At 45.5% G+C, this 143,887-nt stretch overlaps 4 protein-coding genes and 4 long non-coding RNA genes across 14 annotated transcripts; 4 read left to right on the top strand and 4 right to left on the bottom strand.

Annotated features, from left to right (window-relative positions):
- Window positions 1-32,067: 32,067 nt before the first annotated feature.
- Window positions 32,068-33,919, bottom strand: LOC129604642 (uncharacterized). Its single transcript, XR_008695697.1, has 2 exons — window positions 33,464-33,919; window positions 32,068-33,302 (listed from the first exon to the last, which is right to left on the bottom strand). It is a non-coding gene; the product is annotated as an uncharacterized LOC129604642 (long non-coding RNA).
- LOC114863138 (cytochrome c oxidase subunit 7C, mitochondrial) lies at window positions 32,986-34,544 on the top strand. The gene is made up of 3 exons (XM_029163986.3): window positions 32,986-33,147; window positions 33,918-34,065; window positions 34,448-34,544. The coding sequence occupies exons 1-2, from the start codon at window positions 33,073-33,075 to the stop codon at window positions 34,032-34,034; spliced, it is 192 nt and encodes a 63-aa protein (XP_029019819.1). The 5' UTR covers window positions 32,986-33,072; the 3' UTR covers window positions 34,035-34,065; window positions 34,448-34,544.
- A 17,397-nt stretch (window positions 34,545-51,941) lies between these two features.
- Window positions 51,942-71,647, top strand: rasa1a (RAS p21 protein activator (GTPase activating protein) 1a). Of its 2 annotated transcripts, none has more exons than XM_029161960.3 (26): window positions 51,942-53,210; window positions 61,981-62,133; window positions 63,027-63,162; window positions 63,364-63,434; window positions 63,974-64,091; window positions 64,184-64,215; window positions 64,349-64,401; window positions 64,535-64,685; window positions 64,779-64,857; window positions 65,103-65,223; window positions 65,316-65,472; window positions 65,607-65,694; window positions 65,883-65,963; window positions 66,121-66,278; window positions 66,389-66,465; window positions 66,575-66,747; window positions 66,843-67,002; window positions 67,098-67,240; window positions 67,370-67,485; window positions 67,569-67,652; window positions 67,741-67,808; window positions 67,901-67,989; window positions 68,073-68,150; window positions 68,233-68,367; window positions 68,448-68,527; window positions 70,185-71,647. In XM_029161960.3, exons 1-26 carry the CDS (start codon window positions 52,666-52,668, stop codon window positions 70,231-70,233), a joined length of 3,195 nt encoding a protein of 1,064 aa, XP_029017793.1. In that variant the 5' UTR covers window positions 51,942-52,665; the 3' UTR covers window positions 70,234-71,647. The 2 variants fall into 2 exon arrangements, with proteins under 2 accessions (XP_029017793.1, XP_029017792.1); XM_029161959.3 differs by having other exon boundaries at window positions 65,100-65,223.
- Window positions 69,451-73,991, bottom strand: ccnh (cyclin H). Of its 2 annotated transcripts, none has more exons than XR_005898018.2 (10): window positions 73,787-73,991; window positions 73,550-73,708; window positions 73,347-73,469; window positions 73,182-73,255; window positions 72,822-73,035; window positions 72,538-72,701; window positions 72,079-72,149; window positions 71,834-71,952; window positions 69,753-69,839; window positions 69,451-69,675 (listed from the first exon to the last, which is right to left on the bottom strand). XR_005898018.2 is itself a non-coding variant. In XM_029161963.3 (10 exons), the coding sequence occupies exons 2-10, from the start codon at window positions 73,664-73,666 to the stop codon at window positions 69,649-69,651; spliced, it is 960 nt and encodes a 319-aa protein (XP_029017796.1). In that variant the 5' UTR covers window positions 73,667-73,708; window positions 73,787-73,984; the 3' UTR covers window positions 69,451-69,648. The 2 variants fall into 2 exon arrangements, 1 of the variants encoding a protein (XP_029017796.1); XM_029161963.3 differs by having other exon boundaries at window positions 69,753-69,816; window positions 71,847-71,952; window positions 73,787-73,984.
- A 322-nt stretch (window positions 73,992-74,313) lies between these two features.
- On the top strand, window positions 74,314-104,063 carry LOC121202432 (uncharacterized). The gene is made up of 2 exons (XR_005898019.2): window positions 74,314-74,712; window positions 100,847-104,063. It is a non-coding gene; the product is annotated as an uncharacterized LOC121202432 (long non-coding RNA).
- Window positions 104,064-106,128: 2,065 nt separating this feature from the next.
- On the bottom strand, window positions 106,129-119,133 carry tmem161b (transmembrane protein 161B). 5 transcript variants are annotated; one of them, XM_029163044.3, is made up of 12 exons: window positions 118,894-119,133; window positions 115,068-115,171; window positions 114,144-114,224; window positions 112,832-112,929; window positions 112,587-112,743; window positions 111,100-111,251; window positions 110,944-111,004; window positions 110,681-110,821; window positions 109,944-110,057; window positions 109,161-109,335; window positions 108,906-109,002; window positions 106,129-108,820 (listed from the first exon to the last, which is right to left on the bottom strand). In XM_029163044.3, the coding sequence occupies exons 1-12, from the start codon at window positions 118,894-118,896 to the stop codon at window positions 108,531-108,533; spliced, it is 1,473 nt and encodes a 490-aa protein (XP_029018877.1). In that variant the 5' UTR covers window positions 118,897-119,133; the 3' UTR covers window positions 106,129-108,530. The 5 variants fall into 5 exon arrangements, with proteins under 5 accessions (XP_029018877.1, XP_055367286.1, XP_040927999.1 ...); XM_055511311.1 differs by having other exon boundaries at window positions 119,020-119,116; XM_041072065.1 differs by lacking the exons at window positions 115,068-115,171; window positions 118,894-119,133 and adding exons at window positions 113,041-113,108; window positions 113,212-113,376.
- A 136-nt stretch (window positions 119,134-119,269) lies between these two features.
- Window positions 119,270-123,952, top strand: LOC121202506 (uncharacterized). The gene is made up of 2 exons (XR_005898175.2): window positions 119,270-123,375; window positions 123,462-123,952. It is a non-coding gene; the product is annotated as an uncharacterized LOC121202506 (long non-coding RNA).
- LOC129604548 (uncharacterized) lies at window positions 123,658-128,958 on the bottom strand. Its single transcript, XR_008695546.1, has 2 exons — window positions 125,173-128,958; window positions 123,658-124,272 (listed from the first exon to the last, which is right to left on the bottom strand). It is a non-coding gene; the product is annotated as an uncharacterized LOC129604548 (long non-coding RNA).
- Window positions 128,959-143,887: the final 14,929 nt, after the last annotated feature.

Here is a 143,887-nt window from a genome sequence, read left to right as displayed (position 1 = left end):
CGGGTTCTGTTTCTGTTGTGTTTTTTAGCGTCAGCAAATTTCAACCTTATTGATTAGGATTAAACACGTCTTCATTCACACTTTACATTTTAAAATTTCAAGTAAGTGATTGATGGGGCAGCTCAGCTGATAAGAGACACGTGTGGTGCAGATGACCTCTTTTTGAAGGGAGAATAAAATATTGAATCCCCCTTTATTTTAACTTAGTGTCAGCACAATGTCATATTAAAATAATTAATAAATAAGCACATTTTAAAGTAGGGTTAAATATTATATAAGCACAGATCTTCTAGACACCTTACTCTCTTCTTTGAGTGCATAATTTATTTTCTGGACTATCAATGCTGCAGACTGACCCAGTACGTACTGTAGCAGGAAAGCTACAGCATTTTGATACACGTCCCAAAAAAAATAACCTGCAGTCAGACATTCTTTAAATGAATGCGAAGAATCAGCCACATCTGGGTATTATCCGTCTCAACAACTATATCTTCATCCTTTTCATTTCGGGGAGGATCTGACTGGTGGGATAATCACACATCACTTTCTGAGACGAGCAGCTTTCACAGAAGCTGGGAGATTTAAATGTGGTAATGAAGCTTAAAGGGGGTGGGAGTGTCATTAAAGGCAGCGTGATTTGAAAGGAGATAATTTGACACAGTACGTAATGATAAAGGCTCAGAATGTACCGTCAGCAATACGGAGCGGCTCTAATCGCAGATCCAACGTCAAGACAGAATCAACAGGGCTTCTTCAGACTGGAAGTATCATCATAGCAAGAAATAGTTTAAAAATAATATTTAGGAAAAGTCAAGCTTTTATTTGTTTATTCTTTCCTGATGAATGGAACGTTCACTGTGAGGCAGATCCAGGGGCTCGGCGCTAATGCGGAGCTGAAGTCATTTCTTACTTCAGGATTAAAGGTAGTTGAATAAATATGTCATCTGATCCCTTTTAAATGAAATCCTCATGGAAACACTGGAGGCTAAACCTGCTGCTTAACACATCTCCGTCATGTTTCAAAGTCTCTCCACGCTCACGGTTTTTGTATGTTTGCAAGTGGCATCACGTCCCCTCGAAGCCATTGCCTTCATTAAACAAAATTAGATGAAGTTTGTTTTCCATAGCGGGGAATCCCGTGGATTAATTGCCTTTTTGCTTTAGATTAAAGACCGAGCTGCGCGGAGCAGCTTAGGTGTGCGTCGCATAGCGGCAGATAAGGCTGTTTAATTGAATAATAGCGCAGCGGAGAGGGCGTCGGGTGATGGATAAGAAAACAGAACTGGCATTTGAAATGAGGCCTATATGTGTCTGCTTTATTTATCTCTGCCCGGAGTGGGTGTGTTATGAATGACAGCGTGCTTACTCAGGTGTAGGGATATTCATGCATGGGCAGCGAGGACCCGGACAGAGACAGACAGCAGGAGACAGATAGACGGAGAGTGAGGGGATAAATAATTGATGATACAAACTTCTCTAACAGACTAATCAACATTCAGGGAATCCAACCCGCATCCACGCCAGGGAAAAAGACATTTCAGACATTATAATATAAATTTTGATCAATATTTCAATATAGCTGATGTGAACTGTGACATCTTTTTTAAACACAACAAAATCAATGAATAATTAAATAATTTAGTAAAAGAAACCCAAAATAAAACAATACTTACAATATGTTTCATGGGGCAGGTCCATAATCTTCATTTTAAGGTTTGTTTGCCACAGACTTAAACAAGTTATTGTATTTTAAATGACATGCATCGCACTTCAAATATTCATAATCTAAAGTGGTGCGCTGAAACTTTGAAATTGCCGACGCAGCGCCATTTATGACCGTGAGAGAGTGCCAGGAATTAAACCCAGAAAGGCTGACGCAGCTAGAGGTCACCGGTTCACGGCCTGTACATCAGTGGAGCAAAAGCGGCTGCGGTGCTGATGTCTGCTGCCTTGAGATCAATGAGCCCCGAGCAGTTTGTATATTTCACCACGGCCCGACTGTAAATCCGTAACCCACCGCACTCGGCTGCACACGCGCCAGCAGGTCCACCGAGTCCACCTACATTAAAAAGTATCAATTCAATTACTCCATCGTCCCCTCTCCCGCTTTAAACACATCTAAGCGGGCATTTCTCGTAAACGTATACCTTTAACACTTCACAGCCACGGGGGCTGCATCGCCAAGGTTACCGCGGACACCGAGAAGCAATTAAGATAAAGTTAATAGAATGCAGTTATAGTTCAATAAGCCAGAGTTTAATTGAAATGACAAGAGTCTGACTTTGGCCTCTGATGTTTGAAAATAAGACATGAAAATAGTAATTGAATTTCATTCCACCTCTTGAAAAGGATGAAGTGGTCAGTAGGTCCCAGCTTCAGGGGACGTGTCCACCCCAGCTGGCAGAGCTTAGTCTCACTGGACGAAGCAGTGGCAACGGGAAGTGGGTCGACCGCTTCAGCACAGACGTGATGCAGGCTGAACTTCGTCTCCGCAGCCTGGACTCTGGCCGTTTCCTCAACTCTCCACAGATGTGACCTGAGATTCTGCAGACAAGCTGTACGTAAAGCGTTGAGCTCAAAACAGGTCACGTCGGACCCACGTGCTGAGGTTTCGTCTGCTGCTTAACGCGCTCTAACCTGGTATCAGGGCCGCGCTTGAGCGATGAGCGGAGCTGACGCCAATGGAATTTCAGGCTCAGTAAAGCTCACTGACCTTTGAGCAAATGGGCACAGACTTCAACCAAGTAAACAAGTCAATAAAATGAATGCGGAGCGAGACCAGAAGGGACAGAGTGAAACTTTTTAGCATTTACAGAACCTATACAGATGTATGTACACTCAGACACAGATATATTGTACATAAAGTATTAATAGGTGTGTAAATATAGATATGTGCTTAAGGAGTCATGTGTTTTTTTTGTCTGCTGCTCAAACAGCATGAATCCATTTGGTTTGCGATAGAATCCCGAGGGATTAATAATGAGCTTCAGCCTGAGTCTCCACTGCTCAATGTAAGACAGAGCTGTCACAAAAGCAGGAATCACGACAAAAAATTAATTACACCTTAGTCCTGACACCGTATTCCCTCCAAGGCATCAAATGAACTCCAGAAGAACATTTGTAATAGTCTGTTTATTACTGATTCAGGGAGGACGGGACGTGGAGACGGGGACGGACGCATCTGATGCGCTTCGTTAACCGCAGGACGACCTGTGGCCCCGCGGTCCCGGCTGCGGGTGTGAAAACGTACAGTAGAGCAGCTGTAATGAAGACAGACAGTGATTTAAAGTGGGGTGGTTTCAAATATATATGTTATAGGAACCAAATCAAATCGGACCCTAATAGAACATTACCATTAGCTGTATATTGTACAAAGCAACTATGCAACTCATTGCAGGACTCTCTGCTGCAGGATTTGGACCCTGAGCTGAGGTAAAAGTCCAGCTGCTCACAGCTGCGGTTCAGAAGGCCCAGCGGGTTCACGCTCGGGGGTCCCCACACAACACAAACGATGGGTGAAGCACTTATTAAGAGAGCGCCTCTCTGCTCTCCGTTTGCTCGTGCATCCGGCCCAAAACGCAGCCGGCTGCGGAGGGGGTTCCTCCAATTCCCCGTCTGCTGCTCAGAGTGACGGGAGCTCCTCTCCTCGTGCAGCTCCTCTTCTTCGAAGGTGCCGAGACAACTCATTCCGTCTCATCTCACCGTAACTCGCCGTAGCTGCACGAGGCCACGGGCTCCAGGCACGAGCACGAGCCATCTTCATCCCCGTCCTTCTTTTCCTTGACAGACGCTTGTTTCTTCGGCTTAGGCCGTGAATCGGGGGTTAATGCTGTGTGTTTTGGAGCCATACGTGCACGTGCGCGAGCTCACGAGCGTGCGCCGTGAGGAATGGCCGCCCCGGGGCCCGGTGTGAGGCCGGCGGGCGTCCTGGACAACACCGGCCGGGTCTGACTACAGGAGTTCTGCTCCAGTGATCCATCTCTATAAAATACACACTTATTCTGACCTTGGTGGGGATATATAGATAAGGGCTGTGTGTGTGTGTGTGTGTGTGTGTGTGTGTGTGTGTGTGTGTGTGTGTGTGTGTGTGTGTGTGTGTGTGTGTGTGTGTGTGTGTGCTCCTTCTATTCATAAATATCTCACAATGCAAGAAGGGGGCATCAATTATTTACCCCTGCAGACAAGGCCGGTGATAGAGGGAGAGAGCGAGAGAGAGAGAGAGAGAGAGAGAGAGAGAGAGAGCGGAGGAATGTGTGACTGTGGGCGTCCACGGAGCAGCGCGAAGAGTCAATTAGCGTCACAGAGTGGCGACGTTTAGTCACGGGAACGAGCGGCTCAGGGTGAGTTATCCTCCCTCCCGTGCGCCTCGTGCGCTCAGATAAAACCAAGAGACGTCTTAACAGCACAGCCATTAGTATTAGAGATTTTGTAAAAGCCTGTTGGTCGCACGTTAAGACCTCCAACACTTCACCTGCAGGAGTGAATTACACGGCAGCGTCCGCTTCCAGTCGCTTCATCCTGAAAAATAAACGTCTCTCCTGCTGTAAATATAAAGGAGGTTAATTGGATTGTATTCATGAGCATCAAATTATCGTTTTTTTAATACTCCACTTCACCCAACTTATCGCATTCCGCGCAACTATTTATCAAGTGTGAAAGTCATTAGCTTTATTGGCAATTAAGTGTTTACAATCCTTAATTGGCTCCGTGATTGAATTTGAAGCAATTTGTTGCCGGTGGAAGGGCGGCGCGCGGCGTCCCGCCCGCACGGCGAACACCTGCGCTTCTCCACCGCCCGCCGTCCGGCGCGCTCGTCCCCGTTCCCGCCGTCCGGCGCGCTCGTCCCCGTTCCCGCCGTCCGGCCCCGCTCGTTCCCGTTCCCGCCGTCCGGCTCGAGGGCGCGCGCACCTGTTGGCTCCGCCTGCAGGCGCGCTGCGCCTCATTGCTTTTGATTAAGGTCCTCGGGTTAAGAAAATGTCATTTGCGCCCCACAAGGTGGCTCGTGGGGCAACAATTAATTCCGGCCGCGCCCGCGACAGTGACAGAACGCCCACCGACAAGACTAATAACTTCAGGAGCATTTGTAATGGAAATATGCTCCCTCCTCATCCGTTAGGGAGACAAATGACTCGGCGCCGGGGGTGTGGGCAGCCTTTCTTTCTCCCCTCTCGTTCCCTCCCCGTGGAGCAAGGTGTGCGACCAAAAAAAAAACTGGGTTATGTGACAGAATCGATAATTCTCTGGGAAAGCGCGGCGTCGCAGATGGCTGGAGCAGAGCAAAGCGCTGGCACGACTCGACATCACCTGCAGTAACAGGTAAGTCACCCGCGCGCCCGCCGCTGATTGACGCCCTCATCCCCGTCAGACGTCGTCGGTCCGTCATCGCCCGCAGAAAGCAGCGATCTATATCTCAGTGTATATCAAGCTCCGTGAAAATGGGCTGAAATAATGTGGCTGCTTTGAATAGTTATGAGAGATGTTATCCGGCGTCTCCCAGCGTCTGGATATCGCTTCAATTTCCCCCCGTCCGTCCGCGTTTCTGTATAAATCACCCGCCGCATCCCCGCAGCGCACGCACTCCACTGTGCAGCGCCCCGCGCCGTCCGGCCGCGGAACCTCGAGGACGTCCATCATTTTGACAGACGGGCGCCGCCGAGGTCAGTCCGCCGTGGCCGCGTGTGATTCACAGCCCTGTCTAATTAATGGCGGCAGAGCAGATCAATTATCTCAGTCTAGTCTCGTCTCCCGTCTTATTGTTGGCGCCTTCCAGCTGCTGCTTGGCTTCAGGGTCCGAGGCAGCAGGTCCGGGTCGGGCGGAAGTCTGCCTAGACCGGTGTCAGGCTTCAGGCGGACTCCCTGAGCCCCGACTGTTAGACTGTTAGAACCTCATCCGTTCAACGCCGTGATTCATGGGACTTCCCCTTCAAACGCCCCTGTTTGCGATTCGCCCCGCGCCCTCGCGCTCACTCCTCGTCCAGACGCAAAATCAACCCTGTCACCGTGTTCAGATGCCTCCTCATCCGGCCTCGGCGGGAGCCAGACGCCAGTACATATCCTGCTCCAATCTATTCTCCCCTGTCCTCGTCTGTTAACCCTCTCACCGCCGCCCGCTCAGCTGTTTGTGGACCGTCGCCCCCCCCCCCTCCCCCTCCGTGCAGCAGCCTCGCTAACTGATTGCCAATAACCTCGGCGGCAGCCTCACCAGAGCGCCTCCCCCCTCCATCCTCCCCCCTAATGGCCTCCTCTGGGGAGGGAGCCCCTGCCTGTCGCTGATCTGACCGCTCCCATAACCACCACCCCCCCCACCCCACCCGCCCGCCTCTACGTTGCTCCATCGACGCCCGGTGCACACGTTTGCACACATGTCGCGCGACACATGAACACGCGGCACTAGACACTGAACCAACACACCCGCTTGACTCACAGTAAATACAAGTGACATTTAGATTTCACTTTAGTTTTTCAGATTTCTGAAGTAATGAAGGAAGTAATTACGAAAAGCCTCTTATCACATCGTGTGTTTGGTTAATGTTTTGGGTTTATTTTTTAAATGACTAAAATTGACTAATCCAGTGGCCACTGCCACTAAATGCCTAATGCCAGGTAACTGACTAGAATGCGCCGGTTCTGTTCTCTCCTGGTTCTGTCTGTCTGTCACTGTCTCTGGGCCCAAACAACCTTCCATCCAACCGTTTAACATTTAACACTCATCTGTCTCCATCATCTGAGCTTGAGGTTCGCTTTAGCGTCGCCATGGCGGTCGGCACCACCACTAGGATCCACTAGCTCCTGGACCAATATAAGTCACATGGTTACATTTTTAATGAAGGAAAGCGAGGACATTTAGCAGCAGTGCAACCTAAACAAAAACTTTACTGAGCAAAAAGCCTGTGTGATAAAATCACTTCCTGCAGCTGCTCTCGCCTGTGGTCATAAATCCAGGTATCGATGGCACAAGTGGTGTCACATGGCTACGCCTCCCTCCGTGTCCTCCTCTGCCTCCCACCCGCCGAGGCAGCGATGGTTTAATGGTTCCGACGACCCGAGGCTCAGGAACAGGCCCGTTACGCTGTAGTGGGGATGTGTGAGAGGGTGCCGGTACCGGACCCCAGCGGATGGGTTCTGTTCTGGCCACAAGTGTTTCTGAGGTCCTGCCCACAGGGATGAACAGCTGTGCGTTGGGTCGGACCCGCTCTGAGACGGAACCAATTAATTCCTTTGGCGTGCGCTGCCAACCAGTCCTCAACAAACAGGCATCAGGCTGCTGGGATTTCTCTCTGTTGCGTTAATGATGCCGCCGAGCGTCTGACAGCTACAGCGCTATCAAAGGGCAATCCTTTATTTATGCTTCGCCGGCGAATCCATCATCTCCTCAGCGCACGAGCGGCCGTAAGGCGAACGCGCCGCACGTCGTGACGCGTCGCGTTTGGACCGGACCCGGACAGGTGCGCTGCGGGTTCTGGCCCACTTCTGAGGCACGCAGCTCATTTATTGTTCATTCCGCAATAGAAGAGAGAAGAAATAAAACAGGGGCGTCTATTTTATCACTTATTCTCTGTTTTCTTGCTTGTGCCTGTACTCGTTGTATTTAACTGTAATTAGTGTCACTTGTTACCTGTGAACTGCATGTGATCGCCAGACTCGCTCCCTGTCGCACAAAATGAAATAGATCCGTGTTTTCCCATACTCTACATGCCCCTAAAGGCATCACAACCAAATACCTGAACAGACAGTAGCAGACATATGGTTCCCACAAGCCGCTTGCTGTAAATTGGAAGATTTCATTTATGGCATCACTTAAAAATCAGATGATATGACTGCTTAATCTTAGTTCTAAAAAAGGGTCTGACTTTCACTGATGACATTGTCATCAGTGTCTTTTGCCTGAAGGTCTGCATGAACCTAATAATCATAATTTAGATAGACAAATTATATATTATCAAAAAATAATTTCTCCCCACTTTTCAGCTCAGAGCTGGGAGAAATCCCACTATAGCTTTCTATTGTCTGCATGATAGAAAGCCACCAATGTAATGGTTATTACCGAGTGCAGATCGTGTCTGAAGCTAAAATGATTTGGGGTTTAGAGTCAGAATTAGTTCTTTAACACAAACCGTGATGAGATGATTCTCTGGAAATGGGCAATGTTACAATAGTAAATCTAAAAAAAGACCCCTTGGTTTTAGACCACGACTGTTCAACTCAGCTCTTCCCGGCTCTCTTCAGATCCCAAAATAGTACAAATAGGCACAAAAAAGGCAAAGTCTGATCTCGCCGACGTTTCAGTGACATTCTAACACCAATTTTAGCATAGCTTAAGAAAACAGGCCTCCGTCCAGCGGAACTTCCCTTCCCACATAACCCCTTCGGCCCCCGAGGCGCCTAAATCGCTTCTATCTCCCTTCATTCCAAATTAAAGCTTCACCGCCAAGGTCTTCACGACCTCCAGAGAGCCAGCGGGATCAAATGGCTCCTGCTTCGCTTGCATTTTCGCCGTAGTGGCTCGGGAGCCTTATCTGTTTCGCTTTCATTGAATGGATTCAGATGTCTTCGTTCCCTCGGGCGCCGGAGAGCAACGCCCACTTGCCTGCTTCACGCCGACAGAGCGAACGCGTGCAACTCCACGCGATGACACGCACGAGCATGGCGGGGGGGGGGGGGGCTGCCACGGACCCCCCAGTCCTCTCTGACAGGAGAGGGCGATGAGAAGGGGGGGGCGGGGGGGTTGTAGCGGTGCGATATAGAAATGCTGCGGGCGATAGTTTGGATCACAGCAATCCAGCACCTCCACAGATCCCAGGGCAGACTCCCCGAGGCCCCACGCAATCCTCCTGGTGCAATTGCCCTCCATTTGCAAGGATACAGCATGCAAATGCTCCGAAAAGCTCTATTTTAGTGCACCTTACCCAGATCTGAGCCCCGCACGGGGAAAACACGCAGCACTGAAGGGCATGTGTGCAGCAGGCTGTCGTACATAGGCTGCAGTCATTGCATTTAGAAACAGTTACATCTCTTAGGTGGTTTTAAGTTTCTTCTTCTACACTTCCTCAACCACCTTTTTTAACTAAATCATCCCATAATGAAGCAGAATGGGATACAGTGCACAAGGTGAGGTAGTTTCCTCCATAGCTATTTGCTCCTGACAGTTATTGATGTAGACGCTTTGCTTCCAATTAGCCTCAACCTTCATCCTTACATTACAATGTTAATGGCGGACTGACGAAAAGGCACAAATGAGCTGTAATATCCCTCAAGCAGGGGGCTTCTTTTGCAAGAAACGCCTTTGTTTTCGTTTGTGTTGGAGCACACGTCCTTGTTGCATGCGTGGAGGAGCCACAGCAGCGGCGTGACCTTTCCAAAGGTGCGCGGCTCGACGCGCGCCGGCATCATTACACCCTCACTATCTCTAATGGTGTAACTAACACGGTTAAAGCGGCCTCCTAGTGATTAAGCTGTGCAGGAGAATGTTTGCTGACCCTCGTGGAACTGCACTTAAATTAATCACCGGCGACACGGCTAAATGGACCGTGGTGCTGTTCCCCCGGAACTCGGTTACAAACGCATCCACGGGGCCAACGCTGGTCTGATCCGACGGATCCAGCAGAGGCGTAATGGGAATCATCAGATCCCTCGTTTCAGCATGAGACCCGGTGGGATCACACACACCGCTATTGACCCCAAATCAAGTTACAAAAAAGATCCACTCCGTAGAAAGACAAAGCCCCAGTTTACCGGTGGATTTAGCTGGAACAGCTCTATCTCGCTGCCGCCTCGGCTAATGATGCGCCGCTTAATGTTTGGGCGTCTGATGCGCTGCATAAATGCCCGGTTGCCTGCCTCTTAACCATCGCTAATTATCCCAAAGGAAGCCGTTCAGCCAGGACCCACACTGGCACACGGGTCTATCTCAACTAGAGAGGGCAATTACCAAACTTAATAATATTTCCCCCATTATCAGATCCACTTGGCAGAACCGCCCCAAAGCCGAAGTGGAGCCTCGCGCCGACAATAAAACATCAGAATGTGGAGCCTCTTTGCTGTGTGCTGAGCTTTTCATTTCCTGGAACGAGCTCGGGCCAGATGCACTGACGGCTGAAAGAGAAACGAGCAGGTCGTTCCTCCGCTGCTTCCATTAGGAACCTGTACATCGTGTCTTATTCTCGTAATCCGTTTCAGCCTTGCCCAATTAGAGTGCTGGCAACTATGGGGAGAGCTTTGATGAGCTCGGAGGAACTCCCCCGGGACTCCTCTCTCCACACCTTTGAATCTCAGACAATAGCTTCTTCTCATTTTGCGCTTCCCGAATTAAAGCTGTGTTCTTCCTCATTTGGCCTGTTAAGAGATTTTAAGAGATTCCAGGCTGGTTAGACACATTAAAGGAGGCGGGTGCTTGTCACTCAAACTGTCGCCCTTGGCAGCGTTCAAAGCAAATGTTAGCTACGGAGTGGAGCCCATGCGGAGAAATGGAACTGAAGTCAAGTTGAAAATGTTTGATATCTACAAAAAAAGGGGGGGGGGGGGGGGTTCTGCTACGTGAGGCTGTGTTGTTTTTGCTGAAACCTTGAAAACAGCGCTCTCTCCTCCGTGTAGACATGATGAAACCGTGGCGCTGCACCTGACGAATCAAGACGAGAAGGAGGAGCTCATAGCTTCTGGGTGTCACATATGGGAGAGCTGATTCCTCCAATCCAGACCTTCTTGTTTTTGCCACTTTTTGCGTGTGGATGACGGACAGTCGTCACTCAACGGCCCTCATTACGCAGTTGCTTCATCCTCAGGGGGTTTTCCTGCTTTTCCCCTCAGGTCCCTCCATGAGGAAACACATGCTGGACAGTGGCTATTCTCCTAATTTACTTGTTCTTCACCTCTAGAATAGTTAATTATTGCATTTAATCAAGAGATACTTTGCTAATAATTGGAAACTGTAAAACCTTAATTAAAGTAATTTGTCAAGATAACACAGTATTAGTTACTGTAGTAACAGAGCAGCAGTAACAGTAGTGCCATGTTTCACATTTCAGGCAGGGCTTTGCACAGTTTGTAGTGGCGCAACCACACACTGACATACTGTACATGTAGACTGTATTAGTGGAACCAGTACTAAATGTTTGGTGGCTCTTCATAGTAGCTCAGTATTAATGATAAATGAGGTTGTAACCTTTCACGCCACGCAGCCATTAATCTCCTGGGACCTGTGGCACGAAGCACAGATCTCTAGCCTGACTATGAACCTGACAGACCTAGAAGCTGCTTCAGTTCCTTCACAGACCCAAGAAACGAGCCGCACGTCTTCTCTGTATTTGATTTCACTGCTTTGGTGTCGAAATGCTCTGTCAATATGTGGCTGTACTGTAGCTGTTGTCTCCATTACCACACACACACACACACACACACACACACACACACACACACACACACACACACACACACACACACACACACGTGTGGCTGGTCTGACTCACTGGGAGCAACCTAAGGTTAAGTGCCTTGCCCAAGGGCACATATAAATGCAGACAGGAGGAGCGGGGGAAGAACGCTCCTTTAGGATTAGCTGCAGCAGTTATAGCTGAAAATTACCACTTTGTGTTGAATGTGTTTGTGAATGGTGTCTCACCCAAGCAAAGAGCAAATATGACCCCAGCGTCTGTGTTATTTTCTCCCGTTAGGCTTCTTTGAAGTGTGGACAAAAGGGGCCGGTGATCAGAACCGGTCGATGTGCAGTAAGTGGACGACCTGCTCAGCCTCTCTGTCAGACATAACAAACTTCACATGAGACTGCTTTTATTGATAATAAGGCAAACCGTGCTTATGTTTTCCATTTATGTGTAACAACATACAGGATGATGATATGTACGTAATGAAAAACAACATATAATCCAAATATTTTCATATGTGCAATTTACAGAACATCTGCGGTAAAACAAGTACAGTAACATGCAAAACATGGTAGTGAATCACAAAACTAGTGCAGAATTCTTGTCCTTCACTGTGTCTGACAGTCAAAAAATGCCACGTTCACCCAAAGAGGTGTCCCATTTCTACTAATCCAGCTGCCGAGAGAGCTCACAGAAGAACTTTGATCATCCAGTACCTTAACTAAGGCTTTAAAATTTTAGAAAGTGCAGGAGGAGATCTGGCTCCGGAGGGTCTAATGTAGGAGGTTCTCATGTAGGTCATCTCATGAAAAGGACTCTAAGATCACAAAGGCTTTCTGGCCTTCTCATATTTGAGCTTTGGAGAGTGATTGGTAAACACTCTTGGTCCTTTATTTCCAGGAAGAGCTATTAATCATATTTGATGCTTATCATTTTCCTATGATATGGAGAAAATATCAGTTTTGTGAACCCTCTGTGCCCATGTTGTTTCTAATAAAGAGGCAGCATCAAATGCAGCTGGAGTCACATGATCAGCTGGAGGAAACCACAGCAGGTCGGCTGTTTCACCAAACACAAGCCGCACCTCCCACTTACAGCTCAGGCCTCTAAGAGTCAAGTGTTGATAGATGAAATGGAGTAAAGCTGCGTTCAGGAGGTCAAATATGACATTGTTTGGGAACTTGATTGACCAACATGGGGGAAATTCCTCCCAGTTCTCAGGGGTGTGCTGTCGTAATTCATTGCTTGATTCAAGAGCCGGTTTCATGCCAACCCATAATTGTTTATTGAGCCTGTAGCTTGGTGGTAACCAGTCAATAACAAATATAAGAATCGAATTGAACCCAGCGCTCCAGACGACGGGCGCTAACGCAGCTCAGACCCTTTGTGCCGCGTCGGTTTGGTGTTTTCACAGCCCTTTTAATTGTCTCATTAATTGTACAGGAGGTTATTTCAAGAGCTCAAATGTGAATCAAAATGCAATCAACGCCAATCAGGACAGAGATGCTCTGGCTGCCACGGAGACAAATAAACGAGGAGAGCGCTCCACCATGTTTAGTCTGGACAAGCTGCGATAGAAGGTCATGAGGAGCTCCAGCTGTGTCGCTGATTGTCGCCGTGAATACGATGGGGCTGATTACGGGACGCGCTGAGAGCCAGCTGCGGCACCAGCGAATTAAAGACTATATCACACGCTAATCTCCTAATGGCAGATTTCCTTTCCGGAAGAGCAGAAAATATCTATTACATCCTAAAGCGCTTTCAGATTTATGTAAATGGCGTCGCGTACCTCAAGGCGAGTCCCATTATAATACTCTCTTCTCGCAGCATCTTAGATAATTGCGAACCGACTGAGGGAAACGCGTCCGTGAAGGTGAACTCCAGCGCTGACTGACAGTCTCAAAAAAGTGCTGAGTTTTCACTTTTTGTACCATGAACTTCACATTCGAATAATGTCCATGAATATATGTAAGAAGTGGGTAGATGTGTTTTTATTTAAGTTCATCCTATTACATTTTTTACTCAGGACCACTCCACAGACTGCATCTCTGTTGTCACGGCTGCAGGGCCATCAGTGATATGTTCCTGGATAGATTCAATTTTTCCAGCCGTGTCAGCTTGAATGATTCAGTGTTATTGGTACATTCTGTCACACTTTGTGAAGCAGCCTCAGGACGGAGGAGGGGGAAACCTACAGACCCTCCAATTGTGGGGACCTGCAGCCAACGATGGAAGATCAGACTTTCTATTGCTATTACAATATTATATTTACCTATTTCATGTCCAGGTGCACGTTTTTGCTCACTAACCTACCACTCACCTACAGTGGAAGGTTCCTGGTGGTGACCTGAAGACACATGCACAGTTCTCAACTCTGCTCAGATGATCTCTTATTATTGTTTCACAGCACGGCGCCACTGTATCTCTTTTACATTTCAGGAATGCATAACGCGTTCGGCCACTGGGGAGAAGTAACCAATTAACTTCCAACTAAATCGCTTATCTCTGTCTTTCTCGGCCCTCTCCATTGTGAGCCCTCCGCCCATTACGCCTACAGGGCGTGAGCAGAAAGCCAACACAAGGACGGTGTTATTAAAGAACTGACGGCTACTCCTTTAATTAGAGCAGTCACAAAACATTCAGCAGATTATAACGTCTACACTAGTGCAGTCATAAGGTCCTGAAAAATAACATTATCTTGTTGACCTGATTCAGTTTGCAGTTTAAATTTTGTGAAGCAAACATTTGATTTTTGATATTTATATATACCAGTTATGTGATAGGCTCTTGGAGCAATCAGGAATTTAAAAGCATATGTTTTACATCCACTGTGCAGCTCAGATCTGATGACGTCCATGACATGAAACCCAAACCCACCATCCTCCATTTGCTTTTAAAAGTAGCTTACGATTCTCATCAAATCTTGTTCAACTAGGGAATTATCTGAACATTAGCGACTAATCATGAGTTAAAGTTCATTTTAGTACCTTCACAGCAAGAAGTGGAGGCTGTCGTTAGATTTGTGCCCTGAAATACATTCATACTGTGACAACACTGTAAAGGTCTGTACAATAGAGCAGCGAATCTGCTGTATGAGTGATTTGTATTCCAGGACGCTGCTGCCACAGAAAAGAGCTTCTTGAGCAGTATTAAATGAGTTGCCTCCAGATCTCACCATTATTTACCATAATAGAAATCTGTGTAGACGCAGAGCGTGTTCAGCACAAGGGAGCACAGTAATGAATTCAGTGGGTACAAAGTTGTTCTGAATCAAAGCCCGGCCTTGGTCTCACCCTGGCACCATCATTCACTTCCTCTACCTTCTAAATCATTGAGTGGGATGTAGACGTGGAGCACGGCCTCATACAGAAGAGACCGCCATGCGCGCTTCTCCTGACGCGCTGAGCTTGTGTCGTTAAGCGGAAAAGGAATAAAATGGAGCGGATTTGTTGATCTGCTGAGAAAGAGGCCGACATCACAGCAGCGACGTGTGACACGACACACGGGACATGACGAACAACGACGGGAACGCCCGTGTTCACACATCCAATCAGAGAGCTGTACGAATAATACATATTACTAAACCACTAGTTAATTTAAAGGTGGCCATTTTGGAGGAGAATTTATTCCCCACTGCTCTTCTGCCTTCTTGGTGAAAATCAATGAGTCCGGTCAATAACGCCCAAGCCCGTTCCTAAGAAACAGGCCTCTCTGCCTCATCCTCCACCAGCAGCTGTGGGTGCGGTTGGTAGGAAGGAGGCCAGAAGTCCACCAGTCAAGCTGACACTTTGACACGTACACTTCCCTTCCTCTAATAGCCCCACCTGCTTTTGTAATTGCCTCAGTGTGATTGACAGGTCTGAGCTTTACCACCAGCCTCAAACGTCTCCTCACTGATCGGATACAGTAAGTTCACCAAAAAAAAAGAACTGTTTGAGGCTCCAGCTATTTGGCACAAGACATTTATAATTTAGTTTCTTTGTTTGTGGTGTAATTTTCTATTGTCTAGGTTAACAAGGTCCCTGTGTTTCATTGCTGATCTTTTTTATGATTCCTCTGGTCGGAAGCTTCTCCAACAGCAGAAATAGGAACTGTCATTTCTACCTCTCGTTGTTTAGTTCCACTGCATCGTGCAACACAAACCTCTTGATTTCATGGGTCCCTCATCATGTGTTGCTAAACTGCACCCAGACACATTATCAAACATCTTCACTCATCACAGCTGCAGACGGACCTTTCTGAAGTTCCCACTACTAATGGTGCTGGATCAGAATATGCTAATTGAGGACGGAGAGACGCTGGAGTCCGCCTTTCTCTTGGTTTTCATTAGGAACGTAATTAATGCCAGTGCAGATGGATCTGCTGATTAAAGGTTCTTATAGAGCTGCATTCCAGGAGCAGAATTTACCTCTTTGAAAGGAAAAGCTGTCATGAATATTGCTTTTTGAAGTTAATGAGAATGTGCAGTTAAAATGGATATTCATTCTCTCCATTTATTATGCATGGATTTTTTTTTTTTTTTTTTTTTTACAAAAGTAGTTGGTAGTGTTCAATGCATCCGTACTGATATGGTCATTGAGCTTTCAAGAGATTGGAGATTTCAAATTTCAGTCAATTTTATCAATTTTACATTATGTCTCTTTAATGAAGAGTCTACACAAGCCAAGAAATATTCATTAAAATGTGCTACGAAAATACAATGTTGATGACTGACTCAGTTTAATTAACCTTTAAAATAGTATAAATGTAAAAGTGTATAAAAATTTGCTTTATTTCGTGTGAACTAAAAATTTTATGAAATAAACAACTGAAACCTGCCTGAATCGAATTTAAAACTTTTGTTTAACTTGACAAAACTACTTCCAGTGTGTCCAATGTGCGTCCAACTTATCAAACATTATCATATCTGCGTTCAAAAGCGAAGCTCCACCAGCAGTTGACTTCTTGTTTCCCTGGTAACACGCATTAAATATTTCTGCGCCCAAAAGGAGCCAAGTGGCCTCAAAAGTGAACAGCAGCGTGGATTGAGCAGCGGAGTCACGTGATTATTAAGACAGCAAAAATGAAAACAGGACTAAAGCCTCAGTCCGGTGATGGAAACAGACAGTGAAATAGCAGATGATGCACATCTGTCATTATCCAGCTGTGACGAGCTTAGTCTGTGAACTGCAGCTGCAGATCACAATAAGTTGGTTGTCGGTGATATGATGGAGAGTCAGCTTGCTCCGACTGAGCCACGTTAAATGAAGGGCGGATGCTCTTTTGGCGCCTCAGTGGCCAGAGTTAATTCATGTTCCTACTCCACTGTGAGAGCGCCATCAATGAGCACCGGCGCCGGCTGCTGTAGTCTGGGTCGCTGCTGCGCAGCTCCACTGACTGCTGTTGATCTCTGCATGCGGTCTGTTTGCTTGACACGCTATTCTTAGAAAGCCTTTGCTGTTGTTTTTGTTTTTTTTAAGGGATTGACTGTTATGCAGGGAGTCGCCTCCATCAGTGCTTCACCTGCATGCACATCAATGGCGTGGTCTGAAATCAGAGATCACGGCTCATAATGAGGCTGTCACATGACCTGATGGGGAAATACAGTAATAGTCACGAACGCGCCTTGAATAACACAAAATGTCGTACGACTGTGAAGGCTTCATATCAGTGATACTTTCAGGATGCTACACGTTTCGCGATCCGTCCATTAAATAGCAGTCATCCGTTCACACAGCTTGTAGAGACATTTGTCTTAAAGCCTGACATCACTTGTACTAAAGCAGTGTAAGTCAGAATCACTAGAGTGAGTCACCGCCACAACACTCAGCGTGTCAGTGAAGTAGGACTAATGAGCCGTGTGTGTGTGTGTGTGTGTGTGTGTGTGTGTGTGTGTGTGTGTGTGTGTGTGTGTGTGTGTGTGTGTGTGTGTGTGTGTGTGTGTGTGTGTGTGTGTGTGTGTGTGTGTGTGTGTGTGTGAGGCTCCCTGGATGCCATCCGTCTTTCTCTCTTCTTCTGTGCAGCAGTGCCAGAAGTGTCACAACACCAGCAAACTTTATTTCAATCCATGTTTGTGTGTAGAAACGTGCATCACGTCCTCACACGGTGCAAACTCATTAGAACTAGTGGCATGAAGACAAGGGAACAAACATCATCTTGTCTCCTGTCTAGACTCTGCTTGTGTCTGGATGCATCTAAAATAAAACCTGTGACAGCAGACACTATGGTTTAGAGCTCTTCTAAACTTTCTGTAATACTTATAAGCAGCTGGTATATTTAGTTTGATTTGCACTTTGGGATCAGACAACACTCTAGACAATAGCTTCACACCCTTGAGAAACTGCAGTAAATCTGTCTTGTAAAGAGATAAAGTGGAGAATAAAGGCGGGGTAAAGTCGCTTTGACCTCGCGTCTCGTGGGGACGGTGCTGCAGCTAGAAGCCAGAGCGCCGCATCCAGCAGCTGTGGTTCCAGGACGTCAGGCGGACGAGGGACGAGGGACAGAGCGCCCGCTGGAGCCCACGTGGGACATGTCGGGCGTTCCCTCTCACACGTGCCTCATCGTGGGCAGGATTTAAATTAAAGAAATGAGTAACTAATCATATTTAATCTTAGTAAAAATCTCTATTATTTGTATAAGAGCAATGTGCTGCGGGACACGAAATGTCACTGACCATGAGTTTGAAAAAACAAAACTGTATTTTTATTTTTTCTAATTCGACTACACGTTTGTTCAAATACCACCACACAGAATCTTCACTTCTTCATCTTTTTTCGTAACATAACATTTTTTCCACCTTTACGGGGAGAGAATATTGGCTTTGGCATAATGACTGAAAGAGTGAAAAGCCATTCAGACAATGGCGACGCCCCAGAGGACAAACAGGTCAGTCCAGCAGGAGGCACGTGTGCCTATTACAAGCGGCCCTGTGTCCCCGCAGCAGCCAACATATATCTGCTATTTGACCGGAATACTGGAGGACACGGGCTGTTTGAAGACCCTTTATGCCTAATAGCTGTTTGAAAATAGCACCATAGACGGCGGCTATGATTTCCAGTCTCCACGTCCTCCCGCTTGGCTGGCCTGCCGGTGACTCATCCTCGCCTAAAGACCCACATCCTATCATTAATCTGGGGGAGAAGGTGATTACAAGGAGACACGGCATATGAAGATTATGTCCTCCTGTTCCCTAAATGCCACGCGCTAATAAAGGATTGCCCGAGTTCACCGGAGTCGCGTGTGAGCTTTAGATTACAGCGCTGGACGAAGCCAAACACAAACAGACGTATCTGTAGTTATGTGATAGGGTCAAATAAGGAGGGAACATGTTCGGCAACTGGAGAGCACAGACATATTTTAATTGAGACCATATAGAGACACACCCACCCTGAACCCCAGGGAACCGTCCTCTAAGAGGAAAACAAACTTTTCATTCTCTCTTTGTGCCTCACTTCATGTTTTGACAGAACGTATTCTGGTTCTGGTTTCATGGTTCGGGGTAACTATAATATAACTGTCTGTGTAATGCATGGGCCCAGTTGCTCCCTAATGACCAGGCGTCTGCAGCATATTAACAGCGCCTATGCTAAATTGTTGGCCTGCTGCTCCCTCAGTGATCAATTCATGAATCGATGACTCAGCTATTCGCCGCAGCTCCAGGATGAACGCCGGCCACTTTCCCTGTCGGACGTTATTCGGCACGGTGCTGGACTGAAGCTCAGCTGCTGAACGACGACTTGGCCGTCCCTCACCGATCCACAGTAACTACACACATGCAGACAATGGTTTCCACACAAAAAGTCCCTTTGTTAAAGAAGACATCTGTAGTTAACGTTTGGAATCATTGAGTATTATTTTTCTGCCTGTCAGTGGGTCCCTCTTCTAAGGGGGTTTCTGATGACTGGATTTTAAACTGAGTGCAGAAAAGGCAGAAAAATGAAAGTGAAACATGAAACAGATGACACATATTGACTTTAAACGCTCAATAGGCAGGATGTGCCCTGCTCTGGACCACCCACGACCCCCACCAGCCTTAAAAAATAGCATTTTCACTCAACTAATCCCAGCAAATGAATTGGGAGTGAAAATCTGAAGTCAGTGTATAACAAATGCAAAAGCGATCTAATTAAAATAACCGGTCCACATGTCTGTGGAGACCTATGCACGGGACCCCACACTTGTCCTGAAAGTGAAGGAATTATCATTGTTATTTTGTACCTTCAAAATCCATCTGCTTCCCACCTATTGGATTGCACAGTTAAGGTATAGTGTGTCGCCTAAGTGCCAACTGTAAATTAGGGAGGCGAAGAAAAACGGCTCTATTTTCTAATGGGGATTTTTCACAGGGCCTGGGAAAAGGGGCCTCTACTTCTCAAAGGACTGATTTTTCACTTTGAATTACTCCTCCGGTCCATTCATCTCCTGGCCAATAAAGTCTAAGATCCTGCCGAAGCCGTGTCATTTTGGAGATTTGATGTCAGCCCTGATGAATTACATTTCATCTCTCTGTTAACATGCTTCTAATACCCGAAGCAGACTGGAGCCGAAGGAAGACCAGCGGTCCTGGAGAATTAAAAGGAAATTGGAGAGAGCAAAGTATATTAGAAGCAGCGGGAACAGAGAGGCAGCACTGACTAATACAGCCCTGTGATTGTTTTAACTGCGGGGCACAACTCGCATTAGAATATTTCAAATAGGGTTTTTCCTCTTTGCCGGGTGAATCGATCTGGGGTGTTTTGAATCAAATGGAGGTAATCTGCTGATATTCAGGGAGCTAATTCTAACTGAATGTGCAAGAATACGGCCAGTCGCGACGTACGGCTGCTGTAAATATAGGCTGAGTATATATGAATGTTAACCATTAGGCCTTTACCTCCGCTGCAGCTCAAATCACCACCGGTCCCTGAAGGCATCACACTTACATCCCGTGTCATTTTCATTTGTTTGCTAAATTATACTACATTAAAAAGCTGTGAAAAAGAAGTTTTGGGAAGATTGTGGGGAGAGTGGATTTTTATTGGAATGCAGCTCCTTGTCTTTAAGTGGCTGTTGTCTCCGCACTGATACGAACCTCCAGTGAAAGAGTGGAAATCACACAACTATCCATCCGTCATGGGATTAAACCTTCACTGTTTTCGGGCAACACTGGTGCTTCCGGGACCTCTGGCATCGCCTTCTACTCCCACCGTCTTCTGGAACTGGACGAAGCTCGATGCCTGAGGTGTTGTGTCGCCGCCGGGCTGCAGGAGAGCTACTGTAACAGCACAAAGTCAGAACGAGCAGATCCATACAGTGAGCGCGGGTTGCGCCCAGCGCTGTTTATTTGTCTCTCTCGGCGTCTCCCGCACGGTCCCTGGAGATATCAACGCTAAATTGCTTTTTGGTTCAGAAGCTACTCAGACGCATTAGAACTTGTAATGGACTTTGCCTTGGTGAAGGCACAGGCCGACGTATTGATTGTGCCCACTAGGTACAGATGAAACTGCTTTGCACCTCTGAATAATTCATGCCTCTGTTACAATTATTGTTCTAATTGTAACAATGTTTGGATGGCAAACTGCGGGGAGGAGAAAATAACTCATTTTGTCTCTCTGCTCCTGCCCTGTATTATTTGAAAACGTGAATGGTAATGTGATCATTTTTCATACAATATAATAATCGTATCCATTATGAAGATGATAACTTGTATTGCCTGAAAGGCAAACAAAGTTTTGGAGGGATAAGGCCTCTTAGTTTTAATTAAAAATCACAGACAGCTTAATTGCGGTGCAGTTGTGCTCTGTTGGCCCGTGATTGCTTCAGAAACTCCAAAGGAGATTGTTAGAGGGGCTGCTACAGATATTGTTCTACAGCTCTTGTCCCCGTAAAGTCTGGACTTTGCTAACTTTCTTCTAAGAGTTCTTTATAACGGCGTAATGAAGTGTCCCTGGGGAAGAATTCTTGAGAATTGCACTTTGATCGGTGAGAAACTCCCGAGACAAAATGTCACTTGAACTCATCGCGCACGCACCTGAAAGTCAAGTGCGGCACTTACGGTTCCTCTGCTCTTTGAGATTAGTTTGTCATATTTGCATCTCGCGAAGTGAGCCGCTCTTAAAATGTACCTCAGCAGAATTATGTATTTCTGAATTGATAATGCCGGCCCGTAATTCACCGCAGGCGCCGAACAATGTGTAAGATGCCATACATATTTATGAAAATCGCAGCCTGTGGCCTACGTTCAGCTGATTGTGCACTTCCACATGCGGTGTGGTTTGGTCATAATCCATCATTATGTCTCCATGTAGTGGCTACCACGACCGTTCGCCCCCCCCCGCTCCTTATTTTGGGTGTATTGAATGATCACGGAGCGAAGGCGTCATTATTATTAAAGGTGTAACTCCCTCGGTTGCATCACGTTATGCTACTGTTTCCATCCTGCCTGTGTGTGAAACGGCACGGCTGCAGCTGCTGCTTTAATATTGTCCCATCATTCTCTTCACTCCTCCCTCCAGCTCTCTTTTAATGATGCAGCCTGTGAGTCCCTTCTTCTTCTTCCTCTTCTTTTCTGGTGTCATGCAGGACGGGCGATGAACAGCTGATGTAATCCAAAACACTGATCATCCATCTGCCGCCGACTGTTGTTGTGGATCCTCGTCTTTCTTCTCCGACTTTAGTTCTTCCGGACCTCAGGTTGGTCCATTCGGGCAGCGGCGGTTGATGCTTTCGGGAAATAAAGCAGCAGATGAGCGACCAACAAACCAACCAGACAGGAGACAAAGTTGCACACAACAGACGCACACAACAGCGTTTCCCCATATATGTTTATCATACAAGTTCCATTCAGCTCCAGGGGAAGTGGGGAGTAGACGAGGAGAAGCAGAACCTGCTCCAGGGTGAAGTGCTTCTGGGGGGGGGTTACGGCAAATCCTGGCCGGGCAGCAGCAAATATTAGTCTGGAGTTACAGTGATTTGTTGAACACGGAAGGAAGAGGCGACTTAACCTGAGACGCGTCGCTGTTGAATTGGATCCTCGGCGTTTTCCTCTCTGACTGACGTGTGTCAGCCGAAATCAGGCTTCACCCTCAGTGGCTGCTTGAAGCCTCCTCCACCTCTGCTGGTTTCCTTGCTGACGTTCTGGCCCCCGTGCCTCCTCTGAGGCCCCTGGGTTCCGGCGCGGGCCTTTTTCATGTTGGGCTTGTTGTTATTTCTTGCTCCTCCCTGACGCCGGCCTTGTTGCTCTGACCCGTTTCTCGGGACCCCGTCTTCTGTTCTTTTGATTCCTTCGAATGTCAGAGCCTCCGCTACCACCTCAGAGGTTCGACTGAGACCCCTCTGCCTTTTCTGTGGGTGACTCATGTTGCAAGCCGGCCTCCCTTTGTTATATACAACACTCTGAATCATTCTCCTTCATTTATGAAAGAAATAGGTCGACGCACAGAAATAAGTTGATACATAAACAACATCGCTGCAGCTATTTAGAAAATATGTCTTTCTGTGTTTTACTTGGAGCCCGATTTGATCTTTGACACCGACGCTAAAATGCGCTGGGATGAAAGACTCCAATAATCACAAATATCTGCTCGCAGCGCGATAAAAGGAACTGTGGTCGGCGGGCGTTCGCATCAGCATGAGCAGAAGTAAAACATACATTTGTACATCAGAGGCCGTGATTAGCTCCACAATCAAGTCGCACGTTGCAACGTTATTTAATAACTGGAAAGGATTTGCAAGCAGACATTAGACAAAGAATTATCAGATTGTCACCTTTCAAATAAAAATGGCTGTTTTGAGACTCTTCAGCTCACAATTAAGTCACAATTACAAAGGAATATTGATTTCCCTCTAATAACATCCACTGTTTTGGTTCCCTCAGCACAATTTAAGACCAATTGCTGCTTCAGTCCTAATTTCTGAAGATTTCTCGGCTCCCCAGTGCCAAGAATATTCTAACTCCAACATATTTGTTTACAAAGCGTGAACAATTGTCAGTGTCGTCGTCACAGCTTGATTAGGTTTTGACAGTGGAATTAAATTAATGCAGCTTGTGTTGTCGTCGGGTCTGTTTCGCTCAGTGCAGAAGTGGCTATTACAGCGCTCTGCGGAGGCGGAGTAGCACACGAATCCAGTTAGTTCGTCATTCTCGACATTGCACATTAAAACGGGAATGTGTGGAATTAAGTATGTTTACGCATGCTTTTTTCAGATTCCTGAGAAACCGTCAGCTGTCTGACGCTCCATCGTTTCTGTAGAAGATGCAGATCAGTCAGTCAAAAGTTGATCCCCGGTCCAGGGGGTTCGAGTTGAAGCAAAGTGATGAAAAATGTAATATGAAAAATGTGGATGGTCCAAGTCCCAGCACTGACGTGGGACATCATCAGATGTTCAGCATTAAGTGAACCAATGATGCTACAGTCTTGTTTATTTCTAAATACCTCCTATGTGTAATTAAATGCGTGTCAGACAAGTCGATCTCACCCTCGAGCAGCTTAGCGCTGGTGTCTGACGCGTCTGGCTGTCGCTCTTCGGGGTTAGCGCAGACGCCGAACTGGAAAACGGAGCCTCGGGGAGCTGAGGGGCTCACAGCGGCGCTAACTGTGGGCCCGGCCCTTTATGTTCTGCCCAAACGCTGCAAAAAGCGCGGCCCCCGCGCCTTCTGCCGATAATGAAGCCCTTGTTGATGAATTAGCTCCAACACGAGGCCGGACATGTGCTCCGCCGGCCTAACAAGGTCGAGTCTGGCCGGCTGAGAGCAGGCTGTTCCACAAGGTCGTCCCAAAGCCCCGGCTTCAACTCTTTACATACGCTAATTCCTTTTTTTCGACCCTTCTGACAAAACGAAAAAGCCCCAGTAGTGCAAAACGTTACACACAACTAAGAGGTGTTTAAAAAATAATGACAGTAACCTGATTTCTTAGAGTAGAAAGTGCAGGCGCACACGGTAAAGTTGGTGTGTCGGAGGCTTTGAATTGTCATTGTGAGGATTAATAAAGAATGAGCTTCTTTAATGTTTCGCCTGAGTGAGCTCATAAAAGCCGACATGTATTGAGGGAAGAAATGGAATACAAATAATCCCAGGCCCAATAAATGTCACTGCTTTCTTTGTGTGCTTGCAAGGCATGCAGGAAATGGGAGACTCGGGTGTCCACGATAGGGAGGCGGCGGGAAAAAAAGGCAGGAAAACTAATTTTGCGCGAGTCGGGCGCAAAGTGCTCTCAATTTGTCACACACAATCGACAGGGCGCTGCCAGAAAGCGGAGGTAAGAGGGTGCGTTTTCATGTGAGGCCCGCGCTTTATCTGATTCCACCTCATCGCTGAAGACCCACAGAACATCTGATGGCCGACCTGCTACAATGAGCTTTTGTGCTCGCTCGCTCGCCCTCTCCCTCTCTCCCTCTCTCTCCGAGGCAACACTTCGCCCGAGCACCTTTTATTTCGCCCGGCTCCACCTTCAGTCGCGGCTTATTCCCGTATTTTAATTCGCCTGCACCGTGCGCTCTGCTCATTCAATTCACTCCTGAATTCCCCGACTCGTCCAATCTGCGCCTGTCTTGTTTCCTCGCTGAATGGGAATCTGAGGCCGAAGTGTTTGCCGGCGAGAGAGAGAGAGCTTTTAATTGGCAGCGCGTGGTCTCTTTCAGGAGGGAGCGACCTTTTGAAAGCGTGGTCAGGGCCACGGCCGTTGGAGCTGTTGGGTCGGGTGAGGTCGGGTGAGGGGGGATGAGGGGGGCTGGGGTCGACCCACTGGTGACGCCGCTCTGCGTGCATCAGAACACATGGAACGGGGAAGAGGTCTAGGAGCAGGGAGCTCCTCCCTCAGATCAAGTCTCGGCTCCTCCCTCTCTAGGCCGACGCGTCCCCCAGCGTCACTGGAAACGCCTGAACCCCGTCGCCGCCGCGGACGCAGACGCAGACGCGCGGCTCGGCGCCCGCCGTGGACGGACTCGGCCGTCGAGTGGGTTGCTCAAAGCCGGGGAGCGTCAGAGCGCTGGGAGACGCGAGCGGAGCCCTGGAGCGGCGAGGGCCCTGGGCCAAATAGCAACTTAAATCAATTCCATTTGATTAGGTGCCACGGCGTACACTACATCATTATAATTCCATTAACGCAGGGATGGATTTTCAATGACTGTAACTGCAGGCAAACGCTGGGGCATAATTGTGCGAAATGAAATACAGCGCAGGTTCAAAATACGGGCGTGAGTTTGGCTCTTTTCTCCCCCCTATTTTCAGATAAGGACTTTGCCTCATCCCTATGCAGCTGTCATGATGCTGACCCCCCCCCCCCCCCTAAAACGCTTGTGGAGTGCTCAGCTTAAATGATTTCACACTTTAATGTGTCAGCTTTGGGCTGAGGCCGCCGTGCAATGGCTTGATTCAGCCAACACGCGTGAACGCTGGTTACAAACGGAGGAGATGCTGTACGGGGTCATTGCTGCTTCTTCCATTTGCTCTTTGTTTGTATCACAAAGTAAAGATTTACTCTATGACTGGTGCAATTTTATGCCTCAGTGATCAGCCTATATGAGGCAGGGGGAGAGACACTGGGACCGGCAGGGCTCAGGCAGCCGCATGTGGACCTGTGGGTCCTTCCACAGCCAGCTACAGCGTGTCCATATAGACGTAACAGGGTGATTTCTCACAGGCGAAGTGAACAGCTGGAGAAACAACGAAGGTCAGAGTCAGGGTGCATTAGACGACCAGTGAGCAGTCATCAGGATCCAACCTGTCGGATGCAGGGGGGGGGGGGAGTGGAGAGCCAGGTGCACGGACCTGAGGGGTGTTGACAGGGGCCTAATGGTTCTGGGCAGACAGCTGGATTGGAGCGTCTCCAAAGCGGTACCGCTTATGAGGCGTCTGCGATGGAGATGAGCTCGACAGCGATCCAAGGAAAATCATTTGTCTGCACGAGATCCAACGGTCCCACTCGCTGATGACACCTGCGAGAGCATCCAGCTGACTTTACTCACCGCAGCCACACTCGGCCTGATACTGTACGTAACTCGGCGCCGCCGCCGGCGGAGGGAGCGGAGCGGCAGCACTGGCTGTTTATGTTGAGCAGGGGGAAATCAAGGCGAGATTTATGAGCATAGTAATGAATCCTATGCCTGCTTTAATTACAACAACCCTGGACCCTTTGAAGTGAGCTGCCGCAGCTGGAAGTGCTTTGCCTCGTGTCTCAGGCCTTCACAGCGAGCAGATAAACACGGATCAAGTGTTGCATTTGCATGTTGGTGGGAATTCCTCCCGTTTGTCATTATCCTTGCTTAACAAATTGCAGCTAAAGCAGCTTAATTGCCAGCTCGACGTGCATCACAGAGAACATTTCGGATTCACTTCGACTTGCGCCCAGCGCGATCGAAACCGAACCTGGAGCTTAACTGGGTTCGCGAAGTAGTACGTAGGTGAGCGAGTGTCGAACGCGGACCGGGCCTCGTTAACGGAGGGAAGCGCAGGTGCTTTTCGACCTGTCCTCGTCCCCGGCCGAGCCGAGCCAAACGGAGCGGCGCCGGTGCCAGAGCCGGTGCGTGACAGTTCCGCCTGTGTCTCCTTCACACGCCCAGGTCTGAGTCTGATCCCTGGCAGAATAAAAGGCCCTGTCAGCTGGCTGGCAGGCGGGGAGCGTGCCCAAGAATCCGGCTCCTGCAGAACACCCACTTGTGCTCCTGAGATGAGGCTGACAGGGGGGTGGCTCACAGGTTTTAAGAAATAGCACACGTCTAGTTACCCGCCAACCTGCTGATGACGGCGCTTTTTGATCATAAATTTACTTAGGTTTTTATATTTTTTTCCCATTTCAACATATTAGGAGATGAAAGGGAATCAAAAGAATGTGTTTTGCTTTGTCACTTCTTGTTTTATTCAGTAATCCTTGGCGCGTGAACTCGTTCTCGCTCCCTTATTAGGCCCATTTATCTGTTTGATTTTGCTCTTTGCTGTAATTACCGAAATTATATTTTACATGCATTTGCCAGTGTTTAAAGCCTGCTGGGAATGACGTCTTGGGGATTTTAAATTGCTTACAACAAGGATAAAAAGTGAATCGCGTTCACACAAAACTGAGGTCCAAGGTTCAGCGTCGGTGCGTGCGCTCAGGAGGAGAATCTGCAGAAATGCCCGAAGAAGAACTAGTCTGACTTCACCACATTATTCACTGTGCAGGAGCGAAATCCTGCACAAAAGTTCAAAGTGGAGAAGAAAGCGCCGTGTCCTTTTATCACCTTGGCTGTGAAGGGAAGCAACATTTTAATAAGACCGGCGCCGGCAAAGGGTGAACTCATCCTTTACTCTCACCACATCAAACTGCTTAATTCATACTATGGATATGGAAAACAGACACAAGGTATATACATTTGAAAAGAGGATCTGTCTGTGACGATTCATTTACAGCATAAAAAAAACACATGCTGACATCCAAAAATGGTTTATAGCTTTTTTGATAGATGTAAACATCCCCAACATTGATGCAAAGCACAGCCAAAACCAGCAGATGACATAAATGAGCAACCTAGAATAAAGAATATAAGTTGCATGAGCCGCATTTGGTAACATTTCACTATATGTTGTGTGTTTACGCTGTGTTTTTGTCTTGTTTGCACATAACATCTGCATATACATTAAACATAAGCTTTTTTATTACGACCTGACATATGGCAACATTCATCCTAATGCTAATGTGACTCACGCTATGAAGGCTTGGCATATACAGTCATTTTATCGTGGCAATGTGTGAGTGTAACACTCCACATGCTGCTCTTTACAGATATGAAGTGTTGGAAGCATTAATGGTAGATTTGAATACTTTTGTCTAAAATATACTGTTAATAAATCTGGGATAGCTTTTTGTATCTTCAAGTCGGCTATTTTTCTACTTGAATCAGTGACTGGCTTAACTTCACATAAAAACCAATATCTCCCATCTGCACAACACTCACAAAAGAAGTGCTCTTAAGTCAGCAAGCTGAGATCAGATTGAATCAGCCTATTGATTGCACAGCAGACTGCTGTGGTCCCATTCACATGCAATTTTGTTTTGAAAATGCCATGTATGCAGAGGCACTGTTTCAACATTTACACTTGTATATTAAATGTAATCATGTCCTTGTAAATCAAACGTCTTTGAAGCTGCAGACTTTGTTTTATTAAGTGATGCTTTTTTTTTCTTTCTGCTTTTTCTTTTTTTCAAGGTCAGAGTCCAGCGTCCTGCAGAGGGAGGCATGTTAAGTGAAATGAAGCAGAGTGTGTTTGATGGATGGCTGGAAACTTTAGCCGCGAGCCTTCGGACCCCTCACACAGACGCTGTCTACCTCTGACTGAGCCTGGTTCACGGCATCAATGGAGGAATCGTTCAAAATCGGCGACGTGCTTATAGATGGTTTCATTTCCCTGCGGGTGTTTGCTGGCTGTAAACGTGTTGTGTGATCTTTGCAGGCTCGGTTAATACTTTTGATGAGAGCAACTTCTGTGGCAGTGACTGAGCAACACTGGCCTCTAAAGGCAGCTGGAGGAACAAAGAGGCAACATGAGTCGACTCTGTCACAAAAAAACAATCCTCCCCCTGGCTTCCTCTTTTCTCTGCGTATGTTTCCTTGTATCTGTGTGTGTGTGTGTGTGTGCGTGCGTGCGTTTCGTCGTTTGTTGTTGTCGTCGTCGCCACGCGTCTGTTCTCTTCGCGGCTGTGTTTGTTAATGTCAGTCAAAGAAGCCAAATTGAAGGTGCCATTGTTGGAGCCCGAGGGCAACGGGAGTAAATTCGACAGTTTGACAGCTCTCATTAGCGTATTAGACACAAACAGTGGCACAGATGCTCACGGTCAGGCCTCGGTCAGCCCCGGAGCCTCGCTTAACGGCCTGCTGACAGGTGGCTTTGTGGCGCTCTGTCTCACGGTTGACAGGGTGGCAAAGCAGGAGCTGGGCTTCAAACCACGGCCAAGGACAGCAGACGTTTCACACACACAAACAGGAGCAATTCAAAGGGTGAAGGAAATTAATACGTAAACATAGATGTGTGAAGCCGTGTGTGATTCTATGAATGTTGTAGGAAAAGGGGCCCAATTGCTTGTTACATATACAATGAAGCAGTGAATAGCAATAAAGCACACATTTACGCACCCAGAGCCCCGGAAACACACTCACAGAACGCACAAAGCAAACACACTCGTTCCGGTCCAGTGGTTCATTTTGCTGTTCTCCGCATTGTCATTTATAAAGTCACAAAGCTCAAAAGTTTGATTCTCACTTTCACTTCGCGCCAGCGAACGAAAGAAAGAAAAAAAATCTATGCCAGAGGCACGAAAGTTCTGTTACACAGAATAAAAGTTAAATGATTTCTCCAACACACCTTTTGAAGTTTTTGCATTGCCTCAAGGGTAAAATAGAGCAGGACTTACAAGAAATAGAGCCATTGAAAATCGTGTGCAGGCAAATAGAGCGAAAAAGTGGAACTGCACCAAATGAAAAGCGAGTGAATGAGAGCGACTGACCTTGTAAAGGTCTTTGCCTTTTTTCGTTTTGTAACACCGCGTATGGATTCATTTCAAAATGCTCGCTGTGGTGTCAGCGCGAAGCAGCGGGAGCTAATGTGGCACAGGCTGTTGCCATTCTTCACCTAACAAATGGGGGGGCACGTATAGATAATAGGTAAACAACTGCAGTCAACCTACAGGAGGTCCGACACACTTCACTCCAGTGATGCTCACTTCTGCCAAAACAAAATGGAATCAAAATTGTCATGTTTACCTCTGGTCTCCAGAATAATTCCCCAACTAAATCTCCTCCGAATGTGTAATTCAGTCATCAGCCTCCGTTTAGTTCAGAAGAACAGCGATGGTGGCGAACGTGGGGGAGGGAGTTAAAGCCCATTTGTGGCACCAGAGTGTATTAAACTGCTAATATGATTTGGGCAAAAAGCGATGTCGCCAGCCTACGTAGGTAAGGATGCCTGTTGTTTAAAAGGCCTATGTCTGAATGGGTTAAGGTCACGAGTGGGTCGTCCCAAGAGGCTCCATTCAATTTGCCCTTAATCCACTTTGAAGATTAATGTCAAATCAAGCCATGAACGGCCCCAGCGACTTGGCTGGAGGCGGTTTCTGAGTGTATGGCCGTGCGTGCACAGTCTGCATGCGAACAGGAACCCAAGGATCCCACTTCCACAGTGAGATGCTGAGAAGCTACAGCAGACGAATGGCAGGCGTGGAGAAATATAAAGAAAGAGCAGGGAATGGAAAGATGCACCGTCACACGCTCTTCATCTTTTTAGCCCTGTGAGGAAGAAGTGCAGCCGTCCAGACAGACAAACAGACAAACAGAGGACGACCAGCCTGCGAAAAACAGAACATCTCCTTTGTCACTGCCCACGGAAACAGAGAAAAGGAGAATAATGTTGCGATCCAAAGGAGGACTCACTGTTCTGCTGCACGTTCACAAACGCTGTAATTGTACAAATCAGCTCTTGTCAGCGGCAATGATGCAAGACTCCCTAAACTCAGGAGTGCTGCTGCCAAAATTAACTGTCCTCATTGATTAACATTAGCCATTAGCTCTCGGCTCCTTTGTGGAACGCTATTGAATATCCAGACAGCGAGAGAGGGCTGTTGTTTACCTTGGCGCTCTGGTCTGTTCTTCATCATACTGCACCGCCTGATAACTGCACGCAGCAGTTAGTCACCGCACATTTAGATACTATCGTGACTGCCTATAGTCACGCTGTGTTTGCATATATCTGTGAATGCCACGACATTATGTACTATAAATACACACAAGGTGTGTTTTCCTGTGCCGTGCCCCAAGCACGGTTTATGAAAGCGGTGTTTACAAAGGCTGGCTATCAGACTTTAATGGGGATATGTTAATATTTAAGACAGCAGCCTCGCGCACTTGTGTGCACAGTTTGTTTGCACTCCCTACTTCCAAACTGAGGGACTCATATGGATATTGACAGAGCGCTCTTGTAAAAACAGCTTTGCTCGTGAGCCAGGGAAAGTCAATAAGAAGAAATTAAGAGAGCCAAAACAAAAAATGAAAAAAAAAAAAAAAAAAGAAACAAAATGCTTCACGCAGCCAGGATGAATGCAGGAACGTGACGCAGGGCGGATTCCAGGACTGGGCCTCAAACTTTACGACAAGCAGTAATATCAATATTTATAGTAGGGTCTGATGATATTGTTTGTCATGGACACCAGGTGCCGAGACGAGTCCCAATCCTTCATTCGATTTTAACAGATTGTGTTGGCAGAGCGCTGTGGCAGAAGGCCAAGTGATGACCCGGCTGATGGATGCTGCAGCCAGGACAAAGGGCATCCACATAACAGTAGCTGTGCAGATCACAGCAGCCACGTCGGCACGTCCTCCCTGCTCCGTTAGAGGAACACATTTGTACTGGAACAGCACGCATGTATAGAAAACACCACATAAGCCACATAAGAGTGCAATCCTTATGTCAAAGCCGCACAAATGTAAATATACAGAAAGTGGAAAGAGACTTAACAGGAACGCGTTTCCTCTCAGAGCACTCCAAATAGCACTTTAAAAAAATTTCCCAAGGTAGAAAAAATAAACTGTTTCATTTAGCGAGCAGCTACAGTAAGTTGCTCTTTGATGAGTCGTGTCTTTTCCCCATTCATAAAACAGAGGATTCCACTTCTCTTTCTGCAATATATCCTTGTCTGCATTCAGGACATGTTTTCAGGCAATTGGATGTGGAAAATATTAAAACGATTCGTGCACAAACTTGATAAAAACGGTCTATATCTTTATTTTTCTTTCCGCACCTGCTAGTCCCAGCTGCTTGCCAATTCCACAAGTATTTTTTAATATACTTTTAATGTGTTTAAATGTCAAAGCAGAAGATCCTGCTTGTGAGTGACAGAAATCAAAATGAGCAATGAAGAGAAGCATGAAGAGAAGCTAATGCAAACAGACACAAGAGGATGACAAACGCAATACATGACAATAAAACAAGATGGTGTGGGCCAAAATCTGGACATGACAAATGGGAAACAAGTCGAGAGACGAGTGATAGATGGCGACTAGCAAATGAATCAATGCACACAGTCACAGTGAGTGACACACATACCTAATGGCAAAGCTGCAACGTGTTTTAACCTGGGAATCTTCAGATATAAGAAAGAGCTAAAAACTAGATGTCATCATAATAAATTCTCACTATGCAGCAATCCTTGTCAACAATTAATGAATTAAACATCCATGACAGTGACATAAAGCCTAATCTGCATATGTTGTGGAAGGCCTCCTCCATAAGTCATTACATGCTCTATTTCCACACCAGCGATGCATCTGTGACAATGGATGAAAAATGCAGACGGTTTATCAAATATAAGCAAATATCATGCACATGTAAAACCTGTGAGGACAAACATATACACACAAAGACATTTGTCAAAATAGCATTATCTATCAGTGCTTTGAACTATTCTAAGCGCATGTATTTTTGTTTCGACAGCCTGGATAAAAAAAGAGTATATTCGCAGTCACGAATATTTATACTGTGATCTTTCTAATCTCAACCTATGTCTGCGATCTGTCATTTGGATTCTTTCTATAAAGTAAAATCTGTTCTTTCCATCTGTATTTGCGTTTGGTATCCTTTGAACTACATTTCCCAGTCGATACAGCGCCACTTTGTTTCCCACAATCCTCTGCGCCGCTCTGCCGCTCACGGGAACAAGAAGGTCGCACAAGACGCTGTGTTGAGTTGAGCTACAGAAGCAACAGGAGCATAATCATGCTGGGACAAGCCGTCAGGCGGTTCGCGACCTCCGCGGTCCGGTCTTCACACTATGCCGAAGGCCCCGGGAAGGTGAGAGAACCAGCGAGACGTAGCGGCGTTAATGGAAGTGCGGTGTTTTGCGACCGCGGCCTTGTCTGTGTTCGCAGCCTGACGTTAGCTCAGTAGAGGTCATGTCATGTTGTGATAGCAGTCGGTTACGGTGGAAACGCCGAACACACACGAGCCTAAAATTACAAAACATTGTGTGGATTAGGCGAGGCTGTGTGGATTTGTGGATCTATCACATGCATTGTTGTTCGCGGGGTTAGCACTAGCTTTGCAGCCACAATAATACATGCCAGTGATCGTAAACGCTAAGACGTTAGGGGTAAATGATTGTCCTCACCTCACAAACATGATTTTTACAGAATATATTCGATGTGGTTCTAACCTTGAGACATTAGAACGCACGTCTACACGTCCAACTGTGTACGTGCTCAACGTCTTTTCAAACCTGTATAATGCTTCCGCCTACATGTCACAGCAGTTAGCGTAAGGTCACAGCTCTTTCCAGGTCCCAAACACCCGCAAGTGTTCGAGTCACTCAAATCACCGGCTTGTCCGTTTAACATTGTCTGATTTTACATACATTTGATAAAATGCATTATTTCTATGCCTCCGTTTTTTTTTTTTTCTATCATAATTTTTTAACCACAAAGTCACGACAACGACTGGACAGTCTCTTCTTGAAATAAACATACTACAAATAGAATATAATAATTGTAAGTCAGTGCTATTATAGTATTTTGAGTTGTCTGCTAATTGCAATATTCTGATTTTCACTGAATACTTATTTATAGAACATGCCGTTTAACTCGGACAACAAGTGGCGTCTGCTGGGCACGATGGTGGTGTTCTTCGGCGCTGGCTTTCTGTTTCCCTTCATTGTCGTCAGACATCAGATCCTGAAAACATAAAACTCCTCCAGGCTCCTGCTCAGCCTTCAAGGTAATTATGACTGCCATGTTTATCCTGCATATCCTCCTTCATTAAAATGTCACGATGATGTGACATTCACTTCAGTCTTGATTAGCACGGTGACATTCCTTAACTCCGTCTCTGAGCTTACTACTTTAAATGAATTACCTGTGTGACTGTAACAAATCTGACACAGATTCATATTGCTGCTAATGTTGTTTAGATAAGCCTGCACTTTAGGAAGTTAATATGACAGTTTACTGCAGACATTGACGTGTATCAGATGGAAGCAGGTCGGGCTTGTTGTCACATTTATCTTCTCTGCTGTTTGCTCAGAAATTGCTTTTCTGTCATCAAATTTCAGCAAACCAACTTATCACGTCTTGCCTTGTTGCTCTTGTTCTGCCTGCAGGTTGTCACCTGGAACATATTTATCCATCATTGTCCCGTCTGGGCAGAAGAATGGAAATCTCTAAATTGTCTTTGTAAATAAAGTTTGCTCAGATATGCATATGTCTCTTGTTAATCCTTGAGCCTCCCAAATCATGATTGATTTTACATCTACAATGCACTTTGTTCTCCTTATTGCGGAAAAATAAGCTTCAAACGCGAGATTTAAACATGGTCTCTAATTTCGAAATAGTGTAAGTACAACCTTATTGGTAGATCCCAGGATGCACATGCAGTACGTGGTTTGTCTGATGGCAAAAAGACAACACAAAAGTGGAGTGAACCTCTTAACTTTTGTGATTTAAAGTCTTGTGTTGTCACCACCTGAAGCAACTGAATACAATAGAAATTGAAAATATATGGGAGTGCTGAAGAATCCAGTCTTCTCACTCTTATAGCTCTTCTAATGGTCATTGTTCCCTCTCTATAGCTCAGCTCTTCTGCTGAACTCTGCTGAATGCCATCCATTTCAGTTCAATTAACCCCATGCTGCTGGCTATAATTATCCATGGACAAAAAATTAAAAGGCGAGGCATGGCTGCTCACTCGGTGAGGCAGGGTAATGTAAGAGTTGAGAGGTTTGCTATGCCTCAAGTCGTTTTTTGAAATCAGTCTATCATTCGCTTTGTGCTGTATAGCAAAGAGGTGCCAGATTTGTACTAGACGTAAGGAGATACCCACAGGGACAAGCTGTGGGCACGAGGCTTCCTTCCCCGAGTTACACACAACACTTGCAACTCGTAAACCTGTTGGGTGGTTTTGCAATGGCAGTACAGTGGTTGTGACTATGGTGTACAGGGATAAAAGCCAATTCAGGTTGGCTTTTTTGGCAAAAGCCAATTCAGCTTTTGCAAGAAGGTGATAAAATTATCAGACATTTAATGGGGTCGAAAGTGAGCACTGATATTTCACAGCTGCTTGTACTGTTGGCGCTCATCCCATGCTGGGTTGACCTTTGCTGGTAAAGCTCCAGCATACAAGGAAGCCTCTGTGACTGAACATTAAACCCCTCATTGAACATATGACAAACAAACCACATTTTCAAATCCCAATCTAACAAAAGTTTGTTACAAAGTACACAATTAACACTTACACAAGCACAAGTTTACATCCCAGACTCATTTAGCACCTGAACTCCTTGTGTTTACTTTCACCCAGAGGTGATAATGCGATTGAAAACAGTAGGTCAGGTGACGCATCAGGCTCCTTTGAAGCAAATAAGGGGAAGAGACTGCACTGTACGTAATTACCAATCTGCTTAGTGATGTCTCAGTGTGTCTTGTGTTTACCAGGGAAAACGCTCAGCTCATATCCGCGTTAAATGTTTTCTCAGAATGGGCCTTATCAGTATATAATGAAGCATCACAATGATGTGTGCGGGCCTGTATTAGGCGAGCGCGTCTCAAAGGCCATTTTGCTCTGTTGACAGAGAAACTCTCAAGTGCCATTAGCAGCAAATAAGCCTCATTACTCGGCCTGAAGTGTGTCTTTTCGAGTATCTCTCACGCCGGCTTGAAAGGTGACTTTTCGTCGTGCCCTGTATCCAGCGCGTCAACTGAGTAGCAGCGGTCGGTAACGCTGAAGCTATATTTGTCTTTAAAGTGCAGGTCGTCCTGTTCAAGTTATTTTCATCCCATTTACTTACATTAAACTGTAAAAGTTGTGCATTTGCTCTCTGAAGGAGAAGCTGAAGAGACGGCCCGATGGTTTGCTCGGAGGGTTGTACTTTTGCAATGAAGACCATTACAAAGAGGCAGGCTTTGTTCCTCACGAGAGCACAGAGCACAGGTACGAAGAGTCCATCACCTTATCCGATCATCCAAGAGTAAAGAACCTGAACTAAACGCCGGCTCCCTCCTTTGTGTTCATAAATGTTTGAACCGTTCTCTGGCTGGTGAGTGGATGTCAGGCTTCAGAAGTGGAAAGCAGCCAGCGTTATAGGCACAGGGACCGAGCTGCAGCATGTTCTGGCACCGGGCAAGTCGCAGGAGGGGGCCCCGCGGTGCCCCCAGTGTCTGTGTCGCACGTTTTCTATTGGAAAAGAATACATTACAGGAGGATTATGTCCGCAGCATGCCAAGGCTCCTGCAGGAGTTTGTCATGCTGCCATTAGTGTGTGTGTGTGCGTGCGTGTCTGCGCTTTGCCAGCCTTCACACCTTCATTATATGGTGAATTCATTATTGTAATCGTTCTAAATACTTTACATTCTCAGGCGCACACACACTAATTAAAACAAAGTGTAGTCATTAAAGATCAATCCCATACTAGCTTATCACTGTGCTCAACATTATACATACTAATACAATGGATAGGTGGCAGCTTTATTGTATAGTAAGAGTTTCAGCTTTTCATTTGCTTTATTAGCCACAAAACTGCAGCAGTGAAGTAAAAAAGTTATTTCACGGCCAAAATGAAATCAGCTTGTTTGCGGCTTTTGTGGCTAATCGTTACAGCGTTTGTTGATTGTTCAATAGTCGTCTCTCCTGCGTCTCACTTTCAGAATCTAATTATAGACTCATTTGCACTTCAGAGGCGAGGAAGTGGTGCAAACGCGGCGAAGACGTCGTAGTGGGGAGGTTTCACATCCAGCGCAGCATTGTAGTCCAACAGCTGGAGTGATTGACAGCTCCATGAACAGTTACCTGACCCCTGTGGGCGAGACCGACGGGCTCCAATCAGCGCCTTGTTGTAAACGTCCTGCACAGGAGCGCGTCATTGTTCCACCCAATCAATGTATTGCATCCAAACGCAGGGAGAGGCTGCAGGTCGCGGCCGCCCCGTCATATAATCACGATGACTATAGGAGGTGAAAGCAGTTCAGCATCAGCCTGACACCGTACGTCAGGCGAGCGCCAAGGACACGCTCGACTCCCAAGGTTCTGCCGAGGCCCGTCCCCCTCCTCCGCCTCTGTGGGTTCACCTGGAGATGCTGAGCGGAGCAGCGGGGTGGTTCTGTCAGTGCACAGAGATGAAGTGGGCACGTGCCTCCCACTTGCTCAGAGCCAGACTTTGCTGTCTGGGCCAGAGGACGGCGGCCGGTCGGGTACGGAGGCGCTTCGCGTGTGTGGATCGGCGCCGTTTTGGATGCACACGCACACTCAGCCGCCATGAGAAAACCCACCTCCGTGTTACCGTCGGGGGCCGAGGGGCGACGCGCGGCGCACTTTAAAACCTTTTGTTTTTTTTTTAAACGTGTCACGTGCCATTTCAGATTTGATTTGAAAATGAAGACGTGCACAGACGTGTCGGGGGAAACCCGGGCAAGATCTGAAGCCAGCGGGACGTCCGCGTCCCCTCCAAGCCCACTTTATACCCCAGATCAGTCCTCACTTGAATAATGGAACACACATTACACTCTGCCAGATTTCGCAGGAGCAAGTAAGGGGCTGAAAAAGTGGAGATTGTGAAATGATCATGCCCACTTCAGTCCGCGCGCTCCCTCATACTATGTGGAAATGCCTCTGAAAGCTTGCATTTTGTCTTCACCTTTTAAATTTTAATGTAAATCCCGTCTTTGTGATTCATTTTGCTGTCTGTTATTGGACAGCACAACCTCTTTTAAATTAAAAGGTACTCTAGCATCCACAGCCCCTCAGGTTTCTATTGCTATAACATGATTACAGCCTGTCGAGGTTAATGAATGTGAACTAGGACCGACTAATCTAACGCTTACTAATTAAAACCCTCCATCGACAAATGTATCCTCAGCCACTGGTTTCCTCCCAGGAACATCATTTATGCCACTTACATAATATCCACATGCAGTAGGTGCTCTGTGTAAATGTCTGAGATTATTCATCGTGACAAACCTCATCTCAGTCTCACCAGGACTGGGTGTAAGCTCGGCTCGCGTGTGATCTGCACGGAGAGGAAAAGGCATGAGCGAGCGATATCGTTTTTCTCTAATGAAGCATCTCCAGACATGCGACAGGAGAGTGCCAGCGTGGCGTGGGAATGAGGTCTGACGTGAGACTGCTGGGGACGGGAGGCGAGGAGGGATGCGGTTGATCGTTTGTTGTTGTTTTCGCTGCCATAGATTTCTTTCCTCCCACATATAGGGAAATATTTGAACCTCTCCGGGCCAGAGAATCTGTTGCTCTCCAGCGGTCTGGCTCGGGGGGGGGGGGGGTTCAGCCCACGGTGTTTCACACACTAAGTGGCGTTTACCGCAAAAACCTGCGCAGTCGCGTGCCTGTTTGCACGTACGCAGTCCCCAAAGCACGCGCTAATGGAATAAGCATGAAGGATTCACGCATACAAGCACCCACACTGAAGCCCAAACACAAAATCATCTGCCATTATTCTGTACTCAATTCCTGAGTAGCAGTTATTTCAGATGTCTTCGCATAAATTAAGAAACTAAGACCGAACGAGCCACAGACATCCATGTGCACTGTGAAGACAGAACTAGGTGAAGGAGCTGCACAGGTACGGGAGCATCTCCACAATTGGAACAAACACCGTCCTGAAAACTGGGAGTCAGCACTTTTATAGTTTTTGCAGCTCTGTTTACTATATTTGCAAGGTTTCTGATGTAGCTCTGCAGTTGTCTCCCAGGACAGAGATGCAGAGGCAGAGAAGCTGAATGATGGCGCACGGCTGTGGTGGTGTTGGGCGGCCAACTAGCGCCCCCACCTGGACAAAGTGCGATGAAATATTAAAGTGTTTGAATTATGTTTTAGTGCCATGGTTGCAGCTAAATGATAACATACTTGCTTTGCTGGAACTATTGCTTTTTAGTTAAAGATTTTTCTCATCACACACATCCCATGAATGTTGCATTATTTTTATTACTATTATTATAATGTCATGAAACGTGACCCGGGACACATCCAGCTAACACAATCCGATCTCATTAAATTCTCCTCAGGGCGTTTGTTCCGATGTGGACGTGTTGTATTGTTTACTGTGAACACGGGGACAAAGGCTGGACCGTCTGTGCAGGGTACGCGTGAATGAAAGGCTTGTGTCAGGCCAGAGGACGGCACGCCGAGCGCCGAGCGGCCCGTCTCTCCACGCGCCGGCCTTTTCCAGGATGTTCTTTGGACGCCGCAGATGTTTGGATGAAACAAGCAGGCACAATGGGGCTTGGCCCGGGTTCAGTTGGGTCTGTGAATGTGCCATTGAAAGCCTCACGGAGCCACGCGGCGCCCAGGACCTCAGCCACAAATCTTCACTAGACCCGATACTGCAAATGCATTCGGAGCCTCACAAGGCAAAATGTGATTGTTGTACCAATTAGATAATGCTTTGAATGCACCACACGTCTCCCTAATACTTAACAGATTGTTAATATTTACTTTGGAACAGGCTCCTTTGTAAAGACAGAGCATCCACATTTGTTTCCGGCTGAATTTAGTATGTGTCTGCAGAGGTCCACACAAACAAAAGTAAATCCCCCGGCTCTTCGCTCCCATAGAAGAGGTCAAGGTATCCAATTAATATGAGAGGTTAGGGTTGACTCTGGGCCGGTCTGTCCAATCACAGACGATGCCCTGCTTAATTTGGTGAAGAAAGTCATGGCAGGGGTGAGCGGCCGCTCAGGGAAAGGCAAGGTGAAGGGGAAGGGATTGGACGAGAGGAGGCCCGATAAGGACTGACAGAGGGAACGATTGTGCTCCCCTGACAGCTCCGCTTGCATGGCAAATGAGCGCGCTGACTGAACAAAAACATTTGCTGAATGGGTAATGGGACCGATCGGGCCTCTTCAGGAGAGAGCTGACTGCTACGACAAAGACCAAAACAAAACTTCTGCACCATCAGTGCTTTGGTGGATCCACCACGGGTTCCGTCACCGCCTCCGAGGAGCGCGGGCACGAAGCGTGCGCTGAGCTGCCGTTTCACATTGTCACATGGAGCAAAGTGCCGTCAATAGCGTTTTGCCTCGGCTCCGACCCGAGTCGAGGAACACAAAGGGAGAGGGGCTTCCAGGTCCGGTCTTCGGAAGCGTCGGAATTTGTGGAATTGAGAGACATCACCAAAATAAAGGGCGCGCGCGTCCCAGCAGTATGAGAAGCATTCCCGTGTGCTGTCTCGCTCCCTCTCTCACCCTGCGTCCTCCGTCGCGTCGCTCACGCTTTGGTCTGCGAATCCAAACTGACGGCAGGCTTCCTTTCAAACTTAGAGAGAAGTGACTCTGAATAGAAAACGCAGCCCCTTCGACTCTCGGGGGCTCAGAGGCCCCAGAGCTTCCTTGAATGGTACGTTTTAAAAAAAATAAAAAAAAACGGAGCAAAGGAATATATTCAAAACAAAGAATGTGAAGGAGAAAAAAAAAGAGATAAAAAATAAAATCAGGAATTCAAGTAATGACAACCTTAAAAAGTACAGGTAATAAAAGGAGTTATGAAAGTTGGAGACAGTGTTTGTTTAATAAAAAAACACGTCCCTCGCAGAACTTCAGCCTCACATTACCAGCATTTCACCGTGGTTTCATCACTTCCAGTCGAGAGCTAACCTACCATTAAGCTCCTAAAGAAGCCATTCTCAGCAGTCCTATTTGATGCAATGTCATCATATCACAGAGTGCCCTTATTCTGAGTGCGTGTTTTCATCTACCCTTGAAACGCATCCCCTATGGCTATATCATAACGTGTCTGTGCTTTGGTGTAATTTTCGCGGGAACAAATTGAACAAAGCGTGTTGGCTTAATTCGATGCAGCTATGGCCTTTTAGAGCTGGAAATTGAATTTCGCCTACCTTCAAAGTCTGCTAACACAATTAAGCGGAGTTCTTTGACTTGGAATGCGATTTTGTTCTGAGGCGTCTTTGTTCTGCATTTCTTCACTTAGGCGTTAATCACATTTTCGGCAGGTGTTGTTCGGAAAACGGGCACACGTCGACTCTCCTGCGAACACTTGATGATGCCGTTTGTATTTATCTCCGATTGTGATCTGCTTGTGTCTTCATATTTTCAAATTGCATGTGGAGGACATGTTTTTATTGTAGTGCAGATCCTTCTACCACTGTATTGAAACACGCTCACAGCAAATGGACAAAAGCTCCTGCAGCGAATGGCGGCTGAGGACATGGACAGACACGAGATCACAGTCTGTTGGGTTTCGCGATCGCGTATTATAGCCGAGCGTGGGTCTGCGCGAGCCCCGCGTCCCTGGAGCCTCCTCGGCGGCCATCTGCAAGAGAGAACGAGCAACAGGGAAGTCCAGAACGCTGGATCGAATCTGCTCGAGCAGCTGCACGCCGAGCCAAGGAGGACGCGGAGGCCCGGGAGCACAGGAAACGGAGGAATTAGCCGCAGAAGAAGAGGAGACCTGCGCTAGAAATTCACGCAGAGACGTTAGTAGGACATCACACAGGCCTCTTGTAAATAAGGAGGCTAAATGACAGACGGGCGAAGGGACGAGGGAGCGATGGAGCGAGTGGGAGGAAGGAGCCGCTCAGCAAATGAACCAACTGCTCTCTCGTCTCTGCCCAGACGCCGGTGGGATTTAGTGTGAGAGACGGCGGCAGAGAGACAATTCACTTCTCTTGACCTTTGAGAGAATGGCTGCATACAGTAATAATCCTCCAAGAAGGAGGAAGGGAGAGGGGGGGGGGGGGGCGGTCATATTTGTTGTCCTCCAGCTTTCTGCTGAGAAAGATAAAACTGGAGGGGCCTCCACCTGCCCGTCGGCGTGTGCCCGGTGCGTCGGCCTAAAATGTCCGACGACCATGCGAGAGTTCGTTTGTCCCACGGTCCCAAACTACCCACGCGAACACCCCCCTTCGGCACCGTCGTTCCGCGTCCGACGTCCCGGCCAGCGGCTCGCTTGAGGCCTCCGCCGCCGAGCCGAGCGCGCTTTACGGGTCACTATTAAATTCCAACTCTCCTCCCTTTGACTCAGAGGCTCTTCTCTGCGCTCTGTCGCGTGTCGGACGCAGCCCAGAGCGACGGGGACGCGGCGTCGAGGCACAAGGGGCCCTCAGCTTCTCCCTCCGCCGCAGTGCAACCCTGTCTCCTGGAGGTTAGCGTAATGGACTGCTCACCGCCGCTGCCTGTCACCGGAGTGTGCACTGAATCCTGATCTACATCGTTCTGGGCTTTAAGTACTACTTCATGCCCTGAGCAATTATGGGCTGCTGCACTGCCGTTTGCCGGAGAGGAACCCCGAAACGTATCGGTACGAACAGAAGCGTCGCTGCCGGTGAATTATTCATCGGCTGCATTACTGTAGAAATGATTTAGATCTTTTTCTGGGTTGCCTGGTTCGCTTTCATCGGTTCTGCCCAACGCTGGCGCGCGCGCTTTGTCTTCCGCCGCCTCGGGGCGCCGCGTTACGAGACGCGGTGCGTTTTCCAACAACGTGCCTGTTCTTCACTGCCTTTTCGAACAATACACGACGCCGCCCCCCTCCACTTCCGCCTCTCGTCCGTCGTCGTCTGCGCCACGTGTGAGCGACCCGACCTGCGGCGGGTCTAACGGTTCCCGGCCGACTGGACCGGAGCCAGCTATTAAGGCACGTGCGCCGGAACGGCGTTGTAAATAATAATGCTCCTCTCGATACAACAGGGCCCCGTCCTCGCTGAGTCAGCGCTACCTCGACGCTCGTGCACATTAATAACAGCCACTTCAGGACGAGATTCAGATCGTCCTCCGCAAACGGCGGCCTGTGCCACGCAATCAATTTCGGGAGAGCTCGGAAACGCGCCGCTTTATTATTAGTAATAATAAATGAACGTTAGACGGCTGGTAATGCAACCGATTTGTCTCTCTGAGGGCCGCTAATGGCGCAAAGCACTCTGCGTAGACTCACCAGCAGGAACTTGGGGCATTCTGGCAGTTTCCATTAAAAAGTGCTACCGGTGTCGTCGCAGGTGCTGAAACAACAGTCAGCCAGTTCAGTCTGATGTCAGTCAGTCACAGGAGGCGGATGAAACCGCTGAGACGCAGGGTTCTGGGCCCGTTCTGTGCGTAGGCCGTATTTGTTCTAATTGATGGAGGACGTCTGCCTCTGGATTGCGCTGCTCCGCTCTTTGACCTTGTTCCCGGACGCGTCCCCGTCGCTCCGCTCCAGTCTGCGCCTGCGCTCCTTTTAATGCCCTCTCGTGGGGTCACGGGGTCATGGACGCCGGGTCGTTCTGTCCCAGTTATCTGTGGCTTAGAATACCAGAGACGGGCCCCTCCACCCCCACCCTGACCCTGGCAACACTCAGCTCTAATGAAACCGATGAATTACTGCTCCGAGTGTCCCGAGTTTCAGGGAAACTGACATTAGCGCGGAGCCACAATAAAACAGAGAAGGAAAGGGGGGTGTAGGCTTTGTGGTCTGCATATACAATGTCTTATTGTGTGTGTTTGTGTCTAGAAGGGGTGGATAGAGAGGCGGGAGCGTAGGGGACTACACACACACACACACACACACACACACACACACACTGCAGCCATCCTTCATCTTACAACTCGGTGGCTCAGCAAAGCCCCGGCGTCGTAAACAGGATTTACGACGTTTAATTAAGCTTTTGTACAATTACCTTTATTTACAGCTGCGCGAGGCAGGCAATGGGGAACTCACGGCGGTGTGAGCCAAACAGAAAGGCTGTAATTTCTGCCCTTTTACTTCTCATTGTCCTCGGGACATCACAACAACGCTCTCATGTAGGCTCCTCGCTTTGCGTCGCGGAGCAGCATATTTGCCCGAACACAAATGAGTTATTTGTGTCGTGAGCAATCATTAAAATTGCGATTGCTTCTTCAAATGTAGCAGATGAAGAATCAGCGCCCTCAGTAGACCTCATGAGGGTGTTTTTATTATCAAGCGACATGCGTTTTTATTAGTTTTGTCCCTATTTTGACAGCTGACTCGTCCCATCACTATGCTCCTTTCATACAGCAGTACTGTACAAGGACCATTTCCCCTGTGTTGATGTTACAGCGCCATCTCCTGGTTTCCAGAAAATGTGCCTCATAAACAGTCGCCCACAAATCAAAGCATCAGATGTTTGTCCTTGTGTGACATCGACTCCGATGCCTGTGTACAAATCCAAACACGCGTCATTGCCGTTGCTCAGACAAGATAAGATTGCTTTAAACGTTATCACCAAACACATTTAGTTTTATGCAGCAACTTGTGTTTATTCACAAGCATTTTCAGATGACTTTTTACAGATAACTTGGACATTGTGTTGTTTTTTCTCAGTCAGTAGACAGAACCTTTTTTGTTTGTGATCTAGGTTGGTTTCCACGTGTGGCCAGCAGAGGGCGCCTTACCCACACGTTTTCTCTGACCTGGCTTGGATCACATGGGAGGTCAAACTCTTCCTCAAACAGAGACATACACTATTAACATGTAAAGTCCCCTTGTGGTTAACTATACTTCTCGTTATGGTCCTCATAAGGAGACTTTGAGATGAAAAGAAAGAAAAGTGTCTGCCCGTCCATCCGTCTGTCTACAAAGAGCAACAAGCAGCTCGCGTCACTCTTTGTGTCACGGTTTTCAGTTACAGAGCAAAGAAAAGGACGTCTAGAAATAATTCCTGTCTAGCCAGTAATGATATAACCATACCTGCTGGTCCGGAAGCTAAACGCCATCAACCTACAAGATTAAAAGTGCAGCATAAAGAGCCCACAGCCTATTTAATCATGAACACAATACACCACCAAAGTCCACAGGAAGCGGTTCTTTGCATTGTCTTGATCCCTCATTTTGACCTCCTGAGGTGTGTCAGAGCAACGTTGTCACTACATTAATAATATAGCGCGGCAAAACTTAGATCAAGGGGCTGGAAAACACTGGGTATTGCGATTAGAGTTGCAGAGGAGGGCGTGAGCACCGGAGTGTGTGGGTAGTGGGAACATTAGCTGGTGAAAGCAGGGATAAAGTATTCTTTAATTAAATGTAGAGCAAGAATCACCCTGGGGCCAAAGACGGCGCTTGCTCCAGGTTTCCAGCAAAGCCTGCTGCTGGTGAGAACACGCGTGCCTTGCTGCTGGGCGCCTTCCATCAGTTGCACACACTGCTCCACGGGGTCCGATGGACAGGGACAGCCAGTACGCGGACGTCTGCGCTGTCAGCTCGGGTCGGAGGAGCACACCGGCGCCGTGGAGCTCGCCGCTGTGTTTCTGCGGCAACACACGGGTTAAGTGGAGGAGACGAGAGCCCTTCCTCTCCTAATAGCTCGTCCTACATTTCCCCACCTGCAGTGCCCTTGTTTTTCTCAGCGCCGCCTAATCCGCCATCGCTCCTCCACTTAACACAAAACACCGCGTCCTACGGCGTTACTCAAGGCGGCCCATGGGAACGGCTCTGCCGAGTCCCAACTTCGTCGCATTGGAGGGAACATACTTTTTATGGCATCCATTCCTGGGAGAGGATTAGTTCAAACACAAAGCAGACGCTCACCTGCCTACGAGCGCTCCGCTGATTTATAATGCAATCCAGCGTGTCCCATAATATAAAGCTGCGTTGCATTATTCACACGTGGTCGTACTTTTTCATGATTTGCTTTTATCAAACCAGTGGAGAGCTCCACCAAATCGCAGCAGTATAGAGGGAGTTTTATGTTTGATATGGGCCAAGCTTGTATGATCATGCAGAGACTCCTTCATGCTACAGCTACTTCCTCGATTTCCTTCCACTGCAGCTTTGATCGGTATAAATCACCAGTGGAGACCTGAGCTGCGGTGTTTTGTCCTACTAACAAACGTCTCTGGCACGTTGCCTGATGTAACAAACCGGACACTCGAATGCTTGAGTGTCGCTGACGTCGCCTCTACTTCCCAACTATCAGGTTTTCCACAGACGCCACCTCTCCATGCATCATGCACGCACAAATGCGACACACACACGTTCTGGAAACAAACGTTAGTTAGAAACCTTTAGAACCCTTAGTTAGAAAACGTTAGTCACTGCTTCCCTCACTTCACTTCACTGTGTTATTAGGAGGACCTCCTCCTCTATCTGATGCCAAAGGTTACCTTATTTTTTGAAGTAGAACATGCATGTTATTTCTATCAGTGTACATGACAGCGCCGTTTGTTTATCATATGTGTAAAAAGCTATGAGACCGAAGTCAACGAGGGGCCCAGACCGTCGTCCTGTCCTCTCCATGGGAGCGCATGGAGCGCTGCTGTGACAGTCAGCGCCGAACATGTCTTTGGGGATCCTCCATTATTTACACTCTGCCTTCCTGTGGCCCCGATGAGACATGACAGGAGCCAAAGGAAGCTCATGAATTAAAGAGCGAGGCCTAAAAGCGCAAGGGGAGGATACTGGGTGATGGGGAGGCCTGCGGAGACAGCAGACAACTGGGGCTGCAGATTGGAACACACACGCCATGGCCCGAGGAGGTGTGTGTGTGGGGGGGGGGGGGGGGGGGGGGGGGGGGGGGGGTGAAGACACGCGCCGGGACAGAGGGAGACGATGCAATAGAAAGCACGTTAGTTTATTTAGAAATGAAATGATGAGACACACACAGAGAGACAGGAAAGTCTCTAACATTGCTGCTTTGGGAGACACTGACAGGAGGGACAGTTAAAAGAGCAGCGAGCGTCCTAATTTAGACGGAGAGCCAGTCATCCTTTACTGATGCATATAAAATAAATGAGTGGAAATGATGTCATGCATTCAGAGTATGATGTCTCAGCTGTTGTCCACACAGGCCACACAGTGAGAGGCTCGTAGTGTCGTCCTGCATGTCCGCCTGGATGGAATAACCTCATTTAGACTGTGACTCATCACCTGCTGCAGCAAACTATTGCACAGAAGCTGCAATGAACTCTCCGAGTGTTAAAGCCAGGTATTCATGTTTTCTGTATTTTATGTCATAATTTAATAGTCAAACTAACGGATTTGAATTAATATGTGTCACCTGTTCACCAAACTTGCTTTCACATCTTCTTTTCACACAAATGCAAATGTTCATACACACACACACACACGTCTGTTTTACAAGGCCGATATTTGTGAGTAACTTTTTACAGGAAGTGCCTCTAATGACAACCCTTTTCATTGGTCCCGGGGGGGGGCCGCTGTCCATCTCTCATGGCAACCTTAGACGGGAAAAGGAACCGCCCAGACCGTTGGTGCCAGGGTGATATCATCTGATCATCAACCTCAACCATGGGCGCTGAGCCACGCAGTGCATTTCATATAGTGGAAGGTCTTCATCCTTCACTTTCCCTCCGCTGATATTCCAGGCTTTTCTTTCCCCCCTCTGCAAATATTGATCCTGCAAAACAAGTGAAATTGGCTTGTCACATAAAATGGGAAGTTGTGGTCTTCATACATCTGAGCGGTAGCCAAGTTAATTAGGCGAATTAACTTGAATCAGTAAAGTCTGGTTTTAACCTCAAGCTGAATGTATCTTCTCTTACAGATGCAGTCCATTAGTTGTAATCGTAGTCTGCCTGTGGAGTATCAATTGTCATTCTACTTGTTCTTAAGTGCTCTTAATTCCCTCCAGAGCCCATCTGGACAAGCATCTTTTCAAACGATATGACAAGACCCTGCGATGCACAATTTGAAGTCACGCTGTTCCTACAGACCCAAACAAGCTACAGTGTATGTGGTTAGCAAAATAGTGAAGTGATACAATTAACGGATCTAGTTAAAATCCATAAATAAACCCCAGAGAACATGTGATCTTTGCTAAAAATAAGATGTGATGATGACCCAGCAGAACCTTCCTTCCTCTATTAACACAAGATCATTGATAACGCATTGTGCCACAGGCTGCAGGAGCACACACTGAATTACATAATAATTTAGTCCAGCTCACATAAAAAAGACAAAAGATTTTTTTGAGTGTTGTACATGTGGAGCTTCTGGTGGGTTTATTATCGAGACTCAAAGTGCATGTGCTGCTGCAAGTGTTCCCAGCGCTGCCCTGTCTCTCTCTGAACGTGTGACTGAGGGAACCATGTGCTCTGTGCCACCACCACCCCCATCTCACCGCTCTGCCCATATGTGCAGTGGAGTGGCAGCTGCAAGCTCCCCTGCTCGCCCCCTGAAAAAAAAGGAAGACTGAGAAAAACACTGCTGCACACAGCAACAGTGAAAGCAGGAGAGCCTGGCCCCACCGCGTTTGGCTGCCACTGACCGTCAGCAAGGAATGGAAAGTGATGAACGGCGTCTGCTGTTGTAGATGACAGTAAACCAGTCATTCACTGGGACTAGAAAGTCCTGTTTAGCTTTCACAGTTCTGAAAGCGCGCAGATTCACACACACACACACACACACACACACACACACACACACACACACACACACACACACACACACACACACACACACACACACACACGGAACATGCAGTTATTCACTAACAAAGCACCTCCCCATCTGCCTCCTCCAGCTCCCTTTGGGATCAGCAGGAGGTGCGGGGCAAACTGTGCCATCGTCTGCTCAGCACGTTAGCAAACGCACTCTGACACACAGAGGCCGACGTACTGAAGCTACAGCGGCGCAAGCCTCGGCCGGCAACAGTTGGAATAATAGAAGACAAGTGGGCAGGCAGCAGAAACGCTGCACAGGCAGCTCATGCTTCTGACTCTCTCACTCTGCTTTGCATACACCACAGCACTCAATGAAATGTCACCTTACACACACACACACACACGCACATACGCATGCAAGCACACAAACACGCACACACACATACGCACGCGCACACACATACACACACACACACACTGCTAGCGTCCAGTATAATGGCCATGTTGTGCCAAGCAGGAACTGCAGTCATGTGGATGGCTGGTAAACTACACAGATGAAATGTACTGTGAATTCAAAGCCTGTCTTTGTCATAGCTTACAAAACAGGAACTAGCAAGGAAGTCACATGAATATGTTAAATACGAAGAGTCTAATAAAATGGAAAAGGTGTGGATAAGTATGTGTTTGCACCATTTGACAGACAAACTCAGACACTCGCTCCCTGATGTACTTTTTTTTTTTCAAACGACTGCTTAAAGTTTCATGTGACTTCATTCATTCACGTTGCTAATTAAATGTTAAGCAGCTGGTTAGCACAGGGCATTGCATGGGAGGGCTTCATAAATCCCACAGAACTAATGCTGCAGGACCGTCGCCTCCTTCCGTGTGTCACTCACTCGCGCCTGTAAAAATTTCATGTTAGGGGGTAAATTATTAAGACGAGGAGGAGAAGTGGCTCATGCACCGAGCGGGGGGGCTTTGAACACACTGTACGTGCCAACGTGCAGTCTTCACCTCGGACTCATCGGATAAGAAAAAAAAAGTTGTTATTTGGTTCTGAAGAATTAACTGAAGAAAGTTCATGTACGTTTGTGTGCACACAAGTGGCAAACGCAGAGGAAGTCAGACAGAACGGCTCAGAAAGGAAGTCGCTGATGCATGTATAGCATGTCACCCAGTTTGACGCATGACATCTGAATCTAATTTATGACATTTGCCTTCTTATGCTCATACTGACCACACAGGATGAAAGGCTCTAAAGCCTTGCTTGCTGCAGCGGGCCTGTTCTGTCTAACAGAGTAATACACTACTGAGTTTTTATATATTTAAGTTATATTTTAGTATATTTTTTTCTGAATGCAAATGTTACTGCTGTCCCAACAATGTCCCAAATGCAAAGTCATGCTTGCACGTCACTATCTCTAAGAGCAATGGAGAGTGGTGATAAAACGCCAGTGGTCGTGGAGAGGGACCCGTGGAGCTGGACGCCCACTCAGCCTCCCGCAGCAGCAGCACCGGTGCCCAGCCTCTCGTGGGACAATATCGTTGGGGTGAAACAGAGCAGAACGGCCCTCTGATAAGATAAAGTCAAAAGTCGAACGACACACTGCACATAAACACACGGGTTGAAAATGAGAATAACAATTAGCCACATCCTGTGCCGCTCCACAAAAGCTGAGTGGATCCATGGGACCTGGAAACACAAATTGACCCAATCAGACAAGGCTAAACAGGGACATGGGACTATTAGGTTGTGGTCATAGAGAAATGAAGGTGACATGAATAAAAAAGAGCAGGCTGCTGTGCTCACTGTGTTTAATGAGCATGCTTGATCGTATGACTACAACTAGTGGTGCATTTCTAGGGCTGAGCTTTTTTGTTTGGCGTGAAGTGGCTCCTATGGTTATATGTCAGGTCAATCTCCGTCTTCAGATTTTACAGTTCACTGACCTTCTGTGTCACAGCAAGCCTCCGCTTTAGTGTTAGACATCCCCAAGTGACCCGCGAGAACGCGAGGTGCACTCTCTCTCTAGTGGCAGTGTAGTATTTTTACACCCCGCTCTGTTCGCCTCCGTGTCAGGAGCCATTTGTCACGGGAAGAACACTTGGAAAAACCGGTAGGATGGAGAAGCAGCGCTGATGGGCTGTGTGTGACATTACATCAGAGAACACTACAAAACAGCAAAGGCTTGGTTTCTCAGGGCGTGTCCTTTTCTATGCACGGAAAATTAATTTGAAAGGACAAATCACGCTGCATAAATGGAGCCGGGGTTTATAAACTGAAACGTCTCAAAACTCGTGTGAGCAACCAGAAAGTGAAGGACGCAGCTTGGCATGCTGCCTTTATGCAGGGCGGAGGTGGGAGAATCATGGCAGCTGCCTCGAGGGCACGAGTGAAGATAAGGACAGAGAAATGTAGGCGGAGGACAACAGCGACCAACTGCCGAGGCTGCTCCACATCATGTGAGGCCTGTCGGTCAAATGAACCGACTCACTGGGACTCAACTTCCCAATGCACAAACGACATATAAGGATGTAGAGGGGTTGATTTGATTGGTTGATGCCTGCACTCATCCCTGTCCCCTGGTGGATTTTTTTTTTTTCTTAAAAGAGGGATCATTCAATTTTTGATGTATTTTTGTTGATGTTATTAAACGGCGCTCTTATGAAAATATGATAGAAAACGTCATTAGAATAAATGTAGAAACATTTAATTATCACAAGTGGTGTGACTTATCCACCTGCTAATACCTAAAAATATATATTTTTTAAAAAATCTAAAAAGATATATCTCATTCGCCACTCACAGAATGGGCACCAGTTTAAGTTCAAGTCACAGTCTGAGTTAACAAAGCGTCTATATTCACATCACCTTCATCACCTTTCCCAAGTTTGCCAAAGTGGTACTTAGAATCCCCTCTAGACTGTATGCATATTTTATTTAGCCATTATAGGGTTAGACAGAAACATGACTATTACATGAACTGCCAGGCCAGATGTCAGAAGAGTGGCAAACTATGAAAACCACCAGTGGGACAGACTTTGTGTAGAGATTAAACAGTGCAACCAAAACCCCCCTAAATAATACAAAACACGCTGGGGTAAAATGACCACATGAAAGGAGCAGATAATAATATTCACGTGTGAAGTATGAAGTCAAAGTATTTTCTTCCCTTCTTTTTTCAAAGACTTCCCCTGTTTCTGTTTTTCGTTATTACGAAGCCGTTTGTTTTCGCCCGCTGATCGAAGATGTCATGGATCAGCGCGGTGCCGCTCTGCGATCACTTGGCCGTGTCTGCTCGGCGACTGGAGAGGAGCCGGAGAGGGAGGGGAGAGCGAGCAGCGCAGCAGCGGGCAAGCCACCAGCCCCGAAACCCAGAAATAAAGGCGAACTTCTCCCGCATACGCAATATATCACATTTTGTTTTGCGATGTGGTGGTTTGCATAGAACCGCCGGTCGTTCGGCAGCGCTCGGCAATAAGTTTGGGTGGTTTCAGGACTCCACTCGGAACGGCTGGAAACTCAGAAGGAAAGAAAACAACAACACTGGAAAAAAGACGGGGATTACACACAGCGGTGACAATAAAACAACACTCCCCGACAAGTGATCAGCCTGGTGCCGAGGGTGAAGTCCGAGCAGAAAACGGGAAATATTGGTAAACTGATATCCCCTCTCAAATATTTCCAATGTTGGTTTCCAGATACCGTTTATCTGTGAACTTTAAACTCAGGAAACAATGAAGACATAGCGAGCAAGAACTCATCAAGTGTCTCGAACCTGCTAGCCATCCCGCTAGCGTTAGCGTGGCTGTCTGCGGCGAACTAATGCGAGCTAAAGCTAACGCCCGCTAGCGCAGCCAAGTAAGCTAAGGTAGCTTGTCGGCTAACGCTAGCTGGCTAGCAGAACGCGGTCCGGAGAAACTTTTGTTGTTCCCCCCGGAGATTAAACGCTGAAGGAGTGTTGCGAGAACAGAGGGGGAGGGCAGGTTCCCTTCTGGACTTTTCCCCTCTATACGTTTTCTTAAAATGATGGCTGCGGAGGTCAGCAGCGAGGAGGCTGGCTCGGTTACGGCAGGGACAGGGGTGGCAGGCGGCGGAGGCCCAGAGGCGGCCCCTTTCCCCTACTATCCCAAGCCGAGCAGAGCGCGAGTCCCTGATTTGGGACAAGGACCGGCTCCAGCCCAGCGCCAACATTCAAACACCTCACCGGACTCGCTTCCCGACATGAGCGTGATCTACCCCCTGTCTAGTGGGGACGTCACCGGACCACTGCTGTGCGCAGCGGGGAGTGGCGGAGCGGGAGCTGGACATTCACTTTTCCAGGGAACAACCTCAGGGACCGTGGGCAGCGCGTGCTACTCTCCCACATCGGAGAGTCCGGCCAGTCGGATTTCACCCACATCGACCGGCCCGGACGGGACCACAGTCTTCCCCCCGCTGCCACCTCCGCCTCCTCCCCCTCCGGGCTGCGGGGGGCTCGGCGGCGCTATGGATGAAAGCGACATGCAGGATGGACCGGAAATCGAGGAAGAAGAGGTGGTGTTCCCTCTCTCTGCGCCTCCCACAAACCAGTGAGTATGCGACCAGCAGAAGCCGCGTCTTGTTCACCGACACCCAGACATCAGCATTTTCTAGCATCCTGTGCTTTTGGTTGGGTTCACTTCCTTCCTGCTGTCATTACATTTGTGTTGACACCTGCAGTTCTGGTAACTTAATCACCAGCCATTGATCAGTCATGATCTACATTCATACAAGGCGATGATGAAAAAATAGTAATAATGTAAACAAATGTAATCTATGTGCATAAGTTTGGCATTTGGTAAGCGATAAAGAAAAAGAAGATTTACTTGAATCATTGCAACAATGCACGTGTAAATGTGCATGACATTATTTACTTACCCTGAAAATGACAGAACTATATAAACAAAAATACATAGTAATAACACAAAGGAGAATAACTGAATACTTCCAGAACTAAAAGTATAAGTATCACTGTCTGGTCATTGTCTATAAACATGCAGTATTTTAGTTACTGCACACACTTTGAAGACGGGTGCGATGCTTACCTACAGTATGACCTTTAAGCCGTTCTGTTTAGCTCGTAGTTTTTTGGCAATATGAGCGTACCCATTCAGTAACTGGTTGACTTTTCACCGTAACCCGTGAGACTGATCCTGTTTGCCATGGCTGTTTGACGAGTAGCAGGACTGAAGAACCTTTCTCCGCTCTGGTTAGGGTCAGTGCGTGTCATTACGGATAATCGGAATCTATGCCTCATTGTGTTATTCCTGTGGGATCTAAAGCCATCGGCCCCACAGTTGCTCGCAGCTGTCTAGTTCAGTTTGCAAGATTTTGTCATTATCCACAGGGATAATGTATACACCTAATAAATCTACTGTACAGGATCTTCTTTGATTCTTGCACACCAGAGCTCAATCAAACATCAAGTATAGGAATTTAATTTTTAATTCTTCCATTTTTCTCTGCATTTCCTCGACACATGCACATGTCCAAACCCATGTGTGCTAGTTTTGTAATAACCTAAATACAGCCCTTCCATTTGTTACAGTCTCATTAGAGAACTGCTGAGCTTTGTCATTTCTGGCTCTCATACTATGAGATATGGGAGTGACTGAGTCTGGATTGTGGATTCAGCTCTTATTTTAGGAGTCGCCCTATATCTCCCTGTCGAACTAGAGAGGAAGGGGAGGGCTAGTGTTTTCACCGGTCTTCCTGTACTGGTAATGAACAGACCCAAAATAACTGATTATTAATAATTATTCCCTCAAGTGCAGAGTTTTACATATTGTGGAAATAGAAATTTTAACAAAATAAACAGTCACATTCACAGCTTAACACTTGTCAGTGGAACAGTTGCCACTTGTGCGTGAATGGCATTGATTTTCTTTTGGTATCGCTTGTCTCACAATGAATGACTTGTAGTCAGATGTTTATCTTCCACATTCACGAAGACGCATAACTTTAGAGACCGAGAGTCAAAATGAAGTCACTCTCCCACCCTGGCCTTCCGTGAAAGGGTTTACACGACCGAGTTGTGCAAGGCACACGCTTTTCCTCTTTTTTGGGGTTTGAGGTTTTGGTGAATTGCTTGTGGTGACAAATAGAACAGTTTCAGGTTGTTAATAGATGACACTTTACCAGTAGCTTCTGTGAAACATAGAATAGACGTCAGTGACACTGAAGACACAGTGACTGGCAAGAAAAACAGCCTCCGTCAGTTGTTTGCTTTGGTTGATTACTGCTTTCAGTATTACTTACAGCAGGTCAAATGAATTCATGGTATTGTGTTCAGTATCTTAACTTTGTTTGACTACTAATAATGTTTTACCTGTGCAAATCTTGCAACATCAAATTACATTGTCTCCATATTTGGAAAAGAATGTATATCAGCCAAGCTGGTTGTCTTTAAACCTCATGCTGCTAGTACCTGGGACTGGCCCCTGTGTAAAACAGTGAATGCCCTCAGGGTGTTTTTTTAAGCTCGGTGTAAAGAGGCGCAGGTGTTTTAAAGAAGGCACAAGCTTTACACCACTGTGGTGAAATTCCCAGTAAGGACTCTGATCTCATCTGTCCCAAAACACTGTTCGGGTTGTGTCTCATCTCTACAATCTTCCAACTCCAATAACAATTTAGATTCTTACAGCTCATAAGGAGGTGAAGAAAATCTGTTAGTTATGTTTTTTTAGTGCATTTACAAGGTTACCAGAGTAAGCAGGTGACCTTTTGACTTTCTCAACAAATCAGTTCAAAGTCGAGCCAAAACTAAAGCCAACAACCAGGTGAATGAGTTTGTCACTTAGCTATCAAATATATACTGAAAATCTCACCTGTGTTATATCTGTCTGTTAATCCTAAACCCAAATGTCTCCATTGAACTGCAAGACAAATAAATTACTTTTGAGGACTATATATCTTTTGTTAAGCCTGGTATCACGTCACCTGAATGTGTCATTGAGCTAATGTGATGGGGTTTGTTATTTTGCTGCCTTCCTATCCTTGAAACCTTTGACTGAAGTTTTGTCTTGAAGGAAGTGGTTGTTAAAATGACCCATCTCACGTCTTGCTATTTATTGCTGTTGGATCGGTAACGTGCATTTAATACAAGAGATTAGCTTAACTTTCTCATTGTGTCTGTAATAGTATATGCTTGAGGCAGTGGGTGTTGCATTCACAGCTGACTGCCCCGACTGATTCTGCATCTCACGCTGCCCCCTCAGCTGTGCAGCTAGCTGTGCATGACTTCTGTAACAGGGCTCCAAGGCTGATCTTGTATTCCTTTGAGTTATGTTAGCAGCCTGTGAAGTAATTGTGGAAAACTTCCACACTGTTGGAAGTGTGCGGCACACTGAGTGTGAAAGCTATGCTTGGCACGTTTTGCAGTGTGCAGTAGAGTGAAAATATTTGTGCGAGAGACAAACAGCAGTCGCATTCATTCACACCTCGGTACACAAGTTTGTCATTCATAAACAATGACTACACCACCACTTTAAGATTTGCACTGACGATAGCTTAACGAGGAGGCAGGAGCGAAGGTATCAAGTGGCCCCAACAGCGCGTGTTCCTGTTGCCTTTTACGAAACCCATGCTCCATGCCCGAGCTTACACAAACACCGAGTTGGGAAATGAGTCGTTGATTTTGAGTTTCCACGAAGATTAGAGAGGATTGTAAGTCATAAAGGGTTTCCCTGAGGAGGTGGTGGTAGGAGGAAGGAAAAAAAGGGAAAGGAAAGTTGGATTTGAAGATCAGTGGCCGTGTGAATGAGTTTACCAGATTTACAGATTGCTGTGGAAACAGCTCTATAGCCTAAGTGTTCATTAAGCACTTGCATTAAATTGTCCTTTAACACGGAGACAAACGTGAAGCAGCGCATGGGTCACACAGCCCCACAAGGTTGTTCGTTGGTGGATAATGTTGCAGCGGAATGATGGAGCACCTTTTTATAACAAGGCAGAATCACACAGTTGTGTAGTCTAGTGAGCAAACACCTACTTCTCGCTAGGAAGCGGGTGCAGCCTGTGTTAAGCTGTGTTTGTGGAGTTTTACAGAGCTAAAGGCTGTAAGTTGTCGACATGTTCAGTAGACACGTCGACAACTTCTTTTATTAGGGCTACATGTGAAAAATTTAAGCCTATAGCTTCTGATACGTTGTCTATGTATTACACAATGTCCTGTCATGCCCTTCCAATACCCACACTGCCCTGCCTTTCTCTCCTGCATCCTGTTTTCAAGCCTTCTGAGCCATTCATTGTGGCCTTAACAGGATCTTCAGAAGCGTTTCACTTGCGTTTGACAATACCCAGGAATTTTGATGTGGATGGATTTTCACATTAGTGAAGTGTGCTGAATGATCTCTCTGGGACTTTGCATTGAAGGCGTTGTGGTGGAAGGTTTGACTTTTGTACTATGAACCTACAGACATGGCTTCCTATACAGTAAAGAGTGCTTCTGTTATGAAAAATTGTGGTCTACCTTGTGGATGTCCGTATTGTCCACCACACTTTCTATTAGGCAACAGAGTGTGTGTTTCTGTAGGAAGTGAATGTTCATAGCCAGTCACTTCTGCTTCTAGAAACCGAAACCCAGGAGGAATATTTCATGTGCTGGTGACAATGAAGTCCCATATCACGGCTATAATGATGTCAAATCAATGAAGCTGATTGACAGGGAAGCTAAGATGCTGATGACTTTGGTCCAAGTGGGCCTGGCTCTGCAGTAAAATGTTGATGGTCGATTAGCATTCAAGCTGAGCAAAGCTATCAGTGCATGAATAGCTCTGGACTATATCTCCTTCCATATGGTGTGGGTCAGTTGGGGTGTTCTGATAATTTTCATCATGGCTGAAGTAACTGGACGAACTGGTACATCATGTGTAACAAATATTCAGAGCTGCTGTCACTTGTGCACATCTGTTTACCTTGATTTCTTCCGTTGTGCAAACCTAAGCACAATACATTTACTAAAGGTTTAAATTTGACTGTGCTTTGTTGAAGCCTGGCGTACAGAAACTACTCTCTACGACCAGTGCAGGTCCCAGGGTTGTTTGGCCATGCCTGTTAATGCGCTGTCTGTGTTTTTGACTGTTTGCACATCAATGTATGTTCACACAGTTGTCCATGTGTGTGCAGAGATGCCACTCCCTGCCCTCACGGCTTCAAAAACCAATAGGCAGCAAGCTCGTGATGCACGGCGTCCAGGAGAGAAAGAAGGCAGCGTACGAGAAACAGACTGTCAGAGGAGGATGTGGAGAGTGGGAGCAAAGACTACAGTGCTCTGCCTCAGTCTTGTCATTTTTGGGAACAGAATAACAAATTCAGACATTTCATCCAGTTTTCCTTCATGAGTGCTTGTGCATTGTCAAATTGCGTTGCCGTGCCATTCTGCTTGTCTTGCTTCAATGGACGGCGCTTCTTGACCCCAGTGATGGGACATGACATTGTCAGTGTGGCAGCAGGCGTACATTGTCGTGGTTTTCATGGATTTAGAAATGTCTTCACTCTGCCATCCGCTCCGGAGCCCACAGTTTTTGCTTGGCCAGCTGCAGTATCAGTGGAGTTGCTGCACCTTGTGAGATCACGGGACAGAGGAGGGAGATGCAGCAAAGGGCGAACTTGGCGTAAGTGGGGCATAAAATCACTCTTTCGTTGCCTGCTCAACAATAGGCTGCTAGAAGTATCTTTTATTTTACTGTTAAATGGTTTTGGATTTAGGATTCCAGCTGTTCGTAGCTGTTCGAATGATGGTTTGCTCAAATGGAAGAGTCTTTTTTGTAATTTTCTTGTTGCTGTTGCTTGAAATTATTTAAATCCTATAAACACACTTCATGATGTAATCACATGGTTTAGTGACCTCACACAGAAATTAGGAAAGTTCTTATTGGTGTGTAGCTAAGGGATCAAAGCAACCTAATTTTGTGAAGTCGTATTATAGGGGTGTTCATTACGCACAGACAATCTGCCCGGTACCCTCTGTGGACTCTCGGTCGCTTTACTGAGTCGCATTACTGATGTACAGTAATGTCTCATTATACTTTCTTACTGATGAGGACCGGCAGTACGTCTGTGGGCATGTTCGAGCACAGCCGCGTCCATCAGGAGGGATAAAGATGGAGAATCTGGAAAGAAATGGCTGGAAACGAGCCTAACGAGATGAGACTGACAAACACAGGTCACAGATTGGTTTGTTCTGTTAGCCTTGATGTCCCACAGGGTAAAACACACAGTTAAACACAAGTACAAGTACAAGTTATTAACACATATGCTATTTGTACCTTCTGGTTCGTTATATCACATATTTGGCTATTTCTGTTCCATTTGATAAGGAAAAAAACAATATCATCAATTGTCGAATGAAAATCTATGACACTTTTACATAGTATAGTTGTTTACATTGTATACTTCATGTTCATGGTCTCGCTCTTTGTATTCTATAGTTGAACTGTAGAACAAGTGAGAAAAGCTGGAAAAGTTGTGATGGTTTGACTCGGCACTGTGATGCTCGGTTTTCCTTAAAGTATTCAGCTTTAAAATAATAATATAATAAAGAAGGATTGTGTACGCCACACTCAAGCTGCTGCGTTCTCTGGAGCCCGAGCCTGATGTTTTGTCGTTCTGCCCGAGCTGACTTGGCTCAGACATGTTGGATTTCAGTCGTGCACTGCGATACTGCTCCTGACAGCGTGACATATTTAGGAGAGCTATGCATACGGAGGAACTGGGTAATTGGCATGCTTGCGAGAACAGCTGAATGGCTTTACTTTGCACTTTGTCTTGCGATGGAGGGACTAAATAGATGACCTGTGTGCGCTCAAGATGTGGGCACTAGGGGTGGCGAGGGGTGACACTGCGGTTGATGTCCACCTGCTCTCTCACCTCATCAGATGCTTTATGTGTTGGCGTGGCCTCGTCCACCACAGTTGGATTAGTAAAGAACACAATTCCTGTGATCAGTGCCCTAGCAATTTACATTGCTCATTTTTTTTTTATTGTTAGCCCTGTTTTATTTGAGTGTGACTGAGCTGTGTGTCGGGAATGGGACGCCTTGGGTTCAGCGTCAGTAGAGGAGAGAACCAGGACCTCACTGCCTGCTCTTCATGTACTGACATGACAGGGCATTCCTCAAGCTAATAGCAGAGCAGTATCCTCTCAGCCCCTGCTTATATTCATAGTCTGCCTGTCATAGCACCCTTCCTGTCTGGTCTACCCACCCAGATCGCAATGTGTCGTCATGGGTGGTGTAATACGAATAATAATAATAAAATAACCTGAGATGAGAGGTGAACATTGTATTGATAAGATACTTTCCTTTTACATGCCCATCTGATAAGCGCAACGTACAGTTCAAATCATTTAATACAGTGTCTATGCTAAAAAAAAACAATGCAGACAGGCACAAAGCAAATACTGGAGAATATGCTACAGGTTGCTGTGGCAGAAATCATAGTGTGCAGTCCTGAAGTAAAGGTGGAAAAAGGCAACCCAAACCAAAAACACAGTCATAGTGGAAGGTTTGTGCTGAATACATGCAATACAATCAATATTATATCCACACAAGGAAACGGAGTGGTTCAGCAACTAAAGTGGAGAAAAGCTAGCTTCTCACTTTGCTCTGTGAGTAAGTGAACAGTTTATATGAAAACCCGCCCATTGAGTCGCTGAGATTTTAAACGAAGGATGGTTCCATCACATGTGCCTGGTTCTCAAATCTGTTTTTTTTTGGTTTTGTTTTTTTTTTTTTTAAAGGTAACGTTCAGAGAAAAGCAATATTCATCAAGATATCAGCATTTCAAGATTAAACTCCACTAACCATGATTGAATATGCAAACTGTCTACTAAAGGCAGAATTATGCAGGAGCATCAACAATATGACAGGTTTAAATGGGGCTATGGTTAAAAACAGACCCACTCCCTGAGATGCACTGTGCATTTTCTGTGCAATCAATTAATTAATGCTCTCAGCCCCCAGAGTTTTAAATTTGAAAGTGCAGCATTGAATTATTTGAAAGCTTGCATGGCGCATAATCTGGTTGACATGCCCAATTCAATGAATAGATTCATGTTTTTTTTAATGCTTTTTTCTTTCAACAGATGAAAATTAATTCCTTTATACACCACAGGTGTTGATAGACAGATAAGATGGTTACAGAATAAATTGGATATCGGCCCGTAAAGGATTCACACAGGCAAAATGCTCAAGCTCGAACCTTTGTTACTTCTTATTTAAAAATTAGTTAACACTTAATTGTGTTTCTGTTGTAATAATCCAGGTTTGCATTTAAGACAAACGATAAAGACAATTTATTGATATTTTAGCAGCCTATTCTAAAACAACCCGTAAAGTGGACAGTTGTTTGTGGAAGAGTTTCATCACTTGTGGGTGGTGATAAAGTCTGAGGATTACTCATCTGTGTGCTTGACATTTAGCTGATGTTTCTACATGAGCATACATCATGAAGGAAGTAGAAAAACATGCTATGCTAGTGGAAAGGCAGCTTCATCAACATTAGAAAGGACATCAAACACTGTTGATTTTAAAGTTACATGTAGTAATATTAGCCGTTTGAATGGCTTAAACCTAAGCTCAGGAGGTTTATTATAGTCATGTATAGCTGCAGACCCCAGATTTTTAAAGATGTGTGCACGTTACTTAGGGCTTCAACAACCTGCAATCTGTTATGCCACCATCACTTAATTGCTGCTTGTCCTCACTCTTCAACCACTATCAAACTTAACGCTCTCTTCCTGAGCAAACATCCAGCTCATTCCACATGACAAACACCACCACACCTTCTGTACAGCTAAAGACCTGCTCTTCTTCGGCTCTTCCCTGAAAAGAAATGCTGCAGCGCTTCACTCCTCTCCTCCCAGCTTTTCCAGTTGCTGCCCTGCATTTAGAGACCCAGTACTGGCCTAAATTTGGAACAGCCTTTTAATTTTTTACCCCATCTGGCACACTTTGTCAATTTCACCCTCACCTGCTAAAATTTTAATCTGTGTTGTTTTTTAAAGGTTCCTGGTTAAGTTAAAAGCAGCAGAATGTGACAGAAACTAGAAATTAAAAGCTTTTTCAGTTGCTGCATTTGGAGAACATGTGACATCTGACGGAAGTAATTTGTAGAATGTAATACAGCTTCATATCTGAGGCTGATTTCCATCCTTCAGACGTTTCACTCTTTCTTATCAGGCAACCTGATGTCTGCATGTTGCTAGGCTAATGTGCTAGAGATTAAATCACACCTCTTCACAGTGAGCCAAAATGTTAACTCCATGTGTGTTTGCGATCACGGTCTAACTGACCAATCATCTGTCTGCTGTCCTTCCTAGGTGGTACCATGGCAAGCTAGACCGAACCATCGCTGAGGAGCGGCTGCGCCAGGCCCGGAACCCTGGCAGCTACCTCATCAGGGAGAGTGACCGCCGGCCCGGTTCCTTTGTCCTGTCTTTTCTCAGCATGACCAATGTGGTGAACCACTTCAGGTACACAGCACGTGCAACAAAACAGTCATGCTCAGTTATCCTCAAAGTCAAAGGACGACCTCTACTCGGGAAATGTAAACCCGACCATGCTTTTTATGTATGCTTAGGTCTTTACTGGTACCAGTGGCATTTCCCACAGGCTTCTGTAGAGATGATTCCGTTCATACCTGTTCATTCCCAAGACACAACATCACCTCCTGCCATTTATTTAACCCTTATATTTTGGTGAATATCAGCCTATTATTTGAGGCATATTTTACATAGACTATATGTTTCTCCCTTCTGTGTTCTGTGCTGCTGTTTTGCTGCTCATCAATGCTGCTATTTCCTCCAGAGAATCACGTTTCTAATAAAGTAACAATGACATCATCTCTTTCACCAACGCTGGCTTAGTGTGGGCCGGTGAGTGGAGACTCTGTTAAGGAATTATGAACAAAAGGTTAATTACATGACACCTATACTTCAAAAGGTTGGTGCCCTTAGATTTTGCATCCCAGCATATTAGTAGTATCATTGTGCATTTGCTAAAAGCCTCCAACTTCAGATCGACTCAACCTGAGAAGACAACAATTAGAATTAGTGGTTTGGCAGCAAGACACGGCGTGGTGCAATCTGTTTTCTATTCGTTTGTCATCAATCATTGTAATGAGGAACAAATTCAAAATATAATGTCCAGGACTGTTGGACTGATCAGGGCAGCCTCTATCTCTCTATTTCTCTCTGTCTGAAAACCTGTGTAGCTTGATGTCTCTGACGGTTGAGCGTACTTTGCTGACGCACTGGTGAAAAAATGACTCCAATAGCACATAACAAATACAAACAGATTCTTTTCTGTTGCCTTCACTGCACACAGATTAACCCCTATCTGTCTTTGTTGTGTTTTGTCTGAAAAGAATAATCGCCATGTGTGGGGACTATTACATTGGGGGTCGGCGCTTCTCTTCTCTATCAGACCTAATTGGTTACTACAGCTATGTGTCTTGCCTGCTAAAAGGAGAGAAACTGCTATCGCCAGTGGCCCCCCCAGAGGTGAGACTGTCTCCATGTTATACACTATATGCCCAATAAGGTCACTTATAGCATGAGAGCTTTTTAGTAACGTATACATATTATACCTTGGGGTATGTTAGAGATTCCATTCAACCATGTGCTGGCTGTAATAGTTTAAACACTTTCTTTGACTTCCGTAATTAATGATCTCCAATGATTTTTTTTTCCATACTTCTATAGCCTGTGGAAGACCGGAGGAGAGTCAGGGCCATACTTCCTTACACCAAAGTGCCAGATACTGATGAGATCAGGTAAGAATCAGGCATGTGTAGTGGTCTTACATGCAAACACTTAATATTGGAACCTTCTTGAGTTCACCAAGAGCTGCCTTTCATTTTAGAAAGTCACAGTCCTGCACCCCATCCTCTGACTTTGCTAATGACAATGCTGCAGTAAACATACTTGATGAACCCAGATAACCCTGAGTTTCTAAATCTCATGAACATCTGTTATAAGTGCGCCTTGACCACTGAATCTACCAGAGAGCTTAATAGGAAAGACAGACTTGTGATCCAAATGTTGTGATTTACAGACACCTGCTGGTAATGTTTGGTATTGCAACTTACACTAAAGAAATAAGTGTAAATCAGCTGGAATATTCAGGTTATAAATCACAATTACATTAATGGGATGCATATATCAAAACAATTATACAGTTCAAAACAAATAACCTCCAATAGATTATGATATTTTTTGAAAATTTCTTTTCATTCCTTTTTTTTTCCAACATTTTTGTGTCACTCTATTCCTTCCTTTCTTCCCTGTCGCTCTTGACTCTTCACCTCATTAGCTTCCTAAAAGGGGACATGTTTATTGTTCACAATGAACTGGAGGACGGCTGGATGTGGGTGACCAACGTCCGCACAGAGGAGCAGGGCCTCATTGTGGAGGATCTGGTGGAGGAAGTGGTACGTCCAGCACCTCATCAGAACCTGTAAACCTTTTAACTTGTTCGATTGAATTTGTGTCTGTACAAATTTCTCCTTCTGATATTTTTCAGGGGCGAGAGGAGGATCCACATGAGGGAAAAATGTAGGTTCAGTTACATTGTTTTCATAGGCCACATTTGCCTATGTGGACAGAAGTAAAATACAATGAGATAAATTAATTTTGGGGCATTTGACATAACCTATAAAGGGTTCTCTGTATTCTGTTACTTCTGCAGTTGGTATCATGGAAAGATCACCAAGAAGGAGGCTTACAACCTGCTGATGACAGGTACAAGTCTTTTTATCTAGCCAATGTTTTTAGCAATAAGTCTTAAACATTCAAGATTCATCTACCATGTAACTGTGCTGCTGACCTGGCATTGAAACCTCTCTCCCTATTTCCATTCCCTGTCGTGTCCTAGTTGGTCAGGTGTGCAGCTTTTTAGTCCGGCCTTCGGACAACACACCTGGTGACTACTCGCTCTTTTTTCGCACCAATGAAAACATCCAAAGGTTTAAGATTTCCCCCACCCCTAACAATCAGTACATGATGGGAGGGAGGTACTACAATAGGTATGTGTATTTTTGGTGCTGGAAGTTGAATATTCATATTTATTTTGCATTATTTGATGCCCTGCAACGTGTTCTCTCTTTTCTACCTGGCAGTGTTGAAGACATCATCGACCATTACAAGAAAGAACAAATAGTTGAGGGTTACAACCTGAAAGATGCAGTGTTAGTTCAGGTAAGCAAAATTGTTAGATGTAATGGAGTCGCATTTGATAATAGGTTTGATGCATTGCTGACAAGTACCGGGTGATGGCTGCAGTGTGAGCATTTCCCAGTGTAGACAAATAAAGCACTGCGTTAGACATTTTCTGAGTTGGCTTGTTTAAATGTAAATAGAAATATTTAAATGTTATACTAGATGAATAGACGTGTCTCTGTTGGTTTGTGATGGCTGATTTGTTTTTATATTTACTGTAGCAGCAGGAGCAAGTGCTTACTGACACAGTAGATGGGAGAGAAATTTATAACACTATCAGACGGAAAACAAAAGATGCTTTCTACAAAAACATCGTCAAGAAAGGCTACCTCCTCTTCAACAAAGGTATAAAGAACATGGTCTTATTTGTCTGTGTTGGTCTGTGTTCACGTCAGTCACAGGCCACTGGTAACAATTGTTTCTGTCTGGTCCCTCAGGCAAAGGCAAACGATGGAAGAACCTTTACTTCATCCTAGAGGGTAACGATGCTCAGCTCATCTACTTCGAGAGTGAAAAGAGAGCCACCAAACCGAAAGGGCTGATCGACCTCAGTGTGTGCTCTGTGTACGGTGTGCATGACAGTCTCTTTGGCAGGTGAGATCTAAATACTCTTGTTCCTCTGTAGTGGTGGCAGGAGTGCTGAGGTGTCCGTGCACAACTGGAAGGATGCAATTGTTTTTATATATGTTATATTACAAAGCAATTTCAAATCTTATCTGTTTTTTTAGGCCAAACTGTTTCCAGATTGTTGTCCAGCACTTTAGCGAGGAACAGTACATATTCTACTTCGCAGGAGAAGCTCAAGAGCAGGGACAGGTAACAGGAGAGTCTGCACCTGCAAAAACATAAAACTAATACATCATGTTCTAAATGAAGGATGCTTAACTCTGTGAGTCCAGCTTTAGAGAATCTAGCTACAGACAACTCATTAGGCAGCTGGAGCAATGAAAAGTGTAGTGACCAATGAGATGTTTTTTCCTGAAGTGCATCTTTGTTTTGTGCAGGATTGGATGAAATGCCTTCAAACATTCTGCAGCAACCTAAGGAAAACCGCTCAGCCGCCTTCCAACAAGCGGCTTAGACAGGTACGTTTGTCCAGTGTGTTTCTATGTAGATGTAGTAAAAGCAGATGGACAAATATTAGAAATGAGTAAGAAAATAATCCATGTAGCAACACAATATGTTGCTTTTAGTTAGTTTAGTTACATAAAACTCCTATTCACTTTTTAATTTATTTCCTAGGTGAGCAGCCTGGTGCTGTATGTGGAGGAGGCCCACAAGCTGCCGGTGAAGTACTTCACCAACCCCTACTGTAACATCTACCTGAACAGTGTGCAGGTGGCTAAGACACATCCTAGGGAGGGACAGAACCCTGTCTTCACTGAAGAGTTTATCTTTGAGTATGTCTGTCACATACCAGCCAGTGTATTGTATTTCCACCTATACAAGCCCAGAAACTGTTCCATTCAGTGTAGTTAGCTTTGCAATAACACTGTTCTTATTTTTTCAGCGACTTGTCGAGTGAGATCAACAGTTTTGAAATCAGCCTCAGCAACAAAACAAAAAAGAGCAAAGAAAGTGACATCTGTATGTACAGCTGTGTTGCTAGAGAAGACAATATGATCAAATATAGTATAATCTCCTAAATGTTTCACCCCTCACACCCTCTTTGTCTTCCTCCACAACTCAATCTCAGTGTTCATGCGCTGCCAGCTGAACCGTCTCCAAAAGGGCCAGATGATTGATGAGTGGTTCCCTCTCAGCTCCCACGTGCCTCTGAAGGGAATCGAGCCGGGCTCCTTGCGTGTACGCGCCCGCTACTCCATGGAGAAGATCATGCCCGAAGAGGAGTACAGCGAGTTCAAAGAGGTTTGATTCGCCCTGAAGGGGGTTTGATTACAGGTTCAATTAACTTCTCTTTCATTGAAAATGTCAGTGACGACGTTGCTGTGTGTCCTGTGCAGATGATCTTGCAGAAAGAGTTTCACGTCATCTATGCTCTGGCCCATGTGTGTGGCCAGGACCGCACCTTACTGGCAAGTCTCCTACTGCGGATCTTTAGGCATGATATGGCTGAAGCTCATCTACTAAGGACACTCAATGACAGAGAGATTAATATGGAGGGTAAGAAATCTGTCTTTTATGCATCTCACCTCAGGAGATCAAGTTAAGTTGTACCCGGCTTCTTAGTCTGATCTTCCCTGCTTGCCTTGTGTCAGATGAGGCCACAACCTTGTTCAGAGCAACCACACTGGCCAGCACACTAATGGAGCAGTACATGAAGGCCACGGCCACACCCTTCGTCCATCACGCCCTCAAAGACACGATTCTTAAGATCATGGAGAGCAAACAGTCCTGCGAGGTAAATGACCTGCGGAGGATTTCCTCACAAACACACACACAGCTCCACATTATCGACATGTCCTTGTCTTGTGTTTTGTGTGTTTGTCTTCACCCTGATTTGAATCAGTCTATTGTTTGTTGTTTCTAGTTGAATCCTTCCAAACTGGAGAGGAATGAGGATGTGCACCTGAACTTGATTCATCTCCTCAACATTCTGTCGGAGCTGGTAGAAAAGATTTTCATGGCTGCTGAGATCTTACCGCAGTAAGCACAAACACACACAAACGCAAAGACAGGTAAATGTTGTGTTTCACAGGCCCGCATGAACTGTCTTTGATACGTTCCAGGACATTAAGGTTCATATATGGCTGTCTGCAAAAGTCCGTGCAGCTAAAATGGCCTAATACCACCATGCGGACAAGAGTTGTAAGGTAAACAAACATGAAACCTATGAAGCTAAAAACCTTCTTTTGATATTTAGTGTTTGTTCGTCTTCTAACTTGTGCATTGTTCTTTCAGCGGCTTTGTCTTTCTAAGACTGATCTGTCCTGCCATCCTCAACCCAAGAATGTTCAACATCATTGATGGTGAGTGCACAATATAGCACAATTTAAAAAAACAACTACTGACATTACTAATGCGCGAGAGTCATAGTGTGTGTTTTCATCTCTTCTTGTAGACCCTCCATCTCCAACAGCTGGAAGGACACTCACTCTAGTGGCCAAGTCTGTCCAGAACCTGGCCAACCTGGTTGAATTTGGTGCTAAGGTATGAACTTGCTCTATAAAATGTCTTTATAGTGGAGATGTTACCAAGGATCTTTATTAACTTTGTTGTTGTTGTTCTAACAGGAGCCATACATGGAGGGTGTGAACCCCTTCATTAAAAACAACAAACATAGAATGATCATGTTTCTGGATGAGTTAGGGGTGAGTCACAGTTGTTTCTTCTCTCAGGGCCTTCTGAAAGGTTGATGGTGATCTCCCAGTAACACCGTGGATTTTGTTTCAGAATGTCCCTGAACTCCCTGAAGCCAAAGAGCACTTTAGGGCAGACCTGTCCCGCGACCTGGCTGCGCTGCATGAGGTCTGTGCCACACACTCGGACGAGCTACGGACGTTGAGCAACGAGAGGGGAGCTCAGCAGGTCAGAGGCCGGTGATGTCAAAGTAGTGTGCCTACAGTGTGCTGCATCAGAAGTTACTCAATGCTGTTTCCTCTCTGCAGCATGTGTTAAAAAAGCTGCTGGCCATCACAGAGCTCCTCCAGCAGAAGCAGGCTCAGTATGCCATGTCCAACAGCAACAGGTAGTACTGCACTCCTTCTCTCCCATCTCCCCATCAAGACTCCCCTTTGCTGGAGTGCAACTCAGAGGAGGACTAGCATGCTCTGCCCTCATCACCATGGCAACACCCTCCCACCATCCTCCATCATGTCCTCCTCTGATAATCCTGCCCATCCACACAAACCCGTCATCTTGTCCTGTTCACCACAAGAGAGCTATGCAACAGCAGCAGTCGAGTTCGACAACCGTCACAGTACTTAAAAATAAACTAGACAGTTGCACCAGAGCCTGACGTGTGTATGCACAGGAAAAAGGAGTTTCCCTCAAACTAATCTGACTTGGGTATATTTTAGTCCCTTCAGTGAGGGTCAAATATTCAGATTTGAATGGGTCCTCTTTATCGCCACAATGTGTTTTGATAGCACAGGTTGCCAAAGTGTGTGTTCACATGCCACCTCCTTGCTCACTATGATGAAACTGACATGAAGAAGCTAGTCCTCTCAGCCCCTTTTCTTGTAACTGGATTCTGAGCTCTAATGCTTTTTTTTTACTGTAATTAGTGACTGATTTTATTTTAAGGTTGTGACAATATCTGAAAAGTGCTGAAACAATTTCTATTTGTTCTTTTCTTTTTGTTGTTTTCTAGATTGGAACAAAGTCTTATATTAAGAATAAATTCTCTTGCTGGAATCATGAGTATATAAATGAGATGAATTTCTTTTCCTCCACTTGTATGAGCTATTTTTGATTATTTGGTTAAATCTTTTTTTTGGAAACGTCAATGCCACCAAGACACATAATCAGAGAAACCAAGTAAAATGAAAGTGTTTACAGAAGTACATATTTGGAATAGTTCAGACTGTATCGTGCATGCACTTATTAAACCGTTTTTATAAAGTAGATAATGGAGTCATTCATTGTCCCACAGCAGAAAAGGTAGAGAAGTGACATTTCAAAGATTCCCCCACTTTTATTATTAACAGAAACATACACTGTAGAAAAATATGCAGAGCAAAACTAAATGTGGATTCATGCAAGGCCAGGAAAGTAAGTAAAATATGTACAAACTGGGCTTGGTCACATCTGTCCTGTTGACGATTAGCTGTACAATAAGTTAACAGTAGCTTAATAGCCGGGTAGAGCTCAAAGCAGGTCTTCATCAGTCCATTCCTAGAACAATAGAATGAAGTTAGTAACTTGACGCACCTACTACAAAACTTGAGCCTGAAAATAGGGGCTTGTCTCACCTCTTCTGCCAGTCGCGGTTCTTTTGCAACATGGCCATCTTCCTCATATCCTCGCTTTCGTTTGCTGCAAGGCAAAATAACATAACCCTAAGTAGTCAAGGGTAAAATAACTTTGTTACACGTCTGTGAATCGGACATTGAATTTGCAAGCTGTAATTGTTGGTGAACTCTGTCATGTCTTCTGTGTAAACGTAACCACCTCCTCGGACACATTCTCAACATTCACTTTGGTAAAGTGCAAGTGTCCTACATGTTCATCATCATCAGTAGTAGTAGTAGTAGTAGTAGTAGTAGTAGTAGTAGTAGTAGTATCCTGTGCCTTTCGTTTAGAGTCTGTGTAGTGACAACTACTTAGTTTGCTGGTCTTGTTGTAAGAAGCATTCCGCTTTAAACGCTTGTGCCTTTCACAAACACGTCCACTTTATCTTACAGGACAGAGTGCACCATCATGTCTTTGGCGGCTGCCATCCAGGTAATGTGAGATTTACGGATGTCCACCTGAGAATCAAAGTGTGGTAGCGGGACCACACGGCCAGCCAAAGCAAGCCCTCAGCTATCGAGGTGTACGACTGAAGAAGTCAGTGTGTTTTCAAAGCATGTGGCCTCGATTCCGGCAGTTCAAATGCAATACGAGAAACCACTTGCTGCATATCTGAATACTGTCTTTCCAAAGTCCTTCTTCCCAAAATGCTTCAGTCACAGACTGTGTGTTGAACTAATCAAACTTGGACAAGAAACGTTTATCACGAAACCTTGAAGAGACAATTTCTATGAAGATGGACCTGAGTGGCAGTCATCGGCAGAAATGCCTGAGCTTCTTAAACACTGGTATGCCTGCCAGTCCCACAGACGACTGACTGGTAACGGCTGGCGAACCCTGACCAGCCACACCGGGACACACAACTCGAACATTACAGAAAAGGCAATAGAAAGCGTTGAAGTAGCATTTTCTGCCGTCATCAGGGAATTTAAACAGAGCACCTCTCTCCATGACGAAACAAGCCTTAACTCCTGTTCTCCACGCTAACCTCTTGCCCACTTTCACCTGATTTCTGATAAGCTCTTCCTTTAAACCATTAACAGCTTCCAACATCTTTGTATGACCAACCACGCAGCACGGGAACCACTTGTTGCATTTTTATACGCTGCTTTGTTTGTTGATATTATATAAATATATATTTAGAAGTCAAGTGTTTGTGTACAATATAGCTGAACAGAGCTGAAAGATAGTCTTAAGAGTTTGTAGGAGATACCTGTAACCTGTCCTGTGCATGTGTTAACCCTGAATGGATCCTGCTCTAGTGTGTGGCCCTACATACTGTATATGCTGCTCTAACAAACATCACCTGAACTCCCTTTTTTGCCTTGGGGATGTGAACCGAAAGCTTTCATGCATTTTGCTGTCTCTGTCTCCCGCCATCACAGGTGCCGTCTCAGTACACCCCTGCACCGACTGTTTTACTGCATAGATCCAGCGCAAAAGTCATGCCATGCACAGATTTATCAACTTCAAAGTCATTAGGGTTGGCCTCGCGTGCCTCCTGGTAGCTCAGCAGCTGCAAAGTCGGAATCTGTGCCTGTCATTGCTCTAAGAGTTTACCAAACTGTTTACTGTAGCTGCACTTATGATACCACGGACCTCACCAACCTCACCAAGTGTTAATAAGACAACTGATACTGAATGAGCCCAAAAGTCTCCTCATCAGCGATACCGATATCAGTTAACATGGTATGGGTGATGTAGGCAGAACTGTGGCGTGCTGTTATACTTTCTGTATTTCATACAGCTGACGATGATGTGTTCCTTTTTATTTTTCTACCTGATACTGAACCTTGAACCTTTTGCATCTTAGATACAACCTGGCTAAAATAAAAAACGTTATTCTGTATGTCAATGGAAACTTTCAGTCAATCAGTTGGGTGTGGGATGTAGAAATTTAATTTCCGTTCACTGGAGGACATTTGTAATAGTGAAAATGATTAAGTGTTCAGATTTTTTCATCGCCACAATAATGTCGCTACTGATTTTAACAGTGATGGTAAACTGTTAAACACTGATTAGTGGGAATTTCACAGGATACTTCATCTCCTTACGTGCTTGAAGTGGTAAACTCGGCATGAATCCTTTCCAGCTTCTGTTTGTAGACATTCACCTCCTCTGCTTTGGGAAGCTCATACTGATTCAGGAGAGCCTTCATGCCTGGATGAATAGAAAAACTTTTCCTTATTCGTAACATGGCTGTGACTTTAAAATTTATGCCACCAAATCAAAGATGGTTTGATATCGCCCTCTTGTGTTGTGCAACAGATGGTGCAATTTACTCACGCCTCATAGAGTCATACATCTTTAAGAGGGTCTCTTTATCCTCCTTCAGTGACAGGGATTCAGTCAGGTAGCTACGGATTTAAAGTTATTTTAATGACTCATTAAAACAAAAAAAAATTGTTAATTTACTTTTAAACGACTGAAGCAAGCAGTTCACTCTCTGAACTAGTTTCCTTTTTAAACATTACATTTTCTTTGATTCTTTCCTTCCACGTGTCCTTTCAATTATACTATTTAATACAAGGCTTCAGCTGTTCAACACAGCTCTTCGATTTTAGTCTTTTCTCATTCTGACAAAGTGTCATCACTATAAAAACGTATAATAGCGATTGTGCCATCAACAGTACAAATTTAACATCAGACATCAATGCATGTTTTTTCAGACAACAATATAATTTAAAGATATTTGAGTCGAGACGATCATTGTTGCATCTTTCAACTTGGGCACAGGTTACCTACCTCTCCATGCTAAGACCAGCCCTCGAAGCGCTGTTCAGAATAGCCGTCAGTGCGATTTGTGAAGGGGGAAACAGCAGCCCTGCATCTGTCATGGCTGCCTGTGTCAAAAAGTCATCTACGTTCTTCCTCAGTGACTCTGGGCTTTCCAGCGCAGGGTATCGTGTCTGAATGTATCAAAGGTATGAGCACAGGAAGTATAAGAAGGATCATAAGATGAAAGTTGAAGTAAATTAGATAAGCACATTCGCAGTTGCAAAGCACAAGATCTCCAGGAGTCCACCCACCTTGAGGTCAATGAGCAGGCCTTCCATGGGTCTGTAGGGGTTGTGCACCACCAGATGGAAATTAAGCTGTTGGATGAGCAGCAGCTCATATTCTAGAATTTGCTCCAGAACCCTTTCCTGTCCTGCCGGGGTCTCCTGCAGAAGGTTGCCTACAAACTGGGCGCTGGACACATTGAACTCATCTACTTTACAGGACAGGTACGCACATGTCAGCCTGAAATAAGCAAGTCAGTATGAAATAGGTTTTAATAAACTACATCTTTTAAAGCATTTTGGTAAACATTTTATTAGTTATGTTACTTAAACACTAAACAACACCATATTAGTTGTTGTTTATGTGCCATTCTCATTTCTACTCACATGATGATCCTGGGGTGATACTCCATAATGGAATTGTTGAGGTAGAATCTTCGGAAGTACATGATGGCTGTGCCCTACAACAGGTGAGAGACACATGTCTTCATGCTCTGATCCCACACCGTTCTCATCATTTGTCACTGACATTAAAGCACATGTTCTACACACCACCACAGACTTCGGCATAGCAGGCTTAAAGGCGTTGCACAAATCCAAAAGCCTCCTCTCGTAGTATCTGAACAGCATGTCTTCCTCATGACGCTCCAGGAACATGGATTCACGTACTCCAGACTGTCAGTCACAAAGACAGCCAGGTGAAGTGAACGCTCCCATTTACAGGTCGCGTGTGTTTCTACGTGCTTCTTCCTCACCTTCCCACTTTCTAGTAACTTGTTGCGGAATTTCTGGTTGGCTTTACGTCTCATTTGCTCCAGTTCCTCTTCGCTTCTGAAAATCCAGTATTTCCTCTGAGAGCTGTTGTGGAACATGACTGCGTTTAGAAGAGAAGAGCGGCGGAACTGTCCAAAAGGCTGGTAGGCGAGAAACAAGGTTTTAGCATAGCATCACATAACAGTGCGGCGGGCTTCCGTTTGCGCCATTTAACTTGCGCGTATGTTCAAACTTGCACTAGTCCATCCACGGCAGTGACCTGGTGAAAAGCCTAACAGCCGTGGACCAAACAACCGATTTAATTTCTCACGAATCTATAAAAGAGCACCTACCAACTTTGCTAACAACTAGAAGCGTCGTCGCTTTCTTACGTCACAGCCGTCGGCTTTTGATGACGTCTACAATGCCGTAACTGCGCCGGACACGAAATCTTCAGGCGCGCACACGTCGGTCTAAAAATACAAGACGAAATATTAGTTATAAAAAGAAATCTTACATTTTGAATCACACAAATCAGCTCACGCGTGATAAGTAAAGATTTTTTAAAGAAAATAGGAAAAATAGAAAAACCTGCTCCCTAACTGAGTGCAATAGTGCAGTCCTCTTAGAATTAATGTAGGTATTTAATACTGAAATACGTATTATTAATAAGAGACACAAATATCTATTAGTCTAGTGACCATGAACAGCTGGTTTCCTATTTCAGAAACAAGTCAATGCCCAGAAAGATACAATAAACTCCAGGGTTAATCTATAGAAATAATATTTATACTGCTTGGCCTCATCCACGATTGCATGGATTTCCACCGTTTCATATTTTCCCCGGATCTGAAGAAAGTTCTGAATAAGTGGGCCGTTTCATGTCCATGTTGGTCAAATGCTTGGATCTGGATCATTTCAGACGGAAGAACACAACAAAACTGAATCACACGGTGTGTTTAGACGGAGACACTCAACCCCCACCAGTGTTTCCGTATACCGTCATTTGCATAAACATGAGTAATTTATGAATAATAAATGCCCGTGCGTTCAGCGGGAGCTGTTAATTTGCATATCAGCGCAGCTACAGTTTTATTTCCTTAGTGCGCTGTTATCATGAAGCCCTTCAAGCCGCATAAGCCAGAATCAAAGAAATCTTTAACAGGTATGTGCTGAGGATTGTTTTATTACCTTAACCTCTTCTTTACAGGCGGAAAAGATTTGAACCGGTGTCTGTGAGCTCTGTGTGTGATACGCTTGTAAAGCGCCGCGTCCCGCGTGCGCCAGGCTCTGGTAGGTTATCCATCGCTCCGTCTTGCCCCGTGTATTGCATAAACATGAAGTGCCGATGCATTATTGATGAGACCATTGCAACGTTTACTATATGTACGCGCGCTGATAGGGCGTATAAATAATGCGTGCGTGCGTGAGACCGTGTGCATGTACGTCTGTGTTGTCAGTCAAGCCAAACACCTTCCCTCCTGATAGTTCACATCCTTCTGCAGCGTGGTGCAGATGGATTGTATTTGTCTTTTCATTTCATATTTGAATGAACTAAAACATGTTTTTTTAACATTATCTTTGGATTCCATATATATTTTTAACTTCGTGAGCCGGTGCAGACTGTACACTTTTTATTTAACCTTTAGTTCATGGACGCAGAGCAAGTCTCTTGGCGCGTGCTAGTGTGTGTGTTAGTGTGTGCGTGGAGATAAATGTTAGATCAGGCGTGTGTGCCTGTGAGTAAAGGCTGTGTCTATACAATCTGACAGGCAGGGTTTTATGGGAAATCAGGCGATTTTGTGGGCATCTCCAGATCAGCTGAATGATGTTTGAGCCTCTCTGATCAACTTAGCCTCCTCCTCAGCGGGTAATTCTGCTTTCCTGGTTGCTACATTTCAGCTGCATTCAAAACTTCTGCAGGTGTGGTAAATAGATTGCAATTTGCGGCCGTAAAGTGAGCAGAAATTCAGATGTTGACCGATGGCGTGAGGTGCGAGGCACCATGCTGTCCGCTCAGAGCTTTGTAATTAGAGATGAGGAGTCAGAGATGCATCACCCCCACTGTCTGGCCCACCTTACTCCATTACCTATAAGGTGATTTCTTCTGTGACCTCTGGCCAGTGTTTGTGCTTAATGGTTTTCCTCCGTTTTTTTGATTTTGCGTTGAGGCGTTGAATTCCTTTCTGCTTCAGACATAAACAATTACAATGAAACCAGGATCCAAACTCTCTATATGTGCATATTAATTATCATGCCCTCCACCCTGTACAAACGCCTCAGAACGCCCGCCCCCCCTCCAATTGTGCAGCTGTTGTCATGGCAACAATGGGTGGCAGCGCTGATGTCAGAGACTCCTCCAAGGACATTCATGCAGGCGCTGGGTCAGGTGATTTGCACTGCTGCTGGGCACTAGCTAACACCCAACAACAAAATGGCCGCCATCCACCTCCACCACCGTTTTTTTTTTTCTCCTTTGCCGCATGGAGGAGTCTGTCTTTCCAGCTCTGAACAAAAGCACCTGTGCTTGGCTGTTCCCTTTTTTGTTTTCGCGATATGTGTGATGCGGATGATGTGGGGCTATTCTCAGTGTGATTGATGTGAGTGAAATGCAACACAGAGCCGAGCCGTCTGAGCCCCTCGGAGATCAGCAGCCCGCACGGAGAATTCACAAACCCGTCTGGCTATTTGGGTGCATTCAAATCTGCTTGTGTTTGAATGTGTCCGTACATCGGTTTCCTCAGGTTGGCATTAAGCAGCCCGGGGTTTTTATTTCCCCTCCCCCTCCCCTCCAGACACTCGACGCTCCCCCACTGCCTCTCTCTCCCCGTGTCTCTAATTGAGCTTTGTGTCTACCTCCATCTCCATTCAAATCCAGGTTAATTTGCATAGTGCCGCCGTGCGCCGGACAGCTCCCCAGCTGTACAGTACAGAACTAAATGAGGAACACAGACCCACTTTACGTGACATGAATACTAAGCAGCGAGGAGATTCATTTTCCTGTTTCCTGAAAACACAGCTACCTGCGAGATGAGGGCTAGAGGAGGAAGGAGGACAGTTGTATCAAATCAGTGCAAGACAGGCTGTGCCACAGTGAAAGGAGAGTGATGGAGACACTGAGTTTATTGTGTGTATTAAAAATAACAAGTGCAGAAGCTGTTTTTTTTAAGCACGACAAATTCTGCTCATACTGCAGATATTTAGCAGTGAAAACAGGATTTATCCAGCTTCCCCTTTGCAGTCGTGTAATTACTTCCATTCTGCTCAAATGCTGCCAGCTTTAATTTGGACCCGGTGGCCGTTGGCTTTCTCTGGCGTCAGTGCTGTCGAGGCCCGATCCCGATTCCGCCTGCTCTTCACCGATGAGACCTGCTCGGCGCCGAGGAGTTTTAGGAACGCTCCGCTTGAGTGCACAGAGGCGCGTAATTACGTTGTATTTTTTGATGCACTCCAAGCACACTTAACAGGGAGTGTTAAGCACACCCTTAATGGGAACCTTAAAACCCCAAGGCAAATTTTCATTTCTAGCATATTGGTAGGGATTTTGTGACATTTCAACTCATTTCAGAATTCAGTCAAAGCCATAGCTCCGGGGAGAGCAGAAATGGCACGCTCTTTATGGCAAATCCAACTGTCCTTGGTTTGCTATATGCAGACAACTTCATCTTCCACAGTCCGACCAGTGAGAATTGGATGAAAGTTGATGACCCATTTTACTTTTACCTTGAACACCAGTACAGATTTTTTTTTATTAGTGAGTTTAGATAGAAATGTTTTATTTAAAAAACAAAGTAAGGTGCCGGGATTCAAGTGAAGAACGTGCATTGGGCTTTATCATTCTAAACACATTAGTGCTGAGTGAAATGCAGGGAAGGACAAACAGAAGGACTTTAAAGTGCAGCCATTGTGTTGAAAATGCAGCCCTTCACAGGGCTAAGCTCCAACAAGTCCTTCAAATCAGCCCTTACTTTAGCCCGCAACGTCCTCACCTTCCAAGTCTGCAGCTCGTTTGGGTGAAATGGGAGCATGTCCTGTACTGGTGCAGTAAATGACTGCATAGCCATAGGTTTGTAATGGGTGGTTTGTTGTGTGGCTCAATTCTGTTATCACCATTTAAAGGTTTAATTAAAAAATATTATTATAGACATTTATATTCTGATACAAACTTAACAGTCATAGTCTTAATAGTTGTACAAAAGATTTTTTTGTACTGAAGATAAATACATTCTGCCTCAAAAATATTATTTTATGAAAAAGACACCACTAAAATCATTACTTCTGCCCAGACTGCAGCATTTTTACTGTGTGTGAGAGCGAGAGAGAAAGAAAGAAAAAGCGATTTGTACATCAGTATGAATTTGCTCGCTGTGGGGGTTATGCATCTTAATCTAATTAAGAACTAGATGCCTGAATATAGACCAAGAATTATAAGCTTAAAAAAAGGAGGAGGAGGGGGACTGTGTTTGATCGAGTCACGTTGCCTGGCAACCCCAACCATTTATTCCAGACAAAAAAGCCCTCTAAGATTTAATAATTAGGTTGTCTGCATTAAAATGCAAAGAAGGCTGTCAGGCTGCACCTGAAGGACAGCTAAAAGTAGGCAGTACAATTTCTCGACTTATAGGTAAATTGGTGGCCTTCTGCAGTGATTATGTGTCAAAATCAACACCGAAACACTGCAGATGAGCCAAAATCAGAATATGAAGTGTGGGTAAAATGAAGTCGATGTGGCACGTGCATATTTTGTCTCATCACGAAATGGCTTAATTCTGCTCAAGCAAATGAAGCTAAATGCAGTCATTATGAATTCACCAAGATGTTCTCAATTCTCTACTCAAACTGTTTTCATGACCCGTTTTTTCCAGGAACCAAAATCAAATATAAAACATTCAAAGTAAAAATGCTCTAATATTTATGTTATATGTTCTTGAAAAACCTTTGATTATAATAATACATTTTGGGACCACACAGAATTTGCAGTTCTACCTAAATGATGTTTTTTGGGGTATAAAACATAAACATATTTCTTTAAATATTAAACACGAGGAAAAGTGATGATTTCTGCAGTGTTCCTGCTATAATCACTAGTGCCCTCCCCTCCTTTGTTTTCCTAATTGCCACCGTCCCTTTTGTTGGAGGGCATTCTCATAAGTGCATCAATCCCTGCTGAAGCGCTGTTGAAGGCTTCCTGTGGTCTTCCTGTGGACTTCGACAAAAAGCCTGTCAGGTGGATCAACCATTAGTCGCTGGTCGACATTGTCTCTGACAAATCAGATGTTTTAAGTACATGCATAATTCCAAAGCACTCCATGAGCTGCACGAATTGCAAACGTTTTATCTCAGAAATGGCAAAAATGTTGGGTTGAACCTTTGGCAAAAACAAATGGTGAGTAAAATCTGATTTCAACATTTAATTGGGATTTTTTTCAGTTGAACTCTCTGGAGGACAATGTATATCTTTAAATTAGAACACCTGCATTTGTGTTATTAGATAATAATAATAATAATAATAATAATAATAATAATAATAATAATAATAATAATAATAATAATAATAATAATAATAATAATAATAATGTGGTCTAGTTTGCATTGAATACACTAGTTTTTGGCTTTGTCAGAAAAGATTACAGTTGTCCATATTTGGTTTTTAGAACAATCTGTGACAGATTTTGCCCCAGTGCCCTGATTAAATAATGCCCTCTTGTGGCTTTGTGTGATGAATATTAAGGGGAAACAAACAAGTAATGCAATCAGCAGTGAAAATTATTTATTCCTTACATGTTTATTTGTTTGACTTAATCCCCAAATGGTCTCTGGTGCTCACATCACGCTCAGAAATATGTTAATGCTTTCTTTCATTTCCTCATTTAATTTAGCTTTGTGAGAGGTTCATTTAAGAGAAACCCCAGTCTGAAAGAACACACACACACACACACACACACACACACACACACACACACTGATGTGAATTATTCCTTCTCTTCACTAGGTGGGGCAAGAGCATCATTTAACGAGCTTTGACACTGAGAAGCCTTGGTCCTCTGCTCATTAGCAACTATCATTTTCTTGATGAAATTGGAGTATATGTAATTTTTTAGTAGTTCTAGCAATGCAGTGATCAGGACAAAGAAAAAATGAAATAAGAAAGTGTGTGTGTGTGCCTGGCTTTGGCCTGTGTGTGTGTGTGTGTGTGTGTGTGTGTGTGTGTGTGTGTGTGTGTGTGTGTGTGTGTGTGTGTGTGTGTGTGTGTGTGTGTGTGTGTGTGTGTGTGTTTTCCACGCTCAGCATGGAGCCTGTACTCTCCTACAGTTTGAGTGAGACTGCAGTGATGCTTGAATGAAACAATATTTGCCTTAAACAAATTCTCGTTTTAACACCTTTCCTTCAGTGCGGTACGTTTGTACGTGTTCCAGATGTCATTAGATTCTATATCCAGACTCTCAGAATAGCTCTTCTGTGATTCATAAACATTCTCAGTGTCTTTCCCCTCTTCAGACCAGCATATCATTAGCTCATGGTTGTGTTGTGGCCCACTGTTGTTCGGCCCGGCCCGGCTCCTCGGTGCGTCTGAATTGACATGGGAAAGAGAAGGGGAGAACTTAACCACCAGGACTGTGGGGCTCTGTGGAGATGACAAGTAGCTCCTTGATGAACCCATAGGCCGGCGCAGCAGACCCACACTTTGCCTGCGTTCTTTATTCATCTCCCTTGTCCTTTTCTTTCAGAAAGAGACCCAATAGGGCCCAGAAGGTGAATGTAAAGAAACGCGAGAGGACTCCCCTCCAATCAGCCTTTCAGACCCAGACAATGGGCCAGCCCACCTCTTGTACAGCTGCATTAAAACGCTGATTAAAGCTCTTCCTGTTAGCGATTGATTGAGGATGCAAAGCTAAAACCAACAAAAACCCGCACTGCTGAGGCCTCATAATGACTGGGCCCCACCTACAAAGCACAGGCTTCAAATGATTAGTGGGGTTTTGTTTTCTTAGTAGGTGTGTGAGTGTGTTTGTGTGTTAAAGAAAGCGTGCGCGAGAGAGAGAGGGAGCGGGCGAGGGAGGAAAGCTTGTCAAACCAAACCAGGAGGTCTTGGGACTGATCGCGCTAATTGATCAGAGGGAAGCATGTGAAAAAGAGAAAAAGAAAAACACATAAAATTTTTCTGCAATCCTGTGAATAATTGCAAATTCTTCTGAACACTGCAAATCAATTAAAACACTACCACCACACTGCAGCTGGTGTAACGTAATAAAAATAATGTATATATACATATTTAAACATACATACATAAAAAGACTCACTATTTAAAATGTTCATCATCACGTGCTGTACCTCAGTCCTTTAACCACCAGTATCATTACTAAACAAATCCACTCCCATGCGCTTGATGTCCTAAAACTTCCACACGCTCATCGCAGGGAGGATTTTAAACACTGTTGTCATTGTTATGTAAACAGCCTGTTTTGCATGTTAATCCTTTTATGAGAAAAAGCCGGGGGGGGGGGGGGGGGGGGGGGGGTGCTGAGGAGGCTTTAACAATATGCATATGCAGCGAGGTGTGTACATGAGAAGGGGAGAGAGAGACGGAGGTTCTTCAAGAATCCATAAATATTGCATTCCATTGTTTGACGGATGTTTGACACATTTTCATGTTTCCTCAACAAATTCCACTGTCATATTTTTCCTTTTGTCAGTCATCTTCCAAACAGCCCATCCTGACAATTATCCCAGAGAAACTCCTGATCAAAACCACCTTATTCCGTCTGCTGCTCAGCTCCATCACACACTGGATTCTGCATCAACCCCCCCCCCCCCTTTTTTTCCTCTAGCACAATCTTTATTTGATTCCCAGTTCTGCATATCGCAACGCTCATCAGTTCAAATGCAAAAATTACATTTACAAAGTGTTTGTGTCATCTATATTTCGCACATTTTGTCGTGTCTGTTTGTTGACGCTCGGCACAGTTAATGCAGAGTTGCTGCGGAGTGATTGTCGCGGGGCTTCTGTCTGTGCTGTGACGAACGCGGCTAATTCACAGTTTCAACAGACGAGGGCATTGTGCGTTTGGTTTAATGTGGCGGAGCTGTCAGCAAAATGACGGTGATAATGCCTTTATTAAAAAGAACATTTTGTTAATTGTTGACGGGGCTTTTTAAGCAATAGCCAGTTCAGCCTCAATTAAATTTGCAGAACTTTATTTTTTGTCTGAAGTAAAATATAACATCAAATTAATTAAAAAAAAAAAAAAAAAAATTAATATTACAAGCTCACACTCAAAACTAGTAGACAACCATTCTATTGAGACGCTCCTGGAGTGTTTGAACATGCTGAGAATGGAAGCCAGAGATGAGCAGACGGACGAGGCCCTCGGGCAGCAGCGAGCTTCCTGGATTAGCTCCGGGGCGTCGCAACCATCCTCTCGTCCCACACATTTATCAGAATAGGGTTAGCCTGCCACACTGTGCCCACACTTACACTGTGCCCTCACACACACACACACACACACGCACACACACACACACACACAGCAAATAGACCCAAACATCCGCCCACACCCTCCTCGAGCCTTCGAACTTCTCCTCTGTGCAACCTCTTCCTCCCACTCTGCTGTTATTAGCCTCGTGCAATCAGACTACCTGCCTCCGTCTGTGCATGAGTCAGAACAACCTACAAGTCTCACTTACTCTCAAGAGCGTAATTGTTACATGTATGACATGCAACAGATCGCCAATGCAGAATCAGGGACTTTTGCAGGAGGAGATCAGGTACAATGAAAGGGAAAATTTGCAGAGTGCACAGCTCTATTTTTTCCCCCCAAAATATATTGATTATAAAAATGAACAGGCAGCAAGTGGGATAAGGCGCGAGTTCTGCTGATAAATCCTCCTCAGCTCACTGCTGGACTTTAACAGAATCTGCACCAAGCTCCTGGTGTAAAGCTGTGACGTCCTGATTGTGTGTGCTGCTGCTCTTCTGAATTCATCTGGCTTCATTTATTATAAATAGGACATAGTGGTACTCGCAGCTACAAGTCCGTGTTTCATGTGGATTTGTAGTGTGTCAGGAATCAAAGGCTGCAAGACCCTCGCTGTGACATATGGATAAAACCTGTCACTTTAATGCCTTATTGAGAAAAAGGGTTAATTTTCATTTTTCATGCACAGAAATTTTTGTGATTTATGGGTTCTGTGCAGCCGCTAAATGGATCCCCGGTGGTGGGTAAACATTTTGTTCAGGCCCAACGACCAGGTGGGAGACTGACAGACCCATGTCCTCAGCTCTAACCCCACTCTCATCCCTGCCCCAACCAGCCCACCCTCGACAAAACACAAGCAGCTGCCCGTCGTCACACACTCAACCCACTGGGTCATGGAAGCCGCTGACGGGCCGCGTGGACCATCAAACACGCATGTCAGAGTGAAGGACTGCCAAATTGTCAGCCACACACACACACGCACGCACACACACACACACACACACACACACACACACACACACACACACACACACACACACACACACACACACACACACACACACACACATCCTGACCTGTGTGACCCCGGATGTGGTTCAGTGCGGAGACACTGACAACCCGGGCTCCGGCATGCCAGCACGTCTAGAGCGATGAAGTGATGCTTTGAATTAAAAGTACGTTTGACGCTAAAGAGGAGCTAATCTGATTTGACTGGCTAACGTGATTTGAGTGGGCTCAGACGGAGATGGAGGGCCACAGAGTCGGCAGAGGAATGGAGCCGTGCCAGCCGAAGCTGCTCATTCACTCGATAATGGAGGCAAATGCAGCCAAATGAACCCTGAGCTTCTGCACGGCGCTAATCTGAAATGCTAACAGTTGCCCTCGCGTTGCCGTTTTGCTAGGTTTTATTGCTATGGTTATTCAGTGGCTGCTAAATGGCTGGACGCTCTCTTATTTAGCCGCGACCGTTAATGAAGTGTTGCCTGACTTTTATGATCATTTTTAGCAACAAAGGTAATTAGGTGTACTTTTTATTCACTTGTTTTAGTGTTGGATATATTCGCTCTTAAAATAGTTATTTCGCACCCATACTGTGGCTAATTCCACTGCTACAAAAGCTTTGGATGTGTGGGGCCGGGCTGTGGGGTGTTGCTGGAGGTGAGAGAGATTCAGACGTAGTGAGATGCAAAGTGCAGAAGTGTTGATTGGGCAAAGGTAGGTGTATGTGGCGATGCAGGAGAAAAACATTTGACTATTAGGATGCCCATTTCTACCGGTACCAGCCGCCTGTGTGATTATCTTAGCTCTGTGGCATCATTGTTAGTGTAGGGAGAAGCTGAGTGTTCTGCTTTGTATGCGAAAAGCATTAATCATCGGTTCTGAAAAACACAGTTAGGGAGTAGTCAGTCAACCACTAGTGATGAGACTCACATGAAAGTCAGCAAAGGTGGTGTGGGGAGCGCTTTTCATGATGAGAACCATCCTGCAGGGGGAAGGAAGGGAGGATTTCCCTTCTCATTAGAGATCAACTGCGCGGCTCCCACCTAACGAGAACTTTTTTCTTAAACGCAAACAAACAAACACTCCCATTGGCGAGAACGTTAAATAAAGAAAAGGTTTTTTCCATAATAGGCGGTTTGGCACTTTGTCAACTCTGAACCCATCGTCACGCTTGTCAGCCTGCGTCGAGGCTCGGCGCTGCCTCTGTCAGGTGGTATCGTGGGTCACAGGTGAGCTCAGGGGAGAAGTGGACCAAAGCTGGACTGCCTTCTTCTCAGAAATGCCTCCAAGATCTCCAAGCGAGAGGCCTCACTCCCTAAAACCCACCCCCGCTGAGCCTCTAATCCTGTCTAAATAAACCAAGGAGATGGCTTCTCTGCTTCTTTTCTGACCTTTGGGTCCTCAAACACATCACAGTGTGTGAGGGGATTAGCAAAGCAGGCCTCGAGCATCCCCGCCGTCTCAGTATGGAGCTGACCCCGCAGCCCTGTGGCCAGGTGGAGATCCACAATGGGCGGATACCCAGCGCTGAATTAGCTTCCCTCTTCCTCTTTAAATGAGGTGTCCTGAAGGGCGCCAGGTAAGGCAGGTTACGAGGGGTCGGCGAACCCCCTGCGGTGCGACACAAAAAGAGGCGGAGGATCACCTGCCGCTTGCCAGATCAAATGAGGGCTTAAATAGGGAGCTCCCGTCTTGTCAAATCTCCCCCTATGAATACTGTGGAAGGCCACAGACTACTGTACAGCCGTCCACAAGTCTCGGCCTCCTGTAGACCCAAGACCCTGTTGACTGCTAACACCCCTGTGCTTCAGCCCAGGTCCCCTCGCAGTAGCCATCAAGCTCTTAATTCCTACTCTCAGCCCATCACTAAGTACTGTGTGCATAATGGGCCTATAATCAACCTCTGGCCAATGGAGCCTTTTCTCTCAGCGTGTCTGCACTCATGTCGAGCTTGCATGTCGAGTTGCAATGAGATGCTAATTAGACTTTATATCTACAGGGCTAATCTGTGTGTTCACATTCAGGTGCTTTTAATCCACTTCATAGCCGAGCAGCTTGCTAATTTGCAGGTAGTATTACCACGGTGGTCAAAGTGGGGGAGAGGAGGAATTTATCTGATAAAATAATATGATGTACACATGTTTGAAGGGAGGCGTTCGGGTAGAATGCGTTGGCGTTGTTTTCTGGGCATATATGCACTGTGGCCGGCGACGGCGAGGTTAATGGTCAGATGCCGTTTTTGCTACCAAATAACCTCATCAAACTGCACCGCATGACAGAATAAGTGAGGGGTGTGGTGATCTAGGTGCCCGACACAATGCCCCTTGTCACTCAACTTTATTCCTGGGGGTGATGTGAGGTGTGTGTGTGTGTGTGTGTGTGTGTGGAGGGGGGGGGCACAGGCCCTTGGGTCTCTGCGATTGGCCTTAATCCGCCAGCTAATAAGTTCAGAGAGGGGCCATATGCTGCGGTGCAATGTGTGGGGAGGGGAGTGTTGCCTCATGTTACTTACACCAGGCCGGTGCTTTCTCAGGTACCGCCCTCCCACGGTCTGTTCCTTTGTACTGGGGGATCAGACCTCTCCACGCTGTGAATGGTCCGAATTGATTAAACCCCACCGTATAATTGTCAGCAAATCCCAGCGAATCATTTCCCATCCATTTGAAAAGTACAATGTGCGCTTCTCTTTCTCTCCCTGCTTCTTTTCTTGCTCACCATCACAACCCCTCAATGTCCTTCCCCTCCCGTTTTCTTCTTCTTCTTCTTCTTCTTCTTCTTCTTCTTCTTCTTCTTTTATTTTATTTTTTTATTTCCAGAGAAAGCAGAGGCAGGAGGAGGAAGAGGCAGGGGTGAGGAGGGATAGGGTATGCTTGGCTGGACAGTTGGCCCTAGATGAAAGTAGGCGAAGGGGAGACCTGTTTTAATCTCTGGCCCATGCTAGAAAGTGGGGTGCTGATCTGAGCTGGTACTTGCCTGGGCACAGTCAGGGCTAAGTCTGGTCCCAGCATGAGGCCAAAGCCAGGCATTCAGGTTGAGAGGGAGGAACAGGTAGCGCGGTACTAAGTCAACTTACAGATTTATTTTTGTGCTCTTCGGTGAAGAAGTTCTGCAACTGCACCAAATGATAAGATATAATGATATTGACATTTTTCCTTCTAGTGACTGAATCAGCTCTGTTTTTTAATACCGCCATGATTGTTTCTTAACCATAACCAAGTGCTGTAACCGTGACCACAAATGTAGTATTTTACAGCCACACAATATTTTGGCCAAATTCAGTGACCTAAACTCTGACAAGCAGGTGTTATGTTGTTTAATTATAATAGTATTTTGATTGATTCAGTGTTTTAATCATAGCCTGTGTTTTGATGTTTTATTTCACGCTATTCCACATCTTTTTATAAAACAAGCATAGCAGAATTCCCAATCAACCCCTTTGACAGTCGTCCTTCTTCTAATCAATCGCCCATTATGAGAGCAAACCCTCGACACCCTTTCATTGTCTGAGAGGTCCCTAGACAGAGGTTCAGCACTGTCTGACCTCAGCCATTTAACCCTTGACACCAGCTACGGGCTGAATGCCTGTGGAGTTGATTTCAACTAATCTGGTCTACGCGCATTTCTCTCACCATGAGCAGGTTTGAAGAAATCACGTCCAAAAACAATTCACAATCAAAATATTACTAATAGAATAATGCTCAAGGTAATTGTAATTGTAGGAAGACAAAATAGTGAGTCTTCATCAGTGAAGCTGACTGGACCAAATGTAAAAGAGCTGAATTGATAATGAATATGCAAACTAACAATTTTCAAGGTCAAATGGATCCTGGACAGTCATTCAGTCTGTGTTTTTAATGGCCCTTTGGATCTGAAGGTCAATTCAAAAATGTGCTCCTGTACCATTATTTGAGTGTGTAATAGAGAAAAATGTCACTCGCTGTAATGGATCACATTGTATCTCACATTGCTCCCTGTCCAGAACCCTTGGAGAGCCTCTTTACATATGTGGTCATATACATACGAACAGGCCCCGTCACCAATCTTGTCACCTGACATTGATCTTCAACTTTGATGCTTGGCTTTCATTACTGGCTGAAGGGCGTTGTTTGTGAGAGTGATCTTCATGTAAAGTGCCCATAAACGATCACAGAGCATGCAGGCAGATTTATGATCATGGGGGGTTACAAGGAGACGCGGGACAATGCGGAATCTCATCTGTACTCGTATAAATAGTACAGTTGTGCGGGTTTGGGGATTGAACGGGGTCATGGTGGCGATGATGATGTTGATGATGATGATGCTGATGAGGGGGAGAAGGAGGTGGAGGCTGTGACACGCCCAGGAAAGGCACCGGTATGCTCATATGCAAGAAGCTGCCGTTGTGATTCTTTTGGAGGGAACCCATGGGGCTAATTCATACGAAGACTACCATGCAAATGGTCACATATAATACAAAACATATATTAGCATGCTAATCCTGAACGTAGCTTGTGGTCAGGGAATGCTGCACCTCTGGACCTCCTATTTCCATGCAGAATACTTAACCTTGGGATCACTGCTGGAAAATGAAATCCTCAAAGACTGTCCCTCTAAAGACCCTGTCTAGAGAGTTAATTATTGCTTCCCACTCACAGTTCTGCATTGTTAATGGCTTGATGTGCATATTTTACCCACTTCTACAGCCAAAATGCTTCTATCGCACTGCTCCGTGTTGGCAGGTGCTGGGCTGAAAATGTGTGTGAACTTCTGTGTGGCTTCTTTCATCCTCTGCTTTAAAGCGCAACGTATTTGCTGATGCCGAAACATCTGGGTGCATCAAGGTCGGCGGAGGTTCCCGTTGACATTGACATTGAACCTGAGCTGTAAAAAAAGAGTGAGGCTCTACTGACGTGCATTGATCATTAACAGGAACTCACTTTGCTGTCGCTGTTTTGCGTGTTTGACTAGTTTTGTCTGTTTAGTTATCGAAAACAGATTTAGCAGCTCATCATGTTGAGGATCATTAATCCTTCACTTGTCTGGCCTGAGTCCTTAATGGTGTCCACTAAATCGCACTCTAGTCTATCGGTAATAGTCTCCTGGGAACGAGGTCACTCTGCTCGGTTTGCAAACTCTGACCTCTGGTGACCACTGTGGTCTGAATGACACTCGCACCAGGGAGGTCATCAGCAGGACCTTGTCAAATGCACTGAACAAACAGTCCAGGCCCATTGTTTGTAAATGGGATGACCAGCTGCCTCACTGACCGCCACTATAATTATGTGACCCATGAAGAGGAAGTGACACAAGGCCGGATTTATTGGGAGCTCAAGTGCTTGACGACATCTTACCTCATTTTACCAGGAGTCTGTTTTCGTTGACTGTGTAACAAATAACACTATTATTTTATTTAGGAGAAAATCAGGCTTCACTTAAACACTGTCACGGTCAAATCTAAAAAAAAAAGAAAACTCCTACGTGTTAATACCAGTTGCTATAATTGTACTTTTTCTGTTCCACCACAAACTGATTGTGATTAGATTGGAGAAAAACAGTCTGGAGTCCAGTCACTCATCCCTCATTAGCCCCCACTCCACGACAAATTGTTTCTTTACCAGCGCTCAATAAAGCCACGTCCCCACCCCTCGGAGGGCACGGCGTGGCTGACCATACCCCTGTCTGACCTGCATCTCCCATATGGACGGAGGCAGTGGCTGGTTTGACACTGCTCAGAGGTCAGAGGTTAAATGACCAGGACTGTTTACAAGGCTATGGGGAGTTCAAACAGCCGACGCTTGTCCAGTCTTTGTCCTGTTAATGAGCCCATGAAAGACCATAGTCGGTTTTAACTAGTGCACTTAGGTAATTACGAAGAATAATGGACCTAAATTATAACATATCATAGTTTTAATTGTAAAAAAGAAAAGTGCAAAGCATACTTCAAAAAATATAAATAAATAAATTCCTCAGTCTAGTTAATAAGCAGCTGCCTCTCCAAATCCTCCACACCTTAGCTTCTATACATCGTCTCACACAGGTTATGAATCTGATTAACACAGGGTTTGCTTTTGTTTGGACACCCTGTGTTTACATAAAGAAGCCCAGTGGGACCAGCCCTGCAGGTCAGGGGGTCGAACTTTAGTTGTCAGAGAGCCTTGTGACATTTCTTTCCCACGTTTCCCGGCTTCCATTGTCCGCGGCGAGGAGCCCCCGTTAACGTTTGGCCCTGGGAGGTAGTGTGGCGTGAGAGGGAGGCCTAGGGGTATTGGACCCTCAGCGGGTCCCTGAGAAACGGGCGTAACCAGGCGGGGCCGAGGCGAGCGGGGACAGCATGGGGTCATTTTACGGCTTGCTGCTCCTCTAAAGGGCTTTGGAGCAGAGTATTGGCCCCTGGAGGAGTGCTGGTGTGGAAGACAGTACAAAGGGCTTTGTCTGTGTGTGTGTGTGTGTGTGTGTGTGTGTGTGTGTGTGTGTGTGTGTGTGTGTGTGTGTGAGTGAGAGAGAGAGAGGGCGAGAGAGAGCGCGATGTAATTGACTACAAACTCTAATAGGTTTGTGTAAATATCAAAATATTTCATGTTGGCTATAAATTGTATTCTCAGGTTTTTATACAGACTATATATACTATAGTATATTAAACATAATAAGATGTACTTTCAAGAAATTATTCATCAATTCAGTAATGATGAGTTACCGGTGCAAATGATGTTAGTTTACAAGTATTACATAATTTGGGCTAATTTCACAATAAAAACATGAAGTGAGTTAAATACAAAAAAAAAAGAAAAATGATGGTGAGCAGTTTATTTACTGATTCACATGGCTGTGAACTGATCGTCAAGTGAAAGCAAAACACTTCTGTAGGGTTTGAAGTTGAGTGTTTGTTGGTAAAAGGGCCACGTGTTTACACACACAGACACCGCCTGATATCTCTGAGCGTGAACACGCTGCCCATCTTCCTCACACCTTTCCCCACTAAGCTGACGTGCATTTACATTTTGCCTCTTGTAGTCCCAGGATGTCATTTGAAGCGAACACACCGCGCTATTGAATAATAAATAGACATCAGCAAAATGAATAAATAAAACATATCATTCCCCCATTATCACCTTTTTCTCTGTCTACATGCCAGAAATCTCACCCGCGTTCCTGCTCATAATAAGGTCAGTCTTTGTTTAACGGTAGCCTGCTCGTTTCTTCGGGGTCTCTGACAGGTTTTCAGGAAAAATCTGCTTTTGAATCACTAATGTGTACACTAATGTGTGACTAGTGCTTTGTTGATCAGAGAGAAAGAGCGAGACGCGGGCACGCCAGGTTAAGAGATGATGGCAGAGAAACACGTGGCACACGCACACACACACACACAGGCACACGCACACGCACACACACACACACACACACACACACACACACACACACACACACACACACACACACACACACACACACACACACACACACACACACACACACACACACACACACAATAAAGCCAGGGTGAGCAGAGGGTCCTCAGGGAGAAACAGTCTCCTGAAGGGAGCTTGCATGTATGAAGACGTATGGCGGCCATTTTGTTTTTAGAATTTAAAGAGTCACTGCATCGCAACATTGACATTTTCCATTGTTCTCTTTTGTATCAAGCTCTGCTTTACAATGGTTTTACCACCATTTACACACAAGCTGAAGAGGGATTAAGTCAAAAAACTAGACTGTGATTAGTGATTAGTGACTACTGATTGTGGATAGAGCTACAATGCGATTATGACAGAGGTTAAAAGTTAACAATTTGACACACGAAGGGCAGTGGTGAAGCTTGATTGGTTTTGATCCAATAGACCATGCTAGCTTCTAAGCTTCAATAAAAATGTCTGTCCATCTCATTATAAGTAACAGCACCAGTAGCACATGATCCAGAGAACCCAGTCTGACAGAACCTCTCCACTCGTCCAAATCACAGACAAACATTGCATCTGACTGGTTGCCGCTGTTTTCCTGCTTCTCTCTGTTTAAGTTTTTCCCCTGCCTGAATTGAGTTTATCTGGCGCCGAACAGCAGAATTGGAATGTTTTATCAAGCGTTTAACATCGGAACAGAACCTTGCGGGAGAGGTCGCAACTTTCTACGAAAACTCCGAAACCAAACTTCGCTCCAATTTTACTGTGGCGCGAGGGCACGGCACCATCAGATTTGAGGAAAAAGCGGAGTCCCGGCATTTTGGATGCGCTACGGCGTTTTCACAAACCTCTCGTCGAGTAGCTGTGACGCGTGGGAGGATGTCATTTGGTTTTGAAATGTATTTATTCATAGATCTGACATTTTAAACAACCCCTGCGTGCATCCGGAGCTACAAAGCAAGCTAATTTCCTCTCATATTCCATAGGTTTAGGGCTCCATCACGTTCCATAGGCTGCGTATCTGAGGACTATTCACTTCTCTCCTCACCTGCTGCGCTCCAACGGCCTGAACCTGAACTTGGGAGTGCAGGCGCAGATTTATATGCATGCCCCCTCTTTGATGACAGGGTAAATATTCACACAGGCAGCCAAGGTGCCCCCATCATTACCCATGTGCTGTGTGTTTGCCCACCAGTTAAATTCTTAGGGGGATTGTTTGGTGAGATGAATGGGGCCAAAGTGCTGAAGGACATATCAGAGTTCAGCAAACAAAACCTCCCCTGATTGGCTCAGGAGCAGCTCGGTCCAGCGGGCGAACTCAGCCGCACGTATGGAGACGGAGGAAAAAAGAGCCATTGTAGGGTTTAGCCTGTCAATTAAGGCTGCTGAGAACGACTGGGAGGTGGAGGGAGCCTGGTTTGTGCTGCCATCTCCCTGGTCCTGTTGGATCTGTGCAGATAGCTGATGTGCTGTTCACCTCAAATAGGAAAAAACCCTGTCAATATTCATCTATTTAATAACCCTGAATGTGCTGCTCACGGTGCCTTTTGAAGACTGTGGGGTCTGCATTTCCCTTTGATGTACTTTCATTGTCAGACTCGCTATCTGAAATCTTCGAAGACGGAATTGGTGACATTTTCTCTTTTTTCATTCATTCAATCCAACCTCAAAGGTTTCCCGCAGTATTTCTCTAGTCCAAGATGCTTTGTTGTACGGAGGGAGGGCATTCAAGTTTGCTGTAGTCCCCCAGTAGGATGTCTTTCTCTGGGTAATGGAACACCAGGAGATGTTACTGCCAAAATATATATTTTTATATGTGCATTGCCAACAGCATAGTCCTCAGTGCCTAGATTGTTCCAGTTTATTTCCTTTTCTGAAGTCAGAAACACAAAAATGTTCTGAAGCACATTTTCAAATATGGACATAAACGCACACTCTCTCTATGTCTCTCTCTCTCTCTCTCTCTCTGTCTCTCTCACCCTTCCTTGCACACACACAGCTTGATGTTGACAGCTTGAGTGTATTCGCATGAAATTCTCTGGCCATTACTAAAACTCTATCACTGAATGTTTCCACCTTCTTCTGCACTACGCAAAGACTGCAGCAAGTTGTTCTGTTAGTATTAAAGAGATAAATAGTAAATAGTGAATGTGCTGCTGAGTAATGTTATGATGCAGATGTTTATAAACTCTACTGCAACACTAACAATTCTAATTGTAATTCACTATTATACCAATAACACAAGCAGCCAGAGTGAATTATTATTATTATTATTATTATTATTATTATTATTATTATTATTATTATTATTATTATTATTATTATTATTATTATTATTATTACAAACTATTTTCTAAATCAGTTCAGTGATTTCCTTCAGTTCAAACACACTGGAAACACCTGGAAACATCAGACGTATTAGTGCATCACAAGAAAATCACAACAGGAGGCCTGTTCTTGATGATGTAACTTTATTCTGCCCCATCTCAACTTTTTAAGCCCAATCCAGTTTAATATCTCAGTCATTGCTGTCTAGAATCCATGCAGCGCATATGATTTCACATGACTACACTCAATTTATTTGATATGTTAAGATAGATATTTGCCATTTTAGACAAATATTGCATTAACGCCTGAGAGAGAATTTCAAGTTTGATTCTGCATTAAGAAACATTACTGGGCTCAAAAAGTAAAATACTGTAAAAGCAAATAAGCTCCAAAATTCTAATTATACAAAATTAACCAAAGAATTCATGAAACTCCATGTGTGTGCTTAGGAAGGGAGCCTTTTTAAAGCATTCTGTGCTTTAATGTGGCATTTTTTCAAACCTCTGTGTTTCTAACTCACAATATTTGCTGAATACACCGGGTGTTTCAAGGTGTTTCTTAGGAGGACATTCAAAGCAGAGGCCCGAGCCGATGCGTCTGCACCAGCGACCATGGGAGATGAGCGGCGCGGACCTTCCCTCGCTATGAAACATCTTTCAAGGCCCGTCTGGAGGAGGACATAACTATAAAGCCCACACTCCTGAGCGCGCGGCTGTAATGTCTAACAACTTCCTCCATTTCTCCTGCTCGTATTCAGCTAATTTGAGTCCTTCCGTCTCTCGCCGGCGCTGCGTGCGCTATACATCTCCAGCCATCATTCCCTCACATTTCTGCTCTGTGCACTCTCACTCTGGAGGACCTATACACTGGCAGATAAGAGGAAATGAAGTCTCGTCGACACAATTTGAAGCGCTGCTTTGAAGCTGAATGTGAAATAGCAGCTCCGTTCCTCTCTGCTCCTCTCCGGCTGGTAAAATAAGGGCCCTCTCGTTAAAAGCACTTTACCTGTGCTCCCTTCGTGGATCACTGCTCTCATTAACCAGATTTGGGGTTACATTCAAATCACAATTACTCCGAGCACTAACTGTTAATGGGCGCAAGGGTTGAAGGAGGAGGAGAAATGTTTCTGACACTTTTTTTATGCTTCTCTTTGAGCTGCGACGAGAACACATCAAAACGTGCAAGGTGAAGCATAACGGAAGCTGAGGAGGGATTCATTTCAACCAGCGTGCGATACTGAGTCGCACCTGAAATCACAGCCGCAGAACTTAAACTTTACATTGGCGATTAATCCCACGGTCTTCTGGGAACGGGCGCTTGTGTGATGATTAGGCTTCATATTTTAAATATACAACAGCACTTTGGCTTCAAGCTAAACTGAAGAGCTAGACGTTGAACGGTGGCTCCTGGACTTCCCTCTTCTAGCTTTAAAGAGATGGCGCACGGTGCTGAAGTGACCTTCCAGGACTTAGTCAGTGAGCTTGCAAATGGGCCCTACTGCACAATTCCAATAAGAAGGTACTAGGCAAAATACAGAGAAGCTGCTGTGTGCATGCGTGTGAGTGGAGGTAGCGCTGAGGTGATGAGTATTGACACTGACACTTGTCGTTTACTCTGACTGGATAGAAACATTACGTTTTTTTTTTTTTATCAATGACTGAAAGAAAGCAGAAGCACTGGCTGCTTCCTCCAGACACATCTTAGCATTTGTGAAGAACAAGCCCCACAGTAAAGCGAGCCGACCGTTTTGCGCTCTGTCTGTGTTTGAGCGTGCGCCACGCTGCACCGCGCTGCTGCTCTGCCGCGCATCCAGGCAGCGTTACTGTACGTGTGAGGACCTCTCCCGGTGACTGCCTAGGGCAATAGCCCAGGATGTAATCCCATGTATGCCTGCAGTCTCTCAGCCGCCTGCACGGCTGTGGAGGAACGTTTTGGCCCCTGCAGTGTGCCGCGGGGCACGAGCGCTCAGCCTCCTGTATTGATAACAGACGCCGGCTGCCTGGTGCATTTTCAACAGTTTCCCCCCTCGCTCTCACCATTTGCGTGCAGCCCCTTCTGCACTCCGTCTCCGCGCGGCACGGTTCAATTTGCAGCGATGAGAGCTGGCTCAAGGAGGGAGAAATCGACATTTGACAGTCATCATATTAAAGTATGCACACTTTCACAAATTTGTATCGGTGTCTGAAGGTGCTGAACACACTCCTGCCTGAGAGACAAATCATTGGCTTAATGCACAGCCTCGGCTTGATTGGCAGCACTTCGAAGCTAAATGTCTTTGGATGTCTAAGAATATATTGAGTACATACTAAAAATGAAGTCAGATGTCCTGGCTTGATTAAAAATGTGCAGAGCGGCCACTCAGTGCTCGTAGGCTCTGTGTAAAGCATAGAATGGTTTTATGTAGCAGGTGTGTAGAAATCATAGATAAAATAAACATTTGAAGCGAGTTTTGTCGAAGAAACTCAAGTTATTTTTATGTAAACGTTCTTTGGCCAGATTACAAAGTGGAGCTGCATTAATGGAATATTACCAATCGCTCCTCACATGCTGTCGTGAGAGCTGCGTGTGTCTTTATCCTTTCAACCGCTTTATTATCGCCGCGGCCCGACCCCCCGCTGTGTCTATCAGGACCTCTGATGAGGTTGTGGAGAAAGACACGAGCAGTGACAGGTGGTCGGGGTGATAAGTGTCCATCCGCCCCCTTTCGTCTCACCGGGGCGCGGGCCTCAAATGCTGATCTCACCTCTGATGTCGGCGCCTGTAACAGAACACAGCAGAAAGGCAGATCAATAGGTGTAATGATCGATAGGTCAGGGTGCAGAATCTCCAAAGGTCGGCGCAGATCAATTCCCACATTACCGTGCTGCGGCCTCGCCGTTGCATGTTGGCCATTAACCCCCAAACCCTGCAGGAAGCCATGACCCCTGCCTGCTGCTAGTAACGTCAACTATTCCTAATTATTAGTTCTGTTCTGGCAGGAAGGACAGACGATGACATTTTCTTCCCTCTGTATGTGATGCGTTACGTTGCGATATCTGCCTGGTCCTCACACCTCTGACCTGTCTCTCTGTGAGACAGTTGCTCGTTAGGAGGAAGTCAGCTCGCCCCCTGCTGCACGCAGCCGCTGCCGTGCAGCCATCATTAGTGAGTGACATTGCTGGATGTGGCTGCAACGTTCTCAGGCCAGAATTCCTGAACTCCAGGAGGCTGTCCGGGCGCCGCACGGGGTCCAGATCGGGAATCTTACACCACTCGGCTCCGAGCAGCCGCGGTCCAGCCGAGAGCTTAGCAAGACGTCCACCCGAGCGCTCAGCTCTGCAGGGGAGGAGGAGAGGATCACCGGCTGAACCAAATCTGATTTTCACCTCTGTCTGGAGCTGGTGCGGAGCAACGATGGAGCCTTGACTGACTTGAGAAGTGCAGTGTCATGGGATTCATGAAACGGATGTCACAAGTCAGCTTAGGCGACGCGTGCTGCCACACAGTGCTTCTGAGACATCAGAGAGTCCTGACCAGAGCCCAGCACACCTGCTCCTAATAACATTACAAACAAGGTCTAACTCAAGGAGTCACGCTCTTCTGCGAGTTGAGGTGGACGTTAAATTAAAGGACTCTAATACAAATTGAAAACCAGACACTGACATGCCTGCTCAGTGTCAGACCTGTAAAAATCAGACCTGCACCATGGCGAAGCAGCTACACAGCTTCCTTTTGACCCCCTCCACCTGTTTTGTCCAACACTTCTTCCCTGAAATGGCATTAGCATAAATCTCCAGCACATAGAGGTAATGATGGCATGAGATTATGGCTGCCTCAGCAGACCTTATTCCCCTCTCTGCTCACCCTCCCTCTGGGTCCAAGGCCTCAGCCTTCGGCTGAGACCGTCTCCCATGCCTTCTATCTCTCCTTCCACTCCCTCTCTCGCCTCCTTTGCCTCCTAGTTCCATTCAAAGGGAATGTGTAACTGAATTTGAAATTGAGTGCCCCTCTTCCAAGGACCACTGCTAATGAGACGTTTTGCCTTGAAATCTGGGCTGGGCAGAGGGAGACCCTGATGAGGGAGGCTTGGAGATGATAGCCACCCTGTAAACCGGGAGTAGTGTTTGGATGCCTCGCCACTTAGAAGAAGAAAGGTAGTTTCTATAGGAATAACACACAAGGAGAAGCCTTGATAAAACAGGCAGCCTTCTCTGGGTCACCTGGGTCTGCCATTGTGAAGGTAGGAGCCCACCTAAAATAATACGACTGTGTGATCTGCATCCATGTGCAAAGAGAATCTATACTGGAGGAAAGAAGCCTATAAGGGTCTTCTGTAGAAGGATAGGAGGTGACAATTAGATTGAGATGGGAGAAAGTACATTGGAGTGGGTCAGAGGGAGTCAGGGAAGGGCGGAGTGTGGAGAGATGGAGAAGGGAGTCAAAGAGATGGAAAGGGGGTCGTGCCCATAGAAACAGGTATACTTGACAGTTTGCGGTCCAGGGATCATCCGAGAGACGCCGCATGGGTGCAATGATGAAAGGAACGGAGAGCTTTGCGTCCTAGGAGTCCTCCCTTTAATCAGGGGCCCTGAGGAGAGACCCTTGCAGCCTATGGGCCCCTGGCCGCTGCTAGCCACTGTCATGCTAATGAAAGAGGCTCAGGGTGTGAATAGAGAGGCTAGCTTGTTACCAGCGTGCTAATTAATGCATGTGGCAGGGGTGTGTGTGTGTGTGTGTGTGTGTGTGTGTGTGCGTGCGTGCTTGCGTGCGTGTGTGCAGGTTTATGCATTTTAACGAGGTGTCTACGTGCATGTGAGAGTGAGCATGCATGTCAGGGTGACAGGGATTCGAGGCGGAGAGTGAGACGGATGTGCCACTGGGTTTAAAAATAGGGGCTCAAGAGTGCACCAACCCACAGACGCAGATGATTTGTCATAGAATTACCTGGAGCTGGGGCCAACTCCGCTCTGTGATAATGCTGTACGCCTTCCAGCTTCAAAGCACAGTTAAAAATACACGGAGGCTGCTGTAGAGCAGCCCGAACGTGCAGCGATTGTGTATTTAATAATGCATGCGTTCTAAACTGCAGCGCTCACGTCCCAATCACTGTGCGGCAGAAACAAACCTGTCTGAGTTGCTTCCTCGCAAACGGCTACATCATTTTCGCTGCTCCTGCGTCCGTCACATTCCAGACTGTATGACAAAAAAAAACGATCCTTTGAGACCCGCTAAGCGTCTCAGCCCCAGACGGCCCTCTCCGTCTACCCCGCGTTCCCACGGATGAATGGACGGGGGACTTGTGGACGGCTGCAGGCGTAGCATATGGCCCTAGGCTGCAGCATTGTCTGAGCTGTTTGCATTGTTGCACGTGTCACTCAGAGACGACACGGGGGCGTGTGTCGGGGCAGAGGGAGAGCCATCAAAGTCTGTGACCTTTTAATTTGCTGGTGGCCTCTCCCACAGGCCTCTGTGTCGTCCGTACATGCCCCCATTCTGGGATTTGGGACTCTATCACTTTCATCGGTATTGACAGGGGACATGTTCGCCAGATCCAATTTGACTGATGCAACCCAGGAGGAGAGTGGCGGTTGCTGTAAAAGGCTTCACGGCAACATATAGAAATAATATTTCCTCAATAAATTAGGCTAACTGCTGTGAGCGCGTGTCCTGTGCTTGAATGACTACTTCCCCTGAAATTTGAAACTGTCATCTCTGAAGAATTTTAATTATTTTCCAGCGCATCAGTGTGAACATCTCAGAGGACGTGACCCAGTAAAAATGTAATACACTAATAAAATATGCTCCACTTTCACCCATCAGTCAGCTAATATATAATATTAAGCTGCTTCTCAAGATGTGATTGTTTGCAACAATGCGAAAAATGTAGGTTTGATGGCGTAATATTACGTACGAGCTGCATTTTTAACAGAAGCCCCGGATCCTGAAGGCATCGTCGTATGGGAAGTTCTGCTCTGCTCTAGTCTGGTGGAAACAGCGTGTTGCATAACGTAGCTCGGGTCACTGTCTGGCTCCGCGGTCGCCGTACACACCCGAGCACCAATATTTTGTTCCACCGGTCCAATCTATCCCACACTCCCCCCCCCCCCCCCCAACCTTGTCCATCCTGTAAAGTGCCATTATAAAAATGTCAAGAGGTCCCTCTGTTTCGTCCCGCCTGTCAAAATCATGTGCCATTATGCAAATCGCTGTGTGAACACACACGCTCGCACACATTTACATAGGCTAAATGGGCTATAGGCAATGCTACATTCAGACAATCACTGCATTAATCTCAGACGTGCATATTCCATATGTACATTAACAAAAATGAGGGAGCATTTTACATCTGACCTTGAAGTGTTACAATTATTAATATGTATAATTTTATCAGAATAATTGTTTTGTTTTCCTTGTGGGAAGAATCATTACATGTACATTTGCGATTACAGTAGTTTGTCTATTTAAAATGAAGCGATTATTTATTATAAAGTCATCTTTACATTTAAAGATTTATAAAATATTATTAATAAACAATATATTTTTTTACTTTTTAAAATCTGACCAATAATGACAAAATCACTCAGATTGACCTCCAGCCCTGCTGAAAAGGATTTCTGTCCATTGAGCCATTTTGAACTGACATTATTAAATGGTCCAGAGCCACAACTCATATAAGTTTAAAAGGGATTTCTCCATTACTACTGTAAATTATGTCTTTCCCCCTTGCATTATATACATTTGACTTTATTTTACATTTACACCTACATTGCGGTTTTGCACTTCTGTGGAAATGGGAAACCTGTGTGTGAGACTGTGTGAGAGGGGAGATAACAGGCAGAAATATTCTGTCACTTTGGTGCCAGGCAGGAACGTACCTGAAGCAGAGGTCAGCTCTGCGTCAAGGATCGTTAAAGCCGTTTCTTTTTGAATAATGAGAGGCCCTCCCATCGACAGAAAGAGCAACGTGGATCCTGACGCTGCACCTGCACTACAGCACACAGGATGTTACACCCAGTAAAAATCAAGGACGGGTAACTTCACTGCTCCGTGACACATCAGGGCATCCATTAGCTGCAGAAAGCTCGCAACAGAAGACGACGCAGGAAGAGAGCGGAGCGGGAACGGGGATCGGGCCTTCTGTTTTGACAGTCCTGAACCAGAATATTGCTCCATTGTTTGTTTCTCGGGGTAGAGGAGTCATGGATGCGGTTTGAGTGACAGTGAGTCCAACGTACGCTGACATGTGGAGCTGCTTCACATTTCCTCTAATTGCTCGGCATTGCCCGAGCCTGGCACACATGTAGAGCATGGTAAGAGGCGCCTCTTTTTAGGTCGAAACAGAGGGTGCTGTGATTTGGCATACAAAGAGAAAAGGAGGCGCGGGGGGGGGGGGGGGTGAGAAGGAAGAAGAGCCAGAGGAGAGGAGGAGGAGGAGAAGGGCTTGAAGAGGAGGCATTCTATTATTCCTGATAGACTCCTCTGAAGGACAGAGAGGTGATGGCCTTGTTTGTACAACTCTGTGGCATAATAATGTGCTGCATTAAATCTTTGGCCAGTTAAAGGACAGATATAGTGTCAGCACGCCGGATATGCCATGCGACATCAGGTGTGTCCCACCAATCAGGTGTCAGCGATGCAGGCTGCGGGATTTGTCGAAATAACCAAATGCAAAAAAAAAAAAAAAACAAAGAAGAAGATGTGAGAGGTACAATACAGTGGCAGACATGGTGTCAGTTTTGATTCATGGTGTGCTGAAAAGCAGCGAGATTGGAAGAAATCCTGGCGAGGGAGGGGGAAAAAGCCTCTATCCTTGCTGATGCTATTTTAATTAAACAGTTGCTAGGTTACATCGTGCAGAACGACAGGGGTGGGTGGTGTGGCACAGGCGCCCGGGCGAGGGGAGTGGTGTGTGTGCGTGTGTGTGTGTGAGTGAGTGTGAGTGAGTGTGTGAGGGGACATGTCCCTGAACAATGAAAGCACATCCCTTTTTCCACACCCAATCTATAATAAGGATTTCAAATGTGAGACATATTGACATGAAATACAGTGCGAGCGATTTTACGCTCTAAACTCTCTCGCTCTCCTCCTCGGCCTCGCTCTCTGCTCATCTTCGTCTGTCTTTTTCATTTTTCCCTCACAGATCAGAGGACGGGGGGGAAGCCCCTCTTTCATCTCTGTGACGGTGCTTTTCACCTCCGCTGATGACTTGCCGAGGACTAGGGCTCCGGTTGCACCTCGGGATGCCGGGCGACGCCGAATGCCACACACACACACACACACACACACACACACACACGCACACACACTCCGCTCCCAGCTTCTGCCCAAGACTCGGGCCACACAGAACCACAGCTGGCACTGATGGATGTGGCTGGAAACAGCAGAGCACTCCCTCCATGTTGGGAATGAATCTGCCAGGCCCTCGTCGATAAGGCCCAATCGTAATCAATGACTTCAGGCTGAAGAGTCTGTGTTTGTGCAGGCTTCTGCCCCTTCTGCTCCGTTTCTAACAACCCTCCATTGCCTCCACCTCAACCCTTCTTTCCTCCTCCACTTCTCCCCGGCCTGTGCCAGCAGAGATAATGCCGTAATTTACAGCTTTGCATGTTGGACGGTGAATGATAGTTTCTTTTCTAGCTTAATATGCATTCCCCATAGCAGGTAATAGTCTTTTTGTAGGAAGAATAAAAGAAATATCTTCAAAAGGAATTGAGCATTTTTATGTTATATTCTTCCCTAATGTGCTAAAAGTGATACATAATGCTCAGTCTTTCATTAGAACGAAAATTGATAATGATGAAAGTGTGCCACATTTTTCTATAGCTGCTTCCTTGTCATATTCTTTAGTGAAATATTTCTGGGCCAAAAAAAATGTTTTTCCCTATAGGTATGTCTGCCGAGTGTATATGGAGCTGGAAGTGCTCATAGACACACACACACACACACACACACACACACACACACACACACACACACACACACACACACACACACACACACACACACACACACACACAAAATTTTGCAAACATCTTTTGCAAAAACATCCACTCTTGATGCATATAAGGCATAAATATGTATGCCATGTCTCAGGCACAAACAGCTTTCACTCTTCGTACGTTCACAGTGTAGTCGAATAGACTGAAGCTACACTACGTGTTCTGGGAGAGGCCGTGGGCCGGCGTCCAGGGAACCGGCTTCCCTCGGGACCACTCCGAAGGGACCTGTGACCAGCGGGGCACAGGCAGAGGTCAGAGGTCACCTGAAGCAACAGAGTGTCAACGTGTGACCTTCTCATGCACAAACAGCATAAAATGGTGAATTAACTGCAAATTAGGGGTTTAACAAATCTCCCTCTACATATATAAAGTATAGAGATTCCTTGTAAGCAGATTTGTGAAAAGTGTAACGTGCTGTGAATAATTTGATGAATGTACTTTAAGAAACATGCAAAACACTTTGTGTTTAGGTGTGATTTTAAAATTTTTACATGCATTTTCATGATTTTAATTCCCTTCAACAAATATCACTGCCCTTTGTTTATATTAATATAATGAACAGTCATCTCTCCAAGGACTCATCATATTTAAAATAAATGTCTGCTGTTAGCTGGAATAATTTTCACAATTTGCCATCTTCATACCAATCAGTTTTACATTTCCTGAAAGCAGCGCAGACTTACATTGTCTTAATTAGGGACATAGGCTGGCAGTGCAGCCACATGTGGGAGGACCTGGAGGTTGAAGTGTTCCCTGAATGCAGCGTGCATCATCAGCCTAATGAAATATAACACTGAAAATTAGGTCTGCTGAACCGAAGGCACGCAGAACAACAGGATTCCTGAAGCCAAATGGTGCAAGTTGCAAAAGCCTGTGTGTGTTTGCATTCATGCACATCCATGTGTGCTTATATAAGTGCATTTGCTAGAGCCTAAACCGCAGAGGAAGCAATTACACAAATATGTTTGTTAGAGTATTTATACTTTCTTTAGAACAATAAGGAGAAATCCCAGAGACGGAACTGCAGCTCCTTTGTCCTAGTTTGAGCACCACATTCACCAAAGTGCATCAAAGTGTCAGCAATTCAAAAAATGAAAAATGGATGAAGACAATGGTGCTCTTCGCACAATTTTTCTAATAAACTGCCAATCAAACTGCCGCATGAATGACACTAATATCATGTGATGCAGCATTCCATATCAAAGATCCCGTCGATGCTCATTCCTCCTTTGGCTCAATCTGAGGCCTGTCCTCCCCTCTTATTATCACCATCATCATTCGGACATGAAAGGAGAGAAACAAGTGCTGCACCACTGCCAAGGAGAAACCTTGATCTTGGAGCATTTGCATTCGCCACCTAGTTCCAGTGGATGCACGGAGGCGTTACCAAGGTGCTCTCTGATTGGAAGGCACGGAGGAAACTGGCACTCAGCTAATGCTCAAAGGCAGCAGGCTCTCCCCCTCCCCCCTCCAGCCACTGCCACACCCATGTGGTGGCACTAGGGGGCAGTCTACTCTGTTGGTTGTTGTTGTTGAGCAGGCATTTACAGTAGGAGCTTCACCAGGAGAAAGGAAATAAATATCATTGATTTAGTCATTCATGTGAATTCTTCAAAATGTCTGAAGGCCTCCTCTGAGTTTGTTGTTCAAAATGTGAGCGAGACATAACATTTATTAAACAGCTCAATCACAGAATCTATATGGAGGATATAGAACAAAAATAATAATTATATATGTTGAGGTGAGGATTTAATTCTCAGTAATAATTATATTCCTTTTTTATATGAAAATCCCTCTATATTTCTAATATGTAATAGATATGTACAAAAAGCAATTAATCTACTCACTAAATATGTGGCTAGACGCTCCCACACACTTGAATGAGTTGCACTATAGCTGTGTGTGCGCGCTATACTGTCCATCAAGAAGCTGCTAATTAAAGGGCCTAAAACAATGAAGCATGGAAACCCCAAAGGAACAATGTTCATCTGGAGAAGAATTAATGTAAGAGCAGTGGTGATTACCGTGCGGGTAGTCATCCGTTTCATATTTCTAACACGAGGCAGTGGACCTCAAATTTGAACCATGAAGACATTTAAAATGTACTTTGCATGGCGACTCGCTTAGCGCTGAAATTTTTTTTACTCTCCAGCATTTTTCACGGTTTTGTTCCTCCAAATGCTGCACATTTAAGGGAGATTAAAGGGAGTCACATTAAAATAAGACATTGTTTACAATTAATCCAAAACACGTGAGGGCGAATGTCGAGTGCTTAAATAAATTGGCCTCTACATGTTTGTAAATGTTGTTTTTGTTCTTTACTGTTCAGGAATTAATAAAAGGTCTTTTTGCAACCTTGGTAAGTCTTTACTGCATTTTTTGCAATTGAGTCCTGCCATGTGTTTTTTTTTTTTTTGCTTGTGATAATAACAAACAATAATAGTAAAGGATTACAATTCTAAACCATCATTTCTTTTGTGCACAGTTTTTACAACCCAGCTTGCTTCCTGCATCTAAAGACACCTAAATGATTTGTATCACCACACCTTTTCATTGGTTGCCATGGTAATGGGAAGATGATAATTCCAAGTATTATTGGCTTGCGCTGACCTCAGTCAACCAATCTGTAATTGCCTCTTAATTCAGACGGAAGATAACCTTCTCTGTTTTTCCTCAGCTTCGTCATAATTTGGAGGATCCCTCGTAAATAAAATAAAACTTAAAAACAGGTCAAAGGAGTTCAAGCAAAGCAAAGCGCTCTCTTCTTTTACTTTACAAGGTCTGGTCAGTCATGAAGTACGACTGCTTCTTCCCACAATCGACGTGAGGGCGGGGTCACCATTCTGTGTCAGACACAAAGTACATTATTATGGAGTCACCCCTCCAGAAGCCTCTCAGTTCTTGTGGTTGTGTTGTGGACGAGGGGCGGGGGAGTCTTTGCTCCCTTTCCTGAAGCAGAGCTCTACAACGCTCCATGGAGAAGGGACCTTGGTGAATAGGCCCCACTCAAGGGGAATAAAAGACCCTCTCCACTGGTTTGTTTTGGAAGCTGTCTTATTGATCTGTCTACCTATGAATGAATGCATTGGCCCAATTTTCTTGCTCATGTGGACAATGGCACTTGAAACCGGCGCGATGTTCCTCACAGAGAATGGGACGCATTAAGAGGAACTTAGGAGCGTTTGTCAGTTTATCCCTCTATCAGCTCCGCTAACCTTTCCCACAAGAATAAAAACGGCAAACTAAGAAAAGCAAATCAATGACCATTGACTGTCTAAATCAATAACAGTTTGCGCGAGGACTTGTTCTTTATATAAGCTGAGGCTGAGACACAATTACAGCATTACTGAGCACAGTCGTACAAAGACCAGGAAATAGACACAATCTAAATCTTGCCCGAGACCTTGAAACACTAGAAGACGCCACTGAACATATGGAGAAAACAGCAACAGCAATGGTTTACAGGTTGAGACAGGAGCTCAAAGGGCCCTGTTATGCAAAATCCACTTTTCAGACAATGAGTCTATGGTTAATGGTTTCAAGTATGTTTAACTGAGGTAAAATGTGCTTTCTCACTTTATGCCTTATATCGTATACCCAAACGCTTTGTCTGATTCTCATACTATTGGTATTTATCCATTGGTCCATTTGAAATGTAACTACTTCCGAGCCTCCACTATCGCTGCATTCAATCAGAGTTCATCAGGTCACCGTTGCCAGGCCAAGATGGACGCCATGACCAGGGACTCCTGTGACATCATATGTGCGTCAGCAAACAGGCGTGGGGTTCAGGTCTCATTTGCAAATCAAGCGACACGCTTTGGGCACCTTTAAGGCTACTAGTGTGGCGCACAGAAAGAAGTGGGAAAACTTTAGAAACAGAAATCAACCACTCTTCTCCGTGTGTATTTCACTGGGGCGTATCGTCATTTCCTTCAAGGACATTCAAGCATGAATTCCTTGACAAGGTCAAAGCACAAAAGCGGCTCTGCAGTAGAAGCCAAAAACGTAAATAAAACATCACCACTTTGCTCAAGTTATTAACACTTTCTCACACTCTGTAGAAATGCGTCCAATTTTCTCCATCACAGTAAAAAGTTAATTTGCCTGGTCAACTTTCAGAGGACACAGCTGGATAACAACAACTACTTTGCACCACACACAAGATGTTTTTGCAGCGTGCGTTCGCTCACATTTCTTCCTGCTACGAGGAACTAGTTGGCAAAGTTTTATTCGGTTCAGTTGTTGAAGGGGCAAGGCCAGATTGTCATCAGGATGTTAAGGGAATATTGATTTTCTGTCATTTTGGTTATTAACTGATCAACAAACATGGATATGACAATAGGTGTGGTGATGTAATGATGATGTTTGCTAGGACTATATGAATTCAGCAAAAAAGAATAAATAAAAAAATGACATCCTGTAGTAAAGAAGACAATTTATTAAAGACAAAATCTAAAGCATAAATAAATACACAACAATGTGTCATTTACTTCGTGAACTCCATAGGAAACCTTTCCAGTGCCAACAAACAAAGTAACAATGCTTCATTCGACCAATGAATTTTGAAAGCGTTCCATCATCTTAATTTGAAATGAGCAGACATTTAATGACGACCTGTACCTGATTTGTCAAACACTTTCTCAAAAGTGATTTATGCCATCATGTGTTCCAATAGCAAAATAACATCTATGGTTAAAATCTGAAATGTTTACAGGCTACAACATGTGTAATAAATAATAATAAAAAAAAGCTAAATCAAAAACCGTCATTAGGACACATTAGATTTAGATTCAACAGACGCTAGAGAGTTCAGGAAGTGAAGGGGATTAGGGGGCGTTAAATTAATTTACCATACAAATCATTGCATGAAAACAATCTAAGATTTAGGCAGGACTGATACATTCATCATGTGCATATTCCCCATCATTTAAAAACAGACAAACTGAAGCTAAGACTTTCAACATAACGAGAGGAAATAAACGTGATATGTTGTCGCTTGACTTGAAAACGAAGTGAAATGCGCTTTGAACAAACTTCAAAGCGGAAGTTTATAAATGACAGCTCTGCAGTGTGATATGTCACAGTACCACAAAACATGTGCCATTAGCCTGTTAACACGTACCCTACATTCCTGAAAACATTAGCTGGAGTGTATCATCAGAACCATGACGCATACCCATGCAGTGTGTAAAGACACAGTAAATACCATTGTGAGTTGATGGGACACTGAAGCGGTTATTTCCTCTTTATGAATGAACAGCGACCAGAGGGCTGAACAGAGCCGAAGGTTGTACAGCTGTAAATCAGTTGCAACTTCAAACGCCAGATCTACAACCACAGGGACACGAGGGGAAACAGACTGACTTGGCACCATTTCAAAAAACCAAACCTTTACAAAATACTTTGATCAGTTAGAAAAAAGGACAAAAACATTTGTTCTCGAATGTGTTTTAAAGCAACAATGGGTAAAAAGGTAGAAAAAAAGGAAAGCAGAACATAAAGGCAATAGCTTATCAACAGTAGTTGACATCATCTTGTTTTCATCACAGTGCCCTTTTAAATTACACCTCACAGACACGGACACACGCGCTTGTCTGGACTGAGCACACTGAGTGTCGGAGCAGTGTACGTTCACTGCTGCTCAGAAAGAGCTCAGAATCCTCTCGCTTCCTAAATGGCTCAGTTAAAACCAGAGGTTACAAAGCAAATTAACATCACCTATTAGAATAATAAAAAAACTGAACAACTTTGTCCTCGATGGCCAGTTGAATTACACACATTTCAATAAATCACCTTCAAGTCACCAGCATGTCTCCCACCAGTTCAACATCTCCTTCCTCCTCAGCAGTACAACTCCTCTTCTGTGTTATCCTGCAGCCCTGATTAGCTCACGGCTCTCACATCCAGCCATTCTGGAAATAATAGACTACCTTTCCCTCCTCATGCAGAGACGCTTCGCTCCTTGTTCCAACACTTTAAGACAATGGAGTTTATGCATCTGAAGAAAGAAAACTGATTGTTTTGGTATAAAATACAAATTTCAGGAGTTGCCCAACAGCTCAAGTTTGTGGCAGGTGTCAACATCCACAAAACACGAATATTTAATGATTTTACTTTAATATTATTACAAAAAGTATTATCCATCAACATCTCCACAATATATGATTTTGTCTTACTGATAAATGCCATTCAGCTGTATGACATGGTTTAATGACCGGTTCATTCATATAGGTTTCAGTCAGTAAAATTCACAGTATATGTTCCGATATACAGAGTATGCTTTACCTCTCTGTGACTTGATGATGTTGATGGATAAGATGTAATTAACCGTTGAAAACCAATTTAAAAGAACATTAATCAACTAGCTCCTTTAAGGCTGGTGAAACTGAACTGCCACGCCACACAGCAACACGTAAAAGGAAATGTAACCAGCATGAGATACAGTATATAACCTCAGAACATTCGAATTTCATATTTCATACAGAAAACTGGTGATCAGTTTTTATTCTTCCAATTCATACTTCAGGCTTGAGACAGTTATTAAGGTTTAGAAGTCTTGTTCTCCAAATACAAGCTAGTGGCTGTAGCTGTAAAAACAATGAGTTCACAGAGTAATCTGTGGAGGAAGCACTGGACGTTGAACCAGGAGATCTGATGATCTGGTCAGTCACTGAGAGACGGTTAAATAGAGAAGGTAAAAGAAGGAGGAGTTGTGGAATAGAGTCATCGACAGTCTTCTAGTGCCCCCAGTCCTGACTTTCTGATCAGGCTGAACATACAGTAACTCTGTTCACCCTGGCTTTCATTGCCAGGTTGCTGATGTTACGCAGCCATGAGATACTGATGGTAGAAAAGACCAAAGAGGGAGGTGAAGAAGAGGCAAGCAGCTATCCACCAAGTAAAGAAGGAGAAGAGTCCGCGGAAAAGCAAGGGACTGAAGACAGACCGCAAGCCTCCCAGGGCCACTGACAGCTGGGCTACCGATGCCCCGGCTCCTGTTCCTACCACCGACGCTGATGCCGGGGCTGCGGTCGGCGCCGCCCCCATCACAGAGTTCATTTCATGGGTGCAAGGTGGGTCTTCTTCAGGATAGATCCACCAGGAGTGCCCACCTGTGACAGAGAGAGGACGACTGTAGCTAGGACCAGTGCAAGCTCCATTGTGAAGCCAACATGACACGTGCGGTGGATGACTCACCCAAGGTTTTTAGCAGCAAAGTTGTATGCAGCAGCATCACCAGTGGCGCCACATACTGTAGTGCGATTACACACAAGTAGTAAAACACACGTGCAACCTGCAACAAAAATGGAAGCAACACACTGTTACTATGCAAATAATGCAAGACCGCTTCTGTCAAAGTTAAACCCAGCAAACTTTACGTTTTGACCAGCCATGAGTAATTGCAGACACATCAGTCAGTGAGCCATGCGGGTTCAGAATGACATTACCCACCATCTTCTGCAGGTCAACGGTACTGATCCGTCCCGCCTCCTTCTTCATCTGGTCCACACCTTTCTGGGCCAGGTTGAGGTAGGCCTGCAAATGATGTCTCATCATGGCGAGTCGGAGCATGCACATCAGTATGATGGCCCATAACCGCAACGTATCATATGTCTGCTCAGTCATCCTAATATTAACAGACAGACAAGAGTAAGGAGAGGATGAGGGCCGGCCTGCTGCTAATTCAACACTTCACGTATCCACTCCATCACCTGGATGATAGGCAGAGACAATGAGACAGAAAGGAGAGATAATAGGAGCAAAAAAGAGCCATAAATACGTCAGAGGAAACAGTGAAGAGAGGCTGAGATTGAAACGTAGGTGAAAAATGGGGGGATGGTAACATCAACTCTGCCTTAATCAGGTTTAAACTTGATGTACAGTCGCTGTCAGCAACAGAAGATTTACGAATGAATAAACAAGAAATCAATGGCAGTTAAATATGTATGACTAAATATAATCATAGTCTACATGTATGCCACTAACTGAACATATTTAACAGTTTTTTTTTTACATCCCTGCACAAAAGTCTGAATTTCTTTCACTGAAATAGCTTAGCAATGCTGCCCCATTCATATGGTGAAATATACGCCATCAGCAGATTCTTGGACGTATAAATACACATGTTCATAAGTCGATGCATATTTTGTGAGCCATGACATTCAGAACACATGAGCAGGAGAACACCTGGAACAGACATTTGAAAAAGGCTGCCAGACAATTGCTACAACTTACAAAGGCACGCTCTCCTTTCCCAGAGTGGGATTCATTATGTAGTCCTTGGTAATGGGCTTCACCCACAGCAGGACCATTATAAGAGGGGATAGAAAGTTGATATGAAGCAAAGTCCTGCAGGAGAGGAGATGTAGAGGAGAAGGTCAGTAATCCAACCACCTTTAATAATTTACCCCAAGTTGCAGATATTCTCAACTCATCCCTGAATCTTTGCATCAGGGAAAACCGAGTAGCCTTCACTTATTACTCTCAACGTGAAATTAAAATTGACACAAGAGCCTTGTGATCAATGCACCTTTCCCTGAGCAGAGAGAGAAGATATCCACAGCACATATATTGAGGGGCTTGGAGATAATCCCTGCTAGTGACAGGGTCTGAGGATGTAAGCCATGGCAGTAAAGAAGGGGAAAAAGGAGGGGAGGCCATTTTGGAGACTCTGCTCTGCCAAAGTGGATTATCTGGATGCAACGTGCTCCCTGCTCTGCACACCCTATCGTGGTCGAATACATGCCACCTAGTGAGTTCTGGAATAGAAATCTGCCCCAACTCAGGGAGCCTTCGTGTTACTCTCAGATTGCTCTCCTGTACCCGAGTCTCTCCAAAAAGTCAAGTACAACTGCAGTAGACATGGATTCTTGGACACTATTAAATTCTTTACACAATTAAATGACGAAAGGCCCAAATGTATATAAGAAAAAAAAGAGTAGACACTAAAGAGAATTAGTACATAAACTTACTGTGTAAATTTGGCAGTGGTCAGATTGAGTGCATCTAGATGCATCTGGGCCAAACGTAGACCAGGGAAAGTCAGGAATGCTCCAATCAGGGAGCAAAGCAGGGCCAGCATCAGCTTGAAGGTGAGTTTAGATATGGGACCCCTGTGAAGGTGATAACACAAATAAAACAGTGGGACACTACTATAATTTCATGAGTGGTAAAGAATTCATGAAGGCAGAGAAAACAAAATATGATACCATGACAATGCTGATATTGTACTTACTGGGACTCTAAACCCTGGTGCACCAGGAAGTGCATAGCACTGTCGGAAAAGTTTGTAAAACCTAAAATATGAAGAAACGTTTGGCACTGACTCAATGACTGAAGCCGAATGTAATTGAATTTGGTTGCCACCAATTGAGCATGATGAAGCACTTACCTGTCTCCAGACCAAATTCCAGGTAGTTTTCAGTCACTATGAGAATGGCCATGGCTTTGACAAAAAAGAAAAAAGCAAAGGTAATGCAGAGTGAGCGCTCGCCTCCTTCCTCCAGCTTGAAGTAATGCGCCGTTAGAGAGAAAAGGGTCTTTCTGTAGGGACAGAGTCAAGGAAAAACATGTCCACAAGCACCACGGCACATAAAGCCAAGCTCAACGGCTCTGCAGAAACATTTCACCAGTTCAAGGGAAAACAGAAGTGCGTATCTGCCAACGGCCAAAACAATTAACGCAGGTATTCACACGGTTGTGAATCCACAGAGGGGCTAGTGCGTACTTCATCGCCTTAGATCCTTCCATCTGGTGTGTGTGGGTCTGGGGCATTAAAGCTGGGTCAGTATTTTACTCTGCCCCAGTGTAAACAGAGTGAGTTCTAAAGTGAACTCTGGTCATCACAGACATGACACACTCAGTTCCTGCAATGTTTCAGGGGAGAGCAGGCCAATTTTTCACTCCCTTTCAGTCCATTTTGAAAATGGTATTTAATCCAATGGAGCCTTCTTCCTTGCTCTAACCCATATTCAGTGCTGTGAAGACAGCTGTGTAAACACCAGACAATCTGGAGACAGTGGGAAGCTGAAGAGAGAAATAGTTTGCCCCTTCGCTCGTCGGTCTACAATTAATATTACCACGCATATAAAATGGCCAAAGACGCAGGTGCAGGAAAAAAAAACAAGGTAAGATGAGACAGCAATACTTAAAAGATACCTGAGGGCAGGTTGCTCCTGTGTTATCAGGAGGTTAACAGCAATAGAGCTCATGCTCAGGGTGAAACTCTTCAACATATCATTAGAGCTGAAATAGGAAAACTGAAATCAAGTGTCCCATTAACACCTATATTGAGCCAGCACATTCCCTCATCTTCATAGGCCCATTTCATCGGTTCCCAAGTCTGTCCCTTTCCCCCCCAAGCATATCAGTCATTGGGCTGTGAAAATTGGGCCTCCAATCTCTGCGACAGGCAGGAAATGACACCATATGACCGCAGTGAGCCGGGCCAGACCAGGAGCACTGGAAAGATTGATCCCTGTGGTTGGTGGCGAGGATAATGCATATTATTTAACCATCATTCAGCGTAGCAAACTAGCAGGTGGCTGTGGAGCATAAAGGTGCTGGAGTACAGCAGCCGTTTTACAGCTTCTCACCACCGCCGCTGCTGCTGCTGCTCGTACACCATCATCTGAAATGAACTGGTCTCTCTGGTAGATGAGGAAATGTGAACGTGTGATATAAATACAGGACAGCTGTAAGAATTTAAAGAGAAATAACAATCAGAGTGAGGCTTGTTAGAAAACATGTTTGTTCAGCTGAAACTCCAAATGCTACCAAAACTAGTCAAACACAGCACTGATGAGTTCTGAAAAGGCAGTTAGACACATCATAAAATAAAAAAATCAACATATTTACAGGGACAGACGTAAAGGATACATGACAAAGGAGAGAACCAGCAGGCACCAGACCACACTGATGTTCATCTCTCCTGAGGGCTGAGCCACGCTGTAGTACAGTTCTGTTATCAGATAGACCACAGTAGCCGCGACTGTGAAATCCACCAGCCACTGGAACTCTGGGAAATAGTGCAGAGCTGATGGGAACAAAGAAAAATAACAATTTACTACATATAGCTACAAACAACCTTTCATTAGTGGACATTTGCCGTCTCGGGCTCATACCCAACGTGTCGACTTCTGTGATGCATTTTGTCTCCAGCTGTAAGTCTATGTCCTTGGGAACCGTTAGCGGCTTATTGTCTATGTGGCCATTATATTTCCTGGGGCAAAGGGGACAGAGGTTGGGGTCAGAAAACATTGTAGTCAAGTACAAAATGCAGCAGAGTATCAGGACTTCCACACTTTTATTCTGTGTAGAAACTGAAATGTACCCTAGAACCTTTGGGTGGGACGTCCTCTAACCAAGACCACTGTTTTTGGTTTATTCCAATATTATCATCTATGGGAAACAATGTAATGGGCATTTACTTGTGTCACTGTTCATACTGTTGGAATTTTCCATAACCAAAGGGGACAATACACCTCTGTGTCAAATGGCTTACAGCAGGCGACAGCAGGGCTGTTCTTCAGACATGAGGAACCGTCTGGCTTTCCCCTCAGTCCTGGGCTTTGTTTGTTCAGCCTTGTGTGAGTGCTGGACTCAGGACAATACCACTGCAAGACTCTAGGGCCAAACATACCCTGGACACATTTCATCTCCGAGGCACCTGGCAGGAGAAAAAGGGGCTCAGCTTCACCCCTCACCGAGGGAGTCAGGCGCTCAACAAAGGGAACTTAGCCGCATGGCACGAGCTGGCAAAAGACAGTGGTCCATCTTTTTCTTTAAGGGATTACAGAACATGTGGTGCTGGAAAACCATGACCTGCCTCATACAGGGTCGGAGAAAGAACAGTGCTACAAAGCCACCTTAAGTTAGGAGCTGGACACTGAAAGGATTAATTTTGATTTTCATTTGAGTTCACATTTAAAAAGGAGAGGACAGCATATGGCTGAATTTCTACCTGCAGCCATAAAGAAAGGAGCATGTTTTCTCAATCTCAAAACTCATCCAGGAAGTAAATCATCTTCTAGAATCGAGGCTTGACATTGAAGATAGAACGCTGTTCGGATATCTTTGATTTGAGAGTTGAAGCAATCCTTTTAAATTGCTGTCCCTTAAAATAGCCTAAGACGTAATGGTTCTAGAAACAGGACCAACCTTCCTCACATCCACTAGACAGGGCCACATCTTAGCAGACTTGCTCTGCACCCAGATGAAGAGGCAAAAGGAAACAAAGCAAAAACAGACTTGTCTCTTCACTTCAAACAGGTTGTAAATGAGCCACATAAACACATCCTCCTCATCTCTTCGCCACCATGCTCGTGGTGTCCATCCAACTCAAACGTCTGCCTCTTATCTTTTCTTTCTGCTGATGAAACGGATACCTTTCGTACCTTCACATTTCCAACCCCCCAAATTCCCCATCTCACCTACCTGTCTTTCCTTTTCGGGCCCTTGTGTTTACCAACTAAGCTCCTCAACTCATCTTCCGTGGGGTGCTGATACCACCGCAGACTGTGAACAAAGAAAGAGAGACGTGTGGCAAAAGAGGGAAAACAGACACAACGAAAATTGTATTTAGTTGCAGCGAATACAAAGTTGTGGAAAAGCTTTAAAATAATCAACTTACATAACAAGTATCAAGAATAGCAATAGCAATTTGGGCTGACGTAGTACAGTAGTAATGCAGTTTTAAGATTCCTCTGAGTTTGACTTTACATCAGCAACACTGTTGCACATGCAAAAAACCCCAGAGAGGCTTTACAGGAGGATGTCTGTCCTTAAGGACTAAGCTTGAATTAGGAGCTAATTTAAGTGTCCTTCTGAAGACGAACATTTCAGGCAACCTTCCAAACTTTGCTTAAAACCATCTTTGCTGGAGCACCATGAGAAGTACTCTGAGGTGGAGGAACTAGATGGAGCACAGCTTGTTTTACATCCATATAATTATTTATGGAAAAGTACTAAATATTCTGGAGGGATGCCCCATACCTCATGGTAAAAGTTTGTGTGCCCTAAAAAATAAACTAAATGAATTATTAAATTGTGTTTTAGGAAGCTGTTTACTAAAAGAAAAACAAACAAACACGTGGCACTAATTAGAGGAAATAAGGCGGGACTTTATTTTAATGTGCAGTCCTCTCGGGTCATCCCAACATTTTGATGCTCTTTGCAATGTGATTTATATATTCCGTTTCTTTCTTTAGCAAAAAGAGAGATGCCACTTTAGTCTGAGTAAACATTTTCATCTCCATTGTTCTAGGATGATTGTGAAATAAACTTGTGGCAACAAAACAGTAAAAATAAACAGCAATTTAACTAAATATCTGAAACAGCGTGTGGAACATATTACATTACCTGCCACTGCAGAGTAGCCATCTTGCGAAGGAATAATGAGGTATGATTTTTTGAATTATGCTGGCCATTACCATGGTAACCACCAGCTGCACACCGATCACACCCTGTGGAAATAGTATGGAGTTTTAAATGACATTTAAATAGTAATTGTGTATGACATGAAGCAGTTACACATAAGAAGCAGTGTATAAGTGAGTATACTGAAACATGTGTTCTCCCTGAGTGCCTTAAATGAAAGTATAACTTTCCATTAACAATCTCATCACAGCATTATGGCAAATGCTTAAGGGTTCAATCAAAGTCAAATACAAACCCTTCTGAAAGACAGCAGTGCATTTCTTACCATTAGGTGTTTTATTTTAAACGTAGTCGATAACACAGCATGAACAAGTGTTTTTCAGTAGCGCGGTATGATAGTCTGTTTCATTTGTAAATTATGGAAAAGTTGTTGAAAGATTAAGAACTTGACTGCAGAATGACCTTCACTTCACCATAAACAAACATACAGAGTGTTCTCTATAGAAAACAAAGGAGTTGAACACTTGACCTTCGCGTCATGTCACCTTCACCCGGGGGAGTGAGAGGAACTAGCAAATAACCCTATACGGGTCTCTACAGTTTAACTGTCACTGAGTAAGTGAGAGCGGAAGAACATGAGAAGTGTAAACAATGCAGCACTTGCTTTCTTTTTTCACACCACTCTCACTGAACATGGCCAGTTTACCTCTGATCTAATAATATATGCATGAAAACAAGTGGCGGCCGGTTACAGACAGGTCTGCAAGTGACTCTCAACGTGCTGAAGCAGCTAAAAGCTGCCACTGGGGTTCCAGTAAGTGACAACAGTGTGCACACGCCACAAAAAAAAAAACATTTTGACACATGCTCACCAGTGACCTGATAGTTGACTTGATGTTGAGTTGTCTCGGTCTTTAGAGACGCTGAGTCAACGAAATACTGTGGCTACAGCAGCAGTGTCACCATTCTGACATCCATCCCATAATGCTGTGTGATTTTCCACACCTTGATTCGTGTAACCACTTATTCACTCACAAATAATGTAGCATCATGGTGAAAAATATGGTGTAAGTGCCTCGGATTTCGAAGTACTTTGCCGAGGTGAAGCTAAATCAAGCTCAAATTTAAATGTCACATTTACATCAAAGCAACAACTTTAACTGCAGCTTCTTTTTTAAAAACATTTTCGCATTTATTACAAACCAAGTGGTGTACAGTAAATACACTGTTCCATACTGTCATATGCCAGCCCCTCTATGCTGAGGGGAATGAACAGCCAGCACTCCTGTGGTAGGTAACCAAAGATTCAACAACATAAGGAGCTCAATACGAACCCGGCACACTTAGATCAATATTCACTTAGGATTAAGAGGCCAGAATCGTTCTCACCATGCTGCGCTTTTATCCACTCAGTGTAGGTTAAAGTCTACATGTTGGCCCGGCTCTTTGGCAATCAGTAGGAATCACTGATATCAGAGCCTGCACACACTTGAGTAAAGAGGACCAATTAGCCAACTGCCCCCCCCCCCCCCCCCCCCCCCCCCCAAATATTTCTCTCCTCCCCAACAGGAGCCTTATATCTGGGCCAGCACCTGGGCCTGTTTTCTCAATACCTTTAGCCATTAGCAATGTTAGCCCTAACCCTCTCTCTATTCCCTCTCTCTATTCTACACAGACCAATTAAGGCACCGATCTTACACTGACTAATGTGCACTTGCTGGCCATTTAGAAATTCTTTAGTCAGTTAAGGTTCGGGCTTTGCATTTGATACATGACACAATCCTATCTGGAAATAAAACACAGACCCTGGTGGCATGCAGATTCTTAAAATACTCATGTGGTTCAGGTCTATAACCATCACTATCTGGTGCTTGTGCAAAGGTCGTCATCATGAACATACTCCCTTGTGTTACTGGTCTGGTAAGGCCTAAACAGGCACTGACCATCAGTGTCTTTTTCTAAAAACTCAAAAGGTCAAACACTACTGTCATCTTACAGAAAGTGATACTGATTAAAATACACATACAGCTCACATTTACAGAATTCAATTATATAATTGTCTACTTTGGACTCTCCCTTTTTCTTGTAATGACTACTTGAGCTTTAAGACTTGGACACAATCAACATTGGCCCAGTATGCACTAACTTTTCTAATGATCATGGATGCCTGATATGTTTTCAGGAAATGGAGTTTGGGTAGAACACCATAAACTAACTTTTAGCAAAAGCATGTCCGCACCACATTTAAAGCCATGTCTGACTGCAGTAGATATAGAAAGAGGAAATGACTGACACCTAGAACGAGAAGGTGATGAGGCCAGACCTTTACATTGGACCTTGATTTGAAATTTGTCATGGCGATCCCCGGTGTCACCCAGCATGCGGTAAGCTCAAAATGCTCAAATCAATACTCTTCAAGGGAAGGGTGGGTGCCATTACTTTGGCAATTACACTCGCTAAGATGTAACGCGTGACCAAAAACTTCTGACTCAAGACGTTTCTCCATGCGAGTAACTCTCATGCTATATAGGTCAAAAGCATAAAGCCTCCGTTTGGTGAATGATGACCACTCTCTGTAGGGAACCTGCAAGGATCTCAGGCCTGAGGGAAATTGAGCCAGCACGGACTCTCTTATCTTGCCCAGTCCTCTTGACCCCCTCCACACAGCAGCAAAATGAAATCTGTGGGGAGTTAAGGCTGCAGTGATAACCACCATTCGCTCACTGGTATTTGGCCCATAAACTCTCACTGAAGCAGTGATCTTGATCTTATAATTTGCCATTTTCACTTGACAAATCTAAAGACTGTTTAATGACTGTCTGTTTGTTAATGGATCTTAAGTCTTCCAACTAATGTGTAGACTACTCTACTGCACACCTGAAAATGAGCACATTAATACAGTAATACCAGACAAGACACCATCCATGACATTTGTTATATTCTGTAACATTAAAAGATACAGCAGTACTTGACCTACATTATGCTCACACCTCTTCAGGTTATACTTGAATGAAAGTAGTTCAGTCACTCATGTCTACTCAATTATTATTTTATAACATGTACAATATTGTCAAGGGTTGTTCTAGTGCAGAGATTATAACGTTTTCCAGATTTTGGACATTATGAAGCCAACAAACCATTTAGTAAACTAAAGGGTCTGATTGCATTATTTACTTTACAGATTAGTTAACGGCTGAATGTGGCTACAAAACATGTCTAACCAGTTAAAACATACACACATAGTCATCAGCTGAATGCTAATAATTTCATTATATTTACATTCACACAAGCAGCTGACCAACACATAAAGTACTTTGAACCAAAAGCGGTGTAACGCCTTCTCTGAGGGCATCTCGAGGTCAAACCGGGCAGATCACACACCTTGACTTTCCCTCAAAGGTGTCCTGCTGCAGATGAGTGGGATGCTAACTGCTACATCAGGATGGTCGACACTAGTGAAAACCACGCTGACTTCAATTCCTGCCCTGCACATCTACCTAATTTAACTTAGCGCGGTGGCGTTGTTATACTTAATTTCACTAGATTACGGTCAACGTTGAGTTTTCAATAAGGCTAGCTATGTAGCTTTGGCTCACTGACCAGCCGGCAACAAGCACCTGTGCTGCTAGCAAGCTAAGCTAACGTGACAGTGAAATAACAAAAACAACGTGGCTGCAAGATTAAAAGAGTAAGGAACATAACTGTAGGCATCCACGTAATATTGATACTAAAGGCCGTTATATATGCTCAGTTAAGTCCGACAAGAAAAGCTAAAGCACTGCGTCCAGATGCTCGCTGTCACACTCACCATGTTGATGCAGTGCAGCTGAAACGGTCCGTACTCCGACAACACTGAGCACCCCGAGTCGGAAATCAAGCGGCGAGGAGCACATAAGCCCTTTTTGCGATGGTTATGCACAAAATGAATGGGTACCTCATTCAAGCTGCCACCGTTTGCTCACGAAAATGGGTTACATCGTCAAAAAAATCAATGGATTCAACCTCCGCTCCCAAGTATTTTCAACAGCAGTAGAGGTCACACTGAAACTCTGAGTAAGAAGGTGTCTTCAGATATGCCTGTGCACAAAGTGGAAATCACGCGGAGCTTATAGTTAATAGATTTTGCAAATACTATCAGACTTTATTTAGATAATAGATATTATGTGTATATATTTTATTTGGCTTTTAATTTAGGCATACATGATAATGATTTTAGATTTTTGTGGAGGATTAGACTAGATCGCTCATGTTGGCTCTAGGACCCCTTTAACCGGAAGGGAGCACAACCGCACCAGCCAGACCTCAGATGTTTGGCCGTAAACACTCCAGAAAGAAAAAGAAAGAGAAAAAGAAGATAATCAGCCGGTTTTTGCTTTGTTGATCTGTTGAGTGTGACTGGTGAAAGCATACATTGTACTTTGTGAATGTATCAATTGGTAAACGAATCCAGACAGACAGTTAAGACAGACAGTTACCTTATTAAGGTGACGGCCTCACGGAGCACACGTTAATATTACTGAGACCATAAGCAAAGTGAAGCGTAAGGCAAGTCTTTAAAATACACCATATTACTACGATGTCAACTTAACTCCAGCCTCTGTAAGACTCGTGTACCTTTAACTCTGTGGGCGCTGTTAATCTACGTGTAATCGGTCTTTTCATTGTATTGTTTCTAATAATGTGTTATAGGTAAAGTGTGAGCTCTTCTTTCAGTTTATGACTTTTAACGTGATCCCTGGTCTTCTAAATATAAATGGTTGCATGGGTTTTGTAGGTTTAAACAGAGGTATGTAGTAACAAGTGTAAAATGTGCAGAGGTTAGTCTTACTTTTCTGAATGGCCAAGGAGTAAAACCTAAGTAAACACTGAGCTACAGGTAATTAGCTCATTAAGCATTACTATTCTATTATATTCTGCAATGCTAAGGCATGACACGGTGAATATATTATAAGTACATGTGAGGTGGAACAAGAGTGCAAATCTTATCCCGTTAAAGAAGACCTACTTAAAGTGCATTCTGTTTACAGCGTGGATCAGCACAGTCAGTCCCTGAACACAGAGTACACGTCTGTGTTTGCGCCTCTACACACGAGCACATCTACGTGCTTCAACATGTGGGTACATTAGGGCTCGGCTGTATTTGCACATGCGCATATGTGGGCTTAGCCCTCCTCTCTTATTGCAGGGATACGTACCCCACCCCCATGATGCATCATACCAGCCACTCATGGCACAAAGACCCACACGCTGCAAGAGTGCCTCATTTCCCTTATTAAAAAAATGCTCTAAGATCTTAGAAATGTCTCTCTGAGGATTACCGTGTAATACTGATGATGTCGGCAATTTATTTAAATTAATTGATGTGATGAAATAATTGACCTGAGAAAATATACGTCAAGGCACATGAAATTGTAATTTTTAAAACGGCTTGTTTAACAAAAGTGAGATTTAGAGAGACACACACTGGCTTTTTTTTCAATGTGTGGGTTGTTCCATACATTTCACACTGATTCCCTTTTCATTTATAATTGAAGGGAGTCTCATACTGTACATTCTTTTCGTTGCATTCCATATCACACTCAGCACTATCACTGCTTCTGTTTGAAATCTTTTCTCACTGGAGCTTGTGCTTTTTCTCTTTTCTTATCCAGTGTTGTCTGTTCTTTTTAGTCAGACTTGTTATTTTTAGATGAAACATAATCGTCGGGATCTTCAGTGCACTGTGAGAGTTTCACACCCCTTCCTAGTGTTTAATCCATATGACATCTCCTCTGTGCCTACTGGTTCCTTTGAGTTTCAACTTACAAGCCGTACAATATAAATAAAGATGATGAGAATATTACAGTAAAAAATCTCAGCCTAGTCAATCAAATAGACTCATTGCTGAATGTCATGATTCATTTTTAATGGCAGGGCTTTTTGTGTGTCGGTGCTGGAGAGCATTATACATCGTTTCCTTCTTTTATTAATCAAACAACATTTTGAAATGTGTGTCACTGATCTCAGCAGTATACCTCCAAGCAGAGGAGGAAAATAGAACAGAAATTCATGTCAGCTCCTCACCAGTAGGACTGAAAGTGGTTCAGAATGTCATTCTCTTTGGTGCAGCACCTCCTTCTCCATTCTTTCTAATCTGCACGAATGCAAATTACAATGCAAATGCAAATACTACTGAATAATTTATGTGTGGCATAGTTGCTTTACAGAAACCGGGAGCTTTTTTGCCTAAATAGAATAATGTGGCATTCGGAGCACATATTTTGTTAACCACACAGATATAGGATGATAGACACAGACTTTATCTGAATTATTTCAGTACAGTTCTCTTTGCACCAATTGTTCACCATATTTCTGAGTGACGGACAAAGTCTGGACTCCAGGAAAACACAGACATTTTCTTCTTTTATTTGTTAAACAATGACTTTAATCTCATAGCCATTATTTTCTTTGGTGTCGCTTCGCTCCAGTCTGATGAAACAATAATAACAAATGTCATTTTTTGAAGTTACTGTCACTTATGACCACAAGTTGAATAATTTTTTCCAGCATTTATTTATTCCCCTGTTCATTACAGCTGATATTTAAATAACACCTACATACTGTATGTAAATGTCAGTCCAAACCATTGTTGACATTAGATCCCATTCTCACATACTACTGTGCTTTTGAGTCAAACACAGCCTTTCAAGGTCCTCGTTCGATGCATCATTCTAATTTCTGTAAATTAAACTGAAGAGTGAAGCGTGGGCAGGGTTTCTTTGTCGTTTGTGTTGAGAAAAGGGAAAAATACATTTATCACAACTAATGGCATTCATACACACTTGAACACATACGTTTAAGCTTTTTTTATAGAAAAAAAAAATCTTTCTGTTTTTTTTCCAACACGGGTGGTGTTCATCTGTTTCCCTCAGTGGTTTTTCCATCAAGGACTGTAATTAAGCAACAGCATTCATGAGTGGGCATGCTCATTTAGCCTGCGTCTGGGCTTAGGCAGCTTTAGGAGGATGGAACAAATCCTGGTGGAACAAGGCAACGTATGCCATAGCCATAGGTGAGAGCACCGCAGAGAGAATAACAACTACTTCAGAAGTTGGTGTGTGTGCTGCTCCTTTTTTATTTCTTATTTTTTTGTTGCAAAATGTTTTCTGCAACACAAACTTCCCACTAAAGGGTTTTGCTTTGCAAAGGAACAGGAAACAGTAAATACTTAAATTTTGTGGTTGTATTTTAATTCTCTTAATTCTCTTACTCTGGAATTTTTCCAAATATGAAGTTTGTATTGCTACAAAATATGAATATGTTTCTATTGCTTATTGTTTAAATTGAATGACATGTAAAAAAAACAACATTATTTTTATTACTGGGAATAAATGTGAGTGTGTGTAGGTTAATTAGACAAGCAAAGAGGTTAATAATTAGCAAATAGGTCAACATGGTTTAGAAAAAGAAATACATATATCATAACAGTTTTACATACTGTATGTGCGTATTTAAATATCAAATATATTTGATCCTGTGTAGTGTCATTGAGTGGTAACATCTATATATGAAAACATAATTTTAAAAAGCAAAAAAAGATTTATTAAGAGCACCTGATTCGTCTCCTAGTTTTTCCTCTGTGTCTCTGACTGATCTACATCATATGTGTTCTGTCAGGTACCTTTTTCATAACATGCTGCTTCAAAGGCCTTTCAAGAATCTACGAGTAGATCTGTGTTGGGTCATGTGTTTATCCACAAGGTCAAATTAATAATAATCGCACACGTTGAAATGCAACAAATGATCTACGCAACATAAAGCTTTGAGACATGGCCTTGGAATCATACCTGCCGTTCCAGACACCCGTCTGTAATCCTCAACATTAGCCGATAGTTTGTTATCTCAGGAATGTCGATTGCTGATTTTACTGTATATTGTTGCTTTTTATCATTGCTTCAGGAGAGAATATTAATGCTCACTTCCTCTGTTTTGATTCATATCAAAATTAGGCTACAGTGTGTGTGTATGCAGCAAAAGACACAATGAGGAATAAGGGCAGAGCTAGAGGAAGAGAGAGAGAGAGCGAGAGAGAGAGAGCGAGAGAGAAGCTCATTATAATCAGGCAATTATGCTGGCAGAATTAGAAGCGTCCTTATTTTCTTTCGTGGCACCATCGGTGTGGAGACGGCGTTTAAAGTGACTGCAGCCTAAGTCCATGGATATGACTGACTATCCTGTGGTAACGTGGAGCATCTGTATGACAACACGATTTGGAAGTGAAAGCCTGTGATTTTGGTTTTGTGGCAAAGCGGTGAGTCAAGGGAGGCTCCCCAGGTTGTGGGCTTTCATTTACATTGATGAGGAAGTGCTTTTTTTTTTCTTCCTCTTCTGGTTTAGGTTTTGGCTCAGCAGCAGTGAGTGACAGATGAGGGCAGTTATGCAGTTTTGCATGCCTACAACTCAGGACCGTGGCTTAAACAGTGTGCCGCAAAGTGTGGCACATGCCTTGCTGAGACATTTGCTTCAATTGGTATAGTAGGTGCTGATGTTGATGTTTGCTGTTGATGTCAAAAGCAAAGATTGTGTGTGTGTGTGTGTGTGTGTGTGTGTGTGTGTGTGTGTGTGTGTGTGTGTGTGTGTGTGTGTGTGTGTGTGTGTGTGTGTGTGTGTATGCGTGTGTGAGCGTCACGCTTTAAAATGACAAACTGTAATACGTTTTAACCTTCAGAGTAAATTAGTACCTTGAAAGCACTGAAACATTTATTGGTAAAGAAAAAAAAAACATTGTACTGCATTAATACTGCATTAATACATAGTGTGAAATTGATTGTTGCTGATTATTCATAAACAACATGTCTTGAAAATAAATAAAAGTTCCACTTGCTTTATTTGATTGTGAATCTTCTTCTCCAGTTGGAGGTGCTGCCTTTTCTCAGTCCACATTTGACACATATGCGATTGCACTGTGGCGGCATGTTCAGGCTAAAGACTTTGACCCCGGGTCAGGGGTGTTTGACCAGCATTTGACTCCTGACCTGTAATACGTGTCTTATCAACTGGCCTGTTAATGTGTATTGATCATTCCTCCCTTGAGACTGAAAGACTCAAGCCTTTTATTTTCAGGCATTTTGTTTTGCTTTATCCTCAGTTTCCACCTGGAGCTCCAAAGATGAATCTTCGTTTATATTTTCAGATTTTCTTCTCATGTCTATGTGACAAACGTGACAACAAAAATATCACGTTTAAATCTCACAGATGAATTAATAAACAAACATTTGCTTAACGTTTCTTTGAACACGCGCACTCAACACCCTGCGTCCGCTGTTTTTTCCCACATACAAAATATCTGAATTGTGCGAGGAATTTGGCAGGAGGAACGTATACATGTGCATATGTGTTGGGGGGGGGGGGGGGGGGGGCGTTAAGGCCAACGGTGGAATGACGATTGCCTAAAAGTTCTCAGGGAAGTGCTTGTGTCTGGCCGTGGAGCAGGCAGCTGATTTGGGATAAGGCGTTAGCATAACAAAGAGCCTGAGCCTGTGAACTTGAGGCACCTTTCGACCCTAGTGCCGCGGGAATGAATGGTCTCTGGGCCTCCCCATAGAGCACCCCTATGGCTAGCCTGATCGTGGCTAAATTGTTAATCAGGGTAATTTAATATAGTTTTCAATATGCCTCATCTCTCATCGGGAAAGCATTCACCGCCTGCTCGCCCCAAAGAAATCCCCCCATTCAAGCGGGCGAGACAGGCAGCTGCAGGTCTTCCAGCCCTCGGGCCTCGGCCTTGTGTTTGTGTGCGTGTGCTGGTGTGGTGTGGGCCGCTCTGTCTTACCTCTAAATATGAGGATGGACCATTCATGTATGTGTCATACAGACACACACAGGTAATGAATGTAGCTGTGTGTGTGTGTGTGTGTGTGTGTGTGTGTGTGTGTGTGTGTGTGTGTGTGTGTGTGTGTGTGTGTGTGTGTGTGTGTGTGTGTGTGTGTGTGTGGGGGAGAGAGAGAACAGAGAGAGGTGCTCTTTCGTTTTTCATATAATGTGTTGGCACAAATACGTTGCCGTGCTTAGGAAACAGCAAAGCGAGGCCGAGGGTTTGAGCTCCCACCTGACAGACAGTCTCCGGCACTTTTCCTCCCGATCCCCGGTCAGAGTGAGGTCACCGCGAGCGGTAACTTTCAGTGTGAGGACAGGTGATGTCAGCTCTCCTGGTGGCAGCATCCCGGAGCTGAGGTGAGTCATAGGAGCCCGGGCCATCGGAGTTTCAGGCAGTGAGAGTTGGAATCCTCCCCCTTCCTCCACACACACACACACACACACACACACACACACACACACACACACACACACACACACACACACACACACACACACACACACACACACACGCATGCACACAAGGCCTAGGTCCTGACTCCTCTGTCTATAAATACATACTGTAATCGAGGATGACTCAGACACTTCATGGCTCTCTGTGGGGAGGCAGAAGATGGAGTGGGGAGGACAAGCAGTCGCTAGGAACAATGGGAGCGAGCGAGCGAGAACCCGTGCTGCTACATTTCAGCTCCAGGCTGTGAGCTGGCACAGTGGCAGAAAATGGAGGACAAAGAACAAGAAGTGGAGTTTCTCGCATGATGTCTTGAAATGGGTGACACTCGCCTGGAACTCGCTGACAGAAAACGCACATGACAGTCTGTTATTAAAGAGAAATTACTTAAAAAAAAGACTTGAATACGCCGAACATTCCCTCTAATTACCTTTCACGTTATGGCTTTTATTATTATATTTTGCTTTAGTCTTGAATTAAATATGAAGTGGGTTTAATTCTGTCTGGGAACTCTCTGTGAAACAAGTGATTGTGTGGCGTGAGTGAGTGTGACAGCCGGTGTGGGAAGACTGTTAACTGCGGATGATGCAATAACAGTTCATCTCCACTCGCTTTGAATGATGACATGTTTTGGCTGATTTCTTTATGCACTATTGTTGCCGCGGCATCTTCGCTCCTTTCCCAACGCTCTCCCCCTTTCCTTGTTGCGGCTAAATCCTCGCCTTCGTGACTTCCTCCCGGTCCGATCGGTCGGCGCCGAGAGCGTCGCAGACGCGGATGTGCAAACACTAGCTGATTAGCATAACATCCAGCCACGTCCAGGCCGTGTGCTAAAATGGACACCGCGAGGCCCGCGGATCCTGGTCCCTCGTGGGCCGCGAGAAGTGGCCTGCTCTTGTGTACTTTGTCTAGGGCTGTGTGTTAATTTATGCTGCCTGACTAGATGATAATAGACTGCGCCACCCAGGCCCAAAATCCAGACGCGCGTCTATGGGAACCGAGGACCCTCTGTCAACATATCACCAGACATAAGTCGCTCAGACAAATATACTCAGGAAACCGCAGGGAAGCAAGCTAAGGAAGAACTTAAAAACACGGGATTATTTATTTCCAAGCATCAGCACTTACTGCAACAAATTCCTTCGAATAATTTAGGTGCAAGATGTGGATTATTTTTTTAACAAACAATAAGTGAACAAGTCATTCATGTGCCTGTAGGAGTCTGTACTACTCACATGCCTGTAGTCCAAGTTTTAAAGTTTGGATGTCGCACTATTTGTTGTGGTTCTTGTCCGACAGGAAATAGAATTTATCAACATGGAAACAAAGGTATTATAGGCCCCTGAGGGGACGGGGTCCAACAGGGGTCAGGACTGTGGGGCCTTGTCTAGACAGTGAGCTTTTGTGGTTGCAGGGTTTCAGCCTCCATCTCACCCTTTCAATAGGAGAACTTGACCCGTGTCTAGCTGCCGTGGGACTCTGAGCCACAAGACGTGGAAAGGCAAAACTTGCTGTGGCCTATTTGGGGATGATCCTAATGCTGTGAAGAAATGTTGACGCGTGAACTCTTTAGTGATTTCTTTTCACTACAGCAAAGGCGCTCACCGAAGAACTCACTTGACTTGACCTCAGGTCTTCCTTCAGGGCTTAGCTTCAAAATTTTAGGTGTGGCACACCTAAAAAATAAAAAAAGAAAATCTTAAAAAAAAGAAAACGTAAAAAGGTCAAACCAAGCAATCTTGAAAAACCAAGACATCCATTAAATGCCAAATTCAAATCAATCCTCCTACTCTCTTAACTCCTGTCTCGGTGTGCGTGGAGGGTGCGGGGTGCTGCTGCGGGGCATGGTATAATTGAAAGGCTGTAGAAGAAGAATAGTGCTTGTTTAAACCAACCAGCAGGCAGCGAGGGCATGATGGGAAAACAAAGCCGGAGCCCCAGGAGTGGGTGACACAACATCACTAATAGCGGAGCAGAGACGAACACAGCGTCTGTGTTGTTACTCGTAGACAACCAGCAGGTTGGAGACACGAGACGTGAGACGGCTGAATCGAACCGGTTCACCGGGATCCAAGATGGTGGGAACGCTTTACCAAATACTTGTGTACTGTAAAAAGATCGACTCGAAAGACATTTTTGCGAACTTTGTTACAAATGAAATTTTTTTATTTAGTTTGAAACACTGAAAAGTCACAAATTTGTGGGCAGCATGTTTGGATTTACTTTTTCATTTCCCTATTAAAATTTCTGCACTAACATACAGACACTATACACACACACACACACACACACACACACACACACACACACACACACACACACACACACACACACACACACACACACACACACACACACACACACACACACACACACATTGTGACCTGTCTGTGGAGAGTGAGCATGAGCTATATTCTAATTTAGTAATATTGAAAATCTGTGATGTTCCCTGAGACTTTTCCATTTCACAGGTCTGCTGTTTTCTTCCCTCGTCCTATGGATGCGCGTTTGATACAGGGCACAGCTCAGAGGTATAAGCCAACAGCAGCTGCGGTTTCCCCCAAAGCAAATCACCAGGCATGTCTGTGTCTCATTGACCCACATAAGGAATCCCTGCCGACCACCTGCAAGCTGGCGGCTCATTTTAGCCAGCAATAAATATCTGTGTTACATATCAATAAACCCATCAGAGAGGAGGGTCGGAATAGCAGGGAGGGAGAGCAGGTTCCATTGAAGGGCTGATGGATGCGGAGAATGAGAGGAGGCAGATGTGGGAGGATGGGGAGAGAGAGAAAGTCAAAAGTGAAAAAAGAGGGAGCGCGAAAGTGAAGGCTCCTCGACGGTTTCGGCCCCATGGTCTGGTGCCTCCTGGGACGACCGAACACTCTGTCAAGATTCTACACTTCAGAATCAATCACTCTGGACTGGGCACAATGAGAAAGACACACGTGTGCGCAGTCACAGGCCTTCTTTCCGTCCAGCTGCAGATGCAGATGCAGCCTCAGCGTGAGGATGGGCCGTCGTTCCTCGGGAAGAAGACACAGGCATGACTTTATAATAAGGGCACGCGTGCGCCTTGGATGTGTTTGCAGTCGACTGGGGAACATAAATTAGAATGATTGTGAGGAAGTGCGAACGGTTTGAAAAACACGCAATGCCAAATTATGGGGTAGGTCCTGAAAAAGTTGAACCTGATCCTCTGCAGCGCAACATCAAATCAGTTGACGAGTCACTGTCTGGTCCAATCAAGCACATGTCAGCGCACATTCCAGGTGGATTACAGTGAAACATGAAGCCTGTGTTTTCATTGTTCCCCTGACAATTATCACAATCAGATGAAAAATGTTCAAGAAATGTAAGATCAGCCTGTATCCACTCTGTCCGGACTGCGTCTGCATGTACCGGATATCTGTATGCTTGATGGTGATGTAGTGGATCCTTCAATGCAGGACATCTTTAGCCAAATGGAGGAAAAGGACCTTAACCTTGAATCTCATCCTTTGAAAATGCATTTTCTTTTTAGTTTCTGTGAAACAGTTTGAAGTTTCCAAGGACTTTCATTTATCCCTAAGATTATTAATACTGTAACTGAAACGTATAACACATTGGATAATATAGTAAATCTTCTAATGCTTATATTATATTATATAAATTATAATTTTACTATGAAAGATGCACATTGAGCTGTTGTTGCACTGATTTTCGTAATCCGTCCAGGTCTTTGACTTTGCTGTGGAAACACAATCACCTACTTTAAAACCAATGTATATTAGTGCATCTGTAACACAGGGTTGTGTGAGTGTAGCTGTACTTGAGGTGACAGGGTTGCGGATGTACAGACAAGCTAAACAGCCGCCCAGGTCTCAGACGCTGCCTGAACACTCAGTCAAGCCAATTTATCCGGGCTAAGGATTTAATTCGAAGAGATCTGCTACTTCGGCAAAGTTTCTTTAACCTCCACCAACTTTGAATAATCTAATCAAACTCCAGTTTCCAGTCCCCGATTTCAGTTGTGATCTTAAAAGCTCGACGCGCCCTTGCATTGAATTTTAAAGTACTGTTACACTATGCAGCCGACAGCCACTCTGGTTGCAGGATCTTCTGAGAGAATAACCACAGAGTTAAACACTCACCAAAGGTAGATTCAGCAAGACCCCATTTTTCTCACTGTGAAGTTCCCAGTCTTCACGTTCTCTATCTTGTCGTCTTTTGGGATCATGGGGTGGATAGGACGTGTGAATCTTCTTCCAAACAAAATAAGATAACACAAAGTCCTGCTATGTGTAGATAAAAGTGAAATACTGTGCCGTCTAGTGGAAATAGGAGGAGGGCGACAAAGAAAGGAGGGAAAAGTTCCATCACATAATGGAGTTTAGAAGTTTTATTCTTTACTTACTACCAATGTCAAGTTTCCAGGTCTGAAAAAAAACACCTTGATGTAAAACAGTTGTATTTCTGCATTCACTTCTTTGCTTCCTTCAGGAGATCAGTCCTGTAAATGCTTTCTCTATATTTTGTATGTTTTTAAGCCCACGGTCTAAAAGAGGAACATATCCTCATGCTAGAAGCCAGGCTCATTAAAACACATTATATTCTTGTCATGTCAGAACAAAACAGCGGAGTTATAAGTATCTTTGGTTCGGAAGTCTGACTTAAACTCAAATAATAGGTTCAATTTGCACGAGAAAGTAAAATTATTGTAGTTGAATGAAGAATAATCACATACAGTAAACACGGCCTGTACCTATATACAGTATATATATATATATATATATATATATATATATATATATATATATCTATATATATATATAAGATATATATATATATATAGATATATATATATATATATATATATATATATATATATATCTATATATATCTATATATAGATATATATATATATATATATATATATATATATATATATATATATATATATATATATATATATATATACATAGAGAGAGAGCACTATGATTTTTATATAGCTGAGGGCCAAGACTACAGCTCTGTGATGTATATTGTGCTGGGACTGAGTCACACTCAAATAATTGACTTTACCATTATGTGATCTGCTTTCCTGGAAGGGGATCTAGCCTGATGTTCACAAATATAATAGGTAATGATACACTTTCCTTAAACTACAACACATTATGCACAAAACGATTTTAGCCATTTCTGGTTAAGGTTCGTTTGTGGGTGTCTGCGTGTTTCTGTAGATAAACATTTTCCACCAGCTGCTGGAACGACATGATAGCCTGCACAAGATCGCATCCTTCAAGTTGACGCCGAGACAACTTGGAGATATTTTAGCGCTCCTGAGACACTTTCTGTTTATGTTTCCTTCATTTTGCTAGTTACATGGCACAGCTGGCTCCAGGGCATCCTTTGTCTCATCACAAAGCCACTAGCAGTTGATACAAACATCCTTGGACACTGTTGGAATACACACCATCTCACCTGTCACGCTGTAACAATCACATCAACCACTTGGTGCAAACATGAGGTGTAAAAATGTACAGAGACACAGACACAGCCATCAGCTCGGATCCTGTCCCATACGACCGCTGACATGTGCGTGTGAGCATGGCGTTGTGTACCTGTGTGTGTGTGTGTGTGTCTGCGTGTGTGTAGGTGTACGTGCACGTCTGTCTGTCTGTGAGGGGACCGGTAGAGGCCATCATTCATCTTCTTCTATGATCACGTATTCTACATGATATGATATGATGATACAGGCCCAATTAAGGGATGGGGTTGTGTGAAAAATGTGATGACAGGACAAGCGGAAGACTAGACTGTGATCTGACATCTGAGAGAAGAGAGAGAAAGACAAGGAAGAGAGAGCACAAAAGAGGGAGAGAGCGAGAGAGAGAGAGAGCAGCAGAATGGGCTGGGGTGGGGGCAGGCGCGAATAGACAGGACTGAAAGATGGTTGCAGGAAGGAAAGAAAGCGATGCTGCTAATGGAAATGAGGATGGAGAACATGAGGGACGGAGGGAATTAATATGATCAGGAAGAGGAGGAAAGAGAGTAAAGAAACGAGAAAACAGTCAAAGTGGCCGTGAGACACCGAGTGCCAGAAGGCCTCGTGAATTGTTTTGACTGTTTTTTGTGCAGTGTTTAACACAACGAGGACACGGAGGCGAGGTGAACATGAACGTGACATCAAGCATGTGCACGTAAAGGCATCCATATTAGCTCTAAGTCGAAGTCGAGGAAGCGTAACACACCCCAGTGCCATCATTGTCGATTTCAACCACCTCCATCTGAATTCTTCGGTGTTCACAGGCTCCGTCGCGCCACGTGATCAGGAGCTAATTCTAAACGGAAACGACTCCTCGGTGCTGGAACGCGATTCTTGGCGCTTGTGAGTCTGCCCGCCTCAACTACAAGTGTGTCAGGTGTGTGATTTTGATCAGGGCGAGCAGCGCTTTGATCAGCTCGCCGGCGTTTGTCAGCGTGCGTGCTCTTTTCATAACCAAATAGGACCCAATTATGTCAAGCACATTGTTCCTCAGCTGGTGCCAAAGGAAGAAATAACTCACACTTAAAACATCACTTAAAGGAAAGAAGTTGCCTTTATTCAGCTGTCACGGACAATATACTTGTCAAATAATCACATCAAAGGGAGGCAAGTTTAAATGTTTGGAAGTTCTCTCACATTAAAAAATGAATAAATAAATAAATAAACACATCAGCGCTTATTGGTGCCTGTAGGAATTACAGAACTCTTTTCTGGATGTGGTGAAGAGCATCGAGTGTTGAAGGTGAAGCTAGAGATCCTGTGAGCGCCTTGAAGCTCCTGAATCCAGACTCCAGATCAGGGGGGAGTGGTCGACCTAAAAAAAAGAAAAGGTAAAAACAGTTAAAACACAGCGAAGGTATTTAGAAAACTCCAGTTGGTCATTGTCTTTGTATCACATGTTACGATGCTTCACCTCCAAGATGTAACAACTTCCTGTATAACTTGTTCTAGCGAGTAGAGATTAGCTATAAAGCTAAAGCTAAGGCACGAGGGCCAGCTTTTGCATCCTCACGCCGGTCCCTGACATGAAAGGCGCTCGGCGAGCTGTGAGTTCCTGGCGTGTTCGGAGGCGACAAAGCCTCGACAATAGCCACTGACATTACTGCCCCTCATATCACGCTGCACTTTACTCCCATTGTTCTCCCCGCACTTCTCACATGTATTGTCTTACATGATATCCTTAGAACCTGATAAGACGCCCAGCCAAGGGTTTGTGTAGCTGGGGACACAGGCCTGGGAGTGTCTCAGGGTTACAGCTGCTTATTATTCTCTCATAGAAGAGACTGCAGGGTCTGGGGAACGCCTTATCGGATCCCCTTTGCACCCGGCCTGTCCTGGGTTACCTGCACCACCAGCTCTTCCTCATTTGCTCCCGTCATACCTGGCACTCCCTTCCACCACAAAGACATCACCGTATTGCATTTCTTTAAAAGCATAGAGGTAGTTGACGAGCATGGAAGGTGTTCTGGGGTCCGATGTGATTGTGTAGCCGGCACTAAGCAGTGAGGATGCTTGAACCTTCAGGATACGACACCATTGCACCAGAAAGCGAAGACGGAGCAGCACGTCGACTTAGATCTCACGACTTCCGCAGAGATGTTTCCTAAAGATGTGTTGTCTGATTTATTTTGTCAGACACTTGAAATGAGTCCCCAGCAAGTTGCTATATGTCAACAACCCTCAGAAGTTCTTTTCAGGGGGATTCAGAATGTACAAAGCTACTGTTCTGGCCAAGCTGTCTTTTGCAACAATTGCCTCTGATGTATCTCTGACAGTACAGAACGCTTTGGGGTCCCTGGGCATCGACAGCCAAAGTCAGCGCAGCTCAAAGCCATGAAAGGGGTGGATTGGAACAATTGAAGCGCACCACCCTGGCTGCTCAGAGCACCTGAAGGGCACACGCTGCCTGTCGGTCTGTAGCTCGACTCCCTGTCTCTGCATCCTCCCCAGCTGCTCTGCTGACGCTGCAGTTTAATAGTCGTGTATTGGCAGTGAGTTCGTCCTGATGCACCGGGGCTCGAGATCGTTCCTCGGTATCAACAAATTATTGACAATCGCCTACGAACAGGCAGAGAGAGCTCGGTGCATGTTGGTTGGGCCGAAGCAGCTGCAGCCAGGGGCATTTTCCGCGGGTTTTTAAGCTCTGCAGTTGAAGTATTTATTTATACAGTACTGCAAATGTGACTGAAAAATACATATGAGCCCTCCGATGTGTGTTGAGTTTAGGCTAATACTTGAATCATTCATGTTTTTAAGATTTTGCAATGCTAGCAGAGGCAGATTTTATAGCCCTGCTATTCCAACACACGTTACTGCAGGAAAATAGGGGATCTTTTGGGGAGTGGTCTTCCCTCATGCACAAAAAAAGAGTTTCATGTCAAAGTGTCCCATGGGAATTTGACAAAGGCAGAAAGTAGAGCTCGGTGTTGCCCCAAGTCTGATAAGAAGGGGGCTGAGCCGTATGCTTTGCTCTCCTTCCCCTAACTACTCCCAGCAGACGGCAGTCGGGCGTCTCCGCTCTCCGCGAGGAGGAAACTGATGCCGGCGACGATCTGTGGAGAGTGGGATTCGCTCTGAAGCGCATCAGGAGTGGAAGCGACCGCTCGTGTGCAACGCGCGCATGCAGAGTGCGACGCGTACACGTTCATGCACAGGTAGGAGCGAGGCGAACGCCCGCTTCATTTGCATTACAGCGTCTTCGCTGGGCGGATTTGGACACGTCCATACATACAGATACCGCGGAACGGACTGGGGGGCAATACATTGGCACACGTGTCCACAGATACCCAGACACGAATACTAAACAGGCACCGAGATATGACTGACACACACAAACACATCTCTCCACCGTCCCGATCTCGCCCTCCCCTTCTTTCCCTATCGGGCTCTGTCCGTGCTTCTGAACCTTGGGGAGACATATTCTTTTTCATCTGTCAGTATGGATGGAAACAGACATGTTCAAAACACACAACAATGGCCTCGCCAGCACCAAGGAGGCTCTATGTTTTGTATGCTTGAAGCACTGCATTATCTCCTAAGTGTCTAGCAACCCCAGGTTAGTAAATAATGGATGCTCCTCTTCCTTCTGAAAAAGCCCTCTTTCACTTCAGGGACCAGTCATGGTTTACCTGTATAAATGCCCTTTCTGTGTCTTTGGAGAAATGGATAGCACTAAAGGATGTGGGTCAGACGATTTCATTAGCACAGCATTTCTCTCTGTGTCTCCTTCAATCAGCCGTTTGACAGAAGCAATGTCACTCAAAATGTCTTACAGACACTTTCATATATAATTCTCTGAGAACGAGGATGCAGAGACTGCTGATCCATAGAATGGAGTTTGTGAAATATAGCCCATATAACAAGAGGGCAGAAACAGTAATGCTTGAAAGGAGGAAGCATGGTCACCTTGGAGATCAGCTGCACAGCCTCCGTTTTTAGCCTCAAGACTCCCGTCGCTGGGCAGGTGGTTTTGGGGTCGCGATCTCTGCGGCCTCACGCCGACCTAAAGATGTGGGAAAGAAATACACTTAAATTATCACGCAAGCTATACACCTCTGCATCGTGACTGCATTGTTCCTCGTTACATTTTAAGCTAAATCATAAGCGTGATTGGCCCGGACTAAAGTGTGCCACCACGCAACCGAGCCTCCCAGCCTCCTGCCCTCCCCCGTTCAGTCTGAGCTTACATCGAAAGAGTTTCAGCTGTTGTGAATTATTTACTTGATTCTACATTCGCCCCTTTAACCCCTCAGCAAATGCACAGGGGTTAAAAATACTCCCTCCCGCAGGATCAGAGTTTGACTCGACATGCGTGTGTGTGTGTGTGTGTGTGTGTGTGTGTGTGTGTGTGGGCAGGCATGTGGGTTTAAAATATAAAACAGTGTATATAACCCACGGAGCACCTTCCACTCGCTGTCTTTTCCTCTCTCTCTCTCTCTCTCTCTCTCTCTCTCTCTCTCTCTCTCTCTCTCTCTCTCTCTCTTTCTCTCTCTCTCTCTCTCACACGCACACACACACGCACACACACACGTTCATCAGAGCATCATTATGTGGGTGCTTTCTTAGTGAGAATTCAAGCTGTCCCAGATGGGATTATTATAACACAGCTTGATCTGTGCGAGAGCTTGGAGTGTGACGGTGTGAGTCTCCATGTATGTGTGTGTGCATTTGTGTGCAGGCAGTAAGTGAGTCCTGACCTGAGCTTCATGACCCGAGTGAATGTGTGGGTGCACCTCTCTATGTCTGTCAAAGTATAAAATATATAGTACAAGCAGGAAACTGTGCCAAGCCGAACCATTAGAAGGAATGCGTTTTCCTTGACAACTGTGTCAAACTACACAAACTGGCTTACATTCACTTACAAGAGGGTATGTATACAGTGGACACATTCATGCTGAGCCTCTGACTCATAGACTGAAATAAAGGTGTCTGAGATACACGGCCGTCTAACAGCAAACTGATTGAGGCTGCAGCAGCTCCCTGTCTCGGTGAGTGAATATTAATGTCACCGAGATATGTGGGCCTTAATGGATCTGCACACACACACACACGCACACACACCCAGACACACACACACACACACACACACACTGACACCAACTCAGCTTGGCCATGTTGCCGTGGTATGTCCCTGGCATGCTGCAGTGTTGTCATGGATACCCCCAGACACATCCACCATCCCATAAGCGGGGGGATGCTGAGCGCTTCAGAGGGGCTGGCGCCGAGTCCCCCCTCCTCCACATCCTCCACACCCTCAACCCCCATCCTCTAAAACCCCCTTCTTCCCCAAATCTGACTCCCCGTCCCTTCTCCTCCTCCCTGCTTGTCAGCTGGGCCGACCTGGAGGCTCACAGCAGCTACCTGGCCCCGGTGTTAGGCTGTGCTCTAATGCAACATGGGCTCTAATGTAATCAAACGTGAGCAGATCAATGAAGGAGGAGATAAGGACTGAGGATAGCGTGTCAGTACCGGTTGACATCTTGTGTAAGGAAAGCTAAAAGAGATGGTTGAACATGGGAAGGGAATGATGCTCTGCCTGTGGGAGTGTGCGCGTTAGCCCTCGGGGCTGTGGTTAAGCCTGTAGTTCATCCTGAACTGATCCTTTTCATTAGCCGTTATCAATAATTCAACATCGCAGTTGCTTTAATGGTTTAATGTGGGCAAACCCTCATTCCGCACACATCCGCGCCGACACGCACACGCATTAGCACACTCTGCTTAATAGCACTTACTCCATTGGCCTGCACCCAGTGCCACGCAGGTGAATATCAGTGCGGAGACGTGCACATAACAAAGTGGCTGCAAGTAAAGCTTCTAAAGGTAAAGCTTTGGATCGGAACCAGCCACAGAACCTCTCAACTTAGAGGAAAACTAATTTGTTAATTCCCGAGCAATCGAGCAATGTTTGCCATGAAAAACCCTCCAGTCTGAGATGAGGAAATGAAAGGGTTAATCTTTAATGACGCGTCCCCTCCCGATTGTCCCCTTTTTTTTTTATTATTATTATTTTATTTTTACACAGCCTTTCATATTCTGCAGCATGGAAATGCTCACCGCCTGCAAGTACACTGGAAAAAAATAATCCTCTTTGATTGGAAGGCTAATTTGAAGTGTCAATTATTCTTATGCAAATGAAGGTACAGTTTCTCACGCCTGGAAATGAGGCCGGGGGGGCGTTTTTCCCTCCAAAAACGCGCGCCGCCATCATCCGCCGTCCTCCGACCCGTTCCTCCGCGCTCTCGCCGGGAAGAAGGCTCATATCCAATGACAGGTGGCACAATGGGACGAGCGGCTTCGCATGCGCATTGTCCACACCGAACAGCCACGGTAACACAAACGGGGACGCACAATGCCGAAACAATAACAAAGGGATAAAAACTGCAAGTCAGCGCCTGCAGCATCCAACGATGGGGAGGCACGGCTCCGTGTGGTAATGTAAATAACGAAATGACGTTGGGTAAACAGGAACACAACGAGCGTTTGGCGGCGGCGCCACCGGCATTGTGGCTCCACAAAACAATTTGCCAGCGCTTTTGTCGTGCGAACGCCTTCCTGCCACGTTCTCCTTCGCCGCTGCCGCACCGGAGGTGCAGGCGCGAAATATAATCCCGGCGTCTGTACAGAGAGAGCGGTACAAGAAGATCCTGTTTAAAGAGAAAGCCAGGGAGAATGAGGGGAGAAATCGAGAGCGACAGCGTGTCCCTTAAAGCATATGTTGGCGTCTGGGTACAGTACGGCGGCGAGCGCGCGCTGCTCTTCATGGTAATTAAAGCTTCAGGCTCGAACCTGAATCTAAATGAGAGATTTAGCCCAAAGAGAGGATGAAAAAGGGCGAGAGAGACATAAAAAAAGAGAGGACTTTACAAATAAGGTCTGTTGTCTGACCCTCTCAGCTGATGTGGTGGCTTTAAAAAAAAAAGGCTTTTCAGGCCCAAAACAGGATCAAACAACCTGCTGTAGAGTCTGGTTACACCACAACAATGGCTTACATTCACTCTCAGCCTCCGCACACAAGCCTTCACCTCAAAGGCTGCAGACGGAGAGGGTTAGTCCGGTTCGAAGGGCGGGTGCGCGCGGAGGGAAGCGCGGCGATATCTTAGACGATAATGGTGTTCGACACATTATCGGTATCGGTCGGCCCGTGTTTGTTTTCGGCCGCCCGGGTTTCTGCGCGGTCCACCCGACGGACGTCCGCGGACGTCTCGGGGGGAGAGTGAAGCGCCCTGACAGGTAGCACTCAGAACCCCTCAGATCAGTCTTTAGCCTTTTGGAGCTGGGAACGCTGTACGCATCAGCATAGAGGTTTGATTGAGTCCAATGGTGCGTGAGTGAATCCATTTCTATGAACCTCTTCATTAGATTAGGATTTTAAACTCCTGAACACCAACTGCGACCACAAAGCAGCTGCAGTGAGGCTTCCCGTTAGCTCAGAGCGTCACGAACGTCTCCATCACGAAACCCACGGCAGCCGGCGTCTAAGACCCAAGCGATGAGCAGCAGCCGGGGCAATTTGTATTTGTTTCGCACTGGTTCAGTAGTTCGGGAGAAATTAGCATGCGGTCAGGGATGAAGGAGCTTGTCAAGATCTGGGGGAAATCTCAGCCCGTCCAATGGGTGGATCTACATTCATGAACAAGGTTGACAAGCAAGCAGACTAGTGTAAAGACAAGGGGCAAATAAAATGGCGGCGGAGCACCTGAATATTGGTTCTAACACCTTCAGCCCCGTCCTCCAGCCGTCTGCCTGTTCATCTGTCAAGACCCTGCAGCCCTTCTGCCTCTTTTACCGAAACTATGTGTCACGCACATCAAAATGCCGGGGCCGGTCCTTTTCGAGGGTGTTCTGCTGGACCATGGAGCGGATAAACATCCATGTCAGGAGAAAGCGATCTGGGGCCCTTCTCTCGCCGAGCCCCAGCTCTCCTGGGAAACACAGCTCATACAATGGATAGAGGAGGCCTTTTGTTGAGACTCTGGGAGCTGCAGGGCTAGGTCCGGATCAAACAGGGTGCGTGTGTGCGTTTCTGCGCGCGCACACACACAGACACGCACCCGTGCAGAGACGCACACACACACACACACACACGCACACACACACACACACACACATACACGCACACACGCACACACGCACACACACACACACACACACACACACACACACACACACACACACACACACACACACACACACACACACACACACACACACACACACACAGTTCGCAGAATCGCAGACATTTCTCACCTCCCTAAACTCGGTGTGACTAACTCCTTCGCCCTTTCGCAGCAGTTGCCGAGGGCGGGAAGATGAATTTGAAGCAGCCGGCGGGAGAAGGGGACGACGGTGACGGGAAGCGGCGGCGGACTGATTTGAAGTGGTTTAGTGTCAGTCCAACGGGGGGCTTTCTGTTGTACTATGTACATATCACGGTTCCCCACCGCCCCCCCGCCCCCGGGGGCCGAGGCAGGGAGGTCCAACGCGTGTGCGTAACCTGTGCGTGCGGCTCGGCGGCTGAGATACGTCCTGAATATGTAACCGGACACTGGCACGAGATCGCGGCGTCCGGTGACAGAGAGCGACGACGACCAAAGCTGCAAAAACTACCAGCGCGAACGACGAAGGCTGCGCTGCCAAACGGCCTTTTCCTGAGGGCGGCGTTCATCATGGCCGGACGGCGGGAGCCGCCGCGGTGGCAGAATACCTGCCACAGCCCCTTAACCCCGAATGCATTTCAATAAATTTCCATTGGAGCCACTGCCTTGCTCCTGGCTGCCTGCCCCTCGTGGAGGATCTATGGGAATTCTCCTCAGTGAAATGAACTCACACCATCTGACTCTATTCATCCCCAACACTGCACTTTCTCTGGGACTCCCCCTTTTCCAGTCCCCTGGTTTCCCACAGACGACCCCCCCCCTTCTTTCTCTCTTTGCATCCTCTCCTCCTTTCTCCCTACCTTCCCACTAACACCCCCCCACCACCACCCCCCAACCCCCACCTGCCCGAGTCTATGCCTCGCTTTCAACTCCAATTTTGGGCACAATGAAGTTGTTCTGGCTGACAGTTTGGCCGGTATAATAAGTGTTGTTTGAGCCTGCTGTGTGGCCCTGTAGTGGGCCCATTCTGCCCCTCGCCGGCTCAGTTACCGAGATGCTCGTTGGTGGGACGCGGAAGCCATCCGTCCCCACGCTCCCACCCTGACCCACACAATTAGCCCCGCACCACTCACCTCGCCGGGGCACACCTGTGCACATGCACGCAGGCGACCGGCCGCAGCGAGGGAGCCGTTTACTGGTCGGACCATTCATATGGTCCCGCTCGGCATCGCATGTGATACAGTTGCTGCTGCCCTGCACCCAGGTTGGCCTGATTTACTCAGTTACTCCATGTCTTGTAGGACGTGTCAGGATGGATTCTGTATTGGGGTCAGCGGGAAAGACAAAGCCTGCAGCCCTCTCTCCTCTGTCGCTTTCAGTAAGCATCAACCAGCCTCTTCCCCTCTCCCGTTTGACCCCCCCCCCCCTTCCCCTCCAATCGTCCCTCTGCTCCTTCTCCAGTTTTCTGTTCCTCTGTTCCAATGAGTTATCAAACAAATATAAAAAAAAAAAGATCACGCTATAAATATTCTCCTTGTGTGTCGCCCCTCTGACACGCACACAAAGGCGCGCACACAGAGGACAGGACATGAGAAAGTGGCTGGGAGAGGCCCTGATGGGGAGACCATATGTCCAGGCGTTGTATATCAGACGGCTCGCCCCCAGCACTCCGCCAGACCACCATAACTTAGTTTGTCTCCGGCACAAAGTTTGGTCCAAGCTTGGCTGGGTTCATTAGGAACCTATTCTCTGGAGCCAATGAAGCTCAACAGACCTCCAACAAAGGAGCTAATCACACCCACCGCCGCCTTCCCTCTTCCTCGCCTTCACCCTGCTTCCTGCAACTCTGAAAGCCCATCGCTTCCTTCTCCATCCAAACCGAATATTACACAATGTGTAGATTGTGGAGCGCTTCTAACAAGACTTGGCAAAAGCAGCATCAGCGTAGTCGAACTCCTCTTGGTCCGAGGAGTCACCCGTACGGAAACAAACGCGGATAATTGTGTTTCCGCGGAAGATTCGCACCTGCGAGTGTTCGCGTGTGTGCGTGTGTGGGCTCAGCGGAGTGTCTGTCACCTGACAGACACTCCGCCGTCTTGGACGCGAGCGCGGAGCGTACGCCCACCTACCGCGCCGCTGTGCACGCGCCTGAGTGCGTGCGTGAGCCGAGAGGATGCGGCGCGCTGACAATGGAGAGCCCCGGGCTGCCGAATGCTCCAGATGACCTTGAACCTCAGCGCTCTCCGTTCCCGTGGCTGCAGGGACGGTGAGCGCGGCTCGGTGTGTGTGTGTGCGTGTGTGTGTGTGTGTGTGTGTGTGTGTGTGTGTGTGTGTGTTTGTGTGTGTGTGTGCGTTTAAGGAGAACAATGAAGCTGCCAATAGTAGCTCATCCAAAACTCTATATCTTTTCGAAATAAACCATAGTGAGTATTATGGGACAAACATATATTTGGAATTATTATCTACAAATATGATTAAGATAATAACCCAGAATCTCTAGAATAGACGTCCTGTGCGTGTATCCTTTTTTCTTCCTGTGTCTCTGTATTTGCTCACCCTGCATCCAGCAGAGAAGGAGCCTCGCTCCGTATCATGTCCCCCGCTGTGCACACAGGCCACGAGCGAGCGTGAGCGTGGATGATCTGGACACGGCTTAAACACACAGACGGTCCCCGAGCACACAAACAGGCCGGATGACAGAAGAAGGGGGGGGTAAAGGCCATGTTACTGGGCTCTGCCCGGATACAGATGTTAGCAGCTTGACTACCTGCGCTGTGGACGCGGGAGAAGGGAGAGGAAGACGTGACGGTGAGGCCAAAATGAATCAAAGCTCAACAAGGTAAAAAAAAGCCTTTCATAATGTGCGTGTTTGACCTGTAGTGGCGAATGAATGGGCGAATGCGCGTCCTCTGACTCTTCCCTCCATCCTCGCCCCGCAGCCAGGTGCATTACTCAGACAGACGCAGCCCGCGCTGCCATTCCCGCTGCCCATCCATTAGACGCCGAGCGTTTCAACTCTCCAAGAAGTGGCGAGAGAGAACACAATGCCCTCTGCAGCTCCAAAACACTGAATACATTACCAGCATTTTGCTCTTGAATATTCCAACAGATACAAACATGCTGTGTAAATCTGAGATTCTGAGGGAAATGCGTGCGTGTTTCTGATCTCCTTGAAAGGTCAACACGCAACCCCGCGCCCTTCGGAGGCGCTTCGAAGGCCAATAACACAGTCCTCACACTCGCTTGTTGCGAGAACCATCAAATCCACTTTACATTTCCTAACAACAGAGAATATGTACATATATTGTGACGAGTCTCTTCATTCATTCACAGCAGACACACAAACACACACGGACGCAACATTCCACAACCGACCCAACACTATACGTCAAATCACCAAGCTGAATGAAATCATTCACGTCACTCATTTTAGCCCCAAGTGTGATGTGCTTCAAGCTTCAGCTGATCAGGCCACTTAATGCTACAGATGAACTAACTCAACCTTTAACACTAATAATAAGTTATTCCACCAAAGTGTGTTCATGGAGTATAATGTTCTATGGAGGGAAATGTGGGACGTCCACCCCCCCACCCCCCCCCACACACACACATGCCCAGTCCAGATGGCCACACTGAGGAGTGTCAGCGCTCTGGCAAACGCAGCATCAACAGATTCTGCGAACCCAAACCCGAGGCCATTTTCCTCCCAGCATGTGTTGCCTTCAGATATAAATAAATAAACAAGCCCTACAACCAGGCTTTTAATGCAATTCTTCTTTACCCCCCTCCGTTTGCCTTTATGTTCCTTTGTCTCCTCCATTTCCAGCTTTTGCCCTGGAATCACGTTTCCACGTTCCTCCGTGGAAGTAACGCGTTCAACTCATCACCAGCACTTTTACAGATTCCCTTCCAGACAGTGGTGATTTGTGCCCGCGTTAAGGCAGAACTACTCCTTGCCTCTTTCACAATATAGATTGCTGCCATTATCTGGAGCTATTTCTCTAGCTGACACAAAAAAGAAGAAGAAAACATGGGCGGAAAAGGATGAAGGAATTTCACCCAACCGCTGTATGAATTGCTGATGGGACCTGAGTGACAATTTGGTATGCAATTGTCAGTGTCAGTCACGGAGACATTGTCGCGGCTGATTCCCGTCCTGCGGAACCTGTCTTTGGTGGCCGCCGAGTATTGTCCCGGGGAAGTTCTCGACCGAGGGGCTTCAATCAGCATCAGACGGGTTTTTATTAGCGTAGCTGCTGGACACTGAGTGAGGATTAACACACGTAGACGTTTTACATTGAGCCGGGACCTTTGGCTTGTGGATCCCGACTAATATTCCAGGTAAGGTGGAGTGAATGTGGTGGATATGCATATTCAGGGCCTCCCCCCTTTCACGGCAAGGAATGAAATCAAGTCTTTTGTGACTCCCAGGCATTGAGGGTGGGAAAAGCGGTGAGGCGAAGGACTTCCTTGGGTCACTCATTTGGGCCGTGAATGAGCCAGTGCCCAAGCGGGAACGCTGGCGTGCCAGTAGCGTGCTCTCTGCTAATTGATTGCCTCTACTAACAAGAGCCTAATGTATTCTATTGTGAGCATCCTTTGCCCTTGTTCATCAAGCCAGGAAGCAGTGTGATCGCCCCCCCCCCACCCCTTTCTCTCCTGCCCCCTATTCTCTAGGCTTCTCGCTCACGCTTGATCTGGATGGGAAAGGTGACGCAAAGGTGGAACGACAGGCAAAACATCCCTCGCAAAATAAAACAAAAGGCAGATGGAGGGAACTGAGAGGGCGGCTATGAGGACAATGAGGGGAGAGAGAGAGAGAGAGAGAGAGAGAGAGAGAGAAGATGGTGGGAAAACAAAAAATGTGAATCAG

Source organism: Betta splendens, chromosome 9 (assembly GCF_900634795.4).
Source record: "Betta splendens chromosome 9, fBetSpl5.4, whole genome shotgun sequence".
NCBI classification, from domain to species: domain Eukaryota; kingdom Metazoa; phylum Chordata; class Actinopteri; order Anabantiformes; family Osphronemidae; genus Betta; species Betta splendens.
This window is presented reverse-complemented; position numbering and strand designations above follow the sequence as displayed.

Coding starts and splice junctions, on each gene's coding strand:
- rasa1a (XM_029161959.3), top strand. CDS start 52,666: ATGATGGCTGCGGAGGTCAGCAGCGAGGAGGCTGGCTCGGTTACGGCA. Junction 64,216..64,348: donor GATCCACATGAGGGAAAAAT/GTAGGTTCAGTT, acceptor TTACTTCTGCAG/TTGGTATCATGGAAAGATCA. Junction 68,368..68,447: donor ACGAGAGGGGAGCTCAGCAG/GTCAGAGGCCGG, acceptor TCCTCTCTGCAG/CATGTGTTAAAAAAGCTGCT.
- LOC114863138 (XM_029163986.3), top strand. CDS start 33,073: ATGCTGGGACAAGCCGTCAGGCGGTTCGCGACCTCCGCGGTCCGGTCT. Junction 33,148..33,917: donor ATGCCGAAGGCCCCGGGAAG/GTGAGAGAACCA, acceptor ACTTATTTATAG/AACATGCCGTTTAACTCGGA.
- tmem161b (XM_029163044.3), bottom strand. Junction 112,744..112,831: donor CACAGAAGTCGACACGTTGG/GTATGAGCCCGA, acceptor TGTTCCCATCAG/CTCTGCACTATTTCCCAGAG. Junction 110,822..110,943: donor CACCAGGGTTTAGAGTCCCA/GTAAGTACAATA, acceptor TCACCTTCACAG/GGGTCCCATATCTAAACTCA.
- ccnh (XM_029161963.3), bottom strand. CDS start 73,666: ATGTTCCACAACAGCTCTCAGAGGAAATACTGGATTTTCAGAAGCGAA. Junction 73,470..73,549: donor AGTTACTAGAAAGTGGGAAG/GTGAGGAAGAAG, acceptor TGTGACTGACAG/TCTGGAGTACGTGAATCCAT. Junction 69,676..69,752: donor AACCGCGACTGGCAGAAGAG/GTGAGACAAGCC, acceptor CTATTGTTCTAG/GAATGGACTGATGAAGACCT.